We start from the raw sequence: 144,179 nt of genomic DNA, 5'->3' as shown, positions 1-144,179 counted from the left end.
ACCTTCAGTAAAACGAAGGTGACCCAATTACCCCCTCATCGACGAGGGGATTGTGCGATAAACCTCCAGACTGACGCGGCCCTTCCTAGGAGTCACGTGTATTCTCTAGTCTCAGGAGGAGACAGCGGCTTTGGAAACATACGTCGCTGAGTCCTTGAGACAGGGATACATTCGGCCATCCAAGTCACCCGTCTCCTCAAGCTTCTTTTTTGTGAAGAAGAAGGAGGGGGGTCTGCACCCGTGCATTGACTATAGAGGTCTAAATTCTATCACGGTGGGTTTCAGTTACCCGCTACCTCTCATTGCTACGGCAGTGGAGTCATTTCACGCGGCGCACTTCTTCACAAAACTAGATCTCAGGAGTGCGTATAACCTGGTGCGTATCCGAGACAGAGACGAGTGGAAAACCGCATTTAGTACCACATCTGGCCATTATGAGTACCTCGTCATGCCGTATGGGTTAAAAAATGCTCCCGCCGTCTTCCAATCCTTTGGGAACGAGGTTCTCAGAGACATGCTCTGCCAGGGTGTGGTGGTGTACATCGATGACATCTTGATCTACTCCGCCACACATGTCGCGCTTGTGTCTCTGGTGCGTAAAGTGCTTGGGCGGCTGCTGGAGCATAACCTATATGTCAAGGCTGAGAAATGTGAGTTCTCCAAACGAGACGTCTCTTTACTGGGATATCGCATTTCCACCACTTGGGTGGTGATGGAATGTGACCGCGTTACGGCTGTGCATAATTGGCTGACCCCAACCACGGTGAAGGAGGTGCAGCGGTTCTTGGGGTTTGCTAATTATTACCGGAGGTTTATCCGGGGTTTTGGCCAGGTGGCGGCTCCCATTACCTCACTGATGAAGGGGGGTCCGGTGCGGCTGCGGTGGTCGGCAGAGGCGGACAGAGCCTTCCGTCGTCTGAAGGCTCTGTTTACCGACGCTCCGGTGCTGGCGCATCCGGACCCCTCTTTGCCATTCATAGTGGAGGTGGACGCGTCCGAGGCTGGGGCAGGAGCAGTGCTGTCGCAGCGTTCGGGCGCTACTCCGAAGCTTCGCCCCTGCGCATTCTTTTCTAAGAAGCTGAGCACGGCGGAGCGCAACTATGATGTGGGGGACAGGGAGTTGTTAGCCGTGGTCAAGGCTTTGACGGTGTGGAGACATTGGCTTGAGGGGGCACGACACCCTTTTCTCATCTGGAACGACCACCGTAACCTGGAGTACATCTGGGCAGCGAGGAGACTTAACCCTCGTCAGGCCAGGTGGGCCATGTTCTTTACGAGGTTTCAGGTTACCCTCTCATACATTCCAGGTTCCCGGAACCGGAAGGCCGACGCACTGTCGCGTCTCTACGACACCGAGGAGCGGACCATTGATCCTACTCCCATACTCCCCGCCTCCTGTCTGGTGGCACCGGTGGTATGGGAGGTGGATGCGGACATCGAGAGGGTGGGTCAGTCAGAACCTACTCCACCTCAATGTCCCGTGGGTCTGAAGTACGTTCCGCTTGGTGTTCGCGATCGCCTGATCTGATGGTCCCACACTCTACCCTCCTCGGGTCATCCTGGGGTGGAACGGACAGTGCGGGGCCTGAAAGGAAAGTACTGGTGGCCCACCTTGGTTAAGGATGTTAGACACCGTCTCTTCCTGTTCGGTGTGCGCCCAGTGTAAGGCTCCTAGACACCTGCCTCGAGGGAAAATTCAGCCCCACCCCGTTCCACAGCGACCTTGGTCTCACCTCTCGGTGGATTTCCTCACGGATATCCCGCCGTCTCAGGGGAACACCACGATCCTGGTCGTTGTGGATCGGTTCTCGAAGGCCTGCCGTCTGCTCCCTTTGCCCGGTCTTCCTACGGCCCTACAGACCGCGGAGGCCCTATTTACACATGTCTTCTGGCACTACGGGGTGCCCGAGGACATCGTATCTGATCGGGGTCCCCAGTTCACGTCCAGGGTGTGGAGGTCATTTATGGAGAGGCTGGGGGTCTCGGTCAGCCTGACCTCGGGTTTTCACCCCGAGAGTAATGGGCAGGTAGAACGCATTGACCAGGATGTGGGCAGGTTTCTGCGGTCATATTGCCAGGACCGGCCAGGGGAGTGGGCGAGGTTCGTGCCATGGGCTGAGATGGCCCAGAACTCTCTGCGCCACTCCTCTATTAACCTGTCACCTTTCCAGGTTGTGTTAGGGTATCAGCCGGTCCTTGTGCCATGGCATCAGAGCCAGACGGAGGCTCCTGCGGTGGAGGAATGGGTACAGCGCTCGAAGGAGACCTGGAGTGCTGTCCAGGAGTGTCTGAAGCGTGCGGGAGGACGGCACAAGGAAAGCGCTGACCGCTGCAGCAGTGAGGCCCCCGTGTTTAAACCGGGGGACAGAGTCTGGCTCTCGACCCGGAACCTGCCCCTCCGCCTGCCCTGCCGGAAGCTGGGTCCGCGATTTGTGGGGCCGTTCAAAGTCCTGAGGAGAATAAACGAGGTGTGTTATAGGTTGCAACTTCCTTCATATTACCGTATTAACCTCTCGTTTCATGTGTCTCTCCTCAGGCCGGTGGTAGCTGGTCCGCTGCAGGACGCTGAGGTGCGGGAGGTCCCTCCGCCCCCCCTGGACATCGGGGGGGCCCCGGCATACACAGTCCAGGCCATCCTGGACTCCCGACATTGGGTAGGGGGCCTGCAGTACCTCGTGGACTGGAGGGGTATGGCCCGGAGGAGAGGTGCTGGGTCCCGGTGGGGGACATTCTGGATCCAGTCCTGCTGCAGGAATTCCACCGCCTCCGTCCGGATCGACCGGCGCCTCGCCCTTCGGGTCGTCCCTGAGGCCGGCGTCGACGCGCTGCTGGAGCCGCGCGTCGGGGGGGTACTGTCACAGTATCCACAGAAGGTGGCGCCCCTCCCCGGTCGGGCGGCGCTCGACGGTCGTCATCGCCGGCCTACTAGCTGCCACCGATCTATGTTTCTGTGTTGTTTGGTTTTGTCTGTCTAGGTCTGCACCTGTTCCTTGTTTGTAATTAGTGTGGGTGGGTATTTAGTTTGTCCTTTTTGTTCAGGTATTCATGCGGGATTGTTTTGTGTCTGTTCGGAGGGCTGTTTGTATTTTTGAAACGCTGACTGTTTGTTGCAGCGTTCTGTGGAGCTGTCACTTATATTGCCGGGCTGCGCCCCGTTCGCTTTTCGTTATTTTGGAGTTGCGCTCCAAACAAACATCTGTGTTTATTGGACCTCCGTCTCCTGCAATTGACTCTGCTACTCTTCCTGCTACACTAGATAGCCGTAACAGTTTGGAGGAAAAAGGGGGAGGCTTGCAAGCCGAAGAACACCATCCCAACCATGAAGCACGGATGTGGCAGCATCATGTTGTGGGGGTGCTTTGCTGCAGGAGGGACTGGTGCACTTCACAAAATAGATGGCATCATGTGGATGAAAATTTGGTGGATATATTGAAGCAACATCTCAAGACAACAGTCAGGAAGTTAAAGCTTGTTTTCAAATGGGTCTTCCAAATTGACAATGTCTCCAAGCATACTTCCAAAGTTGTGGCAAAATGGCTTAAGGACAACAAAGTCAAGATATTGGAGTAGCCATCACAAAGCCCTGACCTCAATCTCATAGAAAATTTGTGGGCAGAACTGAAAAAGCATGTGCGAGCAAGGAGGCCTACAAACCTGACTCAGTTACACCAGCTCTGTCAGGAGGAATGGGCCAAAATTCACCCAACTTATTAATGTTGGAAGCTTGTGGAAGACTACCCGAAACGGTTGACCCAAGTTAAGCAATTTAAAGGCAATGCTACCAAATACTAATTGAGTATGTAAACTTCTGACCCACTGGGAATGTGATGAAAGAAATAAAAACTGAAATAAATCATTTTCTCTACTATTATTCTGACATTTCACATTCTTAAAATAAAGTGGTGATCCTAACTGACCTTAAACAGGGAATTTTTACTAGGATTAAATATCAGGAATTGTGAAAAGCTGAGTTTAAATGTACTTGGCTAAGGTGTATTTAAACTTCTGACTTCAACTTTATATGCAGAGAGGCTGAAACTTCAAACTCAATGTAATCTGCTCATAAAGCACTGTGGCAACGAACAAAGGGGACGTCCTACGGATATGGTGACAAGGCCAGATATGGTGACAAGGCCAGCTGCCTTTTGGCACACCAACATAAAGGCCAGTCAATATCTCATCTTATCTCTCAGCTATATGACTCCTCCCGTAATCTTACAAGTGATCCCTCTAATATTAATTCAAATCAAATCAAATTTATTTATATAGCCCTTCTTACATCAGCTGATATCTCAAACTGCTGTACAGAATCCCAGCCTAAAACCCCAAACAGCAAGCAATGCAGGTGTAGAAGCACGGTGGCTAGGAAAAACTCCCTAGAAAGGCCAAAACCTAGGAAGAAACCTAGAGAGGAACCAGGCTATGAGGGGTGGCCAGACCTCTTCTGGCTGTGCCGGGTGGAGATTATAACAGAACATGGCCAAGATGTTCAAATGTTCATAAATGACCAGCATGGTCAAATAATAATAATCACAGTTGTCGAGGGTGTAACAAGTCAGCACCTCAAGAGTAAATGTCAGTTGGCTTTTCATAGCCGATCACTGAGAGTACCTCTACCGCTCCTGCTTTCTCTAGAGAGTTGAAAACAGCAGGTCTGGGACAGGTAGCACGTCCGGTGAACAGGTCAGGGTTCCATAGCCGCAGGCAGAACAGTTGAAACTGGAGCAGCAGCACGGCCAGGTGGACTGGGGACAGCAAGGAGTCATCACGTCAGGTAGTCATGAGGCATGGTCCTAGGGCTCAGGTCCTCCGAGAGAGAGAAAGAGAGAAAGAGAGAATTAGAGAGAGCATGCTTAAATTCACACAGGACACCGGATAAGACAGGAGAAATACTCCAGATATAACAGACTGACCCTAGCCCCCCGACACATAAACTACTGCAGCATGAATACTGGAGGCTGAGACAGGAGGGGTCAGGAGACACTGTGGCCCCATCCGACGATACCCCCAGACAGGGCCAAACAGGAAGGATGTAACCCCACCCACTTTGCCAAAGCACAGCCCCCACACCACTAGAGGGATATCTTCAGCCACCAACATACCATCCTGAGACAAGGCCGAGTATGGCCCACAAAGATCTCCGCCACGGCACAACCCAAAGGGGGGCGCCAACCCAGACAGGAAGACCACGTCAGTGACTCAACCCACTCAAGTGATGCACCCCTCCTAGGGACGGCATGGAAGAACACCAATAAGCCAGTGACTCAGCCCCTGTAATAGGGTTAGAGGCAGAGAATCCCAGTGGAGAGAGGGGAACCGGCCAGGCAGGCACTGCAAGGGCGGTTCGTTGTTCCAGAGCCTTTCCGTTCACCTTCACACTCCTGGGCCAGACTACACTCAATCATAGGACCCACTGAAGAGATGAGTCTTCAGTAAAGACTTAAAGGTTGAGACCGAGTCTGCATCTCTCACATGGGTAGGCAGACTATTCCATAAAAATGGAGCTCTATAGGAGAAAGCCCTATAGGAGAAAGCCCTATAGGAGAAAGCCCTATAGGAGAAAGCCCTATAGGAGAAAGCCCTATAGGAGAAAGCTCTATAGGAGAAAGCTCTATAGGAGAAAGCCCTATAGGAGAAAGCCCTATAGGAGAAAGCCCTATAGGAGAAAGCCCTATAGGAGAAAGCCCTATAGGAGAAAGCTCTATAGGAGAAAGCCCTATAGGAGAAAGCCCTATAGGAGAAAGCCCTATAGGAGAAAGCTCTATAGGAGAAAGCCCTATAGGAGAAAGCCCTATAGGAGAAAGCCCTATAGGAGAAAGCCCTATAGGAGAAATTCAACTTTCGTGTCATTTTATTCGAACCTCTACAAATCCAAACCCCCGTCACATAATTCGGCTATGACAACTTTTTAGATAACGTGGATATCCCTTCCATTGATATAGACTTGAGTAAAGTTCTGGATAACACTCTGCATCTAGATGAGATAACAAAGGGCTCAAAAGTTAATGCAAAGCGTCAAGGCCCCTGGCTCTGATGGCTTCCCGTCGATTTTTACTATTAGATATGTTCACCGACTCGTTATCACAGGGCTCTCTCTCCCACCGACGCCAACTCAAGCCCCCATCTCACTTATACTCAAGAAAGACAAAGATCCGGCTGAATGTGGTGGATATCGGCACATTTTACTGTTGAACGCTGATGTTAAACTATTAGCTAAGGTTCTAGCATGCCAGTGGGATCCCTGCCTTCAGGATGTCATATCTGATGATCAAACGGGTTTCATCAAAGGACGACAACTGTTTTCCAATGTACTCCAACTTTTGAACATTTTATTCTCTCCTGTCGCTCCAGACCCCAAAATTGTTGTTTCTCATGATGCGTTGAAGGCTTTCAACCGGGTGGAGTGGGATTATTTATTTAAGATTTTGGGAAGATTTGGTTTTGGGACCAATTTCATCTCATGGATACGACTGCTCTATTCTGCTCCTACGGCTAACGTACACACAAACTCTCAACATTCAAAATACTTCCCCCTCTCTAGAGGGACTCGTTAAAGGTGCACTATGGTCCCCGCTCCTTTTTGCACTTGCGATAGAACCGCTTTCCTTGGCCTTAAAATTATCATCATCATTCACTGGAATCCACCAAGCTGGTGAAGAGCACAAAGTGTCACTGTACAGTATGCAGATAATCTACTACTATATATCACTAAGGCTGTGAACTCTGTCGATAACAATGCATATTTTAAACATGTTTGGATCATTCTCAGGTTACAAACTGAACATTCATAAAAGTGAATGTTTTCCGATCAACCCTGCTGCCAAGCAAATTCCCCATGGAGCCCTGCCTTTCTGTCTGTTACCCTCTGGATTTTCCTATTTAGGTGTGAATATAGCACACTCTCTTGCTACCCTCCACAAAACTAACTTTGCAAGCCTAGTCACATGAGTTAAAGCAGATTTAGTAGTCTGCCTCTCTCCTTAGCTGGCAGAATCCAATCTGTTAAAATGAACATTTTACCTAGGTTTCTATAACTTTTCAATGTCTTCCGATCTTTCTGCCGAAATCATTTTTTACCAAGTTGGATAGGCTCATGTCATTTTATCTGGGCAGGCAAATCAACCTAGGCTATGTAGAGCAGTACTTCAAAGAAGGAGACAAGATGGAGAATTGGCACTTCCAAATTTACTGCTTTACTATTGGGCAGCCAATATTCAAAAGATTATGGTCTGGCGTAATGCTCCAGGTACCAACTGGTGCACATTAGAGGCGCACTTCTGCCAATCATTCTCCCTTTCTGCTCTTGCTTGTGCCCCACTGTCCCTGTGTCCTTCAAAGTATACTGGAAACCCCATTGTGTGCTCTACTTTGAAGATCTGGAGACAATTTCGTCAACATTTTAGACTTTCTGCCCCTTCTCTTCTAAGCCCTATCTGTAACGATCACCTATTAATAACCTCCAAACACCACCAGGCTTTTGTTTTGTGGCGAGAGAGAGGTTTGGTATGTTTCAAATATGTATTTTTAGATGGGAAGTTTGACAGTTGTAATGATCTCATAGCTAAATGGAATCTGTCTCATTCTAAACTTTTCCGCTATTTTCAAGTCCGTAACTTTGTTCGCTCTCATTTTCCCACCTATCCACAACTACCTCCCAAGACATTGCTCGAAGAGAGTTTGTCCCCCCACCCCCACCCCGTGGAGTCGGCAAGGTCTGATTTCTAGATTATATGACATTATGTCCTCTGAACTCTCTCCAATAAACAAAATCAAGACCGACTGGGGTAGTGAACTTGAACTTGACCTTGCAGATGACTGGTGGGAGGATGCTTTACTGATGACTGGTGAGAGGAGGCTTTACAGATGACTGGTGGGAGGAGGCTTTACAGTTGACTGGTGAGAGGAGGCTTTACAGATGACTGGTGGGAGGAGGCTTTACAGATGACTGGTGAGAGGAGGCTTTACTGATGACTGGTGAGAGGAGGCTTTACAGTTGACTGGTGAGAGGAGGCTATACAGATGACTGGTGGGAGGAGGCTTTACAGATGACTGGTGAGAGGAGGCTATACAGATGACTGGTGAGAGGAGGCTTTACAGTTGACTGGTGAGAGGAGGCTATACAGATGACTGGTGAGAGGAGGCTTTACAGTTGACTGGTGAGAGGAGGCTTTACAGATGACTGGTGAGAGGAGGCTATACAGATGACTGGTGAGAGGAGGCTTTACAGTTGACTGGTGAGAGGAGGCTTTACAGATGACTGGTGAGAGGAGGCTTTACAGTTGACTGGTGGGAGGAGGCTTTACAGATGACTGGTGGGAGGAGGCTTTACAGATGACTGGTGGGAGGAGGCTTTACAGATGACTGGTGAGAGGAGGCTTTACAGTTGACTGGTGGGAGGAGGCTTTACAGATGACTGGTGGGAGGAGGCTTTACAGATGACTGGTGGGAGGAGGCTTTACAGATGACTGGTGGGAGGAGGCTTTACAGATGACTGGTGGGAGGAGGCTTTACAGATGACTGGTGGGAGGAGGCTTTACAGATGACTGGTGGGAGGAGGCTTTACAGTTGACTGGTGGGAGGAGGCTTTACAGATGACTGGTGGGAGGAGGCTTTACAGATGACTGGTGGGAGGAGGCTTTACAGATGACTGGTGAGAGGAGGCTTTACAGTTGACTGGTGGGAGGAGGCTTTACAGATGACTGGTGGGAGGAGGCTTTACAGATGACTGGTGGGAGGAGGCTATACAGTTGACTGGTGGGAGGAGGCTTTACAGATAACTGGTGGGAGGAGGCTTTACAGATGACTGGTGAGAGGAGGCTTTACAGATGACTGGTGAGAGGAGGCCCTAGTGTTAACTCCACATCCTCATGTGCTCGGTTAAGTTTAATGCAGTTCAAGGTCTTGCACAGAATTCACTACACTAAAGAAAAACGTAGTAAATTCCTCCCAGACACGAATGGCACGTGACACATTCACACCGGACCACCTGACCACACCCATATGTTTTATTTATGTTCTATGCTGTCTGAGTATTGGTCATTCTTTTTTAATACTCTCTCTAACATTCTAGATGTTGACCTGCAGCCTTGTCCTCTAATAGCTGTATTTGGAGTTCCATCTTTGTTGCCTAGTCTCACTGAAAGTAAAGCGGACGTTGCAGCGTTTGCTTTTCCAGCTAAGCAGATCTTGCTTAGCTGGAAATCCTTCAAACCTCCCACTGCATCATCCTGGTTGAAATATCTAATGTCTTTTCTACACATAGAAAAAAATATATATACTTTGAGAGACTGTACTTTTAACTTCTTCTTGAGATGGCAGCCTTTCATTTCCTTTTTTGAACAGTTGCCTTCTATTGATCAGGAGTATGAATTCCGGCCAATAGGGGATACGGGAGGGTGTGGGAGGGAAGGGATAGTATGTTGTGATATTTTCTATCTATTTTTGTGCATGTGTATTTCTGTGCATATATATATATATGTTGCAAAGAAAAAGCCATGTCTCAGACTGGCCAATAAAAAGAAAAGATTAAGATGGGCAAAAGAACACAACCACTGGACAGAGGAACTCTCCATTGAAGGCCAGCATCCCATAGTCCCCTCTTCACTGACGTTGAGACTGGTGTTTTGTGGGTACTATTTAATGACGCTTCCAGTTGAGGACTTGTGAGGCGTCTGTTTCTCAAACTAGAAACTCTAATGTACTTGTCCTCTTGCTCAGTTGTGTACTGGGGCCTCCCACTCCTCTTTCTCTCCTGGTTAGGGACAGTTTGCGCTGTTCTGTGAAGGGAGTAGTACACAGCGTTGTACGATATCTTCAGTTTCTTGGCAAATCTTCGCATGGAATAGCATTTTTTTCTCAGAACAAGAATAGACTGACGAGTTTCAGAAGAAAGTTATTTGTTTCTAGGCATTTTGAGCATGTAATCGAACCCACAAATGCTGACTCAACTAGTCTAAAGAAGGCCAGTTTTATTGCTTCTTTAATCAGTACAACAGTTTTCAGCTGTGCTAACATAATTGCAAAAGGGTTTTCTAATGATCAATTAGCCTTTTAAAATGATGAACTTGGATTAGCTAACACAATGTGCCATTGGAACACAGGAGTGATGGTTGCTGATAATGGCTCTATGTAGATATTACATTCAAAATCAGTCGTTTCCAGCTACAATAGTCATGTACAACATTAACAATGTCTACACTGTATTTCTGATCAATTTGATGTTATTTTAATGGAGAAAAAATCTGCTTTTCCTTAAAAAACAAGGACATTTCAAAGTGACCACAAACTTTTGAACGGTAGTGTATACACATGCACAAATATGTATATTTATATATTCTTATTTCCAATTGTATGTGTACATTTATTACATTTTTGTATGTATGCTGCTTTTGTTGTTAAAGGGAGGGAGGTGTTTCAATAAGTATAGGGGGATAAAAGGACGTATTTGTTAAATTTGTAATTTGTATTTCTTTATATGTCCAAATCCCTAAAGCGTATTGCCTGATATTTCAGTTTGTAATGGTTGACTGAATTATCACCAGAAGTTTATTTCATCAGAAGTTTATTTTATTACATCAGCAGGTTCCTTCTTCACACACTCATCAATTTACTCTTTGATTCCATGATGAAATCTGCTGAAATGATCTAGTGGTATTTATTAGTATTCTGTAGAAGAATATCCCCTTGCCTTGTCAGTATACCGGTGAAGGTTTAGACAGCAAGATGTTATCTCCACTCTTCTCTTTGAACATCCCACCAGTGTTACGCAGGCAGGTCTACCTCAAACTGTAGGGTATGTCCCAAATGGCACCCTATTGGCCAAAAGTAGTGCCCTCTATATGGAACAGGGTGCATTTGGAAAGTATTCAGACCCATTGACTTTTTCCACATTTTGTTCTCAAATGGATTCAATTGTTTTTTCCTCATCAATCTACACACAATACCTCATAATGACAAAGCAAAAAAGGGTTTTTATACATTTTTGGGAATGTTATTAAAAATAATAAACTGAAAAATCTTACATTTACATAAGTATTCAGACCCTTTACTCAGTACTTTGTTGAAACACTTTTGGCAGAGATTACAGCCTTGAGTCTTCTTAGGTATGATGCTACAAGCTTGGCACACCTATATTTGGAGAGTTTCTCCCATTCTTCTCTGCAGATCCTCTGAAGTTCTGTCAGGATTAATGAGGATTGTCGCTGAACAGCTATTTTCAGGTCTCTCCAGAGATGTTCAATTCTCCTTCCAACAGGACAATGACCCTAAGCACATAGCCAAGACAACGCAGGAGTGGTTTCGGGACAAGTCTCAGAATGTCCTTGAGTGGCCCAGCCGGAGCCTGGACTTGAACCAGATCGAACATCTCTGGAGAGACCTGAAAATAGCTGTGCAGCGACGCTCCTCATCCAACCTGACAGAGCTTGAGAGGATCTGCAGAGAAGGGGAGAAACTCCCCAAATACAGGTGAGCCAAGCTTTTAGCGTCATACCCAAGAAGACTCAAGGCTGTAATCTCTCTGCCAAAAGTGCTTCAACAAGTACTGAGTAAAGGATCCAAATACTTATGTAAATGTGATATTTCAGTTTATTTTTTCTTATAAGTTAGCAAATATGCTAAAAAACAGATTTTTCTTTGTCATTATGGGGTATTGTGTATAGATTGATGAGGGGAAAAAAACTATTCAATCAATTTTAGAATAAGGCTGTAACGTAACAAAATGTGGAAAAAGTTAAGGGGTCTGAATACTTTCCGAAGGCACTGTAGGAAGCTATCCACACTCAGACAGATGGCAGGTCTGGTAGCCAGGAAGTGCTTTGAAAGGCTAGCCATGGCTCACATCAACACCATCATCCCGGAAACCCTAGACCCACTCCAATTTGCATACCGCCCCAACAGATCCACAGATGACGTAATCTCAATCGCACTCCACACTGCCCTTTCCCACCTGCACAAAAGGAACACCTATGTGAGAATGCTGTTCATTGACTACAGCTCAGCATTCAACGCCATAGTGCCCACAAAGCTCATCACTAAGCTAAGGACCCTGGGACTAAACACCTCCCTCTGCAATTGGATCCTGGATTTTCTGACGGGCTGCCCCCAGGTGGTAACACATCTGCCACGCTGATCCTCAACACGGGGGCCCCTCAGGGGTGCGTACTCAGTCCCCTCCTGTACTCCCTGTTCACCCACGACTGCGTGGCCAAGCACGACTCCAACACCATCATTAAGTTTGCTGATGACACAACGGTGGTAGGCCTGATCACCGACAATGATGAGACAGCCTATAGGGAAGAGGTCAGAGACCTGGCAATGTGGTGCCAGGACAACAACCTCTCCCTCAATGTGAAAAAGACAAAGGAGATGATCGTGGACTACAAGAAAAGGAGGGCCAAAAACACCCCCATTAACATCAACGGGGCTGTAGTGGAGCAGGTTGAGAGTTTCAATTCCTTGGTGTCCACATTACCAACAAACTATCATGGTACAAACACACCAAGACAGTCGTGAAGAGGGCACGACAAAACCTTTTCCCCCTCAGGAGACTGAAAAGATTTGGCACGGGTCCCCAGATCCTCAAAAAGTTCTACAGCTGCACCATCGAGAGTATCCTGACCGGTTGCATCACTGCCTGGAACGGCAACTGCTCGGCATCCGACCATAAGGCTCTACAGAGGGTACTGCGTACATCCCAGTACATCACTGGGACCAAGCTTCCCTTTCATCCAGGACCTATATAATAGGCGGTGTCAGAGGAAGGCCCAAACAATTGTCAAAGACTCCAGTCACGCAAGTCATAGACTGTTCTCTCTGCTATCGCACGGCAAGAGGTACCGGAGCGCCAAGTCTAGGACCAAAAGGCTCCTACCCCCAACAGCTTCTGTCCCCAAGCCGTAAGACTGCTGAACAATTAGTCAAATGGCCACCAGACTATTACATTGACACCCCCCCTCCATTTGTTTTGTACACTGCTGCTACTCGCTGTTTATTATCTATGCATAGTCACTTTACCCCTACCTACATTTACAAATTACCTCAACTAACCTGTACCCCCACACTTTGACTTGGTACCGGTACCTATTTTTTACTTTAGTAAATGTTTTCTTCTCTATTTCTTGAACTGCATTGTTGGTTAAGGGATTTTAAGTACACATTTCACGGTAAGGTCTATACGCATGTGACAAATACATTTTGTTTGATTTGATTTATTTGATTTGATTTGGTTTGGCACTGACCAGAACAATGCTCTTCTTCTGGCTGGATTCAACAGTTCTCAGACGGCCTTTATTTTGTAGCATGGTCATGAAATAGCCAACTATCTCGCTAACAGTATCTAACGATTGCTGACGTCGAGACAACAGAGGATATTGTATAGAATAGATTTGAGAAAAATATGATAGAATACCACTTTACTGGATACAGAGCGAGTTTGCCTATAGACATATCCGTGTGCTCTGGGATCGTTAGCTTCTTATTCATGTAGACAGACTTTATATTGGACTATATGGTCAGCAAAGTTGAGCAGTAGGTAGCTAATCTAGGATCAATGTTACCTTTTATATCTTACTGGATATGATTTTGTGGACAGGGGTTAACTGATCCGAGATCTATTCTGAGTCGCTTGATACAAATGGCCCCTGGTCAATTCCAAGAGGATAAGGATGCATTTACGTGAATCTGTTACATATTGGTTACTGTTAAAGTGGCAATCAGCAGTTCAAGCATCCCTTGTCCCCCACCCCCCCCGTCCATGTTTTGGTAAAAAGCTGAGGGATGGGTCTGGAGAAATGTAACCACTCTCAAATTCATAGACCGAGCTATGGATGCAAAGACTGACCATCCATGGTATCAACAGTATACTTTGAACCATGTTTTTAGGCTATAAGGTGTTTGTTTACATTTACTTTGTTTACAAACATTGGAGTTAAACAAGCTTATACTTTGGGTTCTGATGGGGTACGACAGTTGAACAAAGCTCATGAGCCATTTATAAGGTATAATCTTCAAGAATCAATGGGTACATATCATTAATTCACAAGTCCAAAATGGTATGTAGCAACTGCAGATTGCCCCTTTAAAGCTACAGCAGGGTTGAGTCCTGACTGTAATCTTTGACAGGATGCAATAGAGATAACAATCTCATACACACTCACTCTGAAACAGCAGCATCGACAACAGAGCGATGATAGAGAACAGCGTTTATTTAATGAACAGTCATCAACGTGGTCTAGTTGGTACTGTTTGACCAATAATGAAGGATCAGTAGAGTCTTGATAAATCCCTAAAGCGTATTGCCTGATATTTCAGTTTGTAATGGTTGACTGAATTATCACCAGAAGTTTATTTCATCAGAAGTTTATTTTATTACATCAGCAGGTTCCTTCTTCACACACTCATAAATTTACTCTTTGATTCCATGATGAAATCTGCTGAAATGATCTAGTGGTATTTAGTAGTATTCTGTAGAAGAATATCCCCTTGCCTTGTCAGTATACCAGTGAAGGTTAAGACAGCAAGATGTTATCTCCACTCTTCTCTTTGAACATCCCACCAGTGTTACGCAGGCAGGTCTACCTCAAACTGTAGGATATGTCCCAAATGGCACCCTATTGGCCAAAAGTAATGCCCTCTATAGGGAATAGGGTGCATTTGGGATGCATGCAGTGCATTTGGAAAGTATTCAGAATTTTTCCACATTTTGCTACGTTACAGCTTTATTCTAAAATGGATTGCATTGTTTTTTTTCACTCATCAATCTACACACAATACCCCATAATGACATCACAATACCTCATCATGACATCACAAAACCCCATAATGACGAAGCAAAAAGAGTTTTTGTTTAGAAATGTTATATAAAAAAAATTAACTGAAATAATACTTTACATAAACTACCGGTCAAAAGTTTTAGAACACCTACTCATTCAATGGTTTAATTTTTTTGTATTTTCTACATTGTAAACTAATAGTGAAGACATCAAAACTATGATATAACACACATGGAATCATGTAGTAACCAAAAAAGTGTTAAGCAAATAAAAATATTATTTGAGATTTGAGATTATTCAAATAGCCACCCTTTGCCTTGATGACAGCTTTGCACACTCATGGCATTCTCTCAACCAGCTTCATGAGGTAGTCACCTGGAATGCATTTCAATTAATAGGTGTGCCTTCTTAAAAGTGAATTTGTGGAATGTCTTTAGTTAATGCATTTGAGCCAATCAGTTGTATTGTGACAAGATAGGGGGGTATACAGAAGATAGCCAGCCATATTTGGTAAAATGCCAAGTCCATTCAAAGAGAAATGACAGTCCATCATTACATTAAGACATGAAGGTCGGTCAATACAGAACATTTCAAGGTCTTTGGACATTTCTTCAAGTGCAGTCGCAAAAACCATCAAGAGTTATGATGAAATTGGCTTTAATGAGGACCGCCACAGGAATGGAAGACCCAGAGTTATCTCTGCTGCAGAGGATAAGTTCATTAGAGTTACCAGCCTCAGAAATTGCAGCCCAAATAAATTCTTCACAGAGTTCAAGTAACAGTCACATCTCAACATCAACTGTTCAGAGGAAACTGTGTGAATCAGGCCTTCATGGTCGAATTGCTGCAAAGAAACCACTACTAAAGGACACCAATAAGAAGAAGAGACTTGCGTGGGCCAAGAAACATGAGCAATGGACAATAGACCGGTGGAAATTTGTTCTTTGGTGTGGAGACCAAATTTGAGATTTTTGGTTCCAACCGGACTGTCTCAAATCAAATCAAATCAAATGTATTTGTCACATACACATGGTTAGCAGGTGTTAATGCAAGTGTAGCGAAATGCTTGTGCTTCTAGTTCTGACCGTGCAGTAATATCTAACAAGTAATCTAACCTAACAATTTCACAACAACTACCTTATACACACAAGTGTAAAGGAATGAATACAAATATGTACATATAAATATATAAATGAGTGATGGCCGAACGGCATAGGCAAGATGCAGTAGATGGTATAGAGTACAGTATATACATATGAGATGAGTAATGTAGGGTATGTAAACATTATATGAAGTGGCATTGTTTAAAGTGGCTAGTGATACATTACATCAAGATGGCAAGATGCAGTAGATGGTATAGAGTACAGTATATACATATGAGATGAGTAATGCAGGGTATGAAAACATTATATGAAGTGACATTGATTAAAGTGGCTAGTGATACATTTAGTTACATCAGATGGCAAGATGCAGTAGATGGTATAGCGCACAGTATATACATAAGAGATGAGTAATGTAGGGTAAGTAAACATGATATAATATAAAGTCGCTAGTGATAAATTGATTACATAAAGTTTACCATTATTAAAGTGGGTGGAGTTGAGTCAGTATGTTGGCAGCAGCCACTCAATGTTAGTGATGGCTGTTTAACAGTCTGATGGCCTTGAGATAGAAGCTGTTTTTCAGTCTCTCGGTCCCCGCTTTGATGCACCTGTACTGACCTCGCCTTCTGGATGATAGCGGGGTGAACAGGCAGTGGCTCGGGTGGTGGTTGTTCTTGATTATCTTTTTGGCCTTCCTGTGACATCGGGTGGTGTAGGTGTCCTGGAGGGCAGGTAGCTTGCACCTGGTGATGCGTTGTGCAGACCTCACTCTGGAGAGCCTTCCGGTTATGGGCGGATCAGCTGCCATTCCATACAGCCTGACAGGATGCTCTCGATTGTGCATCTGTAGAAGTCTGTGAGTGTTTTTGGTGACAAGCCAAATTTCTTCAGCCTCCAAAGGTTGAAGAGTGCTGCTGCGCCTTCTTCACCACGCTGTCTGTGTGGGTGGACCATTTCAGTTTGTCCGTGATGTGTACGCCGAGGAACTTAAAACTCTCCACCCTCTCCACTACTGTCCCATCAATGTAGATAGGGGGCTGTTTCCTGAAGTCCACGATAATCTTTTTTTGTTTTGTTGACATTGAGTGTGAGGTTATATTCCTGACACCACACTCCGAGGGCCCTCACCTCCTCCCTGTAGACCGTCTCGTCGTTGTTGGTAATCAAGCCTACCACTGTAGTGTCGTCTGCAAACTTGATGATTGAGTTGGAGTCGTGCATGGCCACGCAGTCATGGCCACGCAGTCATGGGTGAACAGGGAGTACAGTAGAGGGCTGAGAACGCACCCTTGTGGGGACCCAGTGTTGAGGATCAGCGGGCTGGAGATGTTGTTACCTACCCTCACCACCTGGGGGTGGCCCGTCAGGAAGTCCAGGACCCAGTTGCACAGGGTGGGGTCGAGACCCAGGGTCTCGAGCTTCATGACGAGTTTGGAGGGTACTATGGTGTTAAATGCTGAGCTGTAATCGATGAACAGCATTCTTACATAGGTATTCCTCTTGTCCAGATGGGTTAGGGCAGTGTGCAGGGTGATGGCGATTGCATCGTCTGTGGACCCATTGGGGCGGTAAGCAAATTGGAGTGGGTCTAGGGTGTCAGGTAGGGTGGAGGTGATATGGTCCTTGACTAGTCTCTCAAAGCACTTCATGATGACGGAAGTGAGTGCTACAGGGCGGTAGTCATTTAGCTCAGTTACCTTAGCTTTCTTGGGAACAGGAACAATGGTGGCCCTCTTGAAGCATGTGGGGACAGCAGATTGGGATAAGGATTGATTGAATATGTCTGTTAACACACCAGCCAGCTGGTCTGCGCATGCTCTGAGGACGCGGCCGGGGAAGCCGTCTGGGCCTGCAGCCTTGCGAGAGTTAACACGTTTAAATGTTTTACTAACGTTGCATACAGCGAAGGAGAGCCTGCAGGTTTTGGTAGCAGGCCGTGTCAGTGACACTGTATTGTCCTCAAAGCGAGCAAAAAAGTTGTTTAGTCTCTCTGGGAGCAAGGCATCGTGATCCGCGACGGGGCTGATTTTTCTTTTGTAGTCCGTGATTGACTGTAGACCCTGCCACATTCTCATGTCTGAGCCGTTGAATTGCGTCTCCACTTTGTCTCTGTACTGACGCTTAGCTTGTTTGATCGCCTTGCGGGGGGAATAGCTACACTGTTTGTATTCGGTCATGTTTCCGGCCACCTTGCCCTGATTAAAAGCAGTGGTTCGCGTGTTCAGTATTGCGCGAATGCTGCCATCAATCCACGGTTTCTGGGTGGGGAATGTTTTAATAGCCGCTGTGGGTACAACATCACCGATGCACTTGTTAATGAACTCGCACACCGAATCAATGTATTCGTCAATGTTGTTATTCGCCGCAATGCGGAACATATCCCAGTCCACGTGATCGAAGCAATCTTGGAGCGTGGAATCCGATTGGTCGGACTAGCGTTGAACAGACCTGAGGGCGGGAGCTTCCTGTTTGGGTCTCTGTCTATAGGCTGGGAGCAACAAAATGGAGTCGTGGTCAGCTTTTCGAAGGGAGGGCGGGGGAGGGCCTTATATGCGTCGCGGAAGGTAGAATAACAGTGGTCTAGGGTTTTGCTACCCTTGGTAGCACAACCGATATGCTGATAGAATTTGGGGAGCCTTGTTTTCAGATTAGCCTTGCTAAAATCCCTGGCTACAATAAATGCAGCCTCAGCATATGTGGTTTCCAGTTTACATAGAGTCCAATGAAGTTCTTTCAGGGCCGTCGATCTGTCTGCTTGGGGGGGGGGAATAAACCACTGTGATTATGATTGAAGAGAGTTCTCTTGGTAGATAATGCGGTCGGCAGTTGATAGTGAGGAATTCTAAGTCAGGTGAACAGAAGGACTTGAGTAACTGTATATTGTTATGATCACACCATGTTTCATTAGTCATAAGGCATACAGCCCCGCCCTTCTTCTTACCTGAGAGATGCTTGTTTCTGTCGGCGCGATGCGTGAAGCTGCAAAGTCTTTGTGAGACGGGGTGTGGGTGAACGGATGATCTCAGCATGTGTATTTCCCACCGTGAAGCATGGAGGAGGAGGTGATATGGTGTGGGGGTGCTTTGCTGGTGACACTCCCCGTGATTTATTTTGTTTAGTTTATTGAGTCAGACCGCAAAGTGAAGGAAAAGCAGCCAAGCAGCCAAGTGCTCAATATATGTGGGAACTGCTTCAAGACAGTTGGAAAATCATTCCAGGTGAAGCTGGTTTGAGAGAATGCCAAGAGTGTGCAAAGCTGTCATCAAATCCGGGTGGCTACTTTGAAGAATCTCAAATCTAAGCTTAGTAGGACTATCATTTGTTTTTCAACAGGACAATAACCCAACACACCTCCAGGCTGTGTAAGGGCTATTTGACCAAGAAGGGGAGTGATGGAGTGCTGCATCAGATGACCTGGCCTCCACAATCCCTCGACCTCAACCAATTTGAGATGGTTTGGGATGAGTCAGACCGCAGAGTGAAGGAAAAGCAGCCAATAAGTGCTCAGCATATGTGGGAACTGCTTCAAGACTGTTGGAAAATCATTCCAGGTGAAGCTGGTTGAGAGAATGCCAAGAGTGTGCAAAGCTGTCATCAAATCCGGGTGGCTACTTTGAAGAATCTCAAATCTAAAATATATTGTGATTTGTTTAACACTTGATGATTCCATATGTGTTATTTCATAGTTTTGATGTCTTCACTATTTTTCTACAATGTAGAAAATAGTCAAAATGAAGAAAAACCCTTGAAAGAGTAGGTGTTCTAAAACTTTTGACCGGTAGTGTAAGTATTCAGACCCTTTACTCAGAACTTTGTTGAAACACCTTTGGCAGCGATTACAGCCTTGAGTCTTCTTGGGTATGACTCTACACGCTTGGCACACTTGAATTTGGGTTTGTTTCTCCCATTCTTCTGTGCAGATCCTTAGATGTTATGACAGGTTTGATGGGGATAGTCGCTGCACAGCTATTTTCAGGTCTCTCCAGAGATGTTCAATCGGGTTCAAATCCGGGCTCTGGCTGGGCCACTCATGCACATTCAAAGACTTGTCTCTAAACCACTCCTGCTTATTCTTGGCTGTGTGCTTAGGGCCGTTGTCCTGTTGGAAGATGAAGCTTCGCCCAAGTCTGAGGTCCTGAACACTCTGGAGCAGATTTTCATCAAGGATCTCTCTGTACTTTGCTCCGTTCACCTTTCCCTTGATCCTGAAGATTTTAATGAGTAATAGTTAATTTAAGGACTTGGGCGAAGGTTCACCTTCCAACAGGACAACAACCCTAAGCATACAGCAAAGACAATGCAGAAGTGGCTTCGGAAAAGTGTCTGAATGTCCTTGAGTTGCCCAGCCAGAACCCGGACTTGAACTCGATCGATCATCTCTGGAGAGACCTGAAAATAGCTGTGCAGCGACGCTCCACATCCAACCTGACAGAGCTTGAGAGGATCTGTAGAAAAGAATGGGAGAAACTCCCCAAGTAGAGATGTGCCAAGCTTGTAGCGTCATACCCAAGAAGACTCGAGGCTGTAATTGCTGCCAAAGATGCTTCAACAACAAAAAAATGTACTGAGTAAAGGGTCTAAATACTTATGGAAATGTGATATTTCCGTTTTTTTTATACATTTGCAAAAATATTAAAAACCATTTTTTCTTTGTCATTATGGGTATTGTGTGTATATTGATGAGGGGGGAAAAAACTGTCCAAATAATACATTTGTGACATCAATATAAATTGTTTATATTTTATTCATCAGTACAGTAAAATGAGATCTGCGCATAAAATATTTTCATTTTAGTAATTTAGCAGATAGTTATATCGAGAGAAACTTACAGCAAGTATATACATCTGAAGATAGCTAGGTGAGACAACCCCTTATCAGTCAAATATACAGGATACCAACTTCCCATTACAGCTAAACAATGGAAATATAGCGTTTTGCAACAAAACCCATTTTAAAACATCTTAAATATATAGATAAAAATGTCTGAGAACAGTAATATTTTACAAACACATGAAGGTACACTTAAGCAATCATTTCTGATTTAACCTGTTGTGGTATAGGGGGCAGTATTTTCACGGCCGGATAAAAAACGTACCCGATTTAAACTGGTTACTGCAATCGAATTAGTAGATTTGGATAGAAAACACTCTAAAGTTTCTAAAACTGTTTGAATGGTGTCTGTGAGTATAACAGAACTCATATGGCAGGCCAAAACCAGAGAAGATTCCATACAGGAAGTGCCCTGTCTGACAATTTGTTGTCCTTCTGTTGCATCTCTATCGAAAATACAGCATCTGTGCTGTAACGTGACACTTTCTAAGTCTTCCATTGGCTCTCTAAAGCCGCCAGAAAGTAGAATGGGGTGTCTGCTGTCTCTGGGCAAAGTACCACAGCTCTGTTTGTAAGTGGTCAGCCTGGGGACAGTGAGACTGAGATGCGCGTTCACGAGACTTCTCAATTTTTTTCTTTCAGCCTTTGAATGAATACAACATTGCCCGGTTGGAATATTATCGCTCTTTTACGAGAAAAGTAGCATAAAATGTGATTTTAAACAGCGTTTGACATGCTTATAAGTACAGTAATGGAATATTTAGAATTTTTTTGTCACAAATTGCGCTCACGCGTCACCGTTTGGATAGTTACCTGAACGCATGAACAAAACGGATGTATTTGGATATAACTATGGATTATTTGGAACCAAAACATCATTTGTTGTTGAAGTAGAAGTCCTGGGAGTGCATTCTGATGAAGAACAGCAAAGGTAATCCAATTTTTCTAATAGTAATTCTGAGTTTAGGTGACCCCGAAGTTGGCGGATGTCAAAATAGCTAGCCGTGATGGGTGAGCTATGTACTCAGAATATTGCAAAATGTGCTTTCGCCTAAAAGCTATTTTAAAATCGGACATAGCAGTTGCATAAAGGAGTTCTGTATCTATAATTCTTAAAATAATTGTTATGTATTTTGTCAACGTTTATCATGAGTAATTTAGTAAATTCACAGGAAATTTTCGGTGGGTATGCTAGTTCGGAACATCACATGCTAATGTAAAAAGCTGGTTTTTGATATAAATATGAACTTGATTGAACAAAACATGCATGTATTGTATAACATAATGTCCTAGGAGTGTCATCTGATGAAGATCATCAAAGGTTAGTGCTGCGTTTAGCTGTGGTTTGGGTTTATGTGACATATATGCTTGCTTGGAAAATGGCTGTGTGATTATTTGTGTCTATGTACTCTCCTGACATAATCTAATGTTTTGCTTTTGTTGTAAAGCCTTTTGGAAATCGGACAACGTGGTTCAATTCAGGAGAAGTGTATCTATAAAATGGTGTAAAATAGTCCTATGTTTGAGAACTTTGAATTATGACATTTTGTGGTTTTAGATTTGGCGCTCTGATTTGTCACTGGCTGTTGAATAGTGTGGGACGATTTCGTCCCACCTCCCCTAGAGAGGTTTAATTAAAAAACAGATGGGAAAGATATATAGCGATTTGGAATGCAATTCTTCATATATTTTTGATTGCTAATTGATTATATGCAATATGACTGTCCATATAAGGACATCCTGGATGCTGATCGTCAGAATTGTAGCTGTGACGTTGTGATCTCTATCTAGTGGCCCCTGTGAGGGTGTCAGCATCTAGTGACAATATAAGAGGCCTGTGTTTGATGTTGCAAGTCAGTCACATTTGAACCTTCTTCACCCCGAGACAGTATCAAGTCATAGCCTGCTACTACTACTACTTCAACTACTGTAAAGCCATGAAGACTCTTGCTCTCCTCTTCTCCTTTGCATTTGTGCTGGTCTTCACTGCGCCCACTAAGACATCTGATGAGCATCATCTACTGAAGAGGATCATGATCGAGGCTAACAAGACCCGCGATGAAGGCCCGGAGGTAAGAAGATTGAAATGTTGAAATATGACAAGTACTATGATGCATTATAACTGCATTATAATCCATTGTATCTACAGTGTTATCAAATGTTGCACTGCTCTATCGGATTTGAAGGTCTATTGTTAAAAATGAAAAGGGGTCATGAAAAAATGCCACTATTGTGACGTTTAGTCAACCTTTCAGGCCCTTTTGGACAGTCTAGTGCCAGCGGATTTCAATCAAGTTCGCTGCAAGGAACACGGGGTAAGTTGCATCCATATTCTTGATGAAAATGATGAAAACATGATAGACAGTGTGCAGGTTTCCACAGACACAGATTAAGCCTAGTCCTAGAGAATAAAAACTATGTTCAAATGGAGATTCACTGTTGAAAGTGCTCCTTAGTCCAAGAATTGTCTTAATCTGTGTCTGGGAAATTGTCCCCTCATGTCCATCAGTGAAAACTACTGTTAATTGATTTGTTAACTTACTCATGTCAACACTTGTTGATGCAATCAGACACTTGTTAATGCTGACCAGAAAGTTGACCATGTATTTTAGAATTTTCTACAGGCTATTTTAGCCATTACAGCAACAGATTCATCATACAACAATCAATAATTATAATAATCTCAAATTCCAGCCTGAAGATTTCTGCATAGCGGAGACGATTATCTCTACCTTAAACCAAACGCAGTACGGGACTTCAGACAACAACATTGGGACAATCAGCAGAGTGCTGAAGCAGTACAATAGGGTAAGGAATCATTCAGACAAATCAACTTGGTTGAGGGTGTACTCTAGCTTGGGTCGCAGATCTAAAGTGGTATGACGGCACAAACAGACTGGTACCCAGGCTAGGCTAGGTGTATTCAGGGAAACATCCAAATTGTCGCAGATAGAAATGCACGAATAGAGATCTGTTCAACACAACGTATTTATATCTTGTAACGTTGCATCCACTTGAACAGAGCCCTGCTCTTGGCAATTTAAAAGTAACTACTACTCTGACTATTGGTCATAACAATTATGTGTAAAATATTTTTTTTTTTAAAAGTAACTCAAAACTTATACGGAGTTGCTCCCAGACATGTATGAAGCCCAGTCCTGGACTAAAAAACACTTTTTTATGTAAATGCTCTTAATCTGGGTCCATGAAACTGTCTTTATCCTTGTCTAGAAAAACACCCCCATAATGCATTACTATTTGATTCATCCACAAAATAAATTGAGTTTCTAAACACAGGATGTATTGAACAACATGCAGGTTGTAGGCAAACATCCTGAGCCTTGTGGAAGTAGTTAGGGTTCTAAGGTAGTGTTCTGGGTTCTTTAGTCTATGGTTCTAAGTGGAATGTTCCGTTCTCTCCCCAGCTTCACCCTTCCAACTGCACAGTGAAGAAGAACGGTGACGAGGAACAGCTCCGCGCTCTCCTGATGAACCTCCACGACTGTGCCCAAATCATCTTTGCCCGTCCCCACCCTGTCACTCATCACAAAACGACCCCAGCACTTTGAGGGGACTGATGGAAACTCTGTCGACCGTGCATAGTCCAATAACACATATGATTATTTATTGAATTGTATTTAAATGTACTATGACATATATTTTTGTACTATTTATGAATAAATTAACTAATTGCTAAAAACTATTTTTTCTATAAATGTGGTTTATTGTTTAAGTGTTGATACTACTGCAACAAAGATTTTCTAGATTTGACCTATTCCTGACTCTAGCCTCAAACTACATTTTATAATGTGGAATCACTGAACTGTCTGGCCGTCTCCACACTAAAGCACTGGTAAAACACAATCATTAACATTATACTGTATCGTGTGTGGACCACTGGGCAAATCGTGGAACAAGTCAACTTTGTGGCAGTGCCATGGCGTTATAGCATCAATCAATCATTCACATTTATTTTATAAAGCCTTTTTACATCAGCAGTTGTCAAAGCGCTCTACAGATACAGTGAGGGAAAAAAGTATTTGATCCTCTGCTGATTTTGTACATTTGCCCACTGACAAAGAAATGATCAGTCTATAATTTTAATGGTGGGTTTATCTGAACAGTGAGAGACAGAGTAACTACAAAGAAATCCATATAAACGCATGTCAAAAATGTTATAAATTGATTTGCATTTTAATGTTGGAAATAAGTATATGACCGCCTCTCAATCAGAAAGATTTCTGGCTCCCAGGTGTCTTTTATACATCTCGCTGGTAAGTTGAAGGGCGGGGCTGTATGCCTTATGACTAACGAGACGTGGTGTGATCATAACAATATACAGGTACTCAAGTCCTTCTGTTCACCTGACTTAGAATTCCTCACTATCAAATGCTGACCGCATTATCTACCAAGAGAATTCTCTTCGATCATAATCACAGTCGTGTTTATCCCCCCCAAGCAGACAGATCGACGGCCCTGAAAGAACTTCATTGGACTCTATGTAAACTGGAAACCACATATCCTGAGGCTGCATTTATTGTAGCCGGGGATTTTAGCAAGGCTAATCTGAAAACAAGGCTCCCCAAATTCAATCAGCATATCGATTGTGCTACCAAGGGTAGCAAAACCCTAGACCACTGTTATTCTACCTTCCGCAACGCATATAAGGCCCTCCCAAGCCCTCCCTTCGAAAAGATGACCACGACTCCATTTTGTTGCTCCCAGCCTATAGACAGAGACCAAAACAGGAAGCGCCCGCCCTCAGGTCTGTTCAACGCTAGTCCGACCAATCGGATTCCACGCTCCAAGATTGCTTCGATCACGTGGACTGGGATATGTTCCGCATTGCGGCAAATAACAACATTGACAAATATGCTGATTTGGTGTGCGAGTTCATTAACCTGTCTGGGCTAGGGGGCAGTATTTTCACGGCCGGATAAAAAACGTACCCAATTTAAACTGGTTACTACTCTTGCCCAGAAACAAGAATATGCATATAATTAGTAGATTTGGATAGAAAACACTCTAAAGTTTCTAAAACTGTTTGAATGGTGTCTGTGAGTATAACATAACTCATATGGTAGGCCAAAACCTGAGAAGATTCCATACAGGAAGAGCCCTGTCTGACAATTTGTTGTCCTTCTGTTGCATCTCTATCGAAAATACAGCATCTGTGCTGTAACGTGACACTTTCTAAGGCTTCCATTCGCTCTCTAAAGCCGCCAGAAAGTGGAATGGGGTGTCTGCTGTCTCTGGGCAAAGTACAGCAGCAGAGTTTGTAAGTGGTCAGCCTGGGGACAGTGAGACTGAGATGCGCGTTCAAGAGACTTCTCCATTTTTTTCTTTCAGCCTTTGAATGAAAACAACGTTGCCCGGTTGGAATATTATCGCTATTTTATGAGAAAAATAGCATAAAAATTGATTTTAAACAGCGTTTGACATGCTTCGAATTACGGTAATGGAATATTTTGATTTTTTTGTCACGAAATGCACTCGCGCGTTACCCTTCAGATAGTGACCTGAACGCACGAACAAAACGAAGGTATTTGGATTTAACTATGGAATATTTGGAACCAAAACAACATTTGTTGTTGAAGTAGAAGTCCTGGGAGTGCATTCTGATGAAGAACAGCAAAGGTAATCCACATTTTCTAATAGTAATTCTGAGTTTAGTGAGCCCCAAACTTGGTGGGTGTCAAATTAGCTAGCCTGTGATGGCCGAGCTATGTACTCAGAATATTGCTAAATGTGCTTTCGCCCAAAAGCTATTTTAAAACATGACATAACGTTTGCATAAAGGAGTTCTGTATCTATAATTCTTAAAATAATTGTTATGTATTTTGTCAACGTTTATCATGAGTAATTTAGTAAATTCACCGGATGTTTTCGGTGGGTATGCTAGTTCGGAACATCACATGCTAATGTAAAAAGCTGGTTTTTGATATAAATATGAACTTGATTGAACAAAACATGCATGTATTGTATAACATAATGTCCTAGGAGTGTCATCTGATGAAGATCATCAAAGGTTAGTTATGCATTTAGCTGTGGTTTTGGTTTTTGTGACATATATGCTTGCTTTGAAAATGCCTGTGTGATTATTTTTGGCAGGGTACTCTCCTGACATAATCTAATGTTTTGCTTTCGCTGTAAAGCCTTTTTGAAATCGGACAATGTGGTTAGATTAATGAGAGTCTTATCTTTAAAATGGTGTAAAATAGTCATATGTTTGAGAAATTGAAGTTTTAGCGTTTTTTAGGTATTTGTATTCCACGCCACGCGATTCCACTGGCTGTTGACTAGGGTGGGACGCAAAAGTCCCACGTAGCCCAGAGAGGTTAACAAGTGCATCGGTGATGTTGTACCCACAGCGGCTATTAAAACATTCCCCAACCAGAAACCATGGATTGATGGCAGCATTCTCACAAAACTGAACACACAAACCACTGCTTTTAATCAGGGCAACGTGACCGAAAACATGACCGAATACAAACGGTGTAGCTATTCCCTCCGCAAGGCAATCAAACAAGCTAAGCGTCAGTACAGAGACAAAGTGGAGTTGCAATTCAACGGCTCAGACACGAGAGATATGTGGCAGGGTCTACAGTCAATCACGGACTACAAAAGAAAAAACAGCCCTGTCGCGGATCACGATGCCTTGCTCCCAGACTGACTAAACAACTTTTTTGCTCGCTTTGAGGATAATACAGTTCCACTGACACGGCCTGCTACCAAAACCTGCAGGCTCTCCTTCGCTGTATGCAATGTAAGTAAAACATTTAAACGTGTTAACCCTCGCAAGGCTGCAGGCCCACACGGCATCCCCGGCCACGTCCTCAGAGCATGCGCAGACCAGCTGGCTGGTGTGTTAACAGACATATTCAATCAATCCTTATCCCAGTCTGCTGTCCCCACATGCTTCAAGAGGGCCACCATTGTTCCTGTTCCCAAGAAAGCTAAGGTAACTGAGCTAAATGACTACCGCCCTGTAGCACTCACGTCCGTCATCATGAAGTGCTTTGAGAGACTAGTCAAGGACCATATCACCTCCACACTACCTGACACCCTAGACCCACTCCAATTTGCTTACCGCCCCAATTGGTAGGCTTGAGTACCAACAACGACAAGACGACCTACATGGAGGAGGTGAGGACCTTTGGAGTGTGGTGTCAGGAAAATAACCTCACACTCAATGTCAACAAAACAAAAAAGATGATCGTGGACTTCAGGAAACAGCAGAGGGAGCAGCCCCCTATCAACATTGACGGGACAGTAGTGTAGAGGGTGAAGAGTTTTAAGTTCCTCGGGGTACACATCACGGACAAACTGAAATGGTCCACCCACACAGACAGCGCGGTGAAGAAGGTGCAGCAGCGCCTCTTCAACCTTACTAGGCTGAAGAAATTTGGCTTGTCACCAAAAACACTCACAAACTTTTACAGATGCACAATCGTGAGCATCCTGTCGGGCTGTATCACCGCCTGGTACGGCAGCTGCTCCACCCATAACCGGAAGGCTCTCCAAATGTCACAAGCGTCGTATTGAATAGACCAAGGCGCAGCGTGGATAGTGCTCATTTTTAATTCTTTTATGAATAACACTTTACAAAATAACAAAAACGACCAACAGTTCCGTCAGGTACAACAACTAAACGGAAAATAACTACCCACAAACCCCAAAGGAAAACAGGCTGCCTAAGGATGGCTTCCAATCAGAGACAACGAAAGACACCTGCCTCTGATTGGAAACCATACCCGGCCAAAACATGGAAAACAAAACATAGAAATAGCATACTAGAAAGAAAAAAAAACATATATAAACAGAAAACCCCAAACCACCCAACACAACCACCTGTCATGCCCTGACCGCTCTACTATGTCAAATGACCTCTTACAAGAGTCAGGATGTAACAGTACCCCCCCCCAAAGGTGCAGACCCCGACTGCACCCAACCAAAAACCCAACAATAACAACCCCAAACACAAAGGGAGGGAAGAGAGGGTGACAAATGTTTATGGTGGCTCATGCGCTACACCCAGACCCCTCCTCTGCCTCCGATCCTCCAGCAACGGAGGTGGCTCCGGAACAGGGCGTAACCCTTGTTCCCCCGCAGATCCCTCCGCTTCTGTAACCCTGGCCTGTGAATCAATATCGGAGAAATCGGACTGTAGATCCTTTCCGGGAGCTCTGTGCTGTAGATCACCGCTGAAGGATCTGGGCTGCAGGCCGCCGCTGGAGGATCTGGGTTGCAGGCCACCGCTGGAGGCTCTGGGCTGCAGACCGCCGCTGAAGGCCCTGGGCTGCAGACCATCGCTGGAGGCCCTGGGCCGAGGAGCGTCGGTGGAGGCTCCAGGCTGAGGAGCGTCGCTGGAGGCTCCGGACTGGAGAGTGTCTCTGTAGGTTCCGGACCGGGGACCTTCGCTGCAGGCTCCGTGCCATGGATCATCACTACTGGTTCCGCGCCATGGATCATCACTGGAGGCTTTGTGCCATGGATCATCACTGGAGGCTCCGGGCCATGGGTTATCACTGGAGGCTTCGTGCCATGGATCGTCCCTACAGGCTCTGGGCCATGGATCATCACTGGAGGCTTCGTGCCATGGATCATCCCGACAGGCTCCAGGCCATGGATGATCAGTGGAGGCTTCGTGCCATGGATTAACACTACAGGATTCGTGCCATGGATTATCGCTGGAGGCTGCAGACCATTGATCATCACCGGAGGCTTCCTACGGGGAGCTGGAACCGGTCTCACCAGACTGTGGAGACGCACTGAGGACCGCGTGTTCAAAGCAGGCCACGGCCGTACTGGGCTATAGAGGCGTACTGGAGGAAGAGTGCGAGAAGCAGGCACAGGATGTACTGGGCTATGGTGGCGCACTGGAGGGAGAGTGCGCGGAGCAGGCACAGGGTACACTGGGCCTTGGAGGAGCACTGGAGGTCTGGCGCTTAGGGCTGGCACAACCCGTCCTGGCTCGACGTTGGTTATAGCCCGGCAAGGGCAGAGCGCTGGTACAGGACGAATTGGGCCGTGCTGGTGAATGGGGGGGTACCGTGCGTAGAGCAGGTGAAGGATAACCTGGGCCGAAGAGACGCACCGGAGACCAGACACGCTGAACCGGTGCACTTCTCCCTGGCTGCCGGCCAACTCTAGCACCACAACGGTGAGGAGCTTGCACCGAGCGCACCGGGCTGTGAGTGACTGAAAAACAGCTTCTATCTCAAGGCCATCAGACTGTTAAACAGCCATCACTAATATTGAGTGGCTGCTGCCAACATACTGACTCAACTCCACCCACTTTAATAATGGTAAACTTTATGTAATCAATTTATCACTAGCGACTTTATATTATATCATGTTTACTTACCCTACATTACTCATCTCTTATGTATATACTGTGCGCTATACCATCTACTGCATCTTGCCATCTGATGTAATTAAATGTATCACTAGCCACTTTATATAATGTTCTCATACCCTACATTACTCATCTCTTATGTATATACTGTACTCTATACCATCTACTGCATCTTGCCATCTTGATGTAATGTATCACTAGCCACTTTAAACAATGTCACTTCATATAATGTTTTCATACCCTGCATTACTCATCTCATATGTATATACTGTACTCTATACCATCTACTGCATCTTGCCTATGCCGTTCAGCCATCACTCATTTATATATTTCTATGTACATATTCATATTCATTCCTTTACACTTGTGTGTATAAGGTAGTTGTTGTGAAATTGTTAGGTTAGATTACTTGTTAGATATTACTGCATGGACAGAACTAGAAGCACAAGCATTTCGCTACACTTGCATTAACACCTGCTGACCATGTGTATGTGACAAATACAGTCTTGAAGCACATGTGGAGATCATCCGTTCACCCACATCACGTCTCACAAAGACAGTCCGGTTGGAACCAAAAATCTCAAATTTGGACTCCACACTCAAATGTGGAGTCCAAATTTGAGATTTTTGGTTCCAACCGGAGTGTCTTTGTGAGACGTGATGTGGGTGAACGGAGGATCTCCACATGTGTATTTCCCACAGTAAAGCATGGAGGAGGAGGTGTTATGGTGTGGGGGTGCTTCGCTGGTGACACTGTCTGTGATTTATTTAGAATTCAAGGCACACTTAACCAGCATGGCTACCACAGCCTTCTGCAACGATACGCCATCCCATCTGGTTTGGGCTTAGTAGGACTATCATTTGTTTTTCAACAGGACAATAACCCAACACACCTCCAGGCTGTGTAAGGGCTATTTGACCAAGAAGGGGAGTGATGGAGTGCTGCATCAGATGACCTGGCCTCCACAATCCCTCGACCTCAACCAATTTGAGGGTTTGGGATGAGTCAGACCGCAGAGTGAAGGAAAAGCAGCCAATAAGTGCTCAGCATATGTGGGAACTGCTTCAAGACTGTTGGAAAATCATTCCAGGTGAAGCTGGTTGAGAGAATGCCAAGAGTGTGCAAAGCTGTCATCAAATCCGGGTGGCTACTTTGAAGAATCTCAAATCTAAAATATATTGTGATTTGTTTAACACTTGATGACTCCATATGTGTTATTTCATAGTTTTGATGTCTTCACTATTTTTCTACAATGTAGAAAATAGTCAAAATGAAGAAAAACCCTTGAAAGAGTAGGTGTTCTAGAACTTTTGACCGGTAGTGTAAGTATTCAGACCCTTTACTCAGAACTTTGTTGAAACACCTTTGGCAGCGATTACAGCCTTGAGTCTTCTTGGGTATGACTCTACACGCTTGGCACACTTGTATTTGGGTTTGTTTCTCCCATTCTTCTGTGCAGATCCTCTGAAGTTACGACAGGTTTGATGGGGATAGTCGCTGCACAGCTATTTTCAGGTCTCTCCAGACATGTTCAATCGGGTTCAAATCCGGGCTCTGGCTGGGCCACTCAAGCACATTCAAAGACTTGTCTCTAAACCACTCCTGCTTATTCTTGGCTGTGTGCTTAGGGCCGTTGTCCTGTTGGAAGATGAAGCTTCGCCCAAGTCTGAGGTCCTGAACACTCTGGAGCAGGTTTTCATCAAGGATCTCTCTGTACTTTGCTCCGTTCACCTTTCCCTCGATCCTGACTAGTCTAATGATTTTAATGAGTAATAGTTCATTTAAGGACTTGGGCGAAGGTTCACCTTCCGACAGGACAACGACCCTAAGCATACAGCAAAGACAATGCAGAAGTGGCTTCGGAAAAGTCTCTGAATGTCCTTGAGTTGCCTAGCCAGAACCCGGACTTGAACTCGATCGATCATCTCTGGAGAGACCTGAAAATAGCTGTGCAGCGACGCTCCACATCCAACCTGACAGAGCTTGAGAGGATCTGTAGAGAATGGGAGAAACTCCCCAAGTAGAGATGTGCCAAGCTTGTAGCGTCATACCCAAGAAGACTCGAGGCTGTAATTGCTGCCAAAGATGCTTCAACAACAAAAAATGTACTGAGTAAAGGGTCTAAATACTTATGGAAATGTGATATTTCAGTTTTTTTATACATTTGCAAAAAAAATTTAAACCAGTTTTTTCTATCTCATGGGTATTGTGTGTATATTGATGAGGGAAAACAACTGTGCAAATAATGCATTTGTGACATCAATATAAATTGTTTATTTTTTATTAATCAGTACAGTAAAATGAGATCTGTGCGTAAAATATTTATATTTTAGTAATTTAGCAGATAGTTATATCTAGAGGAACTTACAGCAAGTATATTCATCTGAAGATAGCTAGGTGAGACAACCCCTTATCAGTCAAATATACAGGATACCAACTTTCCATTACAGCTAAACAATGGATATATAGCATTTTGAAACAAAACCCATTTTAATACATCTTAAATATATGGACTAAAAAGTCTGAGAACAGTAATATTTTACAAACGCATTAAGGTACCCTTAAGCAATCACTTCTGATTTAATTAAAAAACACAGATGTGAAAGATATACAGCGATTTGGAATGCAATTCTTCATATATTTTCCCTGTCAGTCATCAAGTTTCAGTTTGATAAGATTTGATTGCTAATTGATTATATGCAATATGACTGTCCATATAAGGACATCCTGGATGCTGATCGTCAGAATTGTAGCTGTGACGTTGTGATCTCTATCTAGTGGCCCCTGTGAGGGTGTCAGCATCTAGTGACAATATAAGAGGCCTGTGTTTGATGTTGCAAGTCAGTCACATTTGAACCTTCATCACCCCGAGACAGTATCAAGTCATAGCCTGCTACTACTACTACTACAACTACTGTAAAGCCATGAAGACTCTTGCTCTCCTCTTCTCCTTTGCATTTGTGCTGGTCTTCACTGCGCCCACTAAGACATCTGATGAGCATCATCTACTGAAGAGGATCATGATCGAGGCTAACAAGACCCGCGATGAAGGCCCGGAGGTAAGAAGATTGAAATGTTGAAATATGACAAGTACTATGATGCATTATAACTGCATTATAATCCGTTATATCTACAGTGTTATCAAATGTTGCACTGCTCTATCGGATTTGAAGGTCTCTTGTTAAAAATGAAAAGGGGTCATGAAAAAATGCCACTATTGTGACGTTTAGTCAACCTTTCAGGCCCTTTTGGACAGTCTAGTGCCAGCGGATTTCAATCAAGTTCGCTGCAAGGAACACGGGGTAAGTTGCATCCATATTCTTGATGAAAATGATGAAAACATGATAGACAGTGTGCAGGTTTCCACAGACACAGATTAAGCCTAGTCCTAGAGAATAAAAACTGTTCAAATGGGGATTCACCGTTGAAAGTGCTCCTTAGTCCAAGAATAGTCTTAATCTGTGTCTGGGAAATTGTCCCCTCATGTCCATCAGTGAAAACTACTGTTAATTGATTTGTTAACTTACTCATGTCAACACTTGTTGATGCAATCAGACACTTGTTAATGCTGACCAGAAAGTTGACCATGTATTTTAGAATTTTCTACAGGCTATTTTAGCCATTACAGCAACAGATTCATCATACAACAATCAATAATTATAATAATCTCAAATTCCAGCCTGAAGATTTCTGCATAGCGGAGACGATTATGTCTACCTTAAACCAAACGCAGTACGGGACTTCAGACAACAACATTGGGACAATCAGCAGAGTGCTGAAGCAGTACAATATGGTAAGGAATCATTCAGACAAATCAACTTGGTTGAGGGTGTACTCTAGCTTGGGTCGCAGATCTAAAGTGGTATGACGGCACAAACAGACTGGTACCCAGGCTAGGCTAGGTGTATTCAGGGAAACATCCAAATTGTCGCAGATAGAAATGCACGAATAGAGATCTGTTCAACACAACGTATTTATATCTTGTAACGTTGCATCCACTTGAACAGAGTCCTGCTCTTGGCAATCAAAAAGTAACTACTACTCTGACTATTGGTCATAACAATTATGTGTAAAAAAAAACAAGTAAAAAAGTAACTCAAAACTTATACAGAGTTGCTCCCAGACATGGATGAAGCCCAGTCCTGGACTAAAAAACACTTTTTATGTAAATGCTCTTAATCTGGGTCCATGAAACTGTCTTTATCCTTGTCCAGAAAAACACCCCCATAATGCATTACTATTTGATTCATCCACAAAATAAATTGAGTTTCTAAACACAGGATGTATTGAACAACATGCAGGTTGTAGGCAAACATCCTGAGCCTTGTGGAAGTAGTTAGGGTTCTAAGGTAGTGTTCTGGGTTCTTTAGTCTATGGTTCTAAGTGGAATGTTCCGTTTCTCCCCAGCTTCACCCTTCCAACTGCACAGTGAAGAAGAACGGTGACGAGGAACAGCTCCGCGCTCTCCTGATGAACCTCCACGACTGTGCCCAAATCATCTTTGCCCGTCCCCACCCTGTCACTCATCACAAAACGACCCCAGCACTTTGAGGGGACTGATGGGAACTCTGTCGACCGTGCATAGTCCAATAACACATATGATTATTTATTGAATTGCATTTAAATGTACTATGACATTTATTTTTGTACTATTTATGAATAAATTAACTAATTGCTAAAAACTATTTTTTCTATAAATGTGGTTTATTGTTTAAGTGTTGATACTACTGCAACAAAGATTTTCTAGATTTGACCTATTCCTGACTCTAGCCTCAAACTACATTTTATAATGTGGAATCACTGAACTGTCTGGCCGTCTCCACACTAAAGCACTGGTAAAACACAATCATTAACATTATACTGTATCGTGTGTGGACCACTGGGAAAATCGTGGAACAAGTCAACTTTGTGGCAGTGCCATGGCGTTATAGCATCAATCAATCATTCACATTTATTTTATAAAGCCTTTTTACATCAGCAGTTGTCAAAGCGCTCTACAGATACAGCGAGGGAAAAAAGTATTTGATCCTCTGCTGATTTTGTACATTTGCCCACTGACAAAGAAATGATCAGTCTATAATTTTAATGGTAGGTTTATCTGAACAGTGAGAGACAGAGTAACAATAAAGAAATCCATATAAACGCATGTCAAAAATGTTATAAATTGATTTGCATTTTAATGAGGGAAATAAGTATATGACCGCCTCTCAATCAGAAAGATTTCTGGCTCCCAGGTGTCTTTTATACATCTCGCTGGTAAGAAGAAGGGCGGGGCTGTATGCCTTATGACTAACGAGACGTGGTGTGATCATAACAATATACAGGTACTCAAGTCCTTCTGTTCACCTGACTTAGAATTCCTCACTATCAAATGCTGACCGCATTATCTACCAAGAGAATTCTCTTCGATCATAATCACAGTCGTGTTTATCCCCCCCAAGCAGACAGATCGACGGCCCTGAAAGAACTTCATTGGACTCTATGTAAACTGGAAACCACATATCCTGAGGCTGCATTTATTGTAGCCGGGAATTTTAGCAAGGCTAATCTGAAAACAAGGCTCCCCAAATTCTATCAGCATATCGATTGTGCTACCAAGGGTAGCAAAACCCTAGACCACTGTTATTCTACCTTCCGCGACGCATATAAGGCCCTCCCCCGCCCTCCCTTCGAAAAGCTGACCACGACTCCATTTTGTTGCTCCCAGCCTATAGACAGAGACCAAAACAGGAAGCTCCCGCCCTCAAGTCGTTTCAACGCTAGTCCGACCAATCGGATTCCACGCTCCAAGATTGCTTCGATCACGTGGACTTGGATATGTTCCGCATTGCGGCGAATAACAACGTTGACAAATACGCTGATTCGGTGTGCGAGTTCATTAACCGGTCTGGGCTAGGGGGCAGTATTTTCACGGCCGGATAAAAAACGTACCCGATTTAAACTGGTTACTACGCTTGCCCAGAAACAAGAATATGCATATAATTAGTAGATTTGGATAGAAAACACTCTAAAGTTTCTAAAACTGTTTGAATGGTGTCTGTGAGTATAACAGAACTCATATGGTAGGCCAAAACCTGAGAAGATTCCATACAGGAAGTGCCCTGTCTGACAATTTGTTGTCCTTCTGTTGCATCTCTATCGAAAATACAGCATCTGTGCTGTAACGTGACACTTACTAAGTCTTCCATTGGCTCTCTAAAGCCGCCAGAAAGTGGAATGGGGTGTCTGCTGTCTCTGGGCAAAGTACAGCAGCAGAGTTTGTAAGTGGTCAGCCTGGGGACAGTGAGACTGAGATGCGCGTTCAAGAGACTTCTCCATTTTTTTCTTTCAGCCTTTGAATGAACACAACGTTGCCCGGTTGGAATATTATCGCTATTTTACGAGAAAAATAGCATAAAAATAGATTTTAAACAGCGTTTGACATGCTTCGAATTACGGTAATGGCATATTTTTATATTTTTGTCACGAAATGCACTCGCGCGTTACCCTTCGGATAGTAACCTGAACGCACGAACAAAACGAAGGTATTTGGATTTAACTATGGATTATTTGGAACCAAAACAAAATTTGTTGTTGAAGTAGAAGTCCTGGGAGTGCATTCTGACGAAGAACAGCAAAGGTAATCCAATTTTTCTAATAGTAATTCTGAGTTTAGTGAGCCCCAAACTTGGTGGGTGTCAAATTAGCTAGCCTGTGATGGCCAAGCTATGTACTCAGAATATTGCGAAATGTGCTTTCGCCGAAAAGCTATTTTAAAATCTGACATAGCGTTTGCATAAAGGAGTTCTGTATCTATAATTCTTAAAATAATTGTTATGTATTTTGTCAACGTTTATCATGAGTAATTTTGTAAATTCACCGGAAGTTTTCGGTGGGTATGCTAGTTCTGAACATCACATGCAAATGTAAAAAGCTGGTTTTTGATATAAATATGAACTTGATTGAACAAAACATGCATGTATTGTATAACATAATGTCCTAGGAGTGTCATCTGATGAAGATCATCAAAGGTTAGTGCTGCATTTAGCTGTGGTTTTGGTTTTTGTGACATATATGCTTGCTTTGAAAATGGCTGTGTGATTATTTTTGGCAGGATACTCTCCTGACATAATCTAATGTTTTGCTTTCGCTGTAAAGCCTTTTTGAAATCAGACAATGTGGTTAGATTAATGAGAGTCTTGTCTTTAAAAAATAGTCATATGTTTGAGAAATTGAAGTTTTAGCCTTTTTGAGGTATTTGTATTTCGCGCCACGCGATTCCACTGGCTGTTGACTAGGGTGGGACGCAAAAGTCCCACCTAGCCCAGAGAGGTTAACAGCGGCTATTAAAACATTCCCCAACCAGAAACCGTGGATTGATGGCAGCATTCGCACAAAACTGAACACACGAACCACTGCTTTTAATCAGGGCAACGTGACCGGAAACATGACCGAATACAAACGGTGTAGCTATTCCCTCCGCAAGGCAATCAAACAAGCTAAGCGTCAGTACAGAGACAAAGTGGAGTCGCAATTCAACGGCTCAGACACGACAGATATGTAGCAGGGTCTACAGTCAATCACGGACTACAAAAGAAAAAACAGCCCCGTCGCGGACCACGATGCCTTGCTCCCAGACAGACTAAACAACTTTTTTGCTCGCTTTGAGGACAATACAGTTCCACTGACACGGCCTGCTACCAAAACCTGCAGGCTCTCCTTTGCTGTATGCAACTTAAGTAAAACATTTAAACGTGTTAACCCTCGCAAGGCTGCAGGCCCAGACGGCATCCCCGGCCGCGTCCTCAGAGCATGCGCAGACCAGCTGGCTGGTGTGTTAACAGACATATTCAATCAATCCTTATCCCAGTCTGCTGTCCCCACATGCTTCAAGAGGGCCACCATTGTTCCTGTTCCCAAGAAAGCTAAGGTAACTGAGCTAAATGACTACAGCCCTGTAGCACTCACTTCCATCATCATGAAGTGCTTTAAGAGACTAGTCAAGGACCATATCACCTCCACCCTACCTGACACCCTAGACCCACTCCAATTTGCTTACCGCCACAATAGGTCCACAGACGATGCAATCGCCATCACACTGCACACTGCCCTAACCCATCTGGACTAGAGGAATACCTATGTAAGAATGCTGTTCATCGATTACAGCTCAGCATTTAACGCCATAGTACCCTCCAAACTCGTCATTAAGCTCGAGACCCTGGATTTCGACCCTGCCCTGTGCAACTGGGTCCTGGACTTCCTGACGGGCCGCCCCCAGGTGGTGAGGGTAGGTAACAACATCTCCACCCCGCTGATCCTCAACACTGGGTCCCCACAAGGGTGCGTTCTCAGCCCTCTACTGTACTCCCTGTTCACTCATGACTGCGTGGCCATGACTGCGTGGCCATGCACGCCTCCAACTCAATCATCAAGTTTGCAGACGACACTACAGTGGTAGGCTTGATTACCAACAACGACGTGACGGCCTACAGGGAGGAGGTGAGGGCCTTCGGAGTGTGGTGTCAGGAAAATAACCTCACACTCAATGTTAACAAAACAAAAAAGATGATCGTGGACTTCAGGAAACAGCAGAGGGAGCAGCCCCCTATCAACATTGACGGGACAGTAGTGGAGAGGGTGAAGAGTTTTAAGTTCCTCGGCGTAAACATCACGGACAAACTGAAATGGTCCATCCACACAGACAGCGTGGTGAAGAAGGTGCAGCAGCGCCTCTTCAACCTTACTAGGCTGAAGAAATTTGGCTTGTCACCAAAAACACTCACAAACTTTTACAGATGCACTATCGTGAGCATCCTGTCGGGCTGTATCACCGCCTGGTACGGCAGCTGCTCCACCCATAACCGGAAGGCTCTCCAAATGTCACAAGCGTCGTATTGAATAGACCAAGGCGCAGCGTGGATAGTGCTCATTTTTAATTCTTTTATGAATAACACTTTACAAAATAACAAAAACGACCAACAGTTCCGTCAGGTACAACAACTAAACGGAAAATAACTACCCACAAACCCCAAAGGAAAACAGGCTGCCTAAGGATGGCTTCCAATCAGAGACAACGAAAGACACCTGCCTCTGATTGGAAACCATACCCGGCCAAAACATGGAAAACAAAACATAGAAATAGCATACTAGAAAGAAAAAAAACACATATAAACAGAAAACCCCAAACCACCCAACACAACCACCTGTCATGCCCTGACCGCTCTACTATGGCAAATGACCTCTTACAAGAGTCAGGATGTAACAGTACCCCCCCAAAGGTGCAGACCCCGACTGCACCCAACCAAAAACCCAACAATAACAACCCCAAACACAAAGGGAGGGAAGAGAGGGTGACAAATGTTTACACCCAGACCCCTCCTCTGCCTCCGATCCTCCAGCAACGGAGGTGGCTCCAGAACAGGGCGTAACCCTTGTTCCCCCGCAGATCCCTCCGCTTCTGTAACCCTGGCCTGTGAATCAATATCGGAGAAATCGGACTGTAGATCCTTTCCGGGAGCTCTGTGCTGTAGATCACCGCTGAAGGATCTGGGCTGCAGGCCGCCGCTGGAGGATCTGGGTTGCAGGCCACCGCTGGAGGCTCTGGGCTGCAGACCGCCGCTGAAGGCCCTGGGCTGCAGACCATCGCTGGAGGCCCTGGGCCGAGGAGCGTCGGTGGAGGCTCCAGGCTGAGGAGCGTCGCTGGAGGCTCCGGACTGGAGAGTGTCTCTGTAGGTTCCGGACCGGGGACCTTCGCTGCAGGCTCCGTGCCATGGATCATCACTACTGGTTCCGCGCCATGGATCATCACTGGAGGCTTTGTGCCATGGATCATCACTGGAGGCTCCGGGCCATGGGTTATCACTGGAGGCTTCGTGCCATGGATCGTCCCTACAGGCTCTGGGCCATGGATCATCACTGGAGGCTTCGTGCCATGGATCATCCCGACAGGCTCCAGGCCATGGATGATCAGTGGAGGCTTCGTGCCATGGATTAACACTACAGGATTCGTGCCATGGATTATCGCTGGAGGCTGCAGACCATTGATCATCACCGGAGGCTTCCTACGGGGAGCTGGAACCGGTCTCACCAGACTGTGGAGACGCACTGAGGACCGCGTGTTCAAAGCAGGCCACGGCCGTACTGGGCTATAGAGGCGTACTGGAGGAAGAGTGCGAGAAGCAGGCACAGGATGTACTGGGCTATGGTGGCGCACTGGAGGGAGAGTGCGCGGAGCAGGCACAGGGTACACTGGGCCTTGGAGGAGCACTGGAGGTCTGGCGCTTAGGGCTGGCACAACCCGTCCTGGCTCGACGTTGGTTATAGCCCGGCAAGGGCAGAGCGCTGGTACAGGACGAATTGGGCCGTGCTGGTGAATGGGGGGGTACCGTGCGTAGAGCAGGTGAAGGATAACCTGGGCCGAAGAGACGCACCGGAGACCAGACACGCTGAACCGGTGCACTTCTCCCTGGCTGCCGGCCAACTCTAGCACCACAACGGTGAGGAGCTTGCACCGAGCGCACCGGGCTGTGAGTGACTGAAAAACAGCTTCTATCTCAAGGCCATCAGACTGTTAAACAGCCATCACTAACATTGAGTGGCTGCTGCCAACATACTGACTCAACTCCACCCACTTTAATAATGGTAAACTTTATGTAATCAATTTATCACTAGCGACTTTATATTATATCATGTTTACTTACCCTACATTACTCATCTCTTATGTATATACTGTGCGCTATACCATCTACTGCATCTTGCCATCTGATGTAACTAAATGTATCACTAGCCACTTTATATAATGTTCTCATACCCTACATTACTCATCTCATATGTATATACTGTACTCTATACCATCTACTGCATCTTGCCATCTTGATGTAATGTATCACTAGCCACTTTAAACAATGCCACTTCATATAATGTTTTCATACCCTGCATTACTCATCTCATATGTATATACTGTACTCTATACCATCTACTGCATCTTGCCTATGCCGTTCAGCCATCACTCATTTATATATTTCTATGTACATATTCATATTCATTCCTTTACACTTGTGTGTATAAGGTAGTTGTTGTGAAATTGTTAGGTTAGATTACTTGTTAGATATTACTGCATGGACAGAACTAGAAGCACAAGCATTTCGCTACACTTGCATTAACACCTGCTGACCATGTGTATGTGACAAATACAGTCTTGAAGCACATGTGGAGATCATCCGTTCACCCACATCACGTCTCACAAAGACAGTCCGGTTGGAACCAAAAATCTCAAATTTGGACTCCACACTCAAATGTGGAGTCCAAATTTGAGATTTTTGGTTCCAACCGGAGTGTCTTTGTGAGACGTGATGTGGGTGAACGGAGGATCTCCACATGTGTATTTCCCACAGTAAAGCATGGAGGAGGAGGTGTTATGGTGTGGGGGTGCTTCGCTGGTGACACTGTCTGTGATTTATTTAGAATTCAAGGCACACTTAACCAGCATGGCTACCACAGCCTTCTGCAACGATACGCCATCCCATCTGGTTTGGGCTTAGTAGGACTATCATTTGTTTTTCAACAGGACAATAACCCAACACACCTCCAGGCTGTGTAAGGGCTATTTGACCAAGAAGGGGAGTGATGGAGTGCTGCATCAGATGACCTGGCCTCCACAATCCCTCGACCTCAACCAATTTGAGGGTTTGGGATGAGTCAGACCGCAGAGTGAAGGAAAAGCAGCCAATAAGTGCTCAGCATATGTGGGAACTGCTTCAAGACTGTTGGAAAATCATTCCAGGTGAAGCTGGTTGAGAGAATGCCAAGAGTGTGCAAAGCTGTCATCAAATCCGGGTGGCTACTTTGAAGAATCTCAAATCTAAAATATATTGTGATTTGTTTAACACTTGATGACTCCATATGTGTTATTTCATAGTTTTGATGTCTTCACTATTTTTCTACAATGTAGAAAATAGTCAAAATGAAGAAAAACCCTTGAAAGAGTAGGTGTTCTAGAACTTTTGACCGGTAGTGTAAGTATTCAGACCCTTTACTCAGAACTTTGTTGAAACACCTTTGGCAGCGATTACAGCCTTGAGTCTTCTTGGGTATGACTCTACACGCTTGGCACACTTGTATTTGGGTTTGTTTCTCCCATTCTTCTGTGCAGATCCTCTGAAGTTACGACAGGTTTGATGGGGATAGTCGCTGCACAGCTATTTTCAGGTCTCTCCAGACATGTTCAATCGGGTTCAAATCCGGGCTCTGGCTGGGCCACTCAAGCACATTCAAAGACTTGTCTCTAAACCACTCCTGCTTATTCTTGGCTGTGTGCTTAGGGCCGTTGTCCTGTTGGAAGATGAAGCTTCGCCCAAGTCTGAGGTCCTGAACACTCTGGAGCAGATTTTCATCAAGGATCTCTCTGTACTTTGCTCCGTTCACCTTTCCCTCGATCCTGACTAGTCTAATGATTTTAATGAGTAATAGTTCATTTAAGGACTTGGGCGAAGGTTCACCTTCCGACAGGACAACGACCCTAAGCATACAGCAAAGACAATGCAGAAGTGGCTTCGGAAAAGTCTCTGAATGTCCTTGAGTTGCCTAGCCAGAACCCGGACTTGAACTCGATCGATCATCTCTGGAGAGACCTGAAAATAGCTGTGCAGCGACGCTCCACATCCAACCTGACAGAGCTTGAGAGGATCTGTAGAGAATGGGAGAAACTCCCCAAGTAGAGATGTGCCAAGCTTGTAGCGTCATACCCAAGAAGACTCGAGGCTGTAATTGCTGCCAAAGATGCTTCAACAACAAAAAATGTACTGAGTAAAGGGTCTAAATACTTATGGAAATGTGATATTTCAGTTTTTTTATACATTTGCAAAATGTAAAATCTCATGGGTATTGTGTGTATATTGATGAGGGAAAACAACTGTGCAAATAATGCATTTGTGACATCAATATAAATTGTTTATTTTTTATTAATCAGTACAGTAAAATGAGATCTGTGCGTAAAATATTTATATTTTAGTAATTTAGCAGATAGTTATATCTAGAGGAACTTACAGCAAGTATATTCATCTGAAGATAGCTAGGTGAGACAACCCCATATCAGTCAAATATACAGGATACCAACTTTCCATTACAGCTAAACAATGGATATATAGCATTTTGAAACAAAACCCATTTTAATACATCTTAAATATATGGACTAAAAAGTCTGAGAACAGTAATATTTTACAAACGCATTAAGGTACCCTTAAGCAATCACTTCTGATTTAATTAAAAAACACAGATGTGAAAGATATACAGCGATTTGGAATGCAATTCTTCATATATTTTCCCTGTCAGTCATCAAGTTTCAGTTTGATAAGATTTGATTGCTAATTGATTATATGCAATATGACTGTCCATATAAGGACATCCTGGATGCTGATCGTCAGAATTGTAGCTGTGACGTTGTGATCTCTATCTAGTGGGCTCTGTGAGGGTGTCAGCATCTAGTGACAATATAAGAGGCCTGTGTTTGATGTTGCAAGTCAGTCACATTTGAACCTTCTTCACCCCGAGACAGTATCAAGTCATAGCCTGCTACTACTACTACTACAACTACTGTAAAGCCATGAAGACTCTTGCTCTCCTCTTCTCCTTTGCATTTGTGCTGGTCTTCACTGCGCCCACTAAGACATCTGATGAGCATCATCTACTGAAGAGGATCATGATCGAGGCTAACAAGACCCGCGATGAAGGCCCGGAGGTAAGAAGATTGAAATGTTGAAATATGACAAGTACTATAATGCATTATAACTGCATTATAATCCATTATATCTAAAGTGTTATCAAATGTTGCACTGCTCTATCGGATTTGAAGGTCTCTTGTTAAAAATGAAAAGGGGTCATGAAAAAATGCCACTATTGTGACGTTTAGTCAACCTTTCAGGCCCTTTTGGACAGTCTAGTGCCAGCGGATTTCAATCAAGTTCGCTGCAAGAGACACGGGGTAAGTTGCATCCATATTCTTGATGAAAATGATGAAAACATGATAGACAGTGTGCAGGTTTCCACAGACACAGATTAAGCCTAGTCCTAGAGAATAAAAACTATGTTCAAATGGAGATTCACTGTTGAAAGTATTCCTTAGTCCAAGAATAGTCTTAATCTGTGTCTGGGAAATTGTCCCCTCATGTCCATCAGTGAAAACTACTGTTAATTGATTTGTTAACTTACTCATGTCAACACTTGTTGATGCAATCAGACACTTGTTAATGCTGACCAGAAAGTTGACCATGTATTTTAGAATTTTCTACAGGCTATTTTAGCCATTATAGCAACAGATTCATCATACAACAATCAATAATTATAATAATCTCAAATTCCAGCCTGTAGATTTCTGCATAGCGGAGAAGATTCTGTCTAACATAAACAAAAAGCAGTACGGGACTTCAGACAACAACATTGGGACAATCAGCAGAGTGCTGAAGCAGTACAATAGGGTAAGGAATCATTCAGACAAATCAACTTGGTTGAGGGTGTACTCTAGCTTGGGTTGCAGATCTAAAGTGGTATGACGGCACAAACAGACTGGTACCCAGGCTAGGCTAGGTGTATTCAGTGAAACATCCAAATTGTCGCAGATAGAAATGCACGAATAGAGATCTGTTCAACACAACGTATTTATATCTTGTAACGTTGCATCCACTTGAACAGAGCCCTGCTCTTGTCAATCAAAAAGTAACTACTACTCTGACTATTGGTCATAACAATTATGTGTAAAAAATAAAAAATAAAAAAATAACTCAAAACTTATACGGAGTTGCTCCCAGACATGTATGAAGCCTAGTCCTGGACTAAAAACACTTTTTTATGTAAATGCTCTTAATCTGGGTCCATGAAACTGTCTTTATCCTTGTCCAGAAAAACACCCCCATAATGCATTACTATTTGATTCATCCACAAAATAAATTGTGTTTCTTAACACAGGATGTATTGAACAACATGCAGGTTGTAGTCAAACACCCTGAGCCTTGTGGAAGTAGTTAGGGTTCTAAGGTAGTGTTCTGGGTTCTTTAGTCTATGGTTCTAAGTGGAATGTTCCGTTTTCTCCCCAGCTTCACCCTTCCAACTGCACAGTGAAGAAGAACGGTGACGAGGAACAGCTCCGCGCTCTCCTGATGAACCTCCACGACTGTGCCCAAATCATCTTTGCCCGTCCCCACCCTGTCACTCATCACAAAACGACCCCAGCACTTTGAGGGGACTGATGGAAACTCTGTCGACCGTGCATAGTCCAATAACACATATGATTATTTATTGAATTATTTAAATGTACTATGACATATATTTTTGTACTATTTATGAATAAATTAACTAATTGCTAAAAACTATTTTTTCTATTAATGTGGTTTATTGTTTAAGTGTTGATACTACTGCAACAAAGATTTTCTAGATTTGACCTATTCCTGACTCTAGCCTCAAACTACATTTTATAATGTGGAATCACTGAACTGTCTGGCCGTCTCCACACTAAAGCACTGGTAAAACACAATCATTAACATTATACTGTATCGTGTGTGGACCACTGGGCAAATCGTGGAACAAGTCAACTTTGTGGCAGTGCCATGGCGTTATAGCATCAATCAATCATTCACATTTATTTTATAAAGCCTTTTTACATCAGCAGTTGTCAAAGCGCTCTACAGATACCCAACCTAAAACCCCAAAGAATAAGCAATGCAGAAGCAGTGTCTAGGAAAAACTCCCTAGAAGGCAGGAAGAAACTTAGAAACGTAGCATGATTCCAATCTTAAAACATGCTACACACGGCAACCAGACAAATCACACGGCAACCAGACAAATCACACGGCAACCAGACAAATCACACGGCAACCAGACAAATCACACGGCAAATCAAATCAAAAGACTGAAATAAACAAAAAGAGGGATGTTGAAAAAATAACAAGAAAGAGTGAGATTAAACATGTCCAATAATTTAATAAATTATTAAGAGATACAGGGGGGGCTCAGTAGATGTAAACATTTGACATACAGTATAATACAAAATAAAGACACTTTGCTTCCACTACAATGCACCATAAACGATGACATGAGAAGGAAGAAATAAAAGCGTAATAAATGAGTTAGTGTTTAATGGGTGAATGGTACTACATTATAGACGGGTTAGCTGACAACGCCACGAAAATGACACGCACGTCGATAAGGCAGAAGTTCGTGTGGCGTTAGGATTCTGAATGGTCAGATAGCTAGCAACAATGACAAGAAGCTGCCATGTGGGGAATCGTAGGAGGCTGGTTTCAGCTTGTTGCATCTTCTTATTAATAACATGTCTTGTTTTGAGGTGTTTTGACTGATGTCACGTCTATGCTAATATGGCTGAAATTCGCTAGCTAACCAACAACTGTTAAGGATGTATTTTAGAGACAAGCGCTCATTGTGCAAATGTATTTATGTTTTCAAAGAACATTTGGAGACTAAATATAGTTTGCCCTCTAGTTTCTCACTCGTCGGTATTGTTGCTAAACAACCAGCCCGTCTATAGAAGCGGTATGTCATGCACGTCCTATCATTCAGACATAAAGGAGGAAACTAAGTTTAAAGTACATTTTAGAGACTTCCATAAGTGTGATCCTTGAAATAAGGGAATTATGACCTGTGGTATAGATATGAATCATTTCTAGAACTGTTTTTTATTTTGACTATGTTGAAGGGTATCAGATGTATCCTAATGATGTCCTGCCATTAGAAGTGGTGGCGTCTGCATCTCAAATAACAGAAGACTGTTGTTGTCGTCGTCTTGGCAGATGATTACATGGTCACAAACCATGGCTTGTGCTCATCATAGACTCATCTCTTTGTGTCCAAATGGCACCCTATTCCCTTTTAAGTGCACTACTTTTGACCAGAGCCCCATGGGACACCGTATGAGCCGTGGTCAAAAGTAGTGCCCTAAAAAGGGAATAGGGTGCCATTTGGGATGAAATCAGTGTGTTGCCACCTGAACTGTGCTCGATGGCTACATTAAGACTCAACGTTAAGCTGATTATCCTCAACAAGTCTCCGTTTATTACAACACAAGGTCCCTTCGACTTGGCCATTAACCCCCAGTTTAAAGGGCAAGGCCCAAATCCTACAGTACAGTGGCTGCTCCCTCCTTCCCTCACCGACCAATTAACCAACGTCTCCTCTCCATTCACATGTAGAACCTTACTATACAGTGTATTAAGATAACATATGTTTAAATGACGACGTTCAACAATAAAGATCTCCAGGCTGGACTATTGACTGACTGCTGTTGTTGACTCTAAGGTATAGTAGTGTAGATTCATTGCAGTACATGGGGCTCCATCCCTGATTGGCTCTCTCCTTGTCTCTCTCACTGCAGCAGGGATTCCATCACAGCCTCAGGCTTCGTTGATCTTTTCCTGTCAGGAGATAAGAGGGCACCATTAACAAATTGCACCCTTTTCCCTATATAGTGCACTACTTTTGACCTGGGCCCAAAGGGAATAGGGTGACACTGGGGACGCAGATGAGATGATCATGGGGTTAATATTCACTGAGTATACAAAACATTAAGAACACCTGCTCTTTCAATGACATAGACTGACCAGGTGAATCCAGCTGAAAGCTATGATCCCTTATTGATATCACTTGTTAAGTCCACTTCAATCCGTGTAGGTGAAGGGGAGGAGACGGGTTAAAGAAGGATTTTTAAGCCTTGAGATAATTGAGACATGGTTTGTGTATGTGTGCCATTCAGAAGGTGAATGGGCAAGACCAAAGATTTAAGTGTCTTTGAACAGGGTATGGTAGTAGGTGCCAGGTGCACAGCTTTGTGTGACGAACTGCAGCGCTGCTGGGTTTTTCACATTTAACAGTTTCCTGTGTGTATCAAGGATGGTCCACCTCCCAAAGGACATCCAGCCAACTTGACACAACTGTGGGAAGCATTGGAGTCAACATGGGCCAGTATCCCTGTGGAACGCTTTCGACACCTTGTAGAGTCCATGACCCGATGAATTGAGACTGATATACACGCTCAGTGTATATATTTCTTATAGTTCTAGGTAAGTGACATTAAGGTTGACCAGAAAGCAGCAAATATCTGATAATAACAACATGTACTACTATTTGTCAGAACTGCAGGACACGGTGAAAACAACTTTTACAGTAACATTTCACCATGGGACGTACACCTGACAAAGTGATACATTATAGTAAACCATTACTTCAGATAGACTTTATAGTACTCTCTATAACCGGACATTTATTCAGAAATGAAATATTACTATTGTTGTTATTTTAATTTGTATTATTCTGGATAATCATGTACCGACAGCAGCGGGGAGACAGACGGTGGTGGTGGTGGTGGTGTACCTTCGTCCAGTCTTGGGCCTACTACTCTTGGAGGACCTGGGCCTCTCCAGCTTCATCAGTGACTGTCTCATACTCTCCTCTGTGTAGGCCAAGTACACATGAGACAGGTCCACCTCAAACGGCTGGGGGGGAGAGGAAGGAGAGAGGCATAGAGGAAGGAGAGGGATAGAGGAAGGAGAGGGATAGAGGAAGGAGAGGGATAGAGGAAGGAGAGGGACAGAGGAAGGAGAGGGACAGAGGAAGGAGAGGGACAGAGGAAGGAGAGGGACAGAGGAAGGAGAGGGATAGACAGAGGGTGGTGGAGGAAGGAGAGGGATAGACAGAGGGTGGTGGAGGAGGAAGGAGAGGGATAGACAGAGGGTGGTGGAGGAGGAAGGAGAGGGATAGACAGAGGGTGGAGGAGGAAGGAGATGGATAGACAGAGGGTGGAGGAGGAAGGAGAGGGATAGACAGAGGGTGGAGGAGGAAGGAGATGGATAGAGGAAGGAGAGGGATAGACAGAGGGTGGTGGAGGAGGAAGGAGAGGGATAGACAGAGGGTGGAGGAGGAAGGAGATGGATAGACAGAGGGTGGAGGAGGAAGGAGAGGGATAGACAGACGGTGGAGGAGGAAGGAGAGGGATAGACAGAGGGTGGAGGAGGAAGGAGAGGGATAGACAGAGGGTGGAGGAGGAAGGAGATGGATAGACAGAGGGTGGAGGAAGAAGAGAACGTGAGGGTAGAATAATATTATCCAGATCCACATGTTGTGTTTGTCTTGTTATGTAGGCGTGAACTAAGAACTCACATCTTTGTCTTTCTTGTCCGGCACGGGGGTCTGTTTCCTCATGTTGTTACCAGTGTAGGCTACACACTTCTGAGGACCAACAAGTAACCATGGAAACAATGTCATAAGCATGAAGCAATCACACCAACATTGCTCTGTACTGTCTATGTTAATGAAGAAACTCCCTCCCCTTAGCCTAACTATTCTCAGGTTAAATATTTCACTGTGGCTGAATGCAGAACTCACCAGCTGCCATTCCCCAATGTCCTCATTCCAGTGTACGTAGTTCTCAATCATCTCCTGCACCAGACAGGAAGAAGCAGGAACCATATTAGCACTAAATACTCGCTCACACAATTATAAATGGACGGATGGACACGCACGTTGTCAAACACACACCCACACACCCACACACCCACCTGGTATTCCTGTGGGATGAAGTTGTCTATGATGAGCATCTGCAGTCGTAGCTCTCTGCTGAGGTGGCGGATATTCTCCAGCAGGCCCTCGATCTCCCGGTGATGCTCCTGCTGCAGGTCGGCCATCTGACAACAAAACAACAACCTCTCAACAACCACTGAACCAATGTTATGTTAACGTTCTGCTGCAGGTCGGCCATCTGACAACACAACAACAATATCTGAATGAACACAGAACCAATGCTGTGTTAATGAAGTCATGAACCAGTGCTGTGTTAATGAAGTCATGAACCAGTGCTGTGTTAATGAAGTCATGAACCAGTGCTGTGTTAATGAAGTCATGAACCAATACTGTGTTAATGAAGTCATGAACCAGTGCTGTGTTAATGAAGTCATGAACCAGTGCTGTGTTAATGAAGTCATGAACCAATGCTGTGTTAATGAAGTCATGAACCAATGCTGTGTTAATGAAGTCATGAACCAGTGCTGTGTTAATGAAGTCATGAACCAGTGCTTTGTTAATGAAGTCATGAACCAGTGCTTTGTTAATGAAGTCATGAACCAATGATGTGTTAATGAAGTCATGAACCAATGCTGTGTTAATGAAGTCATGAACCAATGCTGTGTTAATGAAGTCATGAACCAGTGCTGTGTTAATAAAGTCATGAACCAGTGCTGTGTTAATAAAGTCATGAACCAGTGCTGTGTTAATGAGCCAATGCTGTGTGTTAATGTTCTGCTCTTGCTGCAGGTCATCAACAACACAACAAGTCCCCAGTCCTGTGTTTGAACCCACTTGGGATGCATCCTATTCACTATATAGTGCACTAGTTTTCACCAGAGCCCTGTGGGACTTGGACATTCTTACCTCTGACTTGGCAGCCATCAGCATGGTCCAGACTTTCTTCAGCTTCTTGGTCTTCCCCTGAGCCTCCTCCTGCAGACTGGTGTACTTCTCCTCAATGTCCAGACGCTCCGCCTGCAAAAAAGACAGGGAGTTTGGCATTTCATTTCATTTATTTCATCATTAACGGAAAACCTCAACACTTTTTAACCTCATTAATTATCTCCATGTAGATACTGGTATGGTGCTGAGATAATAAATCTGACGTTAAAAAGTTGTAAAGTGTCTCTTTAACACAGTAGACTGGTCCAGACGGGGACAACAGTAGACTGGTCCAGACGGGGACAACAGTAGACTGGTCCAGACGGGGACAACAGTAGACTGGTCCAGACGGGGACAACAGTAGACTGGTCCAGACGGCGACAACAGTAGACTGGTCCAGACGGGGACAACAGTAGACTGGTCCAGACTGGGACAACATGAGACTGGTCCAGACGGCGACAACAGTAGACTGGTCCAGACGGGGACAAGAGTAGACTGGTCCAGACGGGGACAACAGTAGACTGGTGCAGACGGCGACAACAGTAGACTGGTCCAGACGGCGACAACAGTAGACTGGTCCAGACGGCGACAACAGTAGACTGGTCCAGACGGCGACAACAGTAGACTGGTCCAGACGGGGACAACAGTAGACTGGTCCAGACGGGGCCAACAGTAGACTGGTCCAGACGGGACCAACAGTAGACTGGTCCAGACGGGGACCAACAGTAGACTGGTCCAGACGGGGACAACAGTAGACTGGTCCAGACGGGGACAACAGTAGACTGGTCCAGACGGGGACAACAGTAGACTGGTCCAGACGGGACCAACAGTAGACTGGTCCAGACGGGACCAACAGTAGACTGGTCCAGACGGCGACAACAGTAGACTGGTCCAGACGGGGACAACAGTAGACTGGTCCAGACGGGGACAACAGTAGACTGGTGCAGACGGCGACAACAGTAGACTGGTCCAGACGGGGACAACAGTAGACTGGTCCAGACGGGGACAACAGTAGACTGGTGCAGACGTACATGCAGGAAAACAATAATACCTGAAGGCTTTTCACCTCCCATTGTGGTTTTCTCTGGCAACAAGATCGAGTCAACAATGGCTGTCTCAAATGATGCCCTATATAGGGCACTACTTCTGACCACTAGCTAATTTCAGCAGAACAGTCAACAGATTTCCTCATGGAATCAAAGAGTAAATTGATGAGTGTGCGTGAAGAAGAAAACCGCTGATGTCGTAAAATCTGTTGGAATTAAGGAGATAATTCAGGCAACCATTCTTTACTGAAATATCAGGCAATACATTTTTCAAGACTCTACTGATCCTTCAGTATTGGTCTGTTATTGTCAGTTTGCAGCATGTATTTTGTTCCTCTGCTCATTGACAGATTACATTGTCATTTTCAGACTGAGAAAAGCAAAGCAGGCAGCTCATCTGAACTAGCAAGGTGCTGACTGGTGTGACTTAGTAGACTTTAAAGCAGAGGTATTCAAACTTCTTCAACATGGACCCCATTTTTTTCCCACCACCTCACCCAAAAATCTGAGGACAACGTTCAAATTGGTAAATGATTTTCACATCAACAAATAGTGTTAAATTCATTAAATTAAAAGAACCAATGTATACATGTACTATTTTTCTAATTATCTTGCACAAAAACATTTGTATATTGTCCCATAAAAGAATCTGTACTCTAAATGTTTGGCCCTCAGTCCAGCCTCTCTCAGCCTAATGCAGTCTGAGCACTGGAGGGATTGTGTGTTCCTGGTGTAACTCGGGCAGGTGTTGTTGCCTTCCTGTACTTGTACGGAAGGTGTGATGATCAGATGTACCGATCCTGTGCGGGTGTTGTTACACGTGGTCTGCCACTGCGAGGACAATCGGCTGTCCGTCCTGTCTCCCTGTAGCACTGTCTTAGGCGTCTCACAGTACGGACATTGTAATTTATTGCCCTGGCCACATCTGCAGTCCTCATGCCTCCTTGCAGCTTGCCTAAGGCACGTTCACGCAGATGAGCATGGACCCTGGGCCTCTTTCTTTTGGTGTTTTCCAGAGTCAGTAGAAAGGCCTCTTTAGTGTCCTAAGTTTTCATAACTGTGACCTTAAATGCCTACCATCTGTAAGCTGTTAGTGTCTTAACGACCGTTCCACAGGTGCATGTTCATTCATCTTTTTTTTTTCTGAGTTTACATTAAATGACTCATTTCGGTACCCAATATGCTGGGAATGACGATGATGTCATATCCTTTTCCTGTCAGTGCCCTCATACCAAAATATAACATCTCCACTTATCACTGATCAACATCCCCTCTCCACTCAGACAGACAGAGGAAGTTTGGTGGTGAGCATTTTGATGCAGAAATGACTGGCATGCTGTCAGAGTTAACCACTGAGGCATCTATGCTTTACAGCTCTTCAGTTGGCTGAACTAAGACTCAGCCTTTGAATGCAGATGCTCTATTTCACTGTGTGCTATAACTCCTCTTCCTCCAGTTCTCTGCAGCGCTGCTTTGAGTTGATAGTCCTACGTCCATATTGAGATGTACAGTGTCTTCAGAAAGTATTTTACATTTTTTTTTACATTTTAGTCATTTAGCAGACGCTCTTATCCAGAGCGACTTACATTTCATACATTTTTTTTTTTCTGGGCTGGCCCCCCGTGGGAATCGAACCCACAACCCTGGCGTTGCAAACACCATGCTCTACCAACTGAGCTACACCCCTTGACTTTTTGTTGTTGTTGCGTTACAGCCTGAATTTCAAAAAACATAATTCCACTTTGACATTATTGGGTTTTGTGTGTAGACCAGTGACACAAAATCTCAATGTAATCCATTTTAAATTCAGGCTGTAACACAACAACATGTGGAATAAGTCAAGAGGTATGAATACTTTCTGAAGGCTCTGTAATATATTGTGATACAGTGTGTAAGATGGTATACCTCCTTCTCCTCTAGCTCTCTGCGGAGATGCTCAGCCCTCCTGCGTCTCTCCTCTAACTCATTGTTAGACTCCTGCAGTAGTTTCTCCTGCTCCTCAGCCTTGGCCAGGAGGTCCACTCCTCCAACGATCACCTTCTTCTCTAGGGCTGACAGCTTCTCCAGCAGCAGGTGATGCTCCTGCCTGGGGGAAGGAGGTTAGAGGTCAGTAGATCAGAAAATACCTTCAGTAGGCTAGGTGGAGTTTCTGGCATATTGCTTATACCTTTCTAGGATGTCTCAAATCTACAAGAGGGCATCCACAAGTATCTAGGGGTAGGGGGGCTAGCGTTAGATAATATTTTAAAGCAGTAGATTATTCTTCAACCGTGATTTCTGGAAAACTTAGGAATGTAGGGAATGTTTGTAACCCCAGACTGTACTCACTGTGCTTTGAGCAGATCCTTCTCTCTCTTCTCCAGTTCTGCCCTGGCCTTGTTCCTCTCCTCCTCCTCCATGTCCAGCTGGGCTTCTAGCTCCTTCCTCTCCTCCTCGATCTTCGCCTGCATCTCCACCATCTTGTCAGGAGAAACCTTCTTCTTCTTCCCTTAAATAATAATAATAATAATAATAATAATGATTATCATTTGTTTGACTTATAGCGCCATCCCCGAAGTCCACAGCCATCATGGACGTTTCTTAATGACATGTTATTCTTCAGATCCTTTCTACCACCTCAACCCACCCACTAAGGGGAGGGGGGGAGTTTCCCCTAGGTACAGAATGCAGACGTAGGATCAGCTTCCCCTCGCTCAATCCCTAACCTTCACCATTAGAACATGCAAAACTGATCTAAGATCTGCATCTAGGGGAACATCACCCTACACCCAACCCAGTCTGATTCGTAGGTTTGCTTAAACAGCACTAGTCTGGTCCCAGATCTGTTTGTGTCATCTTGCCAACTCCTATGGTCATTGTCACACTGTGCACAAACAGATCTGGGACCAGGCTAAGACAGCACATCATATTACAATGGTGAACTAGTCAAATATTAGATGTAACACACATCTAGTCTCTCTCTCCAAGGTGTTTGATAGTAGCTATGGTCTTCTACAGAGCAGTAAAAACTGCATCGGCTGTATGATTCAGCTCCTTGATGAAGAGACAGCAGTCTGTACTTTCTGCAGATACTATCCATTAGATTACGAGCAGGAAGTTAAAAGGTGCTTTTAAAGATATCTGTGTATCTCAAATGGGACCCTAATTCCCTAAATAGTGCACTATGCCCTATGGGCCCTGGTAAAAAGTAGTGCACTACATAGGGAATAGGGTGCCATTTGAGAACAGCTTCTAGACAGGCCTCAGGCCTATTCACAAGGCATTCTCTCTCTCAGAGATATAACCATGAAAACAGGAAGTGATGGAGAAGACCATGACAAAGTGGCAGTACAGTAATATAGAGAGAGAACCTTCAATCATACTGACTGACTGAACCATAGATTTCCTTCTGTTGCCGTTTTTTGTTGGCGTTAAAGCTAGCGAGTCAATTCAATTAAATTCTATCAGTTCGATAATTCAATGAAATTCTATAGTTCACTGAAATAAATTGCAAATATAACCTGGTCCCAGATCTGTCTGACAACCAGAGTAAAGAAGTTGCCTGTGCACATACAGATCTAGAACCAGACTAGAGACATTGGATGTGTCCTAAACGGCACCCTATAACCTATTTTGTGTCCTACTTTTGACCAGAGTCCTCTATGTAGGGAATAAGGTGCAGTTTGGAACAGTCTTCTAGACTCCTCAGAGAGGAGGGACAGACAGACAGACAGACAGACAGACAGACAGACAGACAGACAGACAGACAGACAGACAGACCAAGAGAGAAATAGGAGACAGAGAAAGACAGATAAAAAGAGAGTATGAGAAACAGTTGAAGTTGGAAGTTTACATACACTTAGGTTGGAGTCATTAAAACTTGTTTTTCAACCACTCCACAAATTTCTTGTTAACAAACTAGAGTTTTGGCAAGTCGGTTAGGACATCTACTTTGTGCATGACACAAGTCATTTTTCTAACAATTGTTTGTTTACAGACTTATAATTCACTGTATCACAATTCCAGTGGGTCAGAAGTTACCATAGACTAAGTTGACTGTGATTTTAAATAGCTTGGAAAATTCCATAAAATTATGTCATGGCTTTAGAAGCTTCTGATAGGCTAATTGACATAATTTGAGTCGATTGGAGGTGTACCTGTGGATATATTTCAAGGCCTACCTTCAAACTCAGTGCCTCTTTGCTTGACATCATGGGAAAATCTAAAGAAATCAGCCCAGACCTCAGAAAAAAAAATTGTAGACCTCCACAAGTCTGGTTCATCCTTGGGAGCAATTTCCAAATGCCTGAAGGTACCACGTTCATCTGTACGAACAATAGTGGGCAAGTACAAACACCATGGGACCACGCAGCCGTCATACAGCTCAGGAAGGAGACACGATCTGTCTCTTAGAGATGAACGTACTTCAGCGCAAAAAGTGCAAATCCATCCCAGAACAACATCGAAGGACCTTGTGACGATGCTGGAGGAAACAGGTACAAAAGTATCTATATCCACTTGTAAAAACAAGTCCTATATCGACATAACCTGAAAGGCCGCTCAGCAAGGAAGAAGCCACTGCTCCAAAACCGCCATAAATAATCCAGACTACGGTTTGCAACTGCACATGGGGAGAAAGATCATACTTTTTGGAGAAATGTCCTCTGGTCTGATGAAACAAAAATGCAACTGTTTGGCCATAATGACCATCGTTATGTTTGGAGGAAAAAAGGGGAGGCTTGCAAGCCGAAGAACACCATCCCAACCATGAAGCACGGGGGTGGCAGCATCATGTTGTTGGGGTGATTTGCTGCAGGAGGGACTGGTGCACTTCACAAAATAGATGGCATTATGAGGAAGGGAAATTATGTGGATATATTGAAGCAACATCTCAAGACATCAGTCAGGAAGTTAAAACTTGGTCGCAGATGGGTCTTCCAAATGGACAATGACCCCAAGCATACTTCCAAAGTTGTGGCAAAAAGGCTTAAGGACAACAAAGCTAAGGTATTGGAGTGGCCATCACAAAGCCCTGACCTCAATCCTATAGAACATTTGCGAGCAGAACTGAAAAAGCGTGTGCGAGCAAGGAGGCCTACAAACCTGACTCAGTTACACCAGCTCTGTCAGTAGGAATGGGCCAAAATTCACCCAACTTATTGTGGGAAGCTTGTGGAAGGCTACCCGAAACGTTTGACCCAAGTTAAACAATTTAAAGGCAATGCTACCAAATACTAATTGAATGTATGTAGACTTCTGACCCACTGGGAATGTGATGAAAGAAATAAAAGCTGAAATAAATCACTCTACTATTATTCTGACATTTCACAGTCTTAAAATAAAGTGGTGATCCTAACTGACCTAAGACAGGGAGTTTTTACTAGGATTAAATGTATTTGGCTAAGGTGTATGTAAACTTCCGACTTCAACTGTTTATATAAGACTGGTAGGGCAGGCAGGGCAGGCAGGCAGTTAGGGGAGGTTAACATTAGGAGGGTCCTGAGATAACTCCGGTCAATACTTTGAGGAGTTAGCTACAGCACCTACAGATCAGGGCCAGTTTGTAGGCCTGGGTCTATCAGGCTCCTCAGAGTTGGGAGTGCTGATCTAGGATCAGGTCCCCTTGTCCATAAAATCATTATGATATAGGCCTAAAAGGCAAAACACATCCTAGATCGGCACTCTCAACTCTGAGAGGCTTTGTGAATACAGTCCCTGGACCATATTAACTAGCAGTCGGTGGTAGGGTTGGTAGTGCAGACAGCAAGCTGCTCCACTCACTAGTCTGAGCCTTGGGTTTCTCCTCAGTGGTCTGTGCCTCTATAGAGGAGTCTGAGCTACTGATGCTGCTGCCACTACCTGCAACACAGAGTAGACTAGACACTCAACAGGGACATGTCAAACACAGAGAGAGATGGAGTGGACCGAGAGGGGGGGTGATGGAAGGATGGGGAGAGAGAAGGAGAGAGAAATAGAGGCTCCAAGGACACGCCGACCACAGAGAGAGCGAGAGATGGAGGAGAGCGAGATGGGGGCAAATGGGGTTATGGAGAAAGCACAACAAACCTGGAGAGCAACCAGCCTACAAGCCAATCCTATACGGTTGATATAACCAGCTACATTAAGCAGTGCATGGACGGCGGACGCACGCGCACACTAGGGCTGGGCGATATATCAAATTCATTTAAATGTATGTTTTAGTGCTATGTTCCAAATCCCTGTATAGCAAGAATCGAGGTAAAATGTTTGATAAAATCCATTATATTCAAATGTAGGAACTGGGTTGTACAGTTTGAACCCCTGCTGTCTCTGGCTCCACACCCACCCTGCTATCTAGATGTGTGAAAGTTAGTGTATAAGCTAATGATCCATCATGTATGACATTCCTGGGAGTGTGTCAAATTAAATGTTGTATTACCATATCATTTTTGCATGTTCTCTATAGTTATGTACTTTAAAATGTATCAATTGACCAATTCGGAACATTTGGGCAGACTTGATAGAAAATATTGTGCAGTATTGCAATGTTTCACTGGATCAATCTGAAACTTTGCACACACTGCTGTCATCTAGTGGCCAAAATCTAAATTGTGCCTCGACTCCTACATTATATTATGGCCTTTCTCTTGGATTTCAAAGACGATGGAACCAACAAAAATATATAGAAAACTTTTGTTTTTTTGTTTGTATTATCTTTTACCAGATCTAATGTGTTATAGTCGCCTACACTATTTGAACATTTCCACAAACTTTTCAAATGGTACCAAGAATATGCATATCCTTGCTTCAGGTCCTGAGCTACAGGCAATTAGATTTGGGTATGTCATTTTAGGCGAAAATTGAAAAAAAGGTTCTGATCCTTAAGAGGTTTTTAACTGTACAACAAAGATAATTTAGAGAAAATATTCAAACACTGAGTGTTCAAAACATTAAGAACACCTTCCTAATATTGAGTCGCGCCCCCGTCAGAACAGCCTCAATTCATTGGACTCTACAAGGTGTCGAAAGCGTTCCACAGGGATACTGGCCCATGTTGACTCCAATGCTTCCCACAGTTGTGTCAAGTTGGCTGGATGTCCTTTGGGAGGTGGACCATCGTTGATACACACAGGAAACTGTTGAATGTGAAAAACACAGCAGTGTTGCAGTTCTCAAACCGGTGCGCCTGGCACCTAATACCATACCCCGTTGTCTTGCCTATTCTCCCTCTGAATGGCACACATACACCATCCATGTCTCAATTGTCTGAAGGCTTAAAAAAAAATCTTTAACCTGTCTCCTCCCCTTCAACTACTCTGATTGAAGTGGATTTAACAAGTGACATCAATAAGGGATCATAGCTTTCACCTGGATTCACCTGGTCAGTCTGTCATGGAAAGAGCAGGTGTCCTCAGTGTATATTGTGAAAGAAATATATGATTTTTTGGCCATATCGCCCAGCCCTAACACACACACACACACACACACACACACACACACACACACACACACACACACACACACAATAATGTAATGTACAGTGCAGCACCATAGCATCCGACGTCTAATTTAAAGCGAACAGCACAAAGGCTACAAGGTTATACACAGAGCCCAGAGTGTTTCCTGATCAGGTCACATGACCAAGAAAAACTGTCAAGACACTAGTTGTACTATGACAGCAGTGTATTAAAGACTATCAGGAGGTCCCAATAAATATAGTAATACTTTGAGAATTATGTGTGAATGATCATTCTGACGTGAACAGAGCCTTCAGAAAGTATTCAAACCCCTTAACTTGTTCACATTTTGTTGTGTTACAGCCTGAATTTGTAAGTGGTCTAAATTGAGATTATTTTTTTGTCACTGACGAACATACAATGCCCCATAATGTCAATGTGGAATTACGTTTTTCTAAATGTTTACTGAAATGTCTTGAGTCCATAAGTACTCATCCTCTTTGTTATGGCAAGTAAAGCCTAAATAAGTTCAGTAGTAAATATTTGCTTAACAATTCACATAATAAGTTATATGGACTCACTCTGGTTGTAATAATAGCGTTGAACATGATGTTTTAATGACGACCTCATCTCTGTACCCCACACATACAATTATCTGGAAGGTCCCTCAGTCCAGCAGTGAATTTCAAACATAGATTCAACCACAAAGACCAGGGAGGTTTTCCAATGCCTCGCAAAGAAAGAAGGGCACCTATTGGTAGATGGGTAAAAATAAAGAAGGAGACATTGAATATCCCTTTGAACATCGTGAAGTTATTAATTACACTTTGGATGGTGTACCAATACTCCCCGTCACTACAAAGATACAGGCGTCCTTCCTAACTCAGTTGCTGGAGAGGAAGGAAACCACTCAGGGATTTCACCATGAGGCCAATGGTGACTTTAAAACAGTTAGAGTTTAATGGCTTTGATAGGAGAAAACTGAGCATTGATCAACAACATTGTAGATACTCCACAATACTAACCTATTTGACAGAGTGAAAAGGTAACATGTACAGAATAAAAAAATATTCCAAAACATCCATCCTGTTTGCAACAAGACAGTAAAATAATACTGCAAAACATTTGGTAAAGCAATTCACTTTTTGTCCTAAATACAAAGTGTTTTGTTTGGGGCAAATCCAATACAACACATTACCGAGTACCACTCTCCATATTTTCAGGCATAGTGGTGGCTGCATCATGTTATGGGTATGCTTGTAATCATTAAGAACTGGGGAGTTTTTCAGGATAATAAATAAACGGAATGGAGTTAAGCACAGGCAAAATCATAAAGGAAAACCTGGTTGTCTGCTTTCCACCAGACACTGGGAGATGAATTCACCTTTCAGCAGGACAATAACCTAAAACACAAGGCCAAATCTACACTGGAGTTGCTTACCAAGAAGACAGTGGCCGAGTAACAGTTTTGACTTAAATCTGCTTGAAAATCTATGGCAAGACTTGAAAATGGTTGTCTACCAATGATCAACTTCAAAATTGACAGGTGTGGAAAGCTCTTAGAGGCTTATCCAGAAAGGTCAAAGGTCTAATATGTACTGACTCAGAGGTGTGAATATTTACGTAAATGAGAAGTTTCTTTATTTAATTTTCTATAAATTTGCAAGAATTTCTAAAAACGTTTTCACTGTCATTATGGGGTAGTGTGTGTAGAAGGGTGAGAGAAAAACATCAATTTAATCCATTTTGAATTCAGGCTGTAACACAACAAAATGTGGAATAAGTCAAGGGGTATGAATACTTTCTGAAGCCGCCGTAGATGTGTACAGTTTCACATTTTCTTATCTTTTCCACCTTTTGCCTAACCTAAAAAGGGCAAGGTGACTGCGCCTTGGGGAACTTCCTAGCTCAGACTACCGAAACCAGTTTAGTGTTTATTAAGCCAGAGTACACACAGAGGCCATGGTTCTCTCTCTACATGGCTTCTGGGTACTTTCAGAGCGATTACCTTCACATGGAGGATGCTGACTCATTTTAGTCATCAGGAAATAAGCCCACACTAATAATCATGTCTAACATCTGAGTGACAACTCCTTCACATGCGGGCGGACAAACCTTTGATGATAGCGTCAACAATAAATGGCTAAGATGATTGTGTGTGCAAGAATTCATGCATGAGTTTTTCCCCCGTTGTATTTGAGTGCATCTTCCTAATGCAGGGCAGGGCCATAAACAAACCCAACTCTTCTCTGAAACATATTTTCTTTGTATATTAAGTTTTAAAAAGCATCAGGGGACATGGGGACTGGGGAGCAGTCCTCTGCTGCATCCCAAATAGCATCCTATTCCCTATGTTAGTGGACAACTTTTTACCAAAGCCCAGTACACTTCATAGAAGCCTAGTGCCCTTCACAGAATCCTAGTGACCTTCACAGAAACCTAGTGACCTTCATAAGGAGCCAAAGCACCATTCACACAGTCCTGTTGGGAGAGAGGAAGAACGGGGCCCCTTACCTCTCCGTTTCCTTCGTCCCTCTCCTCCTTCTCTTCCCTCGTCATCTCCTTCATCCATCTCTTCTGATCCACTGCCCTCCGACCCGAAGATCTCTTCCCCTGGAACAGCATAACAGAAAACAATTTAGTTACAAACTCTCCTTAAACCCTTAGCGCAGGTTAACTCTCCTTAAACCCTTAGCGCAGGTTAACTCTCCTTAAACCCTTAGCGCAGGTTAACTCTCCTTAAACCCTTAGCGCAGGTTAACTCTCCTTAAACCCTTAGCGCAGGTTAACTCTCCTTAAACCCTTAGCGCAGGTTAACTCTCCTTAAACCCTTAGCGCAGGTTAACTCTCCTCAAACCCTTAGCGCAGGTTAACTCTCCTTAAACCCTTAGCGCAGGTTAACTCTCCTTAAACCCTTAGCGCAGGTTAACTCTTCTTAAACCCTTAGCGCAGGTTAACTCTCCTTAAACCCTTAGCGCAGGTTTACTAGAAATAGATTAAGACTAGTCTTGGACTAAAACGATTCTCCATGAAGCATACTTTTCAGTATTAGACTAGGAAATGGGAAACCAGCCCTTAAAAAGCCTTTGGATCCAATCCTAACTTGAACACAGAAGTGTGTTTGTGATATTACAACTCCTGTCCCAAATGAAGACAGCATCAATAGAGAGGACCACTAACTGACCTTCTTGGAGTTTCTTCTTAAGGTCTTCGATCTCCTTCTGGAACTGCCGTAGCAGGGCATCCTTGGGGTCTTCATTGATTCGAGCTTTGTTCTTGATGTTCTTGGCCCGGTTGGCATAACGCAGCGTGCTGATGGTCTCGTCATAGTTATAGTCCGCAGGGCCGATGTTCGCACACTGACCGTTGAAAATGTTTATGAGAATATGATACATATTATGAGAGATTAAAATCAGACCTTTACGACAGAACAGCAAGGAACGAGAGCTTGGCAGACTTAATCATAATAAATGAAATATTTGTATATGTATTTATTAATAGTTTTCAAAATTGGATGCCACTTGGCATTTGTGTCACTTAACCTGATCTACCCCCAAGTAATAAGACTGATAAATAACTAACAAAATACACAAAACACAACAATTTCAACAAGTTAAAGTTCATAAGGAAATCAGTCAATTTAAATAAATAAATGAGGCCTTAATCTATGGATTTCACATGACTGGGCAGGGGCTCAGCCTTGGGTGAGCCTGGGAGGACATAGGGCCAACCACTTGGTAACCAGGCCCATCCACTGGGGAGCCAGGCCAATCCGAATTAGTTTTTCCCTCATAAAAGGGCTTTATTACAGACAGAAATACAGTTTCATCAGCTGTCCGGGTGGCTGGTCTCAGACGATCCAGCAGGTGAAGAAGCCAGATGGCTGTTGTCAGGCCGGTTGGACGTACTGCCAAAATTTTCTAAAACTACATTGGAGGTGAGTTTTGGTAGATAAATGAACATTCAATTCTCTGGCAACAGCTCTGGTGGACATTCCTGCAGTCAGCATTGCAATTGCATGCTCCCTCAAAACTTGAAAAATCTGTGGCGTTGTGTTGTGTGACAAAATTGCACATTTTAGATTGGCCTTTTATTGTCCCCAGCACAAGGTGCACATGCGTAATGATCATGCTGTTTAATCAGCTTCTTGATATGCCACACTGGTCAGATGGATGGATTATCTTGGCAAAGGAGAAATGCTCACTAACGGGGATGTAAACAAATGTGTGCACAAAATCTGAGAGATAAGCTTTTTGTGCATATGGAACATTTCTGGGATCTATATTTCAGCTCATGAAACCAACACTTTACATGTTGCGTTTATATGTTTGTATCCCTGCATATGTAAATATAGTATTGGAACTGACCCTGTATATAACATGCTTACTTACTTACTGTTTATTCTACTATTACATTGTTAGTGATTACTGCAAATGTTGGGTTTTGAGTTTACAAGAAAAGGCATTTCACTGTACTTGTGCATGTGACATTAAAACGAATGAGTCATTGCTACCATTGACACTAATTGGGTGCCAACACAGAACTAGAATGAGTAGAGCGGGCCGCCACAACCAGGTCAGTGATGTATAATGGGCGTACTGGCAGCCATTTTGTGTGTACCCATAGCATTAAAGCAGCAGGAAGTAAAAGCAGGAAGTGTTGTTAGTTACCATCATGGTCTTGGAGTTTCCCCCCAGTGAGTCCTGCAGCAGGCGGGTGAGTTTAGAGTTCCTGTAGGGGACGTGGGTGCTCTTCCCGTCCACCAGGGCTGAGATGACGTTACCCAGCGTGGAAAGAGATAGGTTGATCTTAGTGGCCTCTTTCAGTCGCTGGCCAGTCGCTCCCGTCTTCCCCTGACGCTCAGAACCCTGGGGGAGAGAAAGAGAGAGAACAGTGTGGGGGGGGTTAACTGATGATTATGTTTTCTGTCTGTTTGCTATGTGTGGACCACATGCCTTAAAGCCACAGATACATTTCCATTCCACAATAACATGTTGAATCTGATAAGAACACACTCAACAGGGCTTACTGACTTCACCTAGCGGCCTTTAAACATTGATAATTGGACTCAAAATGTTCATAAAAATCCTATATTGGAATTCAAATTATAATTCCCATTGCAGAGACTAAGAAAACCATAGCCAGAGAAATGTATGAAGGTAATCTATACAGATTTGGTTCTTATATCTCAAAAAACAGATACCAAGTTACCAAAATGTGCTTACTCCTTCAAAGCATCAAGTTCTCTCTCTGGGAGATTCCATCGGTTTGATATCTGTTGAGGTAAATTATATCTTTATTCTATTTTACAGTAAATGTTCATTTGACTTCCTTACCGCCAGATCCACTAAGTGGAGTTTTCCCATGCGTACGTGCTGGTCTCCATCCACACCCTTCTCACTGCACTCGATGGTGATGGTGAAGATGGCATGAGAGCGAGAGCTGTGTTCATTCATGTTGGTGGAGCCAACCGAGCCTGGGTAGGATAAAGCATAACACATTCAGAAAGATAAAACTCAGATAACTGTATTTTCTTGGTTCACTTCATAATAACTTGGTTACACTTCATAGTAACTTCCATGAGTGTGATTGTAACCTTTATTTAACCAGGACATTTTTTTATCTATTTTTTATTTCACCTTTAGGTATGCTAGTTGAGAACAAGTTCTCATTTGCAACTGCGAACTGGCCAAGATAATGCATAGCAATTCGACACATACAACAACACAGAGTTATACATGGAATAAACAAAACATACAGTCAATAATACAGTAGAACAAAAAAAGAAAAAAAAGAGTCTATATACAGTGAGTGCAAATGAGGTAAGTTAAGGCAATAAATACGCCATGGTGGCGAAGTAATTACAATATATCAATTAAACACTGGAATGGTAGATGTGCAGAAGATGAATGTGCAAGTAGAGATACTGGGGTGCAAAGGAACAAGATAAAAGAAATAAATACAGTATGGGGATGAGGTAGATAGATGGGCTGTTTACAGATGGGCTATGTACAGGTGCAGTGATCTTTGAGCTGCTCTGACAGCTGGTGCTTAAAGCTAGTGAGGGAGATATTTGCAGTTCGTTCCAGTCATTGGCAGCAGAGAACTGGAAGGAAAGGCGGCCGAAGGAGGAATTGGCTTTGGGGGTGACCAGTGAGATATACCTGCTGGAACACGTGCTACGAGTGGGTGCTGCTATGGTGACCAGTGAGCTGAGATAAGGTGGGGCTTTACCTAGCAGAGACTTGTAGATAACCTGTAGCCAGTGGGTTTGGCGATGAGTATGAAGCGAAGGCCAACCAACGAGAGCGTACAGGTCGCAATGGTGGGTAGTGTATGGGGCTTTGGTGACAAAACGGATGGCACTGTGACAGACTGCATCCGATTTGTTGAGTAGAGTGTTGGAGGCAATTTTATAGATGACATCACCGAAGTCGAGGATTGGTAGGACGGTCAGTTTTACGAGGGTATGTTTGGCAGCATGAGTGAAGGATGCTTTGTTGCGATATAGGAAGCCGATTCTAGATTTAAGTTTGGATTAAATGGTTAATGTGAGTCTGAAAGGAGAGTTTACAGTCTAACCAGACACCTAGGTATTTGTAGTTGTCCACGTATTCTAAGTCAGAGCCGTCCAGAGTAGTGATGCTGGACGGGCGGGCAGGTGTGGGCAGTGATCGATTGAATAGCATGCATTTAGTTTTACTTGCATTTAAGAGCAGTTGGAGGGCAACGGAAGGAGAGTTGTATGGCATTGAAGCTCGTCTGGAGGTTAGTTAACACAGTGTCCAAAGAGGGGCCAGAAGTATACAGAATGGTGTCGTCTGCGTAGAGGTGGATCAGAGAATCACCAGCAGCAAGAGCGACATCATTGATGTATACAGAGAAGAGAGACGGCCCGAGAATTGAACCCTGTGGCACCCCCATAGAGACTGCCAGAGGTCCGGACAACAGGCCCTCCGATTTGACACACTGAACTCTATCAGAGAAGTAGTTGGTAAACGAGGCGAGGCAATCATTTGAGAAAGCAAGGCTGTCGAGTCTGCCAATAAGAATGTGGTGATTGACAGAGTCAAAAGCCTTGGCCAGGTCAATGAATACGGCTGCACAGTAATGTCTCTTATCGATGGCGGTTATGATATCGTTTAGGACCTTGAGTGTGGCTGAGATGCACCCATGACCAGCTCTGAAACCAGATTGCATAGCGAAGAAGGTACGGTGGGATTCGAAATGTTTGGTATCTGTTTGTTAACTTGGCTTTCGAAGACCTTAGAAAGACAGGGTAGGATAGATATAGGTCTGTAGCAGTTTGGGTCTACAGTGTCACCCCCTTTGAAGAGGGGGATGACTGCGGCAGCTTTCCAATCTTTGGGAATCTCAGACGATACGAAAGAGAGGTTGAACAGACTAGTAATAGGGGTTGCAACAATTTTGGCAGATAATTTTAGAAAGAAAGGGTCCAGATTGTCTAGCCCGGCTGATTTGTAGGGGTCCAGATTTTGCAGCTCATTCAGAACATCAGCTTTCTGGATTTGGGTGAAGGAGAAAAAGTGGGGGCTTGGGCGGGTTGCTGTGGAGGGTGCCAGTCAGTTGACCGGGGTAGGGGTAGCCAGGTGGAAAGCATGGCCAGCCGTAGAGAAATGCTTATTGAAATTCTCAATTATAGTGGATTTATCGGTGGTAACAGTGTTTCCTAGCCTCAGAGCAGTGGGAAGCTGGGAGGAGGTGCTCTTATTCTCCATGGACTTTACAGTGTCCCAGAACTTTTTGAGTTTGTACTACAGGTTGCAAATTTCAGTTTGAAAAAGCTAGCCTTAGCTTTCCTAACTGCCTGTGTATATTTGTTCCTAACTTCCCTGAAAAGTTGCATATCACGGGGGCTATTCGATGCTAATGCAGAATGCCACAGGATGTTTTGTGATGGTCAAGGGCAGACAGGTCTAGACTGAACCAAGGACTATATCTATTCCTGGTTAAAAAAAAAATATGCTTGTTTAAGATGGTGAGGAAGGCACTTTTAAAGAATAGCCAGGCATCCTCTACTGACGGGATACCCGGCCAGGTCGATTAGAAAGGCCTGCTCGCAGAAGTGTTTTAGGGAGCGTTTGACAGTGATGAGGGGTGGTCGTTTGATCGCAGATCCATTACGGATGCAGGCAATGAGGCAGTGATAGCTGAGATCTTGATTGAAAACAGCAGAATTGGATTTGGAGGGCGAGTTAGTTAGGATGATATCTATGAGGGTGCCCGTGTTTACGGATTTGGGGTTGTACCTGGTAGGTTCATTGATAATTTGTGTGAGATTGAGGGCATCAAGCTTAGATTGTAGGATGGCCGGGGTGTTAAGCATGTCCCAGTTTATGTCACCTAGTAGCACGAGCTCAGAAGATAGATGGGGGGCAATCAATTCACTTTTTTTTTACCTTTATTTAACTAGGCAAGCTAGTTAAGAACAAATTCTTATTTTCAATGACGGCCAGAGGCAAAACGACATTTTTTTTTTTTTTACCTTGTCAGCTCTGGGATTCGATCTTGCAACCTTTCGGTTACTAGTCCAACGCTCTAACCGCTAGGCTACCTGCCGCCCCAACATATGGTGTCGAGTGCACAGCTGGGGGCAGTGGGTGGTCTATAGCAAGCGGCAACGGTGAGAGACTTGTTTCTGGAAAGGTGAATTTTTTAGAAGTAGGAGCTCGAATTGTTTGGGTACAGACCTGGATAGTAAGACAGAACCCTTGAGGTTAGAAACCTATTTTGTGAGGGGGATCTGGCAAATGGTATATACTGTACGATCATGAATTCTAATGCTTAGAACTCTTCTAAATGCTTTGTGTGAATCTTTACGGTTCTTGTGCCCCATTGTCATAATCCTGTCCATGTCATCAGCGTTGTTCACCACATAACCAGACAGGTCCTTGATGTAAACGCCCACATCTGGCCTCTCCTTCACCTGGTGGTCACACAAACACAAATCAATGATATGAGTTAGGAGCAGGCAATACTCTCGAATTCCTCTTATACATTCATATCTTAAATTCCCTCCTGGGAACCAACAACGTTATCATGCTCATCTGTATTAGAAACTTAGCAGTGAATTATGAAAAGTTTAATCATCTATAGTTCCCTTAACAGAGAACATCCCAGTCATGTGCTATGTCCTGTTGTCTCCTTTCAGGAACCAATGACATTGATGTATTATTGACAAACCAATGGAGATTAGTTATGATAAGGAAATCATCTTTAATTCCCTTTCTGGGCCCCTAGTATTGTGTAATGTCCCATTCTGTGCTTCTAGGCACCAACAACGTTATCATACTCATCTTTATCATTTGGTCACTGTGGTCTTATCTACAAATCTACAAAGCCACCGTGCTTCTACACCTTCATTACTTGCTGTTTGGGGTTTTAGGCTGGGTTTCTGTACAGCACTTTGAGATATCAGCTGATGTAAGAAGGGATTTACAAATAAATTTGATTTGAAATCAAACCAATAAGCTACTACCAATAAGCTACTACCTATGAAGGTAGCGCCAGTGTTTTAAAAAATATATATATATTCTTGTATGGTTAATCTAATTAATGGGATAATGTTCTTCATATCTACAGCTGCTTCTTGCTAAATTAAATGGGATGGTTTTTCTGAGAAGCATATCATCATATCATATAAAACATCTATAACCTCCAGCCTCTGCATCTGGTCCTTCCCCAGCAGGTCTCTCACTTCTTCATTATAAATCTCCAGATAAGACACGCGAACTAAGAACCTGCGGATGAGAGGTAAGATACTTATTTCAAATCAACCTCAAACTGAGAGACTGTCAGCAGCAAGCATGTCAAAAACAATGCCTGTCTTTTTTCTTGTAGACCTAAGCATTTTCTGTTTACGTTGACTCCAACCAGTGTTGTGTGATTGAGGCCTTTTGCTCTCCTAGGGGCTGAAAATAATAAGTCAAGTCAGTCATAGCATGTTGCATCAAACAATTGCCTGGCAATGAACTAGTATTGTTCGATTGTTTTGCCCGTTTGTGTTAATGTCCTTACCGGGTGTCGCCCTCTGCTTTGGCGATGTGGCCGAACACATGAGCAAAGGAGTTGGGGATTATTCCTCTGAGCTCTGGCACTGCCCTCACTCCCTCCATGGTGAACGTCTTTCCTGTCCCTGTCTGTCCGTACGCAAAGATAGTCCCTGGAGAAAACACAGGCTCAGTATTAAAACATTAAGTGGTGATTTCAAGGCAGATTGAGCCTTGTCCTGGACTAAAAAAACACAGTAAATGGAGAATTTCTACTATGCTTAATCTGTGTCTGCAAACCGCCCTTGATATAGAGAGTCTCATCCATGCTTTTATTACAAGCAGGCTTGACTACTGTAATGCTCTCCTGTCTGGTCTACCCAAGAAAGCCATTGGTCAACTGCAAAACCTACAGAATGCTGCAGCACGGCCACTGACCAAGACCAGATGGAGAGCACACATTACAACGGTTTTAAGGTCTCTGCACTAGTTGCGTGTGAGTTTAAGAATATATTTTACGATTATTCTATTGGTTTTTAAAATCAATCCACAATTGTGCAACTCAATACATGTCAAACATGCTTTTAAGTTAGGCTCTATTACTAGAGTCAGAACTCCACGGACACTGTGAAAGCTTAAAAACAAGTTAATTCTTCCCAGAGGGTCAATACAGCTGCATTAGACAAAGACATGGTTTCACCCGTGGTAGTATACATACCCCACTTTGGGTGGAGTCTCCTTATCGCTAAACAGTGCATCCTTATTGCTAGTCAGGGAGCTGAGTAATATGGGCCTTAAACGGTTCCTCCCCTTATCGGTACTGCCACATGTGACCATTTTCCCTGCACCCAGCCCCTCCCAAACTTCATTATGGCACCCCTCATTGTCTCTTTTATAACTAATGATTAATTATAGTTAAAGTTCAGAAATCCAAACCTTTCAGTACCCACTAGGTTCCTCAGGTCCTCTAGCCTTTTAATTATGTCAAAGCCTAGGATCAAGAGGCATGGAGAGGCAGCCTTTAGTTATTATGCCCTCAGCCTCTGGAATAGCCTGCTAGAGCACATGAGGGCGGGCTGTAACTGTGGACATATTTAAAAGAGATCTTAAAACACATATTTTTACCTTTGCTTTTCCTTAGGATGATGCTTTTACATTTTTCAGTTTGTGTCAAACTTATGTTTGTTGTGTAGAAAATATTTCATATTTTATTTCCATTGTTTTTCCCCCTGTAAAGCACTTTGCACTGCATGTCTGAAATGTGCTGTAGGAATAAAGCTCGATTTGATTTGAACAAATGCAATTGTGTAGTTCTGAATGGTGTGTCAGAAACAGTGAATGGACAGATCCTCTCTCCACTTACCATTGTAACCCTCCAATACTGAGTCTATGATGGGGCGGGCTGTCAGATTGTAAACGTCCAGCTGTTTGCTGTCTGGTCCGAACACGGTGTCAAATGTGAAGGTTTTAGGGGGTTCGTGGGTGGTCTCTAATTTGTTGACGGTGATGGTCCCTCGGTTCTCATCCACACTGACGGCCTGCTTGTGGCCCATACTCCTCTCCTTCTGGTTCAGCGGGCGACATCGTACAACCACTTTCACGTTGTCCATGACCTCCGGCTTGTCATATTTGTCCATCTTGTTGCTCTGCAAGGGGGGGAATAACTATTCATGATGCCAGCCACCTAGTAGCTACATGACTTCAGAGCCGATGCCTCATGTAATGCAATATGAAAACATCGCTCATAGCTAACGTTAATAATCTCCGCACAGTAAAGGGAGACAAACTGGCTGGCTTGCTATAATGAATCCAGTTAGCAAACTAGCATTACCGTACAGCTAACGTTAGTTAAGATAGTTAATTAACTGTCAAGATAGTTGAAAGAGCTAGCTCCTAGTTCAATGTATGGTCAATCAATACTTGCGGGCACGTAGCTAGCTAATCTGCAATGTATTGCATGCAAACTCTTGCTGTTGCTAGGCAAGCAAGCTAGCTAATGTTAGCATGTTTACTAACCAGCTGCTGCATCGTTATGCACAACGAATAAAACTTAGTTAACACAATAACTTGACTAACTGCATGCCCTTGCTGTATCCTGGTTTTAATGTATATGGCTGCATATCTATCAAATAATGACACTGTCTAAAATAGGTTGAAAATATCATTAGCTAGCTAACTCATCCAAAACCCAAGGCGAAGCTAGCTAGCTAAACTAACGTTAGCATCATATCATTCGGGTGGAGGGAGGAACACCTCTGAAAAACAGCGAAATACAAAGGGCCCACTTACCGGCATTTTAAGACTTTAGTTTGATGTTTAAAATTACATGAGACAATAGCAAACGCTTTTGGATGCTTTGATGGTAGTGTTTATCTTACAAAAATGATTTTGATGCCAGCGCAGTGCCTATTCCATCAGTGGCCCATTTCCTCCGATGCTGATCAAATTGTCAAGCCTGAACGAAGTGAATCTGCGGCCGCGCAGTAGAATGGTGGAGGGGGTGTAGTGGACAGTAAAGCACATTAGAGATGGCATCGCCATAGGTGGAGGTAAAGGACTATCTCACTATGTTTGCTTTAATGAACAACAATAATGTTTGTTGAAAAACGGGATGATATAGAGTAAGATGGAAAACAGAATTGGGGATCATGATCCATGCAACAGCCAATAAAATGAGTCTTTTAGCTACAATGTGTCATACATTATTTATTTTCAGCACTCACAAAGTAAAGAGCAGAGAAGTAGAATTTGTTAGAGGACACCTGTGCATGTTTTCTGAAGTCGTCAAAGTGCAGGACAGGACACATACCATAGGTGTGCAGTTATTTAGCAAAATCAGGTTGAGAATGTAACAAACGCATGCTGTAGTTGACGGAAGCATTGTTTATTACCACTATATGATCCTCACTTTTGCATACATTTTGCCTCTGGTAAGAGGGCTGTTATTGTTTTTCAAATCTATACTTTGTGGGCTTTGCAAAGGCACTGACTAGTGTGTCTAATAGCTCTTGAATAAGCTCTTGAATAAAAATACTAATTCTTTAAGCAAAACATTGGTCTGAGGTGGGCTTGTGCAACTGGGATTGGTAATAATAAATGTATACAGTAGGTCTATGCAACTCTCATGCTTCTGCACATCAAAATATATACAAATATATCTCTGAACCTCATAGTTATTTATCTAGTTTAAAACGGGTCCAAAAAAACTCAAAAAGAAAAAATACACTACATGACCAAGAGTATGTGGACACCTCATTCCAAAATCATGGACATTAATATGGAGTTGGTCCCCACTTTGCTGCTATAACAGCCTCCACTCTTCTGGGAAGGCTTTCCATTAGATGTTGGAACATTGCTGCGGGGACTTGCTTCCATTCAGTAACAAGAGCATTAGTGAGGTCGGGCACTGATGTTGGGCGATCAAGCCCAGTCGGCGTTCCAATTCATCCCAAACCCATTTCATGAAGCTCCCGAAGAACAGTTCTTGTGCTGACGTTGCTTCCAGAGGCAGTTTGGAACTTGGTAGAGAGCGTTGCAACCGAGGACAGACGATTTTTACACGCCACGCGCTTCAGCACTCGGCTATCCCGTTCTGTGAGCTTCTGTGGCCTACCACTTTGCGGCTGAGCCGTTGTTACTCCTAGACATTTCCACTTCACAATAACAGCACTTACAGTTGACCGGGGAAGCTCTAGCAGGGCAGAAAATTGACGAACTGACTTGTTGGAAAGGTGGCATCCATGTACCAAATATACATTTCACTGAGCTCTTCAGTAAGGCTATTCTACTGCCAATTTGTGTCTATGGAGATTGCATGGCTGTGTGCTCAATTTTATACACCTGTCACCCACAGGTGTGGCTGAAACAGCCAAATCCACAAAATTTGAAGGGGTGTCCACATACTTTATATATAGTCATTATATGGCAGTATAATATATTATTTTCAACACACAGATAAAACACACACACACACATACACTTCCACAGTTTGGGCATCTCATTTGGCAGTGTCAACACATGGAGATCCATAGAAATAGAATAGCTAGAATGGACATTGCTTTTCAAGTCAACATTACATGATGGGGTGGGCTGGCGGCCAAATTGATTGTACCCGGGTGGGCCAGCGGCCATATTGAGTGTACCTGGGTGGGCCAGCGGTCATATTGAGTGTACCTGGGTGGGCCAGCGGCCATATTGAGTGTACTATGAAATTGTCGTGGTCTAGGGAGCTTTCCCATGCTAGTCATTCTATTTATATGTGAAAAACACACATATAATAATAACAACTAAACACTACAGGCAGTCAACTGAACCGGTCTAAGAACTGTAGAACACTGCTATGGAAGAGGCCCGTGTGGCCACTGCTCTCCTGGGTGAGCAGAACCCGTCCGTCGGGCCGATGTCTGTGGAGCAGGACAGGCTCACCCTGCATCAGGCTCATCTCTGACTCCGTCTGGGCCTGGTATGACGTCCCAACTCTGTGTCTGAGGGAGGATAGAGAAAGAGATTTTCCATCTAACATAACATAATAGATGCCATTTAGCAGATGCTTTTATTCAAAGAGACTTACAGTCATGCATGTATACATTTTACGTATGGGGGCCCCAGCAGGAATCAAACTCAAATAAAATTCAATGTTATTTGTCACATGAGCCGAATACAACAGGTGTAGAACCTTACAGTGAAATGCTGAATACAACAGGTGTAAAAGTGACTATGCATGGATAATAAACAGAGTAGCAGCAGTGTAAAAGTGTGTGATGGGGGGGCAATGCAAATAGTCTGGGTAGCCATTTGATTAGCTGTTCAGGAGTCTTATGGCTTTGGGGTAGAAGCTATTAAGAAGCCTTTTGGACCTAGACTTGCCATGTGGTAGCAGAGAGAACAGTCTATGACTAGGGTGACTAGTCTTTGGCAATATTTAGCGCCTTCGTCTGACACCGCCTGGTATAAAGGCCCTGGATGGCAGGAAGCTTGGCCCCAGTGATGTACTGGGCCATACGCACTACCCTCTGTAGTGCCTTGCGGTCAGAGGCTGGGCAGTTGCCATACCAGGCGGTAATGCAACTAGTCAGGATGCTCTCGATGGTGCAGCTGTATAACTTTTTGAGGACCAATGCCAAATCTTTTCAGTCTCCTGAGGGTGAAAAGGCTTTGTCGTGCCCTCTTCATGACTGTCTTGGTGTGTTTGGACCATGATAGTTAGTTAGTGATGTAGACACCAGGGAACTTGAAGCTCCCAACCTGCTCCACTACAGCCCAGTCGATGAGAATAGGGCTGTGCTCGGCCCTCCTTTTCCTCTAGTCCACGATCACCTCCTTTGTCTTGATCACGTTGAGGGAGAGGTTGTTATCCTGACACCACACTGCCAGGTCTCTGACCTCCTCCCTATAGGCAGTCTCATCTGTCGGTGATCAGGCCTGTTGTTGTGTCGTCAGCAAACTTAATGATGGTGTTGGAGTCGCAGTTATGGGTGAACAGGGAGTACAGGAGGAACTAACGACCCTTGGCGATGCAAGCGAGCAACAGAGGACCACCATCACATTCAGAATACAGAAATCCTACTTCCTGAAATAAGACACTAAGCAGGTCAGTTTGTGAAAGAGGAGGTGCTTGTTACTCTCATCACAGATCACAGCTGCCCCCATAACCATTACAATGTCAACATTGGTATATCTATCTCCCTTTCCTGTAGAGTTGATGTGTACTGTAATTTGAATGAAACTCACTGTACCTGCTAGGGCTGCTGGACAGTATTGACGCTGATGGTGCTGGTTTCTGATTGGAAGTCAGAACATCTGAGGGGTTTGTCTCCAGACCTTTCCTAAGAACAGGAGCCTTGCCTTCTTTCAGTATGATCCCAGGCCCATCTCGCCCCAGTGTGAGTGATGGAGCCCAGACCTCCAGGGGAGGGGGACCAGGGTGAGCACTGGAGGGAGGCTGGCTACCCGAGGGCAGGGAGGTGGTCCTGGGCCGTGGTGGAGGGGAATCAGGCTGGGTCAGGAACCGCACTGACTTGGTGGGCTGATGGATACAACACACAAACAATGTTGGCATTATGATACAGTAGTGGAATAGGAATAAAGATGATTGATGCTGGATATAGCAGACAGTGGCAATCAGCATTTGCTAAGTGAAAGAGTTCATGGTAAGAGAATTTCACAATAAAGACAATCTGAATTAGAAGTCAAAGTAGACATGAAGCCAGTCAACTATCCTTCCAAGCTACTTTTACATTTATTTTGTATATTTTTTTTATTTAACCTTTATTTAACTAGGCAAGCCAGTTAAGAACAAATTCTTATTTACAATGATGGCCTACACCGGCCAAACCCGTACAACGCTGGGCCAACTGTGCACTGCCCTATGGGACTCCCAATCATGGCCAGTTGTGATACAGCCTGGAATCGAACCAGGGTGTCCATAGTGACGCCTCAAGTACTGAGATGCAGTGCCTTAGACCGCTGCGCCACTACTTAATAATACCTAGACAGCAGGCGTGTTACCTTCTCTGTGTTGTTCTTGAGGGCGTCTGGTTTCACGAGGATGGAGTTGATGGACTGCTGACCATTCGATGCTGCTTGCCTTGTCTCCAACACCTGCCTATCAAACGTCTCTCTGACAGCAGTGTCCCTGTCCTTCATAAAACCACCACTAGAGGGCGCGGGTCCCTCAGACATCCAAGCCAGAGATCTGTTGTGATTGGGCAGGATGCTCATGTGTTGTTTCTTCCTGAGCAGAGCAGGGGAGTAGCCAGGGGCCTGAATATGGCTAAAGTTCTGGCTGTGAGAATGGGACTGAGAATGGGGTTGAAGGCCTGAGGTGGCGCTGGTAGTGTGGGGGTAGTGGTTACAGCGCTGGGATGAGTTCTGGGATGAGCTCTGGGTCTGGGATTGAAGGGCTGAGCTGGAAGAGATGGTGGTGTGGGGGTAGTGGTTTCCCCGCTGAGATGAGCCTGAGGGAACATTAAAAAGACTTTGAAATCACTCAAAATGGATCCTTGTCAAATCAATGTAATTTCCACTGCACTGTTCTGGGTTCCATTTTGTGATTATCAGACGTATACAAACTAGAACAGAGAAGTCTTTACAGGTTTACTATCTCTGACTGTTAAATAATGCATAATGTTAGGATGATAACCAACCGTGGAGCCATCCAAACATTGAAAATGCAACTTTGTAGAGTTACAAACTTCCGCCACTCTCACCTCTGTGTGAACGATGGAAGACTCTCCTCACTGTGTCCCATCCCTCCGAGCCCACCCCGTGCCGGGACTTTCTGGTGGCGCCGCCTGATGACGTCACAAGCTGCGTGGCCACGGAGGTGGACTGCTGCGGAACCCGTTGTCCAGTAGAGTAACTAGTTTCATCTGAGTTGACCCTGTGGAGAGCTAGAACCACCGCTGGCGTTTTGGAGGACGAGGAGGTTCTTCTTCCAGGGACTGTACCAGGGCCTGCCGTCACTGCCTTGGACTCCAAGAGCCTGGCAGAGGTTCTGTGGCAGACAGGAAATAGATAGATATTGCTGTCAAAATCAATAAATGAGGTGTCCATGACACAAATGAAAGTCAAAAAGATGGAACCACTGTAGGAAAGTGGTCAATGATGACACACACATCGTCTAACAGTAAGGCTGATCCTCTCAATGATTATATAAAAACACAACATTACAACCACAAAAACAATTGTCACTTGTTTCTCACGGTCCGCCTAATGAAACCGGTAGAAATAGCTCTCCCACTTACCTGAGGACAGGTGTGACGTAGTTGCCGGGCAGGATGCCCACTTTGCCCGTCCGTAGAGAGAGGCCTCGGAGCCAGCCCTCCTTAAACTTCCCATACACCCCCACCATCTCCCCCTTCCTCAGCTCCAGTTCCTCAGAACGACAGGGCTTGTAGGAGTACAGAGCAGCACACCTGAACAACAGATTACATGTTACCACAATCTCACATAGATGACAAATTCTATATCATCACATGTGCTTCTACATCTGCACTGGTTGCTGTTTGGGGTTTTAGGCTGGGTTTCTGTACAGCACTTTGTGACATCGGCTGATGTTACTCCAGTGTTACTCCAGTGTTACTCACAACGCTGATGGAGTTCCTAGGTGGCGGACTGCTTGGTGTCAGCGGAGGTTGTTACTACCATGTTAATACTGTATTACTCCTGAGTTACTATTACGTTACTACTACGTTACTCCAATGTTTTTCTGCTGTGTAGAGCGCACATTGGTGTCAGCGGAGGCTGTTACTCATATGTTACTACAAAGCTATTACTATGTTACTACCATGTTACTCACACACTGATGGAGAGCTGCTGAGTGGAGGACTGTTTGGTGTCCGAGGAGACGGAGGCGGACTGGGGGTTGATCAGAGCCATGGTGATGGTGGGAGGAGCTTCACCACTACTCATCTTCCTCACGCCCTATAGACAGAGAGGAGGAGGAGGAAGACCAGGATGTAAATATGTATACTGCCATAGAGTGTTCTTCCAAGATATCAAACAGTAAAGTCGGAGAAGATATCACGTAAACTGACCTGTTAAAGACCGAGTAAGAATAAGATATTCTCATGTTAAATGTGAAAGGACATTTATGTGGTATCAATGAGAAATAAAGCAGACAAAGCAGGAATGCTAGAAAGAGATAATGTGGGAGAGAAAGAAACAGGAAGATATATGGACTTAAACCTGTTTGATTTAAAATAAGGATATGAATTAAGCTAAAATGGGAAATCCTTTTTGAATTCAATCACTCTGACAACATCCTTAGAGCGCTGGGCCAGTAACCAAAAGGTTGCTGGATCGAATCCCGAGCTGACAAGGTAAAAATCTGTCGTTCTGCCCCTGAGCAAGGCAGTTAACCCACTGTTCCCCGGGTGCCGAAGACGTGGATGTGATGGGGGGGTTGGGTTAAATACGGAAGACACATTTGAGTTGAAGGCATTCAGTTGTACAACTGCCTAGGTATCCCCCTTCCTCTTTCTATTTAAACAAAACATCCATACGTTTTCCCTTGGATGAAGTGGTCAGAAAGTGACTTTTTCAAAAGATTAAAAAATATATAAAAAGACTCTCAATTATTCAAAATCTCAATTACCACTGCCTCCTCCTACAGACTACTGGTCTAAACTGGACTCTGTCATAAACAAGTTCATTTGTGGGAGAACGAGACCACAGATTAAATGTGCAACAGTAACAGAGAACAAAAGCATTAGGTGGACTTGCAGTTCCAAACCTAACATTTGAACACCTATCATTCCACATGTATTTCCTGAAGCCCTGGTTGGTCCCAGGCTTCTATTCCTTGGCTATAGGAGAGTCAATAGTTTCTCCAATTAGATTACAATATTTATTCGTTTCTGAATTGACTCTTAAAAAAGTGCATTATTATTTGGAACATTATAGCATACTCGGTAAACGCGTGGAAAGCTACAGAACAGCATGAGATCTAGATCTCAATTCATACTCTCCAATATGGAGTAATAAAGAATTCTCAGCGTGTAAGAGACTATTTATATCAGATTCTTGGTCTAAGAAGGGTATTATTACTTTCAAAGACATACTCAATGTGAATGGACTCCTCCGTTTCCAGGAAATCCACCAGTGTTGTAATGTCCCAGGTTCACCTTCAACTCTGTTTACCCACGCCAGCCTATGGGGTCCCCTGGGGAGCAGAGCTAGCAGTACACCCATTGGTCAAATGCCTAACGGACAGACGCCACTCAAAAAGGAGTTGTTTTATGACATCTATAGTCGATTCATTCTAGCAGCACATAAACCATGTACTCTATCCACTTTATTGGAAAAAGATTTTACACTTGCTGACAGACAAATAAATTGGGAGACGGTACAGAAAAAGATAGTTGGATCATCTAGAAACGCCAATCACCAATTAATGAATAAAAAAAAACCACATCACATGGTATTAATCCATCACCATTATGTGAGTTCTGGGGACCTTGGTACTTTTCAGCATGTCCTGTGGAAATGCCCAGGGGTGGTTGAATTCTGGGCTGGTGCTTTTCAGCATGTCCTGTGGAAATGCCCAGGGGTGGTTGAATTCTGGGCTGGTGCTTTTCAGCATGTCCTGTGGAAATGCCCAGGGGTGGTTGAATTCTGGGGGAAAGTCAACCATGTAACATCTGTACTTCTAGATAAATAAATGCCATTATATCCAACCTGTTTGTGAGCTTTTAAATGATATCCATCATAACCATTTATCTTTTCCAGTGATGACGACATGGCCGTCTCATGGTGTGGTACGCAAAATGGGTCAACTTTCAGCACCTTTACCTCTGGAATGTTTTGGCATTCAGGTCCAAAATAAAGTCACTTTTCAGCACTTCTACAAATGGGCAAATATGTATGGAAGGTTTGGTTCAAATCAAAAAAGGGGATTTACCCCATACTGTAGATACCAGGTGATGAAGTAGCTGGCTTGCGGCCCAAATGGTACCTTATTCCCTATATAATGCACTACTTGTCAAAAGTAGTGCACTATATAGGGAGCCATTTGGGCCTCATCCTCAGTGTTCGGTAAAAGCCACTGTAATTGATATTACATGATGGGAACAGCAAACAATGCTGATGCTCTTAGCCAGCAGAGCTCCTTTCTGCCCTTAACTAGTCTCTTCACTATAAATATACATTCATTTCCTATGAAACGCAGTAATGAGGAACTCAGAACAAGAAACAGTGTGCCTAGTCTGCCTACCACGCTACAGAACGGACCTTTTAACTACAAATCTCTACTTCACTAGAACTACAGAGAGCTGAACAGGTCTGTGAGTCAGTACTGATGGAGGTTTAGTGTGGCTCTACTCTGAGGTGTGTCTGTGAGTCAGTACTGATGGAGGTTTAGTGTGGCTCTACTCTGAGGTGTGCCTGTGAGTCAGTACTGATGGAGGTTTAGTGTGGCTCTACTCTGAGGTGTGTCTGTGAGTCAGTACTGATGGAGGTTTAGTGTGGCTCTACTCTGAGGTGTGTCTGTGAGTCAGTACTGATGGAGGTTTAGTGTGGCTCTACTCTGAGGTGTGTCTGAGTCAGTACTGATGGAGGTTTAGTGTGGCTCTACTCTGAGGTGTGTCTGTGAGTCAGTACTGATGGAGGTTTAGTGTGGCTCTACTCTGAGGTGTGTCTGTGAGTCAGTACTGATGGAGGTTTAGTGTGGCTCTACTCTGAGGTGTGTCTGTGAGTCAGTACTGATGGAGGTTAAGTGTGGCTCTACTCTGAGGTGTGTCTGTAAGTCAGTACTGATGGAGGTTTAGTGTGGCTCTACTCTGAGGTGTGTCTGTGAGTCAGTACTGATGGAGGTTTAGTGTGGCTCTACTCTGAGGTGTGTCTGAGAGTCAGTACTGATGGAGGTTTAGTGTGGCTCTACTCTGAGGTGTGTCTGAGTCAGTACTGATGGAGGTTTAGTGTGGCTCTACTCTGAGGTGTGTTTGAGTCAGTACTGATGGAGGTTTAGTGTGGCTCTACTCTGAGGTGTGTCTGTGAGTCAGTACTGATGGAGGTTTAGTGTGGCTCTACTCTGAGGTGTGTTTGAGTCAGTACTGATGGAGGTTTAGTGTGGCTCTACTCTGAGGTGTGTCTGTGAGTCAGTACTGATGGAGGTTTTTAAAAAAAAAAATGTAATCTTTATTTTAACAGGGAAAACAGACTGAGACCTGGATCTCTTTTACGGCTGTGCCCTGTGTAAACATGTTGCCATGTACAGTTTTAGGCATACAGACAAGAACATTTCAAACATACAAAACAAAGACACAATTCAACAGAAACAATCACAGACAACATCATATTGATCCTCCATAACATTTTGAAATGGGCAAGGGACACCAGAGTGTCTAACTTAAGTTGGATCTGCAGTTTGTTCCATAAATAAGGCGCAAAGGAACTAAAGGCAGTCCTACCCAACTCTGTGGAGACCGCAGGAGTCTCTAATGTAATCCACATCTGTGATCTGGTTTTAAAATTTGTATATCTAGTGGAAATTAATGATGATATATATGGAGGTAGTTTTAAAAGAAGTGCTTTATAAATAAACAAGAGAGCATGTTGCTCTCGCCTCACAGATAGAGAGGCCCAACCCACATGTTGATATAGGATATAGTGATGAGTTTTGTAACTATCACCCGTGATAAACCTGAGTGCACAATGGTAAATAGCATCCAGTGGTTTTAATGTGTTTGCCGATGCATGCATATAGATAATATCACCATAATCTAAAACGGACATAAAAGTAGCCTGCACAATTTGTTTTCTATTTACAAAGGACAGACAAGCCCTGTTTCTATAAAGGAACCCTATCTTGAATTTGAGCTTTTTTCCCAATTCAGTAACATGTTTTTTAAAAGAAAGCCTATCATCTAACCATACCCCTAAATATTTATATGCAGAGACCTGTTTGATTTGAGTACCATCCAAGCTAGTGATTACAAAAGTGTTTCTAACTGAGAGTTTAGACCTAGAAAAAAACATGACATTTGTTTTCTTAGCGTTTAAAACAAGTTTAAGCTGTAAAAGAGACCCCTGTAGTATCCTAAAATTAGACTCCAACTGCATTAAAGCTTGGTCCGCTGTTGGAGCAATAGAGTACATCACTGTGTCATCTGCATATAAATGGAATTTACAATATCTGACATCATCACCAATGTTGTTTATATAAAGTGAGAACAATAGTGGGCCAATTATTGAACCCTGAGGGACCCCTTTAAGTAACTGTAAGGAGTCAGACTTGATCCCGTCGACCATGACGGCCTGAGTTCTATCTTTAAGATAGTCATAAAACCATCGGCAGGCATCCGTGCCCACTCCTATAGATGACAGCTTACTCAAAAGGATAGCATGGTCTACAGTGTCAAAAGCTTTTGACAAATCTACAAACAACGCAGCACAGTGCTTTCTATCATCTAAGGCATTTGCAATATCATTTACAACAAGCATAGTGGCCGATGTGGTACTGTGTTTAGATCTAAAACCAGATTGATTGGTGCTAAGAATACTGTTAGCAGAAAGAAAAGACTGTAACTGTTTGTTGACTATAGATTCTAGGATCTTTGCCAGACAAGGGAGCCTAGAGATGGGTCGATAGTTATCCAAATCACTACCGTCACCTCCCTTATGTAATGGCAGAACAAAAGCTGCTTTCCACACCTTAGGGATAATTCCTGTGCTTAATGTTAGATTAAAAATGTGTGTCACTGAACCAGCAATGATAGGTGCAGCACACTTAAGTAAGAACGGGTCTAAATTGTCAGCGCCTAAGGATTTCTTAGTATCAATGGCACACAGGGCAGCTAGAACCTCTGCTTCGGTTATTTTCTGGAAACTAAAAACAGGGTTACCATTTTTCAGAGTAACGGTTGAAAAGCAAGACGAAAAATCAACTAACTTTCCAGTGCCACAATGGCCACTTTTCCTTTCAAATAAAAAACCAGCAGAGATGAAATGCTTATTAAAAGCATCACAAATATCATTTTTTTCACTTAGGATACAGGAATCTGAGGTAATTTGCTTAGGAAGAGAAACAGCAGAATTCCCCCGTTTCAGTGAATTAACAGTTTTCCAGAATTTTGCAGGATCTCCTGCAGAATCTGTCATAGCATTAAGGAAGTAATTTGATTTTGCCTTTTTGACAGCTGCAGTACATTTATTTCTCAATTGCCTAAAAAACAGCCAATCAGCTGGAGTACCTGTTTTCCTCACCAAGGCCCAGGCCCGATTCTTTTGCAGGAAAAGACCTGACAATTCAGGAGAGAACCAAGAACTGGTTCGGTTTCTTACTCTGTGATTCTTAAGCGGGGCATGTTTATCAGACATAGAGGTAACAATAGAAGAGAAAAAAGCAAGGGCTAAAACCGGGTCCAGAAAGCAGCAAGTGGATAAAAACTCAGAGTGATATAAGTCAAGGGTAAAAGCTTGCTGTGAGAAATGTTTATAATTTCTCTTAGAGATTATACAGGGATCAGAGTGTTTCAGCCTGGTATCTCTAATACAAGCAATAGGGCAGTGGTCACTGATATCATTTGCAAAAACCCCACTGGCTGTGTATTTATGGGGGGTATTTGATAGAATAATGTCTAGTAGAGTAGATTTTACTGGGTTCTTAAAGTTGGGACGGGTTGGTTTAGTTATCAGCTGAGTTAGATTTAGCTCAGTACAAATGTCTTTTAATTTATCGGATACTGGTGAAAGCCAATCCAGGTTAAAATCTCGCAAAATCAGTAATTCAGAGTTTGCATAATTAGACAGTATATCAGATAATTTGCATAGAGTACAAGGAGGAGCTGAGGGGGGGGGCGATATACCCCTCCTAGAGTTAAACTAGCATTATTACCAAGTACCAAATTTAAAACTAGACATTCATATTGCTTTGGGACAGAGGTTGATATGGACACAGAAACATTTAAGCAGCATTTTACATAAATCGCGATACCACCACCACCTCTACCAACTCTATCAGCTCTATAAATATTGTACCCAATCAACTGAACATCTGAATCAGGCACAGAATCACACAGCCACGATTCAGATACAACCAATACGTCAACATTTGATTGTGAGACCAAAATTTCAATAAAGTCCAACTTTTGTATCAGGCTTCTAGCATTCAAATGAATTATTCCAATGCCATTGCTACAGGAATTCATATCAGATGGAGTATCCAAGGTAGCACCTGAAGCTGCACTGGATGAGCAATAAACCATTTTCGAGCTATTGACAGAGCTCAATTTTATGGGGACAAGATTACTACTAACAATACCTCTCTGCATGTGAGTAGTATTCGCAATACGGTGATTGGACAATAATCTAGGAATTGCAGAAAGGTTGTTAACTGTAGTTTGTTCCATATTTGCAATTGAGGGACTAATTAATGAAACTGGGAGAGGAGCATTGAACGTAGTCTGATAGTCAGTACTGATGGAGGTTTAGTGTGGCTCTACTCTGAGGTGTGTCTGTGAGTCAGTACTGACAACCTGAAGTGCTTCTCCCAACGGGTCAGACCACAGCCTTCAGGATAATGACCCTTCATTACCTAACCAAGCCACTCAAAATAGACGGTGACTCATTTGCAGAGGCGTCGTATCTATGTGTGCATCACTCACGTTATGCTATTAACAACATTAATGTTCTCATTGCGTTGCCTAGGAGTCTACGGTAATCTCAGAGTGGGTGTGTTGGCATTACGGTGATACCGTTCAACAATCAGGCATGGAACTACTTAATACATGGTGCTAGACAACATTATTAAAGCAGTAATGTTATCCTCCGGGGGTTTGAGGGGTAACAACACTCTCTCTCTAGTTATTGTGAAAACAGCCTGTGTCACACACACACACACACGCACACGCACACGTACACACACGCACACACACACACACACACACACACACACACACACACACACGGTTCTGATCAAAAGTGGTGCCCTATGTAGGAAACAGGAAGTAATTTGGGACGTAACCCTGCTATACAGTAGCTACAAATCAGCCACAGTCCATTGACGTGGCATGCACTTTGCAATGTAAAAAGCAATACTATGAGGCAGAAGTAACGTGAGACCAAGTTAGCAACTCATGGCATGTCCTGGAGATATGCTGCTATTGTTTAAGAGGATTCTGGAAGGGTGACAGTTCATTACCGGGCGTTCCACCATCCAGGGGATTTGGTAGACAGCAGATAGAGCTATCTATTTAGGCTCTTCTTTAGAAACACTTGAAAGGTTGACAATTAGTCAATGGATGCTAACAAATGGTACCCTACATAATCTCCACATAGTGCACTACTTTTGACCAGAACCCTATGCAGGCCCTGGTCAAAAGTAGTATACCAAACAGGGAATAGGATGCCATTTGGGCTGCACACCAAATAATGCCTCATGGTTTCTGTCGTGGGAGAGATAGAGAACAGAACGCTGCCAGTTACAGCACCAGACTCTAGTAACTGGCTGTTCTGACCAGGATGTCAACAACATCACTTCAGACTCTAGGAACTGGGTCTTCTGACCAGGATGTCAACAACATCACTTCAGACTCGAAGCCTGTTGTTTCAAGTGCTGTGTTGTGCAGCATTCTAATAATGAGAGAGAGACAGCGATAGATAGAGCGAGAAAGACAGAAATAGAGACAGAAAGATCCAAGAAACAACAACCTGAGAGTAAAAATAATGTATTATCAATTGAGAAGTTCTCTGATAACCACTGTATTTTAAATATCTTATGATGTTTAGCTTTTTGGTTTGTTTTTCTTCAGTCCGAAGACAAAACTAGCAGTGAATCTCAGTAGCGTATATTCTCATTCCTGCTCTCCTCCCCTCCTGTTATTTCTTAAGCATCTCACTCCTACCTTCAACCTCACACTACCCTCCTCCTCCTCCCTCTAATCCCTTTCCTCCTCCTCTCCTGTTGTAATGGTCTGTGGTTCACTTTATAGTCACTCTGTAAACACTATATTGTGGTGTTCCAGACCCAGGCTATTAGCATCACAACTCTAGAAACAAAGCCTGGCAGGGTGTTCCAGACCCAGGCTATTAGCATCACACCTCTAGAAACACAGCCTGGCAGGGTGTTCCAGACCCAGGCTATTAGCATCACACCTCTAGAAACACAGCCTGGCAGGGTGTTCCAGACCCAGGCTATTAGCATCACACCTCTAGAAACACAGCCTGGCAGGGTGCCCCTACTGTCTCACCACTTGGTATAATCTCATACCATCTCCAGCAACACAACAAGTCAACTGTTAGCAGCAGGTAACTTCTTAGCAACTGTTAAACTATTCGTGACTGTTAGCAGAGATCTGTTTGTTTGTACTTCATTAGCCAACTCATCCCAAACATCACAATTCAGATCTGGCAAAGAAACAGGACAAATGAACTGTTCTCCACAGACAGCCTCATAGCATTGTATATCCATTTTGAGATGTTGATAATGTTGACAGAATGTGGCTCTCTGATTATGAAGCCCGTACTGTGTAACGTTAACTTAAAGCTCTACAAATAAACAGCAATGTTAAAGACTGGTTTACTTCCTCTACATCCTTACCTCCTACAATCCCCCCATTCACATCATGACATCACAACAAAGTGCTGAGATGGGAAGAAAACACACATAACATTAACAACCTCCCTCTGTATAGCGGGGAGGGAGGGAGGGAGGGAGGGGAGGGAGGGAGGGAGGGAGGGAGGGAGGGAGGGAGGGAGGGAGGGCATGCAGGACCAGGCTTGTCTGCTATTATAGGCACAGCGATGTGAAGGACTGTTACCTGCTCAGTGAAGAGGAAGGAGCTCTCAGGCAGATAAAAGAGAGAGGGAGATGGGAGAGAAAGAGAGAGAGGGAAAGACAAAGACAGAAAACGAGAGGGGGGGGGAAATCGGGAACGAGAGAGAACGAGAGGGAGAGAGGAGAGAACAGAAAGAGAGACAAGGGGTTCTGTTATATAACTGACTCTACAGAGTGACTCATCATCATCATCATCATCATAAGCATGTGAGGGACCAACAGAGAGACAGAGGGGCGCTCTGGACCTCCCTCCTCCTCTCCTTTCTTCCTCCTCCTCTTTATCCCTGCGTGAGAGCATGAGTCTACATCTGCACTTTCAACATGATTCTGTCCCTCGCTGACATGTATAATTGCAGGGTAGAACAATGACGTTTCTATTTAATCAAACTAATTATCTTAAAGGGGTAGGTCAGTTGGCAACAGCCAGTGAGAAATAGGTTACAAGGCTCTTTCGGTGTGACCATTTTACTCACATAGAAATATTTTGCTGTGCGACCTGGAATTGTTATTAAGGAGTACCAGTGTACACAGAAGAATGAAGGATTCTAGCTTTAATACCACCTAAAATATGTTTTCTTTGTGCCCCTATATTCCTTTGTGTGTGCCTACGTCTTTTAACTTAGCCACACACATGCTCCTTTAAAAAAAGGTCAGTGTCGAGCCCTGATGTTTGAAATGAAAGCAGAGGTGTTTTTGTGTTGGTTGCGGCTGACATAGCACTAGCGTCAGAATTACCTGCTTTGAAATGACTATGACTGCACAGCATAGTGTAGTTGTACAGTATCATTTAGGGTTAAAGGTATAGGATTCATTTCTTTATCTGGGACCAGGCACAACATAACACACAGTAGGTACTGCACCTGAGTCAGCATAGGTGCATAGCTAACGCTGTATCAGCAGTCCAGATGATGTTTATGGTACATTAAGTTCAAGGTTGTTGTCCCCTCCATCTCGTCTCAGATACACCTTATTGAGCACCCTTCCTGTCTGTGGCTCCATACCAAATTGCAACCTACATAGTGCACTACTTTTGACCATAGCCCTGGTCTATATAGGGAATAGGTTTTGGACGCAGGTGTATTCTATCTCCTAGGCTAGACCACAGCAGGAGCATGCTATATCCTTTCAGACTGCTACTCATCAGCTTCAGGGAAGCCTGGTCTCCTACCAACCTTTCTGATTCTGGGCTTCCTTACCGTTTCCTATAGACTCCCCCTCATCTTTCACTACCTCCACCCACCTCCCCTTCACTACCTACACCCACCTCCCCCCACCCACCTCCCCTTCACAACCTCCACCCACCCATCTCTCCTTCACTACCTCCACCCACCCACCTCTCCTTCACTACCTCCACCCACCTCTCCTGCACTACCTCCACCCACCCATCTCTCCTTCACTACCTCCACCCACCCACCTCTCCTTCACTACCTCCACCCACCTCTCCTGCACTACCTCCACCCACCCATCTCTCCTTCACTACCTCCACCCACCTCTCCTTCACTACCTCCACCCACCTCTCCTTCACTACCTCCACCCACCCACCAACCTCCCCTTCACTCCCTCACCCCACCCACCTCTCCTTCACTCCCTCACCCCACCCACCTCTCCTTCACTCCCTCACCCCACCCACCTCTCCTGCACTACCTCCACCCACCTCCCCTTCACTCCCTCCACCCATCTCCCCTTCACTCCCTCCACCCATCTCCCCTTCACTATCTCCACCCACCCACCTCTCCTTCACTCCCTCTATCATTCACTACCTCCATCTGTAATAATGCTTCCCCTCCCTCTGGTTCATTCCTAAAGGACATAGTCATAATGGTTCCATCATAATGGGTGCCATTTGGGATGCAGTCCTTGGTTCCATCCCCTACGGTGTAGGGTGCCATTTGGGATGCAGTCCTTGGTTCCATCCCCTACGGTGTAGGGTGCCATTTGGGATGCAGTCCTTGGTTCCATCCCCTACGGTGTAGGGTGCCATTTGGGATGCAGCCCTTGGTTCCATCCCCTACGGTGTAGGGTGCCATTTGGGATGCAGTCCTTGGTTCCATCCCCTACGGTGTAGGGTGCCATTTGGGATGCAGTCCTTGGTTCCATCCCCTACGGTGTAGGGTGCCATTTGGGATGCAGCCCTTGGTTCCATCCCCTACGGTGTAGGGTGCCATTTGGGATGCAGCCCTTGACTCTCCTGTGACTCAATTATCCTTTTTAAAACAGCCTGTGCTAAATGAACTAGTTATGGTGAAAACAGCCTGTATTACAGGACTAGTTATTGTGAAAAACAGCCTGTGTTAAAGGACTAGTTATGGTAAAAAAACAGCCTGTGTTAAAAGGACTAGTTATTGTGAAAAACAGCCTGTATTAAAGGACTAGTTATGGTGAAAAACAGCCGGTGCTAAATGAACTAGTTATGGTGAAAACAGCCTGTGTTATAGGACTAGTTATTGTGAAAAGCAGCCTGGCCTGTGTTAAAAGGACTAGATATTGTGAAAAACAGCCTGTGTTAAAGGACTAGTTATGGCGAAAAACAGCCTGTGTTATAGGACTAGTTATTGTGAAAACAGCCTGTGTTAAAGGACTAGTTCTCTCTCTAACCCTGGCATTCCACAGAGATCTTGAGACAATAGAGAGACAGTTGATGGGGGAATTCCAAAGAGGAAGAATATAAACAAAAATAACCAAATTTACGAAGCAAGCACAAAGTAAACACCAAGACACTGAGCCACAGAGTAAATGGCTTGAAGCTTTATCCAAATCCTCTACGCTGCCCTGAACACAAACACACCTGAGGACTCACCTGTTGTGACAGGTGTCTGCCAGTTCTCTCTGAGCTTCTCTTCACGCGCTGTGAGGGCACACCTGAGCGGTGAGAGGAGCTGTGGTTGGGAGGGGGGGCAGAGGGTTGGGACAGCTGGCTCTGTTGAACCTGATGGTTCAGGCTGTTGAGTGCACTGATGTTGGGTGGCTGCCCCCGCCCCTGAGTCGGCTGGTACACACTGTTGATATTAGCAGGTTGTTGTGCCTGGGTTGATTGGTACAGACCATTGATTTTAGAAGGTTGTGTCTGGTTGGACTGGTACAGGGTGCTGCTGTTAGCTTGTTGCTGTTTCCCCTGGGTGGTGCTGAGAGCAGAAATATTGGGGGTCTTCGTGGGGCTCTGGGGCGCCCCGAAGAAGGTTGCCCGGTCGGGGTTTGTTGAGTCACCGTTCCCGCTGTTGCTAACTCCACTCTCAATCCCGATCCCTGGGCGAGATTCAGCCGAGGAGTCACTCCCCTTCCAAGTCTTTCCCTCCAGAAGCTTGGCTGCTGCCTCTGTGAATGGCTGGGAGAGAAAGAAACACATTACAGGATCAGTGAGAGAACAGAGGAGAGAGAGACAGAGACAGAGAGAGAGAGAGACAGAGAGACAGAGAGAGAGAGAGCAAGAGAGACAGAGAGACAGAGAAAGAGAGAGAGAGAAAGAGAGAGAGAGACAGAGAGCAAGAGAGACCGAGAGAGAGAGACAGAGAGAGAGAGAGAGAGAGAGCATAAATAGAGAACCCACTCACTCCTAATCTCCCAGAGAAAATAAAAAAGTGTTGATCACAAACAGAGAGGAAATTTTTCTTCCTCCCTCCTCCTTCTCCCTCTCTCAGCCTCTTTACCTGCCATCCCATGGATCCTCACTGTGGTCTTCTCTGATCTGTGACGCAGCTGTTTTAAAGAGGCCTGTACTCTCATTCCACTGTGGTCTTCTCTGATCTGTGACGCAGCTGTTTTAAAGAGGCCTGTACTCTCATTCCACTGTGGTCTTCTCTGATCTGTGACGCAGCTGTTTTAAAGAGGCCTGTACTCTCTCACTCCCCAGCTCTCATCCTGCACTTGTTGGCTAGGCTCTAGGCTCTCTTGGCTCTAGGCTCTAGGCTCTAGGCAGTCAGGCAGGCAGAAAAGCACCAGTTGAGATAGGCAGTCAGTCGTGACTGGTGTTAAGAGGAGCAGGAGGCAGAGTGGAGCAGAGTGATGCTGCTATACAGGCAGAGCAGACGGGAAGGAAGGGAGGGAGGGAGGCAGGTAGACAGACAGGCAGAGAGGCAGAGAGGCAGACAGTGCTAATGCGCTCACTCCCTACAGTGATGTGCTGTTATGCCATCCAAGCACAGAAAGCATTACTGTGTCCTTACGCTTCACTGCCTGACACGGGAGTAGAGGAGAGGACGCAGGCTCAGAGAGACAGAGAGGAGAGGACGCAGGCTCAGAGAGACAGAGAGGAGAGGACGCAGGCTCAGAGAGACAGAGAGGAGAGGAAGAGGTAGAGGATAAAAGAAGGGTAGAGAGGAGGAGAGAACATAACAGGAAAACAGGGATAAATATGAAAGGCTAAAAGTGCAAAGAAGAGTGGAAGGTCCGAGAGGAGAAGACAGAAGAGTGGAAGGTCAGAGAGGAGAAGACAGAAGAGTGGAAGGTCAGAGAGGAGAAGACGAAAGAGTGGAAGGTCAGAGAGGAGAAGACGAAAGAGTGGAAGGTCAGAGAGGAGAAGACGAAAGAGTGGAAGGTCAGAGAGGAGAAGACGAAAGAGTGGAAGGTCAGAGAGGAGAAGACGAAAGAGTGGAAGGTCAGAGAGGAGAAGACGAAAGAGTGGAAGGTCAGAGAGGAGAAGACAGAAGAGTGGAAGGTCAGAGAGGAGAAGACGAAAGAGTGGAAGGTTCGAGAGGAGAAGACAGAAGAGTGGAAGGTCAGAGAGGAGAAGACAGAAGAGTGGAAGGTCAGAGAGGAGAAGACGGAAGAGTGGAAGGGTAAAAATAGAAAAGAAGAGAGTGGCAGATAGGAAATGAGGAAAGAGAAGAGGGCCCTGGGCAAAAGTAGTGCACTTTATTGGGATTTGGGCCAGACTCAGTAGGGAGAGTAGGATTAGCTCTATTCGCCTCAGTACACCGCAATTCAGAAGGCAGGAGGCCTGACATTTAGGTATGAATCAAAGAGAGATTTCAGAGGAATCAAAGTACTGCCTCAGCACTGACCCAGTATTAACCTCTATTACAAGATACCAACGCATAGGGTCCTGAGAGGGGAGGTATCACAACGTTGATCATATCTAACAGTATGGTATTCTCACTATATGATGGATGGATGGATGGATGGATGGATGGATGGATGGATAGATGGAAGGAATAAAGAGGACTAACCTCAGTGAAATGGAGAGGAAAAATGCCAACTTTGTCTCCCAGCTTTCCTTCAATCCAGTTTTCATCTGCTCGTCTGATGACCGTGAGGACGTCTCCCTGGAATTCAGGATTAGAGTGAGGGAGAGAGAGCGAGAGGAGAGCGAGAGAGAGAGAGAGAGAGAGAAAGAGAAGGAGAGAGGAGAGGGAGAGAAGGAGAGAGAGACTGGGTGAGTAAGAGGCAGCACATGTTACGTGTTAAGAACAGAGAGAGTGCTACGCCTGCAGAAGGAACCACTCAGAGGAGCTCCCCACTCAATCCCTCCTCCCTTCAACACAATCTGGCATCCACTCTGTCTGTAGGCCTCTCCTGTCCCCCTCTACGTACAACCCCTCTCTCTCCCTCTCCTATTCCCCTCTACGTACAGCCCCTCTCTCCCTCTCCTGTTCCCCTCTACGTACAGTCTCTCCCTCGCTCTCCCTCTCCTGTCCCCCTCTACGTACAGCCCCTCTCTCTCCCTCTCCCTCTCCTGTTCCACTCTACGTACAGTCTCTCTCTCTCTCTCCCTCTCCTGTTCCCCTCTACGTACAGTCTCTCCCTCGCTCTCCCTCTCCTGTTCCCCTCTACGTACAGTCTCTCTCTCTCTCCCTCTCTACGTACAGCCTCTCTCTCTCCTGTCCCTCTCTATGTACACAGTCCTTCTCTCTCTCTCCCTCAATTTAATTCAATTCAATTCAAGGGGCTTTATTGGCATGGGAAATACAGTTGAAGTCAGTTGAAGTTTACATACACTTAGGTTGGAGTCATTAAAACTCGTTTTTCAACCACTCCACAAATGTCTTGTTAACAAACTATAGTTTTGGCAAGTCGGTTAGGACATCTACTTTGTGCATGACACAAGTCATTTTTCCAACAATTGTTTACAGACCGATTATTTCACTTATAATTCACTGTATCACAATTCCAATGGGTCAGAAGTTTACATACACTAAGTTGACTGTTCCTTGTCATGGCTTTAGAAGCTTCTGATAGGCTAATTGACATCATTTGAGTCAATTGGAGGTGTACCTGTGGATGTATTTCAAGGTCTACCCTCAAACTCAGTGCCTCTTTCCTTGACATCATGGGAAAATCTAAAGAAATCAGCCAAGACCTCAGAAAAAGAATTGTAGACCTCCACAAGTCTGGTTCATCCTTGGGAGCAATTTCCAAACGCCTGAAGGTACCACGTTCATCTGTACAAACAATAGTACGCAAGTTTAAACACCATGGGACCACGCAGCCGTCATACCGCTCAGGAAGGAAACGTGTTCTGTCTCTTAGAGATGAACGTACTTCGGTGCGAAAAGTTCAAATCAATCCCAGAACAACAGCAAAGGACCTTGTGAAGATGCTGGAGGAAACAGGTACAAAAGTATCTATATCCACAGTAAAACAAGTCCTATATTGACATAACCTGAAAGGCCGCTCAGCAAGGAAGAAGCCACTGCTCCAAAACCGCCATCAAAAAGCCAGACTACGGTTTGAAACTGCACATGGGGACAAAGATTGTACTTTTTGGAGAAATGTCCTCTGGTCTGATGAAACAAAAATAGAACAGTTTGGCCATAATGACCATCGTTATGTTTGGAGGAAAAAGGGGGAGGCTTGCAAGCCGGAGAACACCATCCCAACCGTGAAGCACGGGGGTGGCAGCATCATGTTGTATGGGTGCTTTGCTGCAGGAGTTACTGGTGCACTTCACAAAATAGATGGCGTCATGAGGAAGGGAAATTATGTGGATATATTGAAGCAACATCTCAAGACATCATTCAGGAAGTTAAAGCTTGGTCGCAAATGGGTCTTCCAAATGGACAATGACCTCAAGCATACTTCCAAAGTTGTGGCAAAATGGCTTAAGGACAACAAAGTCAAGATATTGGAGTGGCCATCACAAAGCCCTGACCTCAATCCCATAGAAAATGTGTGGGCAGAACTGAAAAAGCGTGTGCGAGCAAGGAGGCCTACAAACCTGACTCAGTTACACCAGCTCTGTCAGGAGGAATGGGCCAAAATTCACCCAACTTATTGTGGGAAGCTTGTGGAAGGCTACCCAAAACGTTTGACCCAAGTTAAACAATTTAAAGGCAATGCTACCAAATACTAATTGAGTGTATGTAAACGTCTGACCCACTGGGAATTTGATGAAAGAAATAAAAGCTGAAATAAATCATTCTCTCGACTATTATTCTGACATTTCACATTCTTAAAATAAAGTGGTGATCCTAACTGACCTAAGACAAGGAATTGTGAAAAACTGAGTTCAAATGTATTTGGCTAAGGTGTTACGATCGTTGTTGGAAGGATTGTACCAAGGTTCAGCGTGGTAGGCGTACATCTTACTTTATTAAAATGAACACCCAAAACAAATACAAACGAAACGTAATGTTCAGTAGGGCTAACAGCACAGTACCAAAAACAAGATCCCACAAACTAAAGGTGGAAAAAAGGCTGCCTAAGTATGATCCCCAATCAGAGACAACGATAGACAGCTGCCTCTGATTGGGAACCATACCCGGCAAACAAAGAAATAGAAAACTAGAGTACCCACCCTAGTCACACCCTGACCTAACCAAATAGAGAAATAAAAAGGCTCTCTAAGGTCAGGGCGTGACATAAGGTGTATGTAAACTTCCGACTTCAACTGTATATGTTTACATTGCCAAAGCAAGTGAAATAGATAAACAAATGTGAAATAAACAATAAAAAAAGTTTGCAGTAAATATTACCCTCACACAAGTTCCAAAAGAATAAAGACATTTCAAATGTCATTATGTATATATACAGTGTTGTAATGATGTGCAAAAAGTACAAAAGGGAAAATAAATAAGCAGAAATATAGGTTGTATTTACAATGGTGTTTGTTCTTCACTGGTTGACCTTTTCTTGTGGTAACAGGTCACACATCTTGCTGCTGTGATGGCACACTGTGGTATTTCACCCAATAGACATGGGAGTTGATCAAAATTGGATTTGTTTTCGAATTCTTTGTAACCATCTGCTTTCCAAAAAGCATTGCTAGAATGTGTTCCTTAATGCAGAGTGTGAATGAGAGAGATATAAGGGTCTTAGTAAAGTCTTTCCTCTCTAATCCTCCCTCCTTCATGGTAAGAAACACTGCATCAGAGGTCTCTGGGAGCCATAAAGAAAGAAAGAAAGAGATAGAGACAGACACAAAGAGCTAGTGGGTTTATATGTTTCTGTTGTTTCTCTCAGAGCCTTTAAAAGAAGATCTGAAATAAGTCATTTTGAAGTAGATGTTATTTCATGTATCTACTAACTACAGCCTTATGATAGGTACAGAACACCAGGGTATGGTGAGTTTATACACAATGATCTGTTAACTAATCATCAACTGATCAAATCAAAGAAATCCCCCCACACCTAATTTGAATAAAAACGACACAATCTCTGAGAAAGAAAGTCATGTATTCACATGCTAGAGAATACTCTGTCAGGACAGGCCTCTCAATGTGGCGACCCACGGGGCGTAGATGGTCAGTACCAACACATCTGACTAAATGAATCACGGTCTGGATGGTTAGTTCCATTTAAAAAGCAGGTGTAGTCCTAGATTTCTTTATAGCTTTATTTAACCAGGGGAAACCCCTTGAGACCAGGGTCTCACTTACAAGGGTACCCTGGGAACAATACATCAACATGAACACTAGAAATGTACAATTAATTACACATTACAACAAATCAAATTCAAAAGCGACAGACAAAATTACACATCAATCAAAACAAGTGCAGTTCTACTTTACAACATTTCTCCTCAAAATCCGAAACTGACCCTTCCAGACCAGAGATTTACACCTCAAATTGACCCTTCCAGACCAGAGTTACACCTCAAACTGACCCTTCCAGACCAGAGAGTTACGCCTCAAACTGACCCTTCCAGACCAGAGAGTTACGCCTCAAACTGACCCTTCCAGACCAGAGAGTTACACCTCAAACTGACCCTTCCAGACCAGAGATTTACACCTCAAACTGACCCTTCCAGACCAGAGAGTTACGCCTCAAACTGACCCTTCCAGACCAGAGAGTTACACCTCAAACTGACCCTTCCAGACCAGAGAGTTACACCTCAAACTGACCCTTCCAGACCAGAGAGTTACACCTCAAACTGACCCTTCCAGACCAGAGAGTTACACCTCAAACTGACCCTTCCAGACCAGAGAGTTACACCTCAAACTGACCCTTCCAGACCAGAGAGTTACACCTCAAACTGACCCTTCCAGACCAGAGAGTTACACCTCAAACTGACCCTTCCAGACCAGAGAGTTACACCTCAAACTGACCCTTCCAGACCAGAGAGTTACGCCTCAAAGTGGCCTGCAGGTCAATCCATACGCTAGGGGCACAATAACTAAACGTGATCATCCCAGACTCTGTGGAAACCCGATAAACCTCTAGATCAGGGTTCTCCAACAGGTAGATCATGAGCTACCAGTAGCTCGCAGCCCAACTATGAGCAGCTCCCCTAACAATTCAGAAAGTACATGCATTTTTTTCATTTGCTCCATCTTTAACTGTTATAAGCATACTGTAGATTACTGGCAACTATCCAGTCAAAGTTCCTCTTTAACTGTCATAAACATACTGTAAAGCTACTGGCAACTATCCAGTCAAAGCCAAAATGACATCCCACTCCTGGTTAGCCACAATTGGTTTAAAAAGCCAAACCTAACACAATATCTGCCAAATCACTTCAATATTGTCTCTGTCTGTCTTTGGTGCACCCGTTTGTGTATCCCTCCATATGTAGCCAGTTAGCGATGCTAGTAGGCTAATGATAACCGTCTTGTGGGTAGACATAAAGACGTTCCCCCAATAACCTTCACAATTAAATGTTAACTGCAATGTTGGCTTTCCTGACTGAAAGATTTCATGATTATTTGTATGAATTGGGTGGCGATTGTTTTGCAAACTCTGCCATGGCATGTGCTGTAGTAGTGTGCCTAACAGAAACATCGCTTGACCAAAACATTCCTCTCTCATTAAATGCACATTTAAAGGGTAATTAACACAAAAAATCTCAAATGTGTTTTTTCCAAACCTGAAAATGGACTCAGAACATCTATTTTCATTGTTTCTCTGGGAATAATTGTAATATTGAGAGAGTTAAAAACTGAAGGAAAAAAAACACCCGGAAAAATAAAACCGACAAAACAGAATTCAGGAAAATAAGAGATAATTTTATGGGGCCTTAGGGTTGTTTACTAACCATTATTATACCAGGTATATTTACAGAAAACACAGTGCACTACTTTCTATTGTAAACAAAGGACCCGGGGAAGAGTTGCAGGGTAGAGGAGAAGAATGAGCCAATTTGATATCTCTATAAAAAATGATCAGAAACAGTAGCTAGCGACATGTAGGAAAAGGTTGGAGACCCCGGCTCTAGAACCAGCCAGTCTTGAGAGAGTCTGATGGTGTCTGAATTTCCAATAAAGAAGTGAGGTGAGGTAGTATGGGAATTTCTGGAGAACTGCTTTCTATAAACGAATAGCAGCCAATGTTGGGCCCTTCTGGTAGTCAGAGACTCCCAGCCAACAGAACTATATAAAAAGGCAATGATGTGTACAAAAATTGTCTCCAGTGATAAAGCAAAAGGCTGAGTGATAGACTGAATCTAAAGGTTTTAAACCAGAGGCTATTGCATCCATGTAGATTAAATCACTATAGTCAAGTACTGGGAGGAACGATGCTTGAACAATCTTCCTCCTGTTTTCAAAAGTAAGGCAGGATTTATTTCTATGGAGGAAACCGAAATTAATTCGTTAGTTTTTCAACATGTGTTTTAAAACACAGTTTTATCATCAATCCAAAGACTTATAATTTTATTTTACCTTTATTTAACTAGGAAAGTCCGTTAAGTACAAATTCTTGTTTACAATGACGGTGTCACGCCCTGACCTGAGAGAGCCTTTTTATGTCTCTATTTAGGTTTGGTCAGGGTGTGATTTGGGTGGGCATTCTATGTCCTTTTTCTATGTTTTTGTATTACTTTGTTTTGGCCTGGTATGGCTCTCAATCAGGGACAGCTGCACATCGTTGTCGCTGATTGGGAGTCATACTTAGGCAGCCTGTTTTCCTTTGGGGTTTTGTGGGTAGTTGATTTCTGTCTTGTGTGTGTTCACCTGGCAGAACTGTTGGCTTTCGTTTTCTTGTTTGTTTTAAAGTGTTTAATTAACTATAATTATGACCACTTACCATGCTGCATCTTGGTCCCCTCTTCCAGACGATCGTTACAGAACTACCCACCACAACTGGATCAAGCAGTGTGCTCGGGAGGAGATGGACAACTGGTCTCATCAGGAGTGGATTGGGAGGAGAGACTGGACTTGGGGCCAGGTGATCAACAGATATCGGCGCCTACCCGGGAAGAACGAGAGGCACACGGGTAGTTTGGCTGGACCAGGGGTGAGGCCTGAGTCAACTACCCGTGCTTTTTGTGGTAAGCATGTAGCTGCCTCTCGGACTCTCTCTCCAGTGCATCAGCCCAGCCCAGTACGTCCTGTTCCTGCTCCTCGCACTAGCCTTGTAGTGTGCACTCCCAGTCCAGAGCCTCCGGCGACAGTTCCCCGTCCGGAGCGTCCGGCGACAGTTCCCAGTCCGGAGCCTGCAGAGACGGCCTACAGTCCGGAGCCTGCAGAGACGGCCTACAGTCCGGAGCCTGCAGAGACGGCCTACAGTCCGGAGCCTGCAGAGACGGCCTACAGTCCGGAGCCTGCAGAGACGGCCTACAGTCCGGAGCCTGCAGAGACGGCCTACAGACCGGAGCCTGCAGAGACGGCCTACAGACCGGAGCCTGCAGAGACGGCCTACAGACCGGAGCCTGCAGAGACGGCCTACAGACCGGAGCCTGCAGAGACGGCCTACAGTCCGGAGCCTCCAGTGCTACCCCACAGCCCGATCTATCCTGTGCCTCCTCCACGGACCAGACCTCCAGTAGGTCTCCCCAGCCTGTTGAGTCCTGTGCCTGCTCCCAGAGCCAGGCCTCCTGCATGTCTCCCCAGCCTGGTGGATCCTGTGCCTGCGCCCAGAGCCAGGCCTCCTGCATGTCTCCCCAGCCTGGTGCGTCCTGTGCCTGCTCCCAGAGCCAGGCCTCCTGCAAGTCTCCCCAGCCTGGTGCGTCCTGTGCCTGCTCCCAGAGCCAGGCCTCCTGCAAGTCTCCCCAGCCTGGTGCGTCCTGTGCCTGCTCCCAGAGCCAGGCCTCCTGCAAGTCTCCCCAGCCTGGTGCGTCCTGTGCCTGCTCCCAGAGCCAGGCCTCCTGCAAGTCTCCCCAGCCTGGTGCGTCCTGTGCCTGCTCCCAGAGCCAGGCCTCCTGAATGTCTCCCCAGCCTGGTGGATCCTGTGCCTGCGCCCAGAGCCAGGCCTCCTGCATGTCTCCCCAGCCTGGTGAGTCCTGTGCCTGCTCCCAGAGCCAGGCCTCCTGCATGTCTCCCCAGCCTGGTGGATCCGGTGCCTGCGCTCAGAGCCAGGCCTACTGCAAGTCCCGCCAGTCCGGCGCAGCCAGAGCCACCCGCCAGTCCGGCGCAGCCAGAGCCGCCCGCCTGTCCGGCACAGCCAGAGTCGCCCTCCAGTCCGGGGACCGCGGCGAGGGACCCCGCTCTAGAGGCGCCACCAAAGTGGAGTGAGTCAGTGGTGGAGTGGGGTCTGCGTCCTGCTCCAGAGCCGCCACCACGGAGAAATGCCTACCCAGACTCTCCCCTATAGGTTCAGGTTTTGCGGCCGGAGTCCGCACCTTTGGGGGGGGGGGGGTACTGTCACGGGTAGTTGATTTCTGTCTTGTGTGTGTGTTCACCTGGCAGAACTGTTGGCTTTCGTTTTCTTGTTTGTTTTAAAGTGTTTCATTAAATATAATTATGACCACTTACCACGCTGCATCTTGGTCCCCTCTTCCAGACGATCGTTACAGACGGCCTAGGAACAGTGGGCTAACTGCCTTGCTCAGAGGCAAAACGACATATTTTTACCTTGTCAGCTCGGGGATTCAATCTTGCAACCTTTCGGTTACAAGTCCAACGCTCTAACCACAAGGCTACCTGCCGCCCCAATATACACATGGTTAGCAGATGTTATTGCGAGTGTAGTGAAATGCTTGTGCTTCTAGTTCCGACAGTGCAGCAATATCTATCAAGTAATCGAACAATTCCACAACTACCTAATACACACAAATCTAGAATAAGAATATCTACAGTTGAAGTTGGAAGTTTACATACACCTTAGCCAAATACATTTAAACTCAGTTTTTCACAATTCCTGACATTTAATCCTAGTAAAAATTCCCTGTCTTAGGTCAGTTAGGATCACCACTTTATTTTAAGAATGTGAAATGTCAGAATAATAGCAGAGAGAATGATTTATTTCAGCTTTTATTTCTTTCATCACATTCCCAGTGGGTCAGAAGTTTACATACACTCAATGAGTATTTGGTAGCATTGCCTTTAAATTGTTTAACTTGGGTCAAACGTTTTGGGTAGCCTTCCACAAGTTTCCCACAATAAGTTGGGTGAATTTTGGCCCATTCCTCCTGACAGAGCTGGTGTAACTGAGTCAGGTTTGTAGGCCTCCTTGCTCACACATGCTTTTTCACTTCTGCCCACACATTTTCTATGGGATTGAGGTCAGGGCTTTGTGATGGCCTCTCCAATATCTTGACTTTGTTGTCCTTAAGCCATTTTCCCACAACTTTGGAAGTATGCTTGGGGTCATTGTCCATTTGGAAGACACATTTGCGACCAAGCTTTAACTTCCTGAATGATGTCTTGAGATGTTGCTTCAATATATACACACAATTTCGCCTCCTCATGATGCCATCTATTTTGTGAAGTGCACCAGTCCCTCCTGCAGCAAAGCACCCCTACAACATGATGCTGCTACCCCCCGTGCTTCACGGTTGGGATGGTGTTCTCCGGCTTGCAAGCATCACCCTTTTTCCTCCAAACATAACAATGGTCATTATGGCCAAACAGTTCTATTTCTGTTTCATCAGACCAGATGACATTTCTCCAAAAAGTACAATCTTTGTCCCCATGTGCAGTTTCAAACCTTAGTCTGGCTTTTTGATGGCGGTTTTGGAGCAGTGGCTTCTTCCTTGCTAAGCGGTCTTTCAGGTTATGTCAATATAGGACTCATTTTACAGTGGATATAGATACTTTTGTACCTGTTTCCTCCAGCATCTTCACAAAGTCTTTTGCTGTAGTTCTGGGATTGATTAGCACTTTTCGCACCAAAGTACGTTCATCTCTAGGACGTTCATCTCTCCTTCCTGAGCGGTATGAGGGCTGCATGGTCCCATGGTGTATATACTTTCTGTGGCGTACAGCAGGTCAGCCACCAGGGGGAGACTCGTCGAGGGCTGGTGACAGACGGAGTATAAATCACGAGGCGATGGCTCCATCTGCTGGACGTGCCAGATCTCGACGGGATCTCCGGCCAGGACTAATTGGGGCTGATTGGGGATTGGTGAGTAATCAAGGGCTGATTGCTCACCAGCTGTACAAGTCCCATAAAGCTGCCAGAAGGGCAGCACACAGGGGAGAGACTTGGGGAGGAAAGGACTCCCGTATAGTTGGGGATGGTACCAGAGGTAACAGGAGGGAGTTCAGTTTTTGATGCCCACAGGATACAGCAAGACCTGGAGCCCAGAAGACGGTATCCCGGAGAGGTTCTCTTAGGGGAGACCTATTTTCTTTTGGACTTTTATTTTAGTAAACACCTTTGAAACTGAGCTAATCCTACTCTGTCCGTGTCTGATCTGTGTAAACGTTTTGACCCAACACCCTGGTCTGCCACATTGCATACTATTGTTTGTACAGATGAACGTGGTACCTTCAGGCGTTTGGAAATTGCTCCCAAGGATGAACCAGACTTGTGGAGGTCTACAATTTTTTTTCTGAGGTCTTGGCTGATTTCTTTAGATTTTCCTACGATGTCAAGCAAAGAGGCACTAAGTTTGAAGGTAGGCCTTGAAATACATCCACAGGTACACCTCCAATTGACTCAAATGATGTCAATTAGCCTTTCAGAAGCTTCTAAAGCCATGACATAATTTTCTGGAATTTTCCAAGCTGTTTTAAGGCACAGTCAACGTAGTGTATGTAAACTTCTGACCCACTGGAATTGTGATACAGTGAATAAGTGAAATAATCTGTAAACAATTGTTGGGAAAATGACTTGTGTCATGCACAAAGTAGATGTCCTAACCGACTTGCCAAAACTATAGTTTGTTAACAAAAAATTTGTGGAGTGGTTTAAAAATGAGTTTTAATGACTCCAACTTAAGTGTATGTAAACTTCTGACTTCAACTGTACATGTAAATATATGGATGAGCAATGACCGAGTGGCATAGGCAAGATGCAATAGATGGTATAAAATATAGTATATTTATAATTTGAGGAGACCTGGAGAACATCAACTTGGCTGGAGTAACAGCCTGTGGGTCTCCAGGGCCAGGCTTGAATTACTTTGATGTATTGTAGTAGTATATACAGTTAAAGAGAAACAGGCAGACGTACCTTGTGGAATGTGAGACCGTCCTTGCAGTCATCCAGATTCACGTTCATCTCTTTGGAGTCAAAGTCGTATAGGGCTTTGCAGAGGGCTAAAGGCTGAGATTGGAATTGTGGCTGGGTCTGGGACTGTTTTTGGGATTGACACTGTGGTGGAGTCTGATGCTGCTGGTCAATAATCTGTATCATGTTAGCAGCGACCAGCCCACTACTGCTGTTCGTGTCTCCATAATACCAGTTCTCATCCACCTTCTGTCTCAGAATGATGATGTCACCAGATGCCATGTCAATCACTCCTGGGACGTTCTCTCTGTGGTCGTACAGGGCTCTGGCAATGAACTGGACACAGGATGGGGAAAATAGAGTTTGTTACTGTACGTTTGCCAGGAGGTATATGCAGGACAGTTCTATTTTCTTCTTAGCTAGAGGCCAGCTGAATGTATTATTTCTAGAAGGGTGTGAATCTGGGACAATGAGGTGTTTGAACTCACTGGTTAAGTGATGACATTCATTGATCTATTAACTCCAGAGGAATAAAGAGAACCAGCAGGGTGGTGTGTGACCATCGAACTGTAATGGAACTCAATAGCCCTGACGTTCTGTAGAGTCTTGTTGGACATTTTTAATGACAGAATTATTCATAAAAATAGTCAAATAAAAATAAATGGTGTGTTTGAACAATTTGGGGCGAGAAGCCCCTAACTTTTTTTCCATGCCATGCTTCTTCTACTTTCCCATGATGTCAGATGTAAACGGTGTCTCGTTGCCAAGACAATCACCTGCTTCTCCTTCTGGTGTAACACAGGACTCAGTCTCTGACATCGATCTACTCTGCCTCACAAATGGCACCCTATTCCCTATATAGTGCACTACTACCGCATAGGGCTCTGGTCAACAGTAGGTAAGGAGCCTTGGCTTGTGCCAGCCAGAATGGCTCATAGGAGCAGGAGCCTATCTCCTGTTTCCGTAGCATGAGGCAGCTTGATGTACACCCCCCTGGACAGGACGCTAGACTAGCACAGGGCCCAAAGGTAGTGTACAATACAGGGAGCCATTTGGGCCTCAGACTAGTCTGACAAACTGGGACCGGGAGTCAGGAACTGTATTTACAGAGTCTCAGAACAGCAGTTCTGATCCCCTCCAACGAAGCCAGCGGCGTACACAACAAAGTGGTGAAAGAGGCGTTTCAACAGTCATGATACCTATCAGTAAATTTAGCTTGACTGTTATTTCTATTGAACTGCTCAGATAAGAGCCTCTTACTATAATGTCATGCAATACATTGCACTATTTTGTAGTGCTACATTTTTCATTGAATGCAGTGTATTGAATGCAGTGTATTTCACATTGGGGGGTGAAATCAAGCCAGACAATATATCAAATGAATGAATAATATATGTGAATCTGATACAGATATTTGGACCCTTTACAACATAAATCAAAATGCACTGTAAAAATCACTGTAGGAGCACTACTGTATACCAGCATGGATCAAATCCCTGTAGGAACACTACTGTATACCAGCATGGATCAAATCCCTGTAGGAGCACTACTGTATACCAGCATGGCTCAAATCCCTGTAGGAGCACTACTGTCTACCAGCATGGATCAAATCCCTGTAGGAGCACTACTGTATACCAGCATGGATCAAATCCCTGTAGGAGCACTACTGTATACCAGCATGGATCAAATCCCTGTAGGAGCACTACTGTATACCAGCATGGATCAAATCCCTGTAGGAGCACTACTGTATACCAGCATGGCTCAAATCCCTGTAGGAGCACTACTGTATACCAGCATGGATCAAATCCCTGTAGGAGCACTACTGTATACCAGCATGGATCAAAACCCTGTAGGAGCACTACTGTATACCAGCATGGATCAAATCCCTGTAGGAGCACTACTGTATACCAGCACTATGTTCCACTTTAAAATGTATGTCAAACAAAAACCAGTGATTACAAAGTTAAACAAACCATACAACTCTTTGCACACTTAACAAATTTTACCAAAACACATTTAGTTGAAGATCAGTCCAAATGTAAAGTTTAGTAACAGAATACTGGTTGGTGCTGTCATTCTGCACTAGTCAGAGTGATGAGTTTCACATAACTTCAAAGGAGAGTGGATCCATAATAACACTCAGCCATATAGGCTACTCACCTCATCCTTTCCTGGCTGTCTCTCTCTGTGCTGCTGATCAGAATGTGGGTTCTGTTGTTGTTGTTTCTGATGCTGCTGCTGGGCCTCCCTGCCCCTGGCAGAGGATACCATATATCGGGCAGACGGTTTGTTTCTGTCCCGTCCTGGCCCCATGGACCCCTGGTTGAGCCCCTTCAAGAGCCGAACCAGGAGGTTAGGGGGCAGCTCCTCCACCGACCTGGCCTGGACCAGGGTATGACACTCTGGGCAGTGGAGCTCAATCTTGGCCCCGGGCCTGGAGGTCTCCTGTTGATGCAGGCTGGGCTTCCAGGAAGTATCCTGGCAAGGCAGGACCTTGGCTGAAACATCCAGCCGCTCTAAACACAGCGGGCACTCCAATAAGTCCAACACAGCCAGCTTCTCCATCTTAGAATGGGTGCAGGGTTCTGCTTCTGTGTGGCTATGTGTTGTTCTCATTCATCAGACTGATTACAGCATCCTGGGAAGGAGGATAAGGAAATCATAAGTTATGTAAAGATTTTCCTTTCAAAAATCTCCCATGTATACAATTCTATACTACGTAATGTATTGTTATTACATTAAATACAGGCTAGTGATCATATTTTCCACTTGTAAACATCGCATCGAATACGGTTGCTTCTTCTCTTGAGCGGTGCAGATCGCGCATAAGTGTCATGTCACCTGCGGTTAGGCCTACTGATTCAGGTAACCGGAAGTGCAATACCAAGCGACATACCTGTCCACTCAATCGAAAAACACATCAACGTACAATCGCTGTAATGAATAACGTACCGTGCTTGTTAAAATTAGACAGTAGACGGTAGATTTCAATAAACGTATGAAAATAAATTGCAAAACAAATTGTTTACGCGCTGGAACTGTCTCTTGCGCTTCGGCTGACGCAGTAGAAAGCCGCACAATTGACAAATCTCCTTGTCGATTTACAGACACGCGTTTCAATGCAATGTTTTAAATTCAACCCACATATTTGTCCACAATATCAATACATAGCCTACCTCTTTTGTCGGAATCACTCTTCTAAAGGCAAGTATGCTAACAAACATTCCCACGTCCAAACTGAACACGTTTTGCAACTGCACTTGCCAGACACTCGTATCGGTTTACACGTCTCATTCCTTAACCCTTGACTGGTAGCTGGCGGAGATTTCGCCACTAAATCATTATTTGTGGTTGTACACAATCAAAACTGGAAAAGTACGTAGTCAGCCCATAACCAAACCATCACCACACAGTAGGCTATGTCGCCAAACTGTAAAATACAGACAAGTCACATACATTATCTTTCTTTAGTTTATCAGAAAGGGTAATATTTATTTTTCTTATGTAATATTTTGAAGTAGGCTTGCCCATATACGGACTGTGACAATGTGATTGGTGACGATTTAACTGAATATAAAATGTGTACTACTGTGAAGCTATAATGAAGATTGTGTCTGTACAATAGAAATTGATGCTGGCAGAAAGCAGGAGGCCTATCAGCATGCTAATGATTTGAAAAGTGGCATGATGTTGCCTTTATAGTCCGAGCCGGCTGTCTCTCTCTATCATGTACCATGTACTCCCTCTAGTGGTAGTAGATACATTTCACACATTTCATCTGAAAATAGAGAAATCTGCTATTACCATCTTTTAACTACGTATTATTACAGGGAAATAAATAAATATTACAATATTTCAGGCTCAAACCTCTGACATTTAATGCATTTTCTTGGAAACTCTTTGAACTTTAATTACGTCAGTTAAATGACAATGATGAGGGGAGTAAGAGGAGAGGGTGGTGGTGGTGATGATGTGGGTGACGGTGATGATCTGGGTGATGATGATGTGGGTGATGATGATGGTGGTGATGATGATGATGATGATGATGATGTGGGTGATGATGATGATGTGGGTGATGATGATGATGGTGGTGATGATGGATGATGATGATGATGATGATGATGTGGGTGATGATGATGTGGGTGATGATGATGATGATGTGGGTGATTATGATGATGTGGGTGATGATGATGATGATGTGGGTGATGATGATGATGATGATGTGGGTGATGATGATGATGATGTGGATGATGATGATGATGATGATGTGGGTGATGATGATGATGTGGGTGATGATGATGATGATGATGTGGGTGATGATGATGTGGGTGATGATGGTGATGATGATGATGATGATGTGGGTGATGATGATGTGGGTGATGAAATGCCAGATTTTCATTCACACACTTAACTCCAAATTCCCTTTCTTACATCCAATGGATAAATAATTTACCCATATAAACCAGGTTTCCATCCAACCTTTTCATACGAGTAAAAGTACATGTCAGATAAAAAACAAATGTCACGAAAGGCCTGATGGATACAGCAAATTTGTCGGCAAACTACTGTCTACAAAACCTAATACGCTGTAATTATGCGAGAAATTGCAGTGGAAACTCCATATGTGCAAATATTGATATAATAACCATCATATCGAAGTACTGAAGTCACGCGATGGATGATATGTTGTGTGGTCCTCCCACTACGACTCGGGGAAAGCATATAGTTTATTAGACAAAAAATGAAATAAATTGTGATGAACTTCACAGGGTGATGAAATTGGATGATGGTGAGCTTGATGCTGCTTTCCAATAAATAATTGTTATTTGTCAAAAGGCAGCCAAGCATCAATCATCATGTCACCAGAATAAGACCTGATGCTTGGCTGCCTTTTGACAAATTAAAATGATCTAGCTTTTATCCATAATAATCTCATCATGAAGTTAGCCTAATCTCATGAAGTTAGCCTAATCATCTCATGAAGTTAGCTTAATCTCATCATGAAGTTAGCCTAATCTCATCATGAAGTTAGCCTAATCTCATCATGAAGTTAGCCGACTAGCAACAACCGGATGTTCCGGTTATCAGGAGAAATGGAAAGACCCTGTGGCGCCACTTCCTGTTTTGGACATTAAAACAAGGCTACATATACGATAGAGGCCTCTAGTGGCCAAAAGGCCATATTAGCATGGGCAGCGCCATTAAGGGTTTACACCATTTTTAATGTAGCCAACTGGGTGAGACTTCCGACTTCATTGTCTGATCCCTGTTGGTTGACACTGTTGGAGTCATGTCCAACCGGGTCATCAGGAGAGATCAACCAATCGTGAAGAAGAAAATGTACTACTTCAAAATGGAGATAGCATGGGCAGCGCCTTTGAGGCTTTCACAGATGCCATAATTGCACGGATACAATGAGGCCTCTTTCTATCTCTCTGTGCCACACCCCATCTTAACTCCTCCACATTTACTGGATTGGTTGAACAGTGCAGTTCTTCTCGTCCAACATAGTAAATGTCAATCCTGGACACCTCAATTAGTATGGTATGTTACGTTTCATATGGTATGGATTCATTTGTGTATGTCCATCATCCATTTAGTAGGATAAGTTACGTTTTGTATGGTATGTATTCATTTGTGGATGTCCATCATCTATTTCGTTTGATATGTTACGAATTACAATCAAATAAAACATTTACTGTCACATGTGCCAAATACATTTCTGTGAAATGCTTACTTACGAGCTCTTTCCCAACAATGCAGAGTTAAAAAGTAAGAACAATTTGCTAAATAAAAAATGAAAATAGTAACATAATAAAATAGCAATAACAAGGCTATATTCAAGGAGTACCAGTACCGAGTGAATGTGCAGGGGTACGAGGTAGTTGAGGTATAACTGAGGTAATATGTACGCGTAGGTAGGGGTTAAAAGTGACTAGGCAATCAGGATAGGTAATAAACAGAGTAGCAGCAGCAGATGTGAAGAGTGTTAAAGAGTCTGATAATGTGTTTGTGTGTGTGGCGTCAATATGCTTGTGTGTGTTTTGTGTGTATTGGAGTGTCAGTGTAGTATGTGAGTGTGTGGGTAAAGTCCAGTGAGTGTGCACAGAGCCAGTGCAAGAGACTTAGTGCAATTTTTTTTCTTCGATTTGTACAATATGTTACAACGTTGCAAAACGTATCATATGGTACGAATTCCAATTCGTTGTGGCTAACGTTAGCTAGGTGGCTAGGTGGCTAATGCTAACATTAGCTAGGTGGCTAACGTTAGCTAGGCTAGGGGTTAGGGTTTGGAGTTAGGTTAAAGGGATAGGGGAATGGTTAGCTAAGTAGTTGCAAAGTATCTAATTAGCTAAAATGCTAAAGTTGTCCGTGATGAGATTCAAACACGGAACCTTTGGGTTGCTAGACGTTTGTGTCATATTCGTTTTTGCCTTAAGTAACCTTCTGTCTTATGTAACCATACAAAACTTAACATATCATACTCATTTGAGTCTCACAGATTTGCATTAACTATGTTACGTCTAGTCTATGAGAGCAGGCTGTCTCATCAAGACCTGGATGTAGGGGATCTAGTTTCAGGCAGGTTAGATTAGTAGCCTACCCACACTGTGTCTGCGAGCTGTTGGCTAGAGCGCACGTGCCAAGACCAGAGTTTATTTTCTTATTTAAATGTTTTATTTCACCTTTATTTAACCAGGTAGGCCAGTTGAGAACAAGTTCTCATTTACAACTGCGACCTGGCCAAGATAAAGCAAAGCAGTGCAGTCAATGGGCACATTCGCAGAGTGGGCACATTCACTATATAACGTAAAATGTTTTGTGACAAAACCATCAGTATGGAGTTGTAAAAACAAACCATCAGAGTTGTAAATATAATGGAAACCAAGTAATCTTGTATTTTGAATTCGGTACATGGGAATTTAACTGCAAAAGTAATTTTTATGGGCATTACTTCATCTTAGTATATTCACATGAAAATCTGTTGCCAATTGGATAAAAACCTAGCTATTGGCTGTGTACTAAAAGTTTAGGACATCCACTTAAATCTTTTAAACAAGTATGAATCTTTTATCTCTTTTGCACATCAACAGAACACCAGAGCACAGGCAATTCTTAAAATATAGCTTTTAGAAAGAGGGATAGAGAGGGATGGAGAGAGAGAGAGAGAGAGGGATGGAGAGAGAGAGAGAGAGGGATGGAGAGAGAGAGAGGGATGGAGAGAGAAATGGAGAGAGAGAGAGAGAGAGAGAGAGAGAGAGAGAGAGGGAGGGATGGATGAATGGAGAATGATAGAAAGAGAGAGATACTTGTCATTACTTATTCACATGCTGACGCAGGGCACACAGTCCAAGCATTACAGCAGCCAATGGCTGTTGAGTGGAAAGGTATAGTTAGGCTATGATAAACACAGGATCATTTTTATTTTATATTTTTTATTTAATGAAGCAAGTCAGTTAAGAACAAACTCTTATTTACAATGACGGCAAACACCGGCCAAATCCGGACAACACTGAGGCCAATTGTGCGCCCGCTCTATCGGACTCCCAATCACGGCCAGTTGTGATACCCTGGCTCGATTCCAGGCTGTATCTGTAGTGACGCTTCAAGCATTGAAATGCAGTGCCTTAGACTGCTGCGCCGCTCGGGAGCCCTAATATTTCATTGGAACAGAGCATTTTGACTGTACATTATTTCTTCTGGATAATAATACCTCTACACTGACAGGACTCATGGTATAACTCGGGCCCTGAGTTTGTGCTGGTCATGTGATCTCACCAGGAAATACTGTAGTCTTTAACTAGGGCCCTGAGTTTGTGCTGGTCCTGTGATCTCACCAGGAAATACTACAGTCTATAACTAGGGTCCTGAGTTTCTCCTGATCATTTGATCTCACCAGGAAATACTACAGTCTATAACTAGGGTCCTGAGTTTCTCCTGGTCATGTGATCTCGCCAGGAAATACTGTAGTCTATAACTAGGGTCCTGAGCTTCTCCTGGTCATGTGATCTCGCCAGGAAATACTGTAGTCTATAACTAGGGTCCTGAGTTTCTCCTGGTCATTTGATCTCACCAAGAAATACTACAGTCTATAACTAGGGCCCTGAGTTTCTCCTGTATTTGTTTCCATGACTCCGCAAGCTCTTTTGAAGTCAATATGCCGATAACACCATCCAGGCGAGCACAGCTGGACAGTCAGTGAGTTGGCCTGGCCTCCAGTGGGATGAGGTCTTAGAATGTTTGTTTATTATGGTGTGCATTCAAAATGGCACCCTATTGCCAATATAGTGCATTACTCTTGACCTGAGCCCTATGGGGCGTGGTATCTCCAGGGTTAGCTGGGAGGGGTATCTCTAGGGGTTAGCTGGGAGTGGTATCTCTAGGGGTTAGCTGGGAATGGTATCTCTAGGGGTTAGCTGGGAGTGGTATCTCTAGGGGTTAGCTGGGAGTGGTACCTCTAGGGGTCAGCTGGGAGTTGGGAGTGGTATCTCTAGGGGTTAGCTGGGAGTTGGGAGTGGTATCTCTCGGGGTCAGCTGGGAGCGGTATCTCTAGGGGTTAGTTGTGAGCTGGGAGTGGTATCTCTAGGGTTAGCTGGGAGTGGTATCTCTAGGGGTTAGCTGGGAGTGGTATCTCTAGGGTTAGTTGTGAGCTGGGAGTGGTATCTCTAGGGGTTAGTTGTGAGCTGGGAGTGGTATCTCTAGGGGTTAGCTGGGAGTGGTATCTCTAGGGTTAGTTGTGAGCTGGGAGTGGTATCTGTAGGGTTAGTTGTGAGCTGGGAGTGGTATCTCGAGGGGTTAGCTGGGAGCGGTATCTCTAGGGGTTAGCTGGCAGTGGTATCTCTAGGGGTTAGCTGGGAGTGGTATCTCTAGGGTTAGTTGTGAGCTGGGAGTGGTATCTCTAGGGTTAGTTGTGAGCTGGGAGTGGTATCTCTAGGGGTTAGCTGGGAGTGGTATCTCTAGGTGTTAGCTGGGAGTGGTATCTCTAGGGTTATTTGTGAGCTGGGAGTGGTATCTCTAGGGTTAGCTGGGAGTGGTATCTCTAGGAGTTAGTTGTGAGCTGAGAGTGGTATCTCTAGGGGTTAGCTGGGAGTGGTATCTCTAGGGGTTAGCTGGGAGTGGTATCTTAGGGTTAGTTGTGAGCTGGGAGTGGTATCTCTAGGGTTAGTTGTGAGCTGGGAGTGGTATCTCTAGGGGTTAGCTGGGAGTGGTATCTCTAGGGGTTAGCTGGGAGTGGTATCTCTAGGGGTTAGCTGGGAGTGGTATCTCTAGGGGTTAGCTGGGAGTGGTATCTCTAGGGGTTAGCTGGGAGTGGTATCTCTAGGGGTTAGCTGGGAGTGGTATCTCTAGGGGTTAGCTGGGAGTGGTATCTCTAGGGTTAGTTGTGAGCTGGGAGTGGTATCTCTAGGTGTTAGCTGGAAGTGGTATCTCTAGGGTTAGTTGTGAGCTGGGAGTGGTATCTCTAGGGGTTAGCTGGGAGTGGTATCTCTAGGTGTTAGCTGGGAGTGGTATCTCTAGGGTTATTTGTGAGCTGGGAGTGGTATCTCTAGGGGTTAGCTGGGAGTGGTATCTCTAGGGGTTAGCTGGGAGTGGTACCTCTAGGGGTCAGCTGGGAGTTGGGAGTGGTATCTCTAGGGGTTAGCTGGGAGTGGTATCTCTAGGAGTTAGCTGGGAGTGGTATCTCTAGGAGTTAGCTGGGAGTGGTATCTCTAGGGGTTAGCTGGGAGTGGTATCTCTAGGGGTTAGCTGGGAGTGGTATCTCTAGGGGTTAGCTGGGAGTGGTATCTCTAGGGGTTAGCTGGGAGTGGTATCTCTAGGGGTTAGCTGGGAGTGGTATCTCTAGGGGTTAGCTGGGAGTGGTATCTCTAGGGGTTAGCTGGGAGTGGTATCTCTAAGGGTTAGCTGGGAGTGGTATCTCTAGGGGTTAGCTGGGAGTGGTACCTCTAGGGGTCATCTGGGAGTTGTGAGTGGTATCTCTAGGGGTTAGCTGAGAGTGGTATCTCTAGGGTTAGTTGTGAGCTGGGAGGGGTATCTCTAGGGGTTAGCTGGGAGTGGTATCTCTAGGGGTTAGCTGGGAGTTGTGAGTGGTATCTCTAGGGGTTAGCTGTGAGCTGGGAGTGGTATCTCTAGGGGTTAGCTGGGAGTGGTATCTCTAGGGGTTAGCTGGGAGTTGTGAGTGGTATCTCTAGGGGTTAGCTGGGAGTTGTGAGTGGTATCTCTAGGGGTTAGCTGGGAGTGGTATCTCTAGGGTTAGTTGTGAGCTGGGAGTGGTATCTCTAGGGTTAGTTGTGAGCTGGGAGTGGTATCTCTAGGGGTTAGCTGGGAGTGGTATCTCTAGGGGTTAGCTGGGAGTGGTATCTCTAGGGGTTAGCTGGGAGTGGTACCTCTAGGGGTCAGCTGGGAGTGGTATCTCTAGGGTTAGTTGTGAGCTGGGAGGGGTATCTCTAGGTGTTAGCTGGGAGTGGTATCTCTCGGGGTCAGCTGGGAGTGGTATCTCTAGGGGTCAGGTTGGGAGTTGGGAGTGGTATCTCTAGGGGTTAGCTGGGAGTTGTGAGTGGTATCTCTAGGGGTTAGCTGGAAGTTGGGAGCGGTATCTCTAGGGGTTAGCTGGGAGTTGGGAGTGGTATCTCTCGGGGTTAGCTGGGAGTTGGGAGTGGTATCTCTAGGGGTTAGCTGGGAGTTGCGAGTGGTATCTCTAGGGGTTAGCTGGGAGCGGTATCTCTAGGGGTTAGCTGGGAGTGGTATCTCTAGGGGTTAGCTGGAAGTTGGGAGCGGTATCTCTAGGGGTTAGCTGGGAGTTGGGAGTTGTATCTCTCGGGGTCAGCTGGGAGTGGTACCTCTAGGGGTTAGCTGGGAGTTGGGAGTGGTATCTCTCGGGGATAGCTGGGAGCGGTATCTCTAGGGGTTAGTTGTGAGCTGGGAGTGGTATCTCTAGGGTTATTTGTGAGCTGGGAGTGGTATCTCTAGGGGTTAGTTGTGAGCTGGGAGTGGTATCTCTAGGTGTTAGCTGGGAGCGGTATCTCTAGGTGTTAGCTGGGAGTGGTATCTCTAGGTGTTAGCTGGGAGTGGTATCTCTAGGTGTTAGTTGTGAGTGGTATCTCTAGGTGTTAGCTGGGAGTTGGGAGGGGTATCTCTAGGGGTTAGTTGTGAGCTGGGAGTGGGATCTCTAGGGGTTAGCTGGGAGTGGTATCTCTAGGTGTTAGCTGGGAGTGGTATCTCTAGGTGTTAGCTGGGAGTGGTATCTCTAGGTGTTAGCTGGGAGTGGTATCTCTAGGGTTAGTTGTGAGCTGGGAGTGGTATCTCTAGGGTTAGTTGTGAGCTGGGAGTGGTATCTCTAGGGGTTAGCTGGGAGCGGTATCTCTAGGGGTTAGCTGGCAGTGGTATCTCTAGGTGTTAGTTGTGAGTGGTATCTCTAGGTCTTAGCTGGGAATGGTATCTCTAGGTCTTAGCTGGGAGTGGTATCTCTAGGGTTAGTTGTGAGCTGGGAGTGGTATCTCTAGGTGTTAGCTGGGAGTGGTATCTCTAGGTGTTAGCTGGGAGTGGTATCTCTAGGTGTTAGCTGGGAGTGGTATCTCTAGGTCTTAGCTGGGAGTGGTATCTCTAGGGTTAGTTGTGAGCTGGGAGTGGTATCTCTAGGTGTTAGCTGGGAGTGGTATCTCTAGGGTTAGTTGTGAGCTGGGAGTGGTATCTCTAGGTGTTAGCTGGGAGTGGTATCTCTAGGGGTTAGCTGGGAGTGGTATCTCTAGGTGTTAGCTGGGAGTGGTATCTCTAGGGTTAGTTGGGAGCTGGGAGGGGTATCTCTAGGTGTTAGCTGGGAGTGGTATCTCTAGGGGTTAGCTGGGAGTTGGGAGTGGTATCTCTAGGGGTTAGTTGTGAGCTGGGAGTGCTGTCTCAGGGAATATCAGGCCCTGTCACACACTGCAGCATGAGGAGGAGAGGAGAGTCTCTCTCTCAATGTTTCTCTCCCTCTCTGTCTCTGGCCTGCATGGCTTTCATGTTTTATTTAAAGTCCTGTCTAACTCAGAGTGCTGCTAACTCATTGAATGTGATTTGTTTGAGCAATGCCTCTCGCAGTGTGTGTGTGTGTGTTCCGGTGTATGTGCTTGTGTTCCTCTGTGTGTGTGTGTGTTCACGTGTGTGTGTGTGTGTGTGTGTGTCATAGAAAGTTGGACTCAAAAACTATATTTTGGTATTTGTTTCATTACTCTACTGTTGATACAATCGTAAAATGTTTTGCATGTCAGCAATCAAGTTTTCTAGTTATAGAATTTTCAAAATACAGAAGGTGTCATGCATCATCCTACAAAACCTATCATACTATGTCATATTGCATCATACTGTATCATACTGCATCATCCTGCAAAACGCATCATACTGCATCACACTGTCTCATACTGCATCATCCTGCAAAATGTATCATACTGCATCATACTGCAAAATGTATCATACTGCATCATCCTGCATCATACTGCAAAATGTATCGGACTGCATCATACTTCATCATCTTGCAAAACGCATCATACTGCATCATACTGCATCATCCTTCAAAATGCATCACGCTGCAAAATGTATCATACTGTAGATTACTGTAAACGGACCACACTGTATCATGCTGCATCATCCTGCAAAACGCATCATACTGCATCATCCTGCAAAGCGTATCATACTGCACCATACTGCATCATACTGCATTATATTGTATCATACTTCATCATACTGTATCATACTTCATCATACTGCATCATCTTGCAAAACATATCATACTGCATCATACTGTATCATACTGTAAAAGGACAATACTGCATCAAATCAAATCAAAGTTTATTTGTCACGTGCGCCGAATACAACAGGTGTAGTAGACCTTACAGTGAAATGCTGAATACAACAGGTGTAGACCTTACAGTGAAATGCTGAATACAACAGGTGTAGACCTTACAGTGAAATGCTTACTTACAGGCACTAACCAATAGTGCAAAAAAGGTATTAGATGAACAATAGGTAAGTAAAGAAATAAAAACGACACTAAAAAGACAGTGAAAAATAACAGTAGCGAGGCTATAAAAGTAGCGAGGCTACATACAGACACCGGTTAGTCAGGCTGATTGAGGTAGTATGTACATGTAGATATGGTTAAAGTGACTATGCATATATGATGAACAGAGAGTAGCAGCAGCGTAAAAGAGGGGTTGGCGGGTGGTGGGACACAATGCAGATAGCACGGTTAGCCAATGTGTGGGAGCACTGGTTGTTCGGCCCAATTGAGGTAGTATGTTCATGAAGGTATAGTTAAAGTGACTATGCATATATGATAAACGGAGAGTAGCAGCAGCGTAAAAGAGGCGTTAGGGTCATGATCATGCTGCATCATACTGCAAAACACATCATACTGCATCATACTGCATCATGCTACTGAATGCATCATACTGCATCATACTGCAAATGCATCATACTGTATCATACTACATCATCCTGCAAAACGCATCATACTGTATCATACTGCAAAACGCATCATCCTGCATCATCCTGCAATATGCATCATACTGTATCATACTGCATCATCCTGCAAAATGCATCATACTGATTCATACTGTAAACGGACCATACTGCAACACACTGCATCCTACATACTGCATCATGCTACAAAATGCATCGTACTGCATCACACTGCATCACACTGCATCACACTGCATCATACTGCATCATACTGCAAAACCTGATTGCTGACATGCAAAACATTGTTGGGATTGTATCAACAGTGGACTAATGAAACAAATACCAAAATATAGTTTTTGAATGGTATTTCCTTTGTGTGTAGGTGCATCTGCATGAATATAATTTAGGTGTGTCTGTGCACACAGTCGCACCAGTCTTGCAAGGTGTTAGTCATGCAGCATAGCTAATCCTACAGCAGCAGTATTTTGAGGGGGATTAACAGTAAATCTAACAGCTCTTTTGTTTATGTCACCAAGGCCATGCATTACACTTTTCCTGTTCTGACCAGATAGTCCCTCAGTGCCAAAGTGGCATTCGTTCTGACAGTATAGTTCTGAGGTACTGGATAAAATGTGTTAGGCTACTCATGTCTTTTACCTACCAAGACCCTAGGACATATAATCTAGATCAGGGATCTCTAACCTTTTCCTTCATAAGAGCTACTTCATATTAATAACATGTTAAAAAGGTATACTGTAGAGATGTGCTACTTCATATTAATAACATGTTAAAAGGTATACTGTAGAGATGTGCTACTTCATATTAATAACATGTTAAAAGGTATACTGTAGAGATGTGCTACTTCATATTAATAACATGTTTAAAAGGTATACTGTAGAGATGTGCTACTTCGTATTAATAACATGTTAAAAGGTATACTGTAGAGATGTGCTACTTCATATTAATAACATGTTAAAAAGGTATACTGTAGAGATGTGCTACTTCATATTAATAACATGTTAAAAAGGTATACTGTAGAGATGTGCTACTTCGTATTAATAACATGTTAAAAGGTATACTGTAGAGATGTGCTACTTCATATAAATAACATGTTAAAAGGTCTACTGTAGAGATGTGCTACTTCATATTAATAACATGTTAAAAGGTCTACTGTAAAGATGGGCTACTTCATATTATCATGTTAATAAAAGGTTGCTGCCTAGTAGGACATCCATTGAATTGCTCCAGCAATGCATTGAAAGCGCGGGCGTGGCACTCTGCCAAGTTCTGTAATCTTTCCATAAGGTTTTGAAGTAACTCCTCGTGTCTTCCAATGGTGGCTCCTTGGGAGGAAACGGTGTTGTGGAGCTGGTTCAAGTCTGCTGGGTCAGTTACGGCCAGTTCGTACTATCAGAACTCAGGATAAGACCCAGATTCAGACACAGGAGGAGGGTAGTACAATTTTCAGAGTTTATTATAGAACAAAGGCAAAAGGTAAGTCAAGGCAGGCAAAGAGTCGTAATCCAAATCAGAGTCAGGCAGGTACAGGACGGCAGGCAGGATCAGGGTCAGGACAGGCAGAAAGGTCAGAACTGGGAAGAGAAACAAAAACTAGAGCACAGAAAACACAGGAACACGCTGGTGGGACTTGACGGGATGAGATGAACTGGCATCAGACAAACAGAAAACACAGGTATAAATACACAGGAGATAATGGGGTGAGATGAACTGGCATCAGACAAACAGAAAACACAGGTAGAAATACACAGGAAATAATGGGGGTGAGATGAACTGGCATCAGACAAACAGAAAACACAGGTAGAAATACACAGGAGATAATGGGGGGGAGATGGGAGACACGCTGGTGGGGGGGTGGAGACAAGCACAAAGACAGGTGAAACAGATCCGGATGTGACATACTTCATATTAATAACATGTTAAAAAGTCTACCGTACTACTCTCTCTCACCCAGACTGTTGTAGTCTAGTTTGGAATACTAAAAGTAAACAGGTCAAACCGGACCAACCTGAACATCTGCATTGTACCATGGCTATGTCTATGTGGTGGGAGGGCAGTTGTGTGTGTGTGGGAGCGGTCAGGCGTACGTGCGGGGGGGGGGGGGGGGCATGTGGGCCGACTGTGTCTTTTTGTGTATTTGCGTGTGTATGTTTTCTTGCACTTTCCCAGATGGGTTCTCCCTGGGCCCTCCCCTGCAGATGGAGTCAGTCCTCTCTCTCTCTCTCACTCACTCACTCACTCACTCACTCACTCACTCACTCACTCACTCACTCACTCACTCACACAGCCAGGAGAGGAAACAACAGAGCATTGTGCTAATGGTTTACAGTAAGTTGACTTTTCAATCCTGGGCTAGTTAATCAGGCCTGTCTGAAAGCCTGCAATCTAATTTAGAAAGGACAGATGTGGCTGGCAGTAGGCTGAGTGGAAGAGTAGGTGTGTGTGCGTACGCAGGTGGTCCGTAGCCAGCTCCTTCCTAACATCTATCTGCAGCAGAAAGCTACATCACAGTTGCACAGTAGTTTCTCTCTCCGCCCCACAGTTAGTTGCAGCAGACAAGCAGGCACATAGTGTAATAAATATTTATGGTGATGTGATGAATATCAAGCTATCAAAATTAATCCTCCCTCTCTCGCGGTTGTCACTAGTTACCACAGCCACAAAGTCAAAATTGTCTATATTTAAAAAATTCATGAAAACAAAAATCAGCTTTTTGGTCTTAATTTAAGTTTCGGGTTAGACATAAGGTTAACAACATGGTTCAGATTAGAGTTCAGATTCTGATTGTATCTGATTTTTAAATCAGATTTTAAGAAGATAAATCAAGGTGGTGACCCGATCCTGTAGGTTCATGCTATACAACATTCGCAGAGTACGACCCTGCCTTACACAGGAAGCGGTGCAGGTCCTAATCCAGGCACTTGTCATCTCCCGTCTGGATTACTGCAACTCCCTGTTGGCGGGGCTCCCTGCCTGTGCCATTAAACCCCTACAACTCATCCAGAACGCCGCAGCCCGTCTGGTGTTCAACCTTCCCAAGTTCTCTCACGTCACCCCGCTCCTCCGCACACTCCACTGGCTTCCAGTTGAAGCTCGCATCCGCTACAAGACCATGGTGCTTGCCTACGGAGCTGTGAGGGGAACGGCACCTCCGTACCTTCAGGCTCTGATCAGGCCCTACACCCAAACAAGGGCACTGCGTTCATCCACCTCTGGCCTGCTGGCCCCCCTACCTCTGCGGAAGCACAGTTCCCGCTCAGCCCAGTCAAAACTGTTCGCTGCTCTGGCACCCCAATGGTGGAACAAGCTCCCTCACGACGCCAGGACAGCGGAGTCAATCACCACCTTCCGGAGACACCTGAAACCCCACCTCTTTAAGGAATACCTGGGATAGGATAAAGTAATCCTTCTAACCCCCCCCCCCCCCCCAAAAAAAAAGATTTAGATGCACTATTGTAAAGTGGTTGTTCCACTGGATATCATAAGGTGAATCCACCAATTTGTAAGTCGCTCTGGATAAGAGCGTCTGCTAAATGATTTAAATGTAAATGTAAATGTAGAAATAGGCAGCTTTTAGCCAGAATTGTGAATTTGTGGCTGTGGTGACGAGTGACGACCCTATCTCTCTCACTCAAACACTAAAAGCACAGGACAGAATAATAATAACTGTCCTACTGCTACTGAAGACGCATAGGTCCTAATACTGCAACAGACAAATATCCTCAAATCCATCTGAAATGTATCCATACACATCAACAACCGTCGTTTTATATAACTTTATAACACAAAATAGATATTGATCTCCTCTACGACATACAAGTCCAAAGTGTATCCAAAATACATATACAGTGCATTCTGAAAATATTCAGATCCCTTGACTTTTGTTACATTACAACCTTATTCTAAAATGTATTCAATTATTATTTTTCCTCGTCAGTCTACACACAATACCCCGTCGTGTCAACAGTTTTTATTTCACATTTTTTGCAATGATTTATTCATGCTGAAAGGTATTTTTTAAGGAGTGGGGCAGTCCCGCTCCATTCGTAATATTTGAGCTTTTATTGAAAATACAGTGTTGGAAAGACTGGGATGGTGAGTGGGCTGGACTGCAACCTACGTCGACTCTGACATATGTGTGCCGGGGTCAGCGACTGTGCCTCAGGGGTGGGCAACTCCAGTCCTCGAGGGTCTGATTGGTGTCACACTTCTTCTCTACCCCTAACAAACACAGCTGATTAATCAAATGTCATTCTAAACTGAAGATCATGATTAGGTGATTATTGGAGTCAGGTGTGTTAGCTGGGGCTGGGGGCAAAACTGTGACACCAACCAGGCCATCAAGGACTGGAGTTTCCCACCCCTGTAAAATAAAAGGCTGCTCCACCCTGGCACTGAGGCACCATTCATTTATTCAGACTATTGCTTGCCTTGAACATATAATAAAAAAAATATTAAACAAAACATTTTTCCTAACGAAAAATACATCCATTTATTATAATCAGTCCACCGCTCTGCCCTCTTTGTGCTTTACGCTTGAGTACAGTACTGATCAATTTTTGTATGATATCGCTATGTAGCCTATACTGTTGTGTCTTACTTAAATCATATGTGACATTTGAATTGTCAATTTTGTATATTTTTCTACTACACATTTCTATGCTAATATACCTTGACTCCCCATTCGCTGGTATCTAATTAAATAGATGTCTGCACCAGCTTGTTACTCACAGCAGGTGTGTACTTAAGTCCGTGTCTCTTCTCTTGTCTTCCGTTGTACAAAACTGATGAAGGCACAAGGCCCAAACCTCCCCCCATAAAATTGTATGGTTTCGAATATGGATTAAACTAAGAAGAGATGTATATCTCTTCTTAGTTTAATCCATATTCGAAAGCATACATTTTTTATATATATATATTTGCATTTCAGCTTCCTTGGGTTATTCCTTTTCATGGTTTGAGTGGGAGTACCTTTTGAACATACTTTACTTGAACTGGTCCCCTGTGGACCTCCAGTCTAACATGCTGATCAGACCGGACACGTCGAGTGCGCGAGCGTCGCAAAATAAATTTAGAAATCCATGTTATTCAATTATTGCCCCCACACTGCTCGCGAGCGTCTGCGATGCCAAGGGCTAAAATAGAACTCCTTTCTATTTCTGACGCAGATCGCGCTGCAAGTCCTGCCTCTCCCATCTCCTCATTGGTTTATAGAAGCAGGTACCCACGTGCCATCTCCTCATTGGTTATACCCACGTGGGTGATTGAAAGACGAACTGTTTTGCCGGTCTTCGTGGTAATACTATGAAAGTTTAGATGCCGATCACCATATATATTGAAAGATGAAAAAGCCTGGAAGGAGGAGAGATGACTAGAAACGATTCGGTTGACCGTTTTATGTGTGGATTAATTGTCGGAGTAGAGGACCTTGTGCATTTCAGGTAAAATAACAACTCAATGTTTATATCCCAGGACAAATTAGCTAGCAACAGCAAGCTAGCTAAATAGGACAAATTAGCTAGCAAGTGCAAGCTAACTAGCTAAATTGCCATACATGTTTAATGCTTTTCGACCTGTCCCCAAATTAATGTCATTGGTTCAGAGTTTGGTTCAGATATTTCTTCAGATATTCATATCCTCCTGTTGCAGGATTATTTTCCTCCAAAACAAAACAGGTCAAATTAAGAGATGACATCTGTAACCGCATAGTAGCTCAACCTGACCCAGCAGGTAGTTTATAAGTATTTTTTCAAACTCATGCTGTGGTTTATTTGTGTCGGGTGGGGGGTGGGTGTGTGTTTGTATGAGTCATCCCCCCCCCCCCACACACACACACACACTCTCTCTCTCTCTCTCTCCATCCCATCAAAATTGAAACAGTTCTTCTGTACCTACCCATCTCTGAACTCCCTTTGAACACGGGAGATGCCTTTGCTTCGTGTTGACTGTGGGGCTGCTGAAGCACTGCTGTCGCAGTCTCTTAGTAATTTAGTGTTTGAATGCTCAAACAGATGTCTGAGTAGGAGACAGACATGAGGGAAACTAAAAATAGTCTACACACACCTTGGAGCCAGCTGCCTGCCTCCCTCTCCCTGCCTCTGGGACTTCCTGAGCTCCTCTGCCCTCTCTCTCGCGCCAAGCCCTGGTTTTACTAAGTGGGGCATGATCCTGGATCCTTGTTATTTTGTTATCTCTGAATCAATTAGATGATTGTCTTGTAATTCAAATATTTGCAGGGTTATTTCCCAGACCCCAATTCAAAGTTGTGTAGATCCTAGATCATCATTTAGCTGTGTGGATCCAATATCATCATTTAGCTGTGTGGATTATAGATCATCATTTAGCTGTGTGGATCCTAGATCATCATTTAGCTGTGTGGATCCTAGATCATCATTTAGCTGTGTGGATCCTAGATCATCATTTAGTTGTGTGGATCCTAGATCATCATTTAGCTGTGTGGATCCAATATCATCATTTAGCTGTGTGGATTATAGATCATCATTTAGCTGTGTGGATCCTAGATCATCATTTAGCTGTGTGGATCCAATATCATCATTTAGCTGTGTGGATCCTAGATCATCATTTAGCTGTGTGGATCCAATATCATCATTTAGTTGTGTGGATCCTAGATGATTATGTGATCATTGAGACAGTACAAAGCTTTATTATAATTCTACTCTTAGATGCCAATGCTTCAGAGGCAGTACGGGACTGGGGACAGAGGCAGTACGGGACTGGGGACAGAGGCAGTACGGGACTGGGGACAGAGGCAGTACGGGACTGGGGACAGAGGCAGTACGGGACTGGGGACAGAGGCAGTACGGGACTGGGGACAGAGGCAGTAAAGACTGGGGTCAGAGGCAGTAAAGACTGGGGTCTGACAGTAAGGGCTGGGGTCAGAGACAGAGGCAGGAAGGGATAGGGTCAGAGGCAGAGGCAGGAAGGGATAGGGTCAGAGGCAGGAAAGGACTGGGGTCAGAGGGAGTAAGGAATGGGGTCAGAGGCAGTACTGGATGGGGTCAGAGGCAGTACTGGATGGGGTCAGAGACAGTACTGGATGGGGTCAGAGGCAGGAAAGGACTGGGGTCAGAGGGAGTAAGGAATGGGGTCAGAGGCAGTACTGGCTGGGGTCAGAGGCAGTACTGGCTGGGGTCAGAGGCAGTACTGGCTGGGGTCAGAGGCAGTACTGGCTGGGGTCAGAGGCAGTACTGGATGGGGTCAGAGGCAGGAAAGGACTGGGGTCAGAGGGAGTAAGGAATGGGGTAGAGGCAGTACTGGCTGGGGTCAGAGGCAGTACTGGCTGGGGTCAGAGGCAGTACTGGCTGGGGTCAGAGGCAGTACTGGATGGGGTCAGAGGCAGTACTGGCTGGGGTCAGAGGCAGTACTGGATGGGGTCAGAGGCAGGAAAGGACTGGGGTCAGAGGGAGTAAGGAATGGGGTAGAGGCAGTACTGGATGGGGTCAGAGGCAGTACTGGATGGGGTCAGAGGCAGTACTGGCTGGGGTCAGAGGCAATGAGGACTGGGATCAGAGGCAGTGAGGGCTGGGATCAGAGGCAGTGAGGGCTGGGATCAGAGGCAGTACTGGATGGGGTAAGAGGCTGTAAGGACTATGGTCAGAGGCTGTAAGGACTGAGGTAAGAGGCAGTATGGAGGTTGGTCAGAGGCAGTATGGAGGTTGGTCAGAGGCAGTAAAGAAAAAGGTCAGAGGCAGTGTGGACTGGGGTCAGAGGCAGTGTGGACTGGGGTCAGAGGCAGTGTGGACTGGGGTCAGAGGCAGTGTGGACTGGGGTCAGAGGCAGTGTGGACTGGGGTCAGAGGCAGTGAGGCCTGGGGTCAGCGGCAGTAAGGAATAGGGGTCAGAGGCAGTTAGAGCTGAGGCAGTGAGGACTGGGGTCAGCGGCAGTAAGGAATAGGGGTCAGAGGCAGTTAGAGCTGAGGCAGTGAGGACTGGGGTCAGAGACAGTAAGGAATAGGGTCAGAGGCAGTTAGACCTGAGGCAGTGAGGACTGGGGTCAGAGACAGTAAGGAATAGGGTCAGAGGCAGTTAGACCTGAGGCAGTGAGGACTGGGGTCAGAGACAGTAAGGAATAGGGTCAGAGGCAGTTAGACCTGAGGCAGTGAGGACTGGGGTCAGAGACAGTAAGGAATAGGGTCAGAGGCAGTTAGACCTGAGGTCAGAGGCAGTGAGGACTGGGGTCAGAAGCAGTGTGGACTGGGGTCGGAGGCAGTGTGGACTGGGGTCAGAGGCAGTGTGGACTGGGGCAAGAGGCAGTGTGGACTGGGGTCGGAGGCAGTAAGGAATAGGGTCAGAGACAGTTAGAGCTGAGGCAGTGAGGACTGGGGTCAGAGACAGTAAGGAATAGGGTCAGAGACAGTTAGAGCTGAGGCAGTGAGGACTGGGGTCAGAGACAGTAAGGAATAGGGTCAGAGACAGTTAGAGCTGAGGCAGTGAGGACTGGGGTCAGAGACAGTAAGGAATAGGGTCAGAGACAGTTAGAGCTGAGGCAGTGAGGACTGGGGTCAGAGACAGTAAGGAATAGGGTCAGAGACAGTTAGAGCTGAGGCAGTGAGGCCTGGGGTCAGAGACAGTAAGGAATAGGGGTCAGAAGCTCTAAGCTGCTGATTTCTACCCAATTCCTTAACCATAGGTTACAGAAATTCTACAATATATTTTCCCTTCAACCCTTCCCCTAAGAGAGGCCTCTCAAAGCCATCTATGATTGTATTTCCCTATACTACTGCCCAGAGTGTACCACTCAAAGGCATGGTAACATGGGAAAATATGTAATGCTGTACCGTGCAGGGCACTAGAAAGCCCTGAACAGTATGTGTACTGAGTCATGCTGATGAATTAGAAATAAGAAGAGAAACCGTCCTATTTGTTATTCTACAAGACAGTCTACCGTGAACACTGGATTGATTCTCTGTTTGTTTGGAAGAAGGTAGAAGCGGTAACATGATTATTACGGCCATATGTTTGTGTGTGATGAAAGTCTCTTTTTGCATCCCAAATGGCACCCTATTCCCTATATAGTGCACTATGTTTGACCAGAGCCCATTTAGCGCATCGGGTACCATTTGGGACAAAAACGTTCACCTCTGAAATGATAGGCAGTGTTTCCTCACTCATCTGTTCTGAAACAAACATGCTCAATCACCTCCTTTGATGTGTGTTGTGTGTCTAATTCCCTTTTAACACTGATTCACGTGTTTCACTGTTTACTTCCCTTCAGTATGGGTTTGGGAGAAAGAGAATGGCACAGCACTAGGCAGCACATTTACCATCATCCAGGGCCTGCACCATGGAAGATACTTTCTGTTTCTCTCTGTCTCTCTGTAACACTCTTCACCAAGTGGTGCCTGTGGCCTCTGTGTGCTGTCTGTGGCCTCTGTGTGCTGTCTGTGGCCTCTGTGTGCTGTCTGTGGCCTCTGTGTGCTGTCTGTGGCCTCTGTGTGCTGTCTGTGGCCTCTGTGTGCTGTCTGTGGCCTCTGTGTGCTGTCTGTGGCCTCTGTGTGCTGTCTGTGGCCTCTGTGTGCTGTCTGTGGCCTCTGTGTGCTGTCTGTGGCCTCGGCGTGCTGTCTGTGGCCTCGGCGTGCTGTCTGTGGCCTCTGTGTGCTGTCTGTGGCCTTTGTGTGCTGTCTGTGGTCTCGGCGTGCTGTCTGTGGCCTCGGCGTGCTGTCTGTGGCCTCGGCGTGCTGTCTGTGGCCTCGGCGTGCTGTCTGTGGCCTCGGCGTGCTGTCTGTGGCCTCGGTGGTGGTGAACAGTGTGTCATAACTGATCATGGTAATGCAGAGTGTCATTCAGAGTGCGTAGAGGACATCTTGTCCTGTTGAACCATGGATATAATGTGCTGCACACACACACACACACACACACACACACACACCTACTCTCTCTCTGAACATGCTGAAATAACACTCAAATGTCACCAATGCCTCCCAGATCTGAGTTGGCTCAAGGGTCACAGACTGGTCTGTGGGTTCATGACACAAACCAATGGACACTCGTACACACTCTCACATACACACACACAGCGAACGACATTCTTTATCTACATTCATATAGTTTATAAGTCAAAAATAGTTGCTCGCTCATGTTTTCCATGTCATGTTGGGTTGAAAATATAAGCTGGCATAAAGGGGATGGAAGTACATCATTATCTGTAATCATCTCTCATCATTTATCCTGAACATAACAGATTGAGTTGGAGACTGTGACCAGCCACTAACCCTGCTGTGGCTGCAGACACTCAGACAGACTTGTTATTCTCACCGTGGTGCAAGAGCAAGACCACATACAGTACACACACAGAGATGCTTTATAAATATGGAAGTCTGGTCTCTGACACCCTGAGAAGCTTTGTTCTTGGTCCAGACAGGCAGGCCATCGGGTCTCCTGGCTACTCTCTCTCTCTTCCTCTTCCTCTCTTCTCTCTTTCTCTCCATCTCTCTACCTCTCATCTCTTCTTCTCTCTTCCTCTCTTCTCTCTTCCTCTCTTTTCTTCCTCTTCCTCTCTTCTCTTTCTCTCTCCATCTCTCCTGCCTTCCTCTCTTCCTCTCCCTCTCTTCTCTCTTCCTCTCTTTTTCGCTCCTCTCTTCTCTCTTCCTCTCTTTTTCGCTCCTCTCTCTCACACTCAGACAGACAGACAGGTCATCAGGTCTCCTGACTGCTCCATCTGAAGTGAATCATACACTGTAGCCTGTCCTCTAGTCATGGTTGGAGCCCCAGTCTATGGATTTCTACCTGGCTCTGTCTCAAAGACTTTCAGTATCAAGACGTGCTGAGTACTACTTCGTTCTCATCCCTCCTTCCCTACTGTTTCACCTTGAGACTGGAGGGTGTGTCTGAAATGGCACACTATTACCTATATAGTGCACTACTATTGACCAGCGCCTATTGCCAAGGTCCATAGGGCTCTGGTCAAAAGTAGTAGACTATATAGGAAATTGGGGGCCAGTTCAGAAGCAGCGAGTAAATGAGACAGTGACTAGACAGCAGGCTTGCTGGGTCCATCTGGCTCTGGACAAAAGTATTGGACTATATCCGTATTACGGTGCCAGGTCTGGAGTCTGGAGTCTCCCAGTATAATGTAGTCTGGAGTCTCCCAGTATAATGTAGTCTGGAGTCTCCCAGTGTAATGTAGTCTGGAGTCTGGAGTCTCCCAGTATAATGTAGTCTCCCAGTATAATGTAGTCTGGAGTCTCCCAGTATAATGTAGTCTGGAGTCTGGAGTCTCCCAGTATAATGTAGTCTCCCAGTATAATGTAGTCTGGAGTCTCCCAGTATAATGTAGTCTGGAGTCTCCCAGTATAATGTAGTCTCCCAGTATAATGTAGTCTGGAGTCTCCCAGTGTAATGTAGTCTGGAGTCTCCCAGTATAATGTAGTCTCCCAGTATAATGTAGTCTGGGGGCTCCCAGTATAATGTAGTCTGGAGTCTCCCAGTATAATGTAGTCTGGAGTCTCCCAGTGTAATGTAGTCTGGAGTCTCCCAGTATAATGTAGTCTGGGGGCTCCCAGTATAATGTAGTCTCCCAGTATAATGTAGTCTGGAGTCTCCCAGTATAATGTAGTCTCCCAGTATAATGGAGTCTCCCAGTATAATGTAGTCTGGAGTCTCCCAGTATAATGTAGTCTCCCAGTATAATGTAGTCTGGAGTCTCCCAGTATAATGTAGTCTCCCAGTATAATGTAGTCTGGGGGCTCCCAGTATAATGTATTCTGGAGTCTCCCAGTATAATGTAGTCTGGAGTCTCCCAGTATAATGTAGTCTGGAGTCTCCCAGTATAATGTAGTCTGGAGTCTCCCAGTATAATGTAGTCTGGAGTCTCCCAGTATAATGTAGTCTGGAGTCTCCCAGTATAATGTAGTCTGGAGTCTCCCAGTATAATGTAGTCTCCCAGTATAATGTAGTCTCCCAGTATAATGTAGTCTCCCAGTATAATGTAGTCTGGAGTCTCCCAGTATAAAGTAGTCTGTAGTCTCCCAGTATAAAGTAGTCTGGAGTCTCCCAGTATAATGTAGTCTGGAGTCTCCCAGTATAATGTAGTCTGGAGTCTCCCAGTATAATGTAGTCTCCCAGTATAATGTAGTCTGGGGGCTCCCAGTATAATGTATTCTGGAGTCTCCCAGTATAATGTAGTCTGGAGTCTCCCAGTATAATGTAGTCTGGAGTCTCCCAGTATAATGTAGTCTGGAGTCTCCCAGTATAATGTAGTCTGGAGTCTCCCAGTATAATGTAGTCTCCCAGTATAATGTAGTCTGGAGTCTCCCAGTATAATGTAGTCTGGAGTCTCCCAGTATAATGTAGTCTCCCAGTATAATGTAGTCTGGAGTCTCCCAGTATAATGTAGTCTGGAGTCTCCCAGTATAATGTAGTCTGTAGTCTCCCAGTATAAAGTAGTCTGGAGTCTCCCAGTATAATGTAGTCTGGAGTCTCCCAGTATAATGTAGTCTCCCAGTATAATGTAGTCTGGAGGCTCCCAGTATAATGTAGTCTGGAGTCTCCCAGTATAATGTAGTCTGGAGTCTCCCAGTATAATGTAGTCTCCCAGTATAATGTAGTCTGGAGGCTCCCAGTATAATGTAGTCTCCCAGTATAATGTACTCTCCCAGTATAATGTACTCTCCCAGTATAATGTAGTCTCCCTTATAATGTAGTCTCCCAGTATAATGTACTCTCCCAGTATAATGTATTCTCCCTTATAATGTAGTCTCCCAGTATAATGTAGTCTGGAGTCTCCCAGTATAATGTAGTCTGGAGTCTCCCAGTATAATGTAGTCTGGAGTCTCCCAGTATAATGTAGTCTGGAGTCTCCCAGTATAATGTAGTCTGGAGTCTCCCAGTATAATGTAGTCTGGAGTCTCCCAGTATAATGTAGTCTGGAGTCTCCCAGTATAATGTAGTCTGGAGGTTCCCAGTATAATGTAGTCTCCCAGTGTAATGTAGTCTTTAGTCTCCCAGTATAATGTAGTCTGGAGTCTCCCAGTATAATGTAGTCTGGAGTCTCCCAGTGTAATGTAGTCTGGAGGCTCCCAGTGTAATGTAGTCGGGAGTCTCCCAGTATAATGTAGTCTGGAGGCTCCCAGTATAATGTAGTCTCCCAGTATAATGTAGTCTGGAGTCTCCCAGTAGAATGTAGTCTGGAGGCTCCCAGTATAATGTAGTCTGGAGTCTCCCAGTATAATGTAGTCTCCCAGTATAATGTAGTCTGGATGCTCCCAGTATAATGTAGTCTGGAGTCTCCCAGTATAATGTAGTCTGGAGTCTCCCAGTATAATGTAGTCTGGAGTCTCCCAGTATAATGTAGTCTGGAGTCTCCCAGTAGAATGAAGTCTCCCAGTAGAATGAAGTCTCCCAGTAGAATGAAGTCTCCCAGTGTAATGTAGTCTCCCATTATAATGTGGAAAGAAGTGAGTCTGATCTACATTAGTGGGAGACTGTCTTCACCACCATGTTTTGTTGAGTTACCATTAGTTACCATTAGTCAGCATTTTGTAAAAGACAGTTCCTCTTACAGTATTCACAATCAAACCCACATCATCTAGGATGTGTCTGAAGTGGCACCTTTTGTCCATGTAGTGGCACCTTCCGTCCTGTGAGGCGGCACCTTCCGTCCCGTGAGGCGGCACCTTCCGTCCCGTGAGGCGGCACCTTCCGTCCCGTGAGGCGGCACCTTCCGTCCCGTGAGGCGGCACCTTCCGTCCCGTGAGGCGGCACCTTCCGTCCCGTGAGGCGGCACCTTCCGTCCCGTGAGGCGGCACCTTCCGTCCCGTGAGGCGGCACCTTCCGTCCCGTGAGGCGGCACCTCCCGTCCCGTGAGGCGGCACCTCCCGTCCCGTGAGGCGGCACCTCCCGTCCCGTGAGGCGGCACCTCCCGTCCCGTGAGGCGGCACCTCCCGTCCCGTGAGGCGGCACCTCCCGTCCCATGAGGAGGCACCTCCCGTCCTATGAGGCGGCACCCCACGTCCTAAGTGGCGGCACCTTCCGTCCTGTGAGGAGGCACCTTCCGTCCTGTGAGGCGGCACCCCACGTCCTATGTAGTGCACTACTTTTGGTCAACATTTTTGCACTATATAGGGAATATAGAGTGCCATTTCATTTGGAGTGCTATATTCCCAATCCTTCAGGCACTCTAACTCTTGGAATGTTTGATGGAGGACGTTGCTGCGGCAATCGCTTCCTTCCTGTTCCTAGCTACTTCGGGGACACGTTTCAAATGACACCCTATTCCCTATGTAGTGCACATACTGTAGGGCTCTGGTCAAAAGTAGTGCACTATAAAGGGAATAGGGTGCCATTTGGGACACAGACCAGCTCTACTGTAGGATGAGATGAAGAGGGATTACCCAGACGCTGATGGCATGGATCTTTGTCGAATCCTTCTTTACCTGGTCCTAAAGGCTACCCCTGTTCTGTTCCAGAGTGAAGGATGATAGCCTTGCTTCCTGTACACTGCTTCCTGGTAGTGATCTGAAGTTACTATGACGAGTTTTCATCCTCCACAGACCACAGTCATACACACACACACACACACACACTTCACACACATACATTCACACACACACCTCCAGCCCACCTAATATCGTCCTATAAGGTAAATATCATTTGTTTTCCGTCTGTTTTCTTGATGGCTAGATAATGACTCTAGACAGGTGGGTAAATGAGGTTCCATGGCTGGGATAGGAGTAATCTAGCCCTCCTCTCTTACCTGTGACATGCTCCAATAGAGATTCATGAGGGGGCAGGGGTCTGCAGCTTCTCACAGCTACACTCCTAAAAGTGTCCCCATAGGAGAACCCTTTTAAAAACCCTTTTTTGGATTCAGGTAGAACCCTTTTGGTTCGAGGTAGAAACTTTTTGGGTTCCTTGTAGGGCCCTTTCCATAGAGGGTTCTACATGGAACCCAAAAGGGTTCTATGTGGATCCAAAAAGGGTTCTCCCCGGAACCAAAAAGGGTTATCTAATGGGGACAGCCAAAGAACCCTTTTGGAACCCTATTTTGTAAGAGTGTAGTGTAGGAGGGAAGGGGAGACATTGTAGCTATAGTTACGTGTGTTTGGAGATAGCCTTAGAAAGATAAGGTCATTACATTAAGGCCCCTAAACGGCAGGTAGGGGAAAAGGGCATCCTGTATATGAAAGTTTCTCTGCTGTATACAAGCCACCCTAGTCTTTTTTAGCCATAGCATCATACACTGGTGTAACAGCCCTACATGCACACTGTGTTATCTGGTCAAGACTGTGGTTCGCAAACTGTTTATAGTCCCGGGCCCCTTCAAACATTCAACCTCCAGCTGCGGGGTCACCAGGGTCAGCGCACTCTCGAGTGTTGTTTTTGGCCATCATTGTAAGCCTGCTACACACACATACTATACCATACATTTATTAAACATAAGAATGAGTGTGTTTTTTATTTAGCCATCTACATATAAAACCTCATTTGTTCATCGAAAATTGTGAATAACTCACCTCAGGTTAATGAGAAGGCTGTGCTTGAAAGGATGCACATAACTCTGCAGTGTTGGGTTGTATTGGAGAGAGTCTCAGTCTTAAACCATTTTCCACACAGTCTGCCTGTATTTAGTTTTCATGCTAGTGAGGGCCGAGAATCCACTCTCACATAGGTACATGGTTGCAAAGGACATCAGTGTCTTAACAGCTCCTCTTCCAGCCCAGCCCAGCAGGAAACTCTCAGCGCAGCCCAATCCAGAAATCTGGCAGTGGCTTCTGATTTAAATAACATTTTTACAGAACTGCTTGTTGCAATTTTGATGAGGCTCTCTTGTTCAGATATCGGTAAGTGGACTGGAGGCAGGGCATGAAAGGGATAACGAATCCAGTTGTTTGTGTCATCTGTTTCATTATAGTACCTGCGTAATTGTGCACCCAGCTCACTCAGGTGCTTCGCTATATCACATATGACATTGTCCGTAAGATTGAGTTCATTTTCACACAAATCATACAATGATGGAAAGACCTGTGTGTTGTCCTTGTTAATGCAGACAGAGAAGAGCTTCAACGTCTTAATCATAGCCTTAATTTTGTCTCGCACATTGAGTATAGTTGAGGAGAGTCCCTGTAATCCTAGATTCAGATCATTCAGGCGAGGAAAAAACATCCCCCAGATAGGCCAGTCGTGTGAGAAACTCATCATGCAAGTGGTCAGACAAGTGAAAATGATGGTCAGTAAAGAAAACTTTAAACTCATCTCTCAATTTAAAAAATAGTGTCAATACTTTGCCCCTTGATAACCAGCGCACTTCTGTATGTTGTAAAAGCGTTACATGGTCGCTGCCCATATCATTGCACGAGAGTTCAGGGGCCTTGCTTTAACAAAGTTAACCATTTTCAATGAAGTGTCCAAAATGTCTTTCAAGCTGTCAGGCATTCCCTTGGCAGCAAGAGCCTCTCGGTGGATGCTGCAGTGGACCCAAGTGGCGTCGGGAGCAACTGCTTGCACACACGTTACCACTCCACTATGTCTCCCTGTCATGGATTTAGCGCCATCAGTACAGATACCAACACATCTTGACCACCAAAGTCCATTTGATGTCACAAATCTGTCCAGTACTTTAAAAATATCCTCTCCTGTTGTCCAGTGGTTTCAAGTGGTTTAATTGACCCCCCATTAACGTAACGGACATATACCAGGAGCTGTGCCAGGCCAGCCACGTCTGTTGACTCATCATGCTGTAACGCATAGAATTCACTGGCTTGTCTGCGAAGCAGTAATTGTTTCAAAACATCTCCTGCCATGTCACTGATGCGTCATGAAACAGTGTTGTTTGATGATGAAATTGTCTGTATAGTTTTTTGGGCCTTTTCCCCCAGCATTGTCCCAGCCATATCCGTGGAAGCAGGAAGAATTAAGTCCTCCACAATAGTATGGGGCGTGCCTGTCCTAGCCACTCGGTAGCTCACCATATAAGACGCTTCTAGCCCCTTTTTATTAATGGTATCTGTTGCTTTTATAAACGTCTTACTACTCGAAAGTCATCTTAATTCTCACTCAAACTCCCATGGCTTATTTTTCAAATTGGCATGTTTTGTTTCTAAATGTCTGCGCAAGAGTGAAGGTTTCATTGAGTTGTGAGATAGTACTTTTGCACATATAACACACTGTGGCTGAGGAAAGGCACTACTCCCAATATAATTGAACCCCAAGTCAATGTAGTTCTCATCATATTTGCACGTCTTCGATGGTCCAATGTCCCTGTCTGTTGTTCGGTGCTTTCCTGGGTAAGGAGGCAGTAGCTCTTCGGCTGCATCAGATTCACAACTGTCAGTGTCCATGCTAGCTGGGCTAACAACACATGTAGAATTACTGATGTTAGCATTGGATGCGCTCGTGGAAGCAGAACAGCTTGTGTCGTCAACAGGTGCAGGTGTAGTACTGCTGGTAGTAGCAGTATGTGAAGATTTATTTATATTTTTTTCACATTAAAACAAAAAAATCTCATTTTTATTTGGCATACCCCCGACGGCATTGCGCGTACCCAGGGTCGTATTCTGTGGTGCACCAGTCCAACACGGTTCATTATGTTATTGATCCAGGGTCATATTCTGACCATAGATATAAGGAGAAAAAATGGCCAACATGATCCTGACCGGTCTATTGCTTCAGTCTCCCAGCCTTCAGCTGATGTGGAAAACAGTCAGCCGGTTTTTAATTTTCAAAAAGTCACAGAAGATGAGGTCTTATCTGCACTATCTGCTATAGATTCTAAGAAATCATTAGGCGCTGACAATCTGGATCCATATTTACTCAAGTGTGCGGCACCTATTATTGCTAGTGCAGTGACACATATCTTTAATCAAACATTTGTCGTAGGACAAATTCCTAAATCTTGGAAAATAGCTTTTGTTTTACCACTCCTCAAGGGAAGTGATGGTAGTGAATTGGATAATTATCGGCCCGTCTCTAAGCTCTCCTGTTTGGCAAAAATTCTAGAGTCATTGGTGAATAGGCAACTACAATCTTTTTAACTGTTAACAATACTCTTTCTAGTAATCAATCTGGCTTCAGACTTAAACACAGCACTATTACGGCCACTGTACGTGTTGTAAATGATATTACTAATGCCCTAGATAATAGAAAGTACTGTGTCGCCTTGTTCATAGATTTGTCTAAAGCTTTTGACACTGTAAACCATGCGATACTTTTGGCTAAGCTGTCGTCAATAGGACTGGGATTGGATGCCTGTCGTTGGTTTCATGACTATCTAAAGGATAGAAGTCAGGCTGTTAGAGTCGACGGCATCCAGTCGGAGCCATTGGAGTTGGTTAAAGGGGTCCCACAAGGTTCTATACTTGGTACATTACTGTTCACTCTCTACATAAAAAATATCGGTGATGAGATAAGAAAGAGTCAAATTCCAGCCTCCCGAGTGGCTCAGTGGTCTAAGGCACTGCATCACAGTGCCAGCTGTGCCACCAGAGATTCTGGGGTCGAGCCCAGGCTCTGTCGCAGCCGGCCGCGACCGGGAGGCCCATGGGGCGGTGCACAATCGGCCCAGCGTCGTCCGGGTTAGGGAGAGTTTGGCCGGCAGGGATTTCCTTGTCTCATCGTGCACTAGCGACTCCTGTGGCGGGCCGGGCGCAGTGCACGCTGACCAGGTCGCCAAGTGTACGGTGTTTCCTCCGACACATTGGCGCGGCTGGCTTCCAGGTTGGATGGGCATTGTGTCAAGAAGCAGTGCTTGGTTGGGTTGTGTTTCGGAGGACGCATGGCTCTCGACCTTCGCCTCTCCCGAGTCCGTACGGGAGTTGCAGCGATGAGACAAGACTGTAACTACTGCCAATTGGATACCACAAAATTGGGGATCATTTTTTTAAAGAAAGTGTCAAATTAATTTATATGCTGATAACACTGCCATGCTGCTGCTCCAGTTTCAACTGTTCTGCCTGCGGCTACGGAACCCTGACCTGTTCACCGGACGTGCTTGTTGCACCCTCGACAACTACAATGATTATTATTATTTGACCATGCTGGTCATTTATGAACATTTTAACATCTTGACCATGTTCTGTTATAATATCCACCCGGCACAGCCAGAAGAGGACTGGCCACCCCTCATAGCCTGATTCCTCTCTAGGTTTCTTCCTAGGTTTTTGGCCTTTCTAGGGAGTTTTTCCTAGGGAGTTTTTCCTAGCCACCGTGCCTCTTTCACATGCATTGCTTGCTGTTTGGGGTTTTAGGCTGGGTTTCTGTACAGCACTTTGAGATTTCAGCTGATATACGAAGGGCTATATAAATACATTTGATTTGATTTGATTTTGATTTGATGTACTCTATCGCTGCAACGGCTGACCAAGCATTATCACTATTGGAGACTATAAGATCTTTTCAGTCACATTCATAGAAAATAACAGCAAGCAAATATAGCAAGGTCCATTTCTGTTCATTTTCCCCAGCTACAGGAGCAGTTTCTCCAAACTGGGTAACAATGACATGGAAAACACATATCTGGTCATCTGTTTAATACCCCAATAAGATTTAAGGGTTACCCTTTACTTTTTACAAACCTACACCATCTGCATGCACAACCCTTTATAATACGCTGCATCTGTTAAACTATAGAAATAACGGTGTGTCTTGGTCATCAATAACACATTTTAACTCCAGTTAACTTAGCGCATCAAATAGCCCTCAGTCTAAGGCTGTATGTTATTGAGCTCCCTATGCTGAAGAAACATCACAGTGTCTATTGTTGCATTCAGACCATAATCAATAATAATTGGTGTCTCATTTAACAACAACATAAAAACTGTTTTCAATTAACTGGCTCTATTATTATAGTCCTGAATGATAGTGTGATGTTAGGATGACTGCCATAGACTCATAACCCCTAACCTTACCCCTAACCTTACCCCTAACCTTACCCCTAACCTTACCCCTAACCTTACCCCTAACCCTAACCTTAACCCTAACCTTAACCCTAACCTTAACCTTAACCCTAACCTTAACCTAACCTTAACCCTAACCCTAACCCTAACCTTACCCTTAAATGATAGTGTGATGTTAGGAGGCCAGCCATAGACTCATAACTCCTAACCTTACCCTAACCTTACCGTTAAATGATAGTGTGATGTTAGGAGGCCAGCCATAGACTAATTTCACTTGGAAACCCACCCCCGTCATGTGACCAGTGTGAAGGATTAGGTTTAATTAAACCTGAGACTGTTGCGTTCCTAATACCAACTCTGCCTGGGAGTCAAATTGAATGCTCTATTTTGGTGTCCAGATTGCTTCCTCTGTATTAATATCTCAGTAGTGCATTCAGAACCCAGGGTGCTTCCTAAATGACACACAATTCCTTCTTTGGTCATCTTTCCTTCCAGTTCTCTGCTGCCAATGACTGGAACGAACTGCAAAAATCTCTGAAGCTGGAGACTCATATCTCCCTCACTAGCTTTAAGCACCAGCTGTCAGAGTAGCTCACAGATCACTGCACCTGTACATAGCCCATCTGTAAACAGCCCATCTATCTACCTACCTACCCCATCCCCATACTGTATTTATTTATTTATTTATCTTGCCCCTTTGCACCCCAGTATCTCTACTTGCACATTCATCTTCTGCACATCTACCATTCCAGTGTTTAATTGCTATATTGTAATTACTTCGCCACCATGGCCAATTTATTTGCACTCACTGTATATATACTTTTTGTTTTCTTTTGTTCTACTGTATTATTGATTGTATGTTTTGTTTATTCCATGTGTAACTCTGTGTTGTTGTATGTGTCGAACTGCTTTGCTTTATCTTGGCCAGGTCGCAGTTGTAAATGAGAACTTGTTCTCAACCTGGTTAAATAAAGGTGAAATACATTTTTTTTTTTAAATGTAGCGCACTACTTTTGACCGTGACCCATAGGACCCATAGGGTCCTGTTCAAAAGTAGTGCACTACACAGGGAATAGGGTACCATTTAGGATGCGGTCTCTAGTTCCTCCCTAGGCGCTCGTTAACAGCCATGAAAGAAATTAACTGAAAACGGAGTCTTTATCTCGCTCACACACTGCAAAGGGCAACACAGGGAAGAATTCTCTGAAGCTATTTTAGAGGAGCTTTTATTAAAACAACAGCACCTCTGGGTATGGTTTGGCCATGCAAGCCTTAATTGCAGAGCAGAGGGAGAATGTTGACAGGGATTAAGATTGTTTTGCCAAGTGGCTCTTTAATATAGCCTGCCACATTTATTTCCTCAGTTCTACACACAGAGGATGGTGGGACTCTCTCGCAGTACAATAGGCCATCCAATCTCTTTCTTTTTTAAAATACTGTAAGTATGAAAAACACACAGCCACGCACATATAGTACGTGCGCACACACACACACACACGCGCATACACACACACACATGGAGATCTTTAGTTGCAGGTGCCAGTCCATCGTGCTGACCTCAGCAAGTGTTGAGTACTCTGTGGTCTCCTCTCTTCCACTCTGAGGCGCCACTTCTCCTCCTCTCCTGCCTCTCCTCCTCCCCCTCACCCCTCTCCTCCTCCTCCCCCTCACACCTCTCCTCCTCTCCTCTCTTCCTGCCTCTCCTCCTCCCCCTCACCCCTCTCCTCCTCCTCCCCCTCACCCCTCCTCTCCTCCTGCCTCTCCTCCTCCCCCTCCTGCCTCTCCTCCTCCCCCTCCCCCCTCTCCCCCTCACCCCTCTCCTCCTCTCCTCTCTTCCTGCCTCTCCTCCTCCCCTTCGCTCAGTGTTACTGTCTCTCTCTCTCTCTCTGCCTGCAGCTGTTCTCTGGTATATTCAGTGTTACTGTCTCTCTCTCTACCTGCAGCTGTTCTCTGGTATATTCAGTGTTACTGTCTCTCTCTCTGCCTGCAGCTGTTCTCTGGTATAGTCAGTGTTACTGTCTCTCTCTCTCTACCTGCAGCTGTTCTCTGGTATATTCAGTGTTACTGTCTCTCTCTCTGCCTGCAGCTGTTCTCTGGTATATTCAGTGTTACTGTCTCTCTCTCTCTGCCTGCAGCTGTTCTCTGGTATATTCAGTGTTACTGTCTCTCTCTCTGCCTGCAGCTGTTCTCTGGTATATTCAGTGTTACTGTCTCTCTCTCTCTACCTGCAGCTGTTCTCTGGTATATTCAGTGTTACTGTCTCTCTCTCTGCCTGCAGCTGTTCTCTGGTATATTCAGTGTTACTGTCTCTCTCTCTGCCTGCAGCTGTTCTCTGGTATATTCAGTGTTACTGTCTCTCTCTCTCTGCCTGCAGCTGTTCTCTGGTATATTCAGTGTTACTGTCTCTCTCTCTGCCTGCAGCTGTTCTCTGGTATATTCAGTGTTACTGTCTCTCTCTGCCTGCAGCTGTTCTCTGGTACATTCAGTGTTACTGTCTCTCTCTCTCTGCCTGCAGCTGTTCTCTGGTATATTCAGTGTTACTGTCTCTCTCTCTCTGCCTGCAGCTGTTCTCTGGTCATTTTCACCCTCATTACGCAGTCCTTTCTCAAGGACTACCCTGGGGAATATACTGGTTAAATTAAGACTTCTGACCACAAATTCCTTTGCTCATAAATCACCTCCTAGAGCTACTGATCAGCACTGTCATGGCTCGCCGCATATTCACACAACACACACACACACACACAGACGCATACCACACACACACAGCCCCCTGTATAAGAAGGAGCACACTAACTGAGAGTGTCAGCTCTACACAGATACACACATACTAACTGAGAGGGCCTGTGCATCACCGTTACAGTGCTAGATACAGGCAGAGGCCACGGTGCATTATAAACCAGGGGATGGAGTACAGAGGCCACGGTGCTAAATACAGGCAGAGGCCACAGTGCATTATAAACCAGGGGGTGGAGCCCAGAGGCCACGGTGCATTATAAACCACAGGGTGGAGCCCAGAGGCCACGGTGCATTATAAACCAGGGGGTGGAGCCCAGAGGCCACGGTGCATTATAAACCAGGGGGTCGAGCCCAGAGGCCACGGTGCATTATAAACCACAGGGTGGAGCCCAGAGGCCACGGTGCATTATAAACCAGGGGGTGGAGCCCAGAGGCCACGGTGCATTATAAACCAGGGGGTGGAGCCCAGAGGCCACGGTGCATTATAAACCAGGGGGTGGAGCCCAGAGACCACGGTGCATTATAAACCAGGGGGTGGAGTACAGAGGCCACGGTGCATTATAAACCAGGGGGTGGAGCCCAGAGGCCACGGTGCATTATAAACCAGGGGGTGGAGTACAGAGGCCACGGTGCATTATAAACCAGGGGGTGGAGTACAGAGGCCACGGTGCATTATAAACTAATAGACCACAACTAGACTAATAGACTAGTACTAAACTACTACCAGAATACTACTAGATTACTAGACCGCAACTAGACTACTACACTACTACTAGACTACTACATTACTACTAGACCACTAAAATGCTACTACTAGACAACAATTAGACTACTACTAGATAACTAGACCTCAACTAGACTGCTACTAGGCAACTACTAGATTACTAAACTGTTACTAGACTACTAGACCACTACTAGACTACTACACTACCAGACTATTACTAGGCTACTACTAGGCTACTACTAGACTACTACTAGGCTACTACTAGGCTACTACTAGACTACTACTAGACTACTACTAGACTACTAGACTACTACTAGTCTACTACTAGACTACTACTAGACTACTACTAGACTACTACTAGACTACTACTAGTCTACTACTAGTCTACTACTAGACTACCACTAGACTACCACTAGACTACCTCTAGACTACTACTAGACTACTACTAGACTACTACTAGACTACTACTAGTCTACTACTAGACTACTAGACTACTACTAGACTACTACTAGACTACTACTAGACTACTACTAGACTACTACTAGACTACCTCTAGACTACCACTAGACTACTACTAGACTACTACTAGACTACCACTAGACTACTAGACTACCTCTAGACTACTACTAGACTACTACTAGACTACTAGACTACTAATAGACTACTACTAGTCTACTAGACTACTACTAGACTACTAGACTACTACTAGACTACTACTAGACTACCACTAGACTACTACTAGACTACCACTAGACTACTACTAGACTACTACTAGTCTACTACTAGACTACTACTAGACTACTACTAGACTACTAGACTACTACTAGACTACTACTAGTCTACTACTAGTCTACTACTAGACTACCACTAGACTACTACTAGACTACCTCTAGACTACTACTAGACTACTACTAGTCTACTACTAGACTACTACTAGTCTACTACTAGACTACTAGACTACTACTAGACTACTACTAGACTACTACTAGTCTACTACTAGACTACTACTAGACTACTACTAGACTACCTCTAGACTACCACTAGACTACTACTAGACTACTACTAGACTACCACTAGACTACTAGACTACCTCTAGACTACTACTAGACTACTACTAGACTACTAGACTACTAATAGACTACTACTAGTCTACTAGACTACTACTAGACTACTAGACTACTACTAGACTACTACTAGACTACCACTAGACTACTACTAGACTACCACTAGACTACTACTAGACTACTACTAGTCTACTACTAGACTACTACTAGACTACTACTAGACTACTACTAGACTACTAGACTACTACTAGACTACTACTAGACTACTACTAGTCTACTACTAGTCTACTACTAGACTACCACTAGACTACTACTAGACTACCTCTAGACTACTACTAGACTACTACTAGTCTACTACTAGACTACTACTAGACTACTACTAGTCTACTACTAGACTACTAGACTACTACTAGACTACTACTAGACTACTACTAGACTACTACTAGACTACTACTAGACTACCACTAGACTACTAGACTACTACTAGACTACCTCTAGACTACCTCTAGACTACCTCTAGACTACTACTAGACTACTACTAGACTACTACTAGTCTACTAGACTACTACTAGACTACTACTAGACTACCTCTAGACTACTACTAGACTACTACTAGACTACTAGACTACTAATAGACTACTACTAGTCTACTAGACTACTACTAGACTACTAGACTACTACTAGACTACTACTAGACTACTACTAGACTACCACTAGACTACTACTAGACTACTACTAGTCTACTACTAGACTACTACTAGACTACTACTAGACTACTAGACTACTACTAGACTACTACTAGACTACTACTAGACTACTACTAGACTACTACTAGTCTACTACTAGTCTACTACTAGACTACCACTAGACTACTACTAGACTACCTCTAGACTACTACTAGACTACTACTAGTCTACTACTAGACTACTACTAGACTACTACTAGTCTACTACTAGACTACTAGACTACTACTAGACTACTACTAGACTACTACTAGACTACTACTAGACTACTACTAGACTACCACTAGACTACTAGACTACTACTAGACTACCTCTAGACTACCTCTAGACTACCTCTAGACTACCACTAGACTACTACTAGACTACTACTAGTCTACTAGACTACTACTAGACTACTACTAGACTACCACTAGACTACTACTAGACTACTACTAGACTACTAGACTACTACTAGACTACTACTAGACTACTACTAGACTACTAGACTACTACTAGACTACTACTAGACTACTACTAGACTACTACTAGACTACTACTAGACTACTAGACTACTACTAGACTACTACTAGACTACTACTAGACTACCAGACTACTACTAGACTACTACTAGACTACTACCAGACTACTACTAGACTACTACTAGACTACTACTAGACTACTACTAGACTACTGCTAGACTACTGCTAGACTACTAGACTACCAGACTACTACCAGACTACTGCTAGACTACTACTAGACTACTACCAGACTACTGCTAGACTACTACTGGACTACTACCAGACTACTACTAGACTACTACACTACCAGACTACTACCAGACTACTACTCGACTACTACACTACCAGACTACTACTAGACTACTAGACTACTACTAGACTACTAGACTACTACTAGACTACTACTAGACTACCACTAGACTACTACTAGAATACTACTAGACTACCTCTAGACTACTACCAGACTACTACTAGACTACTACTAGACTACCAGACTACTACCAGACTACTACCAGACTACCACTAGACTACCACTAGACTACCACTAGACTACTACTAGACTACTACTAGACTACCTCTAGACTACCACTAGACTACTACTAGACTACCACTAGACTACTACTAGACTACTAGACTACTACTAGACTACCACTAGACTACTACTAGACTACTACTAGACTACTGCTAGACTACTACTACACTACCAGACTACTGCTAGACTACTACTAGACTACTAGACCACTACTACACTACTAGACTACTAGACTACTACTAGACTACTAGACTACTACTAGACTACTACTAGACTACTAGACTACTACTAGACCGCAACTAGACTACTACACTACTGTCATGACGTTGCCCTCTTTGAGTACAGGGAGGATAGTTGACCCCCTCCCCCCTTGCACCATCCCCCAACCTACCTCCCCCCACCCAGGCCCTGTGTGAAGGGGTTGTAAAATTCCAGAGGAGAATCTCCTGCCACATAGTTCATAGAGAGACACAGGAAATTCTTCCAACTCACAGAATTGGGGAACCGAATGACATTTATGTTCTGGAGAAGGTATAAAAGATTGGTGAAGAATCCAGCTATGAACTGGTCCACTTGGTACAATTTTGTGATACTCAGAAGAGACAATATAGCCATATTACCATAAAACTGTTTGCATAATAGCCTCAGCGATGAGACTGAATCCACATGGTTGTATAGAATGTATTAATAAGGATAAAGCTATTTTGTAATACATTGAGATGCTATGTACTGATGTTAATCTGATAGAATGTTTTTATGTTCAAAGATTAAATCAGTCATCGGGACGCCCCCAGGGACACAGACCGGACCAGGCGTCATGTGACAAGCTGTTCTATGGGCACTATAAAACCCCACCCTGATTTACTTTCTTCAGACCAGGCCTCCACTCCATTGCGAGTTGGCCAATAGGTTTGACCATCCAATTCCTCTACTGAAAGTTAACTATACCACGTGGTTAACTTTTAGACTATCGATACCGACAGAATAAGAACAAGTCTTTGATATTAATTATTAGTCTGCAGCTAAGTAAATTATATCATTGAACGCGAAGACCAACGAAACATCCATTCTATGACGACATTAATGAATGTCGCTTTGAAAGATTCATTCTAACCGAGAGAGAGAGAGAGAGAGAGAGAGAGAGAGAGAGAGAGAGAACTCTCCAACAGAACGACTCTCCAACAAGGATCCCGACATACACTGAGCGTATATATATATATTGATTGTAAATATATTGATTGCAACTGTTCCCGAATGAGTGAGCGTTCATGTGCAAAGGATTAGCATATCAATTGTTAATATTAATGAACTCTGTGTGCCTCCTCAGCTGACCTTTTATGACCCATTGTTTAACAAGACACCAGCCATGCCTGTTTAGCCCACTAGGGCACATTACTCTACCAATTCTTTGTGACGATAATTACTGTTTGTATGCTTTCTGTGAATTACTTAGTTTAGTAAATAAATGATTTTAAGACAATTGATGTATGGATGACTCTTAGTAAAGGCTGGGTTCGTGCAGATACAACAATTTACGACGTTTGGAATGAGACTGGACGCGAGGTAAAATACACCATTTAAACCAGAAGATAATCGGCCTATACTATAATATAATAATATAGGAAACTTATATTAGGAAAATTATAACTTTGTAATCTGAATATTTTCCTTGGTGCCCCGATCTCCTAGTTAATTATAGTTAAACGATTAATCAGTTTAATCGCGTGATAATAATTACAGGGAGTTATTTTGATAAACATGTCTTCAGTTTAATGGTACCCCAAAGACACGACACTACTACTACACTACTACTAAACTACTAAACTACTACTAGACCACTAAAATGCTACTACTAGACCTCAACTAGACTACTACTAGACTACTACTAGGCTACTACTAGACTACTACTAGACTACTACTAGACTGTTACTAGACTACTAGACCACTACACTACCAGACTACTGCTAGACTACTACTAGACTACTACTAGACTACTACTAGACTACTACTAGACTACTACTAGACTGCTAGACTACTAGACTACTACTAGACTACTACTAGACTACTACTAGACAACAATTAGACTACTACTAGATTACTAGACCACAACTAGACAACTACACTACCAGACTACTACTAGACTACTACTAGACTACTACTAGATTACTACTAGACTACTACTAGATTACTACTAGGCTGCTAGACTACTACTAGACTACTAGACTACTACTAGATTACTACTAGGCTGCTAGACTACTACTACTACACTACTACTAGACTACTACTAGATTACTACTGGACTACTACTGGATTACTACTAGGCTACTACTAGTCTACTACTAGATTACTACTAGGCTGCCAGACAACTACTAGACTACTACTAGACTACTACTAGACTACTACTAGACTACTCAACTACTACTAGACTACTACTAGACTACTACTAGACTACTACTAGACTGCTAGACCACTAAAATGCTACTACTAGACTACTAGACTACTAAACGACTAATAGACTACTGCTAGACTACTATTAGGCTGCTAGACTACTACTAGACTACTAAAATACTACTACTAGACTACTACAAAGATACTACTAGACTACTGCTGGACTACTACTAGACTACTACTAGGCTGCTAGACTACTGCT

At 44.4% G+C, this 144,179-nt stretch overlaps 2 protein-coding genes across 7 annotated transcripts; both read right to left on the bottom strand.

Moving 5' to 3' along the window:
* Positions 1 to 45,986: 45,986 nt before the first annotated feature.
* LOC115167543 (kinesin-like protein KIF3A) lies at positions 45,987 to 71,447 on the bottom strand. 4 transcript variants are annotated; one of them, XM_029722077.1, is made up of 18 exons: positions 71,245 to 71,447; positions 70,319 to 70,601; positions 68,984 to 69,128; positions 68,622 to 68,706; positions 67,787 to 67,892; positions 64,282 to 64,421; positions 63,616 to 63,813; positions 62,130 to 62,304; positions 61,460 to 61,558; positions 57,291 to 57,368; positions 53,859 to 54,018; positions 53,436 to 53,616; positions 50,467 to 50,577; positions 49,599 to 49,724; positions 49,426 to 49,479; positions 49,201 to 49,269; positions 48,371 to 48,536; positions 45,987 to 47,459 (listed from the first exon to the last, which is right to left on the bottom strand). In XM_029722077.1, the coding sequence occupies exons 1-18, from the start codon at positions 71,248 to 71,250 to the stop codon at positions 47,431 to 47,433; spliced, it is 2,211 nt and encodes a 736-aa protein (XP_029577937.1). In that variant the 5' UTR covers positions 71,251 to 71,447; the 3' UTR covers positions 45,987 to 47,430. The 4 variants fall into 4 exon arrangements, with proteins under 4 accessions (XP_029577937.1, XP_029577945.1, XP_029577956.1 ...); XM_029722085.1 differs by having other exon boundaries at positions 48,415 to 48,536; positions 71,245 to 71,445; XM_029722096.1 differs by lacking the exon at positions 57,291 to 57,368 and having other exon boundaries at positions 71,245 to 71,445.
* A 1,390-nt stretch (positions 71,448 to 72,837) lies between these two features.
* On the bottom strand, positions 72,838 to 105,243 carry sh3rf2 (SH3 domain containing ring finger 2). Of its 3 annotated transcripts, XM_029722041.1 has the most exons (12): positions 105,109 to 105,243; positions 104,093 to 104,570; positions 101,936 to 102,268; positions 91,393 to 91,488; positions 89,028 to 89,552; positions 86,214 to 86,237; positions 77,255 to 77,379; positions 76,701 to 76,871; positions 76,164 to 76,450; positions 75,463 to 75,911; positions 74,691 to 74,980; positions 72,838 to 73,439 (listed from the first exon to the last, which is right to left on the bottom strand). In XM_029722041.1, exons 2-12 carry the CDS (start codon positions 104,546 to 104,548, stop codon positions 73,259 to 73,261), a joined length of 2,937 nt encoding a protein of 978 aa, XP_029577901.1. In that variant the 5' UTR covers positions 104,549 to 104,570; positions 105,109 to 105,243; the 3' UTR covers positions 72,838 to 73,258. The 3 variants fall into 3 exon arrangements, with proteins under 3 accessions (XP_029577901.1, XP_029577912.1, XP_029577924.1); XM_029722052.1 differs by lacking the exon at positions 86,214 to 86,237 and having other exon boundaries at positions 89,016 to 89,552; XM_029722064.1 differs by lacking the exon at positions 86,214 to 86,237 and having other exon boundaries at positions 105,109 to 105,242.
* Between the last annotated feature and the right edge of the window lie 38,936 nt (positions 105,244 to 144,179).

The sequence above is a fragment of the Salmo trutta genome, chromosome 3, assembly GCF_901001165.1.
Source record: "Salmo trutta chromosome 3, fSalTru1.1, whole genome shotgun sequence".
NCBI classification, from domain to species: domain Eukaryota; kingdom Metazoa; phylum Chordata; class Actinopteri; order Salmoniformes; family Salmonidae; genus Salmo; species Salmo trutta.
The sequence above is the reverse complement of the archived record's forward strand: the minus strand, read 5'-3'. Positions and strand labels throughout refer to the sequence as shown.

What these genes read in the sequence shown, in the direction of transcription:
- LOC115167543 (XM_029722077.1), bottom strand. An exon ending in TCCACTTAGTGGATCTGGCG is followed by an intron (nt 63,814 to 64,281) that starts GTAAGGAAGTCA and finishes TCTCTCCCCCAG; the next exon opens with GGTTCTGAGCGTCAGGGGAA. An exon ending in GGGACGAAGGAAACGGAGAG is followed by an intron (nt 57,369 to 61,459) that starts GTAAGGGGCCCC and finishes TCTGTGTTGCAG; the next exon opens with GTAGTGGCAGCAGCATCAGT.
- sh3rf2 (XM_029722041.1), bottom strand. Translation starts at nt 104,548, where the DNA reads ATGAGAACAACACATAGCCACACAGAAGCAGAACCCTGCACCCATTCT. An exon ending in TACGTCACACCTGTCCTCAG is followed by an intron (nt 76,451 to 76,700) that starts GTAAGTGGGAGA and finishes TGTCTGCCACAG; the next exon opens with AACCTCTGCCAGGCTCTTGG. An exon ending in CTGTCCAGCAGCCCTAGCAG is followed by an intron (nt 73,440 to 74,690) that starts GTACAGTGAGTT and finishes ATCCTCCCTCAG; the next exon opens with ACACAGAGTTGGGACGTCAT.